Source organism: Hippichthys cyanospilos, chromosome 18 (genome assembly GCF_059441005.1).
Source record: "Hippichthys cyanospilos isolate Australia breed blue-spotted pipefish chromosome 18, RoL_Hcya_1.0, whole genome shotgun sequence".
In the NCBI taxonomy this organism is placed as follows: domain Eukaryota; kingdom Metazoa; phylum Chordata; class Actinopteri; order Syngnathiformes; family Syngnathidae; genus Hippichthys; species Hippichthys cyanospilos.
Genome location: NC_142386.1, coordinates 15,248,699 through 15,353,555, shown reverse-complemented (window position 1 = coordinate 15,353,555; position 104,857 = coordinate 15,248,699). Strand labels below are relative to the sequence as shown.

Sequence of the window (104,857 nt, the reverse complement as noted above, 5' to 3'; positions counted from 1 at the left end):
TGACCGACTTAAAAAGAACTGGGTTGGGGAACCGTACCACTCCTCATTTAGTAGTAATGCACGGGGCATGGCAATAGTAATCAGAAAAGGCATTCCTATTTGTGGTTGATGAGTCTGTGACTGATGTAAATGGCAGCTATGTTATGATTTCTGGAACATTTCAAGGCACCCCTCTGTTGTTAGTCTGTGTAGATGGCCCTAACTGGGACCATGGCTCTTTCATGACATGTTTGCTGCTTTTCCAAACATTTAAAATCATAATATAATTATGGGGGGTGACTTTAATCTTGTCCAGGATCCGGTGCAGGATCGTCACTAAAGCTGTTCCAGTTACTCAGTCTGCGAAGACCTCACTCTCACTTTCTCAGCAATATGGCCTTATTAATCCTTGGAGACAGAAATTTTCTAAATCAAGAACTTTCTCCTTTTTTTCTCATGTTCATCACACGTATTCACGCATTGATTTTTTTCTGTTAGATCTCCGCTTGCTTTCAAGGTTTGCCTAAGTGAATTATCATAGTATAGCGGTGTCCGACCATGCGCCAACCTCCCTTGACCTGGTTTTGGTTGCCCGAATCTGCTCGCCTAATGTGTGGAGGTTTAATTCGGTGCTTCTGGCAGAAAACAGTTATAAACAATTTATACAGTCTCAGATTTCTTATACATGGATGTTAATGATACATCAGATGTAACCTGGGGCAGTGGTCCCCAACCCCCGGTCCGCGGACTGGTACAAGTCCGTGGATCAACTGGTACTTGGCCGCGTGGGCTGCACACGAAATAATGTTTTGGAGATGATTTAGTTTAATGGTACGCGTGCACCGAACGCGAACGAGGCGAACGAGCGGAGCGTTTTGTATTGTAGTCAATGGAGTTCGCGTGACTGGGCGTGAATGCACGTCGGGCGACGCGATGGACGCGAATGGAGCGACGCAAATGGCCGCGCGTGGTCACAGAAGCAGCTTTCGAGTGAAGTTATTTTTTATTTACTTTTTCCGCGTTTTGAGTCGCCACAGCCAATCAACTTCGGGAACATTCAACGGCTCACGCAGGGGGCAGGAATGAATCATGGTGGCCGCTTTGCGGTCACCGGGAGCGATCCAACACAGCCAGCTGAGCTTTAATACGAAACAGAGCCAAGCAAGAGCCCTCACCTGGTTTGTCGAAAGGAGGAAGCGAGAACTTGGGACAACTGGTATGTGCAGATTTTGCTTCACTTAACAGCTGTTGAACCGTAGTTACTGTGCAAAGCTAACAATAGCGCAGCATTGTCAGCACAATATTTAGCATGGTTGGGGACCACTGACCAGGGGCATTCTCTGGGAGGCATTTAAAGCCTATATTACAGGCCAACTTATTTCACATGTCTCCAATAGGAAAAAGGAATATTCAAACATTTCTGGTATTCTTAGGGACATTAAAAAGGTCGACGACCAGTATGCAACCAACCCCAATCCTTCTCTCTATAAACAGCGGGTTACTTTACAAATGGATTTTGCTCTAGCGTCTACTGCAAAGGTCAGGACGTTGCTTTTGAAGTCCAGACAACGTTTCTATGAATCTGGCGATAAAGCAGGGAAGCTGCTTTCACATCAGGCCAGGGCTGAGGCATCGGCCAGACTGATTTCAAAGATAAAGTCTGCTTTTGGGGTTACTTCAACTGATCCACGTGAGATAAATCATACCTTTGCAGGGTTGTACCGCTCTTTACACTTCAGATGCTCCATCCTCTCCTGATGTCATACTTGACAAAATTGAGTTTCCTCAAGTGGATGAGGCTAAGGCAGAAGTTCTGGGTGCCCCCATTACACTGGTCGAGGTTTGGAAGGTTATTGGCTCGCTCCAGAGTGGCAAGCCCCCTGGACCAGACGGCTTTACTGTTGAGTATTAAAAAGGCTTTTTCATCTTCGCTCTGTCCCATTATGAGAGACATGTATAATGAAGCTTTCGCCCTTGGACATATTCCGGTACCCTGTCGGAGGCCACCATTTCATTGCTTCTTTAGAAAGACAAAGACCCCTTGACTTGTAGCAGTTACAGGCCTATTTCTCTTTTGAATGTCGATTTTAAGATTCTTTAAAAGATTCTTGCCACTCGTCTGCAGGATTTCTTGCAGCCTATTATTGGTCAAGATCAGACTGGTTTTATGCCAGGTAGGAAGTCTTTCCTTACCAGACGCCTTTTTAACATCACTTCTGAGAGTTCCCTTTTGCCAGAGGTCATAGTATCATTGGATGTAGAGAAGGCCTTCGACAAAGTTGAGTGGGGCTTCTTGTATAGGGTGTAGGCCAAACCAGACGCCTTTTTAACATCACTTCTGAGAGTTCCCTTTTGCCAGAGGTCATAGTATCATTTGATGCAGAGAAGGCCTTCGACAGAGTTGAGTGGGGCTTCTTGTACAGGTTGTAGGCCAAATTTGGATTGGGCGGGGCTTTTCTGAACTGGGTTAAACTTCTCTACTCGCCGCCAGGAGCTTCAGTTGGGACTTGTTTTCTCCTTATTTCCCCTTACACCGCGGCATGAGGCAGGGTTGGCCATTGTCTCCTTTGTTGTTTATTTTGATTATAGAACCCTTGCCCTTTGGCTACGTTCGGAGGCAAACTTTCAAGGCATCACACGCGCCGGAACAGTCCATAAAGTCTCTCTGTATGCTGATGACCTTCTTCTTTTTGTCTCAGACCCGGTTTCCTCCATCCCCACAATTTTTAACATCTCAAATGAGTACGGCAGCGTGTCTGGTTATAAGATCAATTATCAGAGGAGTGAGCTGCTACCCATCAATAGTTCTGCCAAAGAAATTTCGCCTTCCGTGTCACCTTTTAGGTGGTCGAATACTGGTTCTATTTTGCCCTCCAGACCACCAGAGGCGGTGCTAAAAGCACGGAATAAGCCTTTGTGCAAGCGCAAGACGAGAAAGCATACCAACAAAAACGTCATGTATATGTCACTAGGGACATATATAAGGCAGCGTCCCCCCGTAGTCTGTCTCTCAGAACCTTCTCGCGCGTTGGTTTGCATGCCATACGAGTACCGCGCTTTTTGTGATTTCTTTATTTCCATTCGTCACTTGTAGCCCGTTGACTGTGTCAGTCGGGGTTGCGCGTTACTCCGCCCTCCGGTGGCTGCGACACTTGTGTTGGTTTATCCTTGTCTGGTTGGCACAATGTTTGCTGTGACTTGTTATTTGGGTATCCAGATCTCCTCCTCCCTTTCAAATGTATATACAGCAATTTCAGTCCTCTCAACGGCAATACTTAGGAGGCCTTTGGCCGCTGGTCAGTACTCCCCCTCTCACTTGTGGGTAGGATAAATCTGATTAAAATGGTAACTCTTCCCAAGTTTCTTTATTTGTTTCAGCACCTTCCCATATTTCTTAACAAGTCCTTCTTTGAAAAGTTGGACAAACTTATCTCAAATTTCCTATGGGCTGGTAAGCCGCCCAGAATTCGAAAATCAGTTCTGCAGTCTCCTAAGGACAGAGGCGGTTTTGCCTTGCCTTGCCAGTTTTTAGGTATTATTATTGGGCAGCTAACATACAGAAGCTTTTGTTTTGGATGAACGAGGGGCCGGACTCATTACCATGTTGGGTAGATTTGGAGAAAAGAGTCACCATTTTCGTTGCGTTCACTTTTGTGTTTGCAACTTCCACTTCCGCTGTCCCGCCTTGCAAATTGTCCCATAGTGTTGATTTCTGTGAAGATATGGACTCAATACAGGAAGCGGATCAGGCTCTCAGGACCCTCCATTCAGACAGTCAGTCTGTTTACAAAAACTGTTGTTTTCAACCTTCAAGAACTGATCCAGCGTACCAAGTTTGGTTTGACAATGGGATAAAATCAATTAATAAACTGTATGCAGAGAATGTGCTTTGCTCGTTTGAACAACTTGCCAGCGCATTTGCCCTCCCAAATCATCATCTCTTTCGTTTGTTTCAGGTCAGAAACTTCGTTAAAAATGTTTTCCTCATTTTCCAAATTGTCCCCCCCGATACTTTGTTGGACACCCTTCTTTCGGTGGACCCCGTAGCTAAGGGATGTGTCTCCGGTCTGTCCAAAACTATCCGGCTTTCATTCTCGTCATCTATAACAGCTATTAAGGGTGTGTGGTAGGATACTCTCAAGATCAAGCTAACTGAACAACAGTGGGATCTGGCTTTGTCTCTTGTCTATGCGTCCTCTTTAATGCAAGATAGTGTATAGGGTTCACTATACTAATGCCAGGCTGTCAAAAATTTATCCATCTGTAAAGACTATGTGCAGCAGATGCAACCTCTCCCCTGCAAATCATGTCTATATGTTCTGGTTATGCCCCAAACTGGCGCAATTTTGGACATCTATTTGATACGCTGAGTCGTGCCAATGGCTATGTTATTCCTCCAAATCCCCTATCCGCAATTTTTGGTATCTCCCCAGGTGCGGAATTGGCATCAAGTAGAGTTGTACAAGCCTAGGCTTTCTCGACTCTTTTGGGCCGCAGGTTAATCCTGATATATTGGTAGTCTCCCCAAACCCCTTCACATGCCAGTTGGGTGAGAGAGGTCCTCTATAATTTGAAGCTTGAGAAGCTGAGATGTCTATTTAATGGCTCTGTAAATATATTTCATGATACATGGGATTCTTTTTTGCAATATATTAGGCTTTTGGATATTCCTTTTGACCTGGAGGACAAATGATAAATGTACGTGTTTGTTTATTGTTTATTTTTTCGATTTTATTTTATTTAACTTTACTTTTATTTTCATTTTATTAGTACTAATTTTTGATTTATTTATTTTCTCATCTTTGTTGATGTGTGTGAATTTGTGTTATACTGTTTGGCCTTTGAGGTGGGATGAGGGTGGACTGGGTAACATACAGCTGTTCCCTTTGCATTGCTGCATGGTCAATGTATGCTGGGTTTTGTATGTTTGGAAAATGTTCAATAAATAGAGTTGGAAAAAAAAAAAAGCACCGTAGTGCATGTGTCTAGGCGTGCTTTGGTGTCTCGTTGCTGCCTTTGTTAAACAATTGAACTTTGCAAATCCAATGTAGCTCCAAACACCACATCGATCATTTGCAAACTAAAGGCATTCCCAGCAGAACTATTTGCCAGGGTTAGCACCCCTGTTAGCGCAATCAGCCAAAGCCAAGCTTGGTTGCCTAGTTGTTGAGCATTGCGCCGCCTTCCTGCAGTGAGCATCCACTCATGTCACGTTCAACGTGAGGCTTCTAGATGGCGCTCATATGACTCGATTGGCTATTACAGGTTTCTTTTAAGTATCTGGCCCGCTCATATATCCATTTGCGCTTGTGCAGAAGCCTGCAACTGTTGAAGTGAATAGCGCCTCCAGGAACAGGCAGATTACATACAGCCTGGCGACACAAGTTAGCTGAATTCTAAATGGCTAAAAACTCCAACTTAAAACTACAACATTAGAAGTAACGTAACCAACGGGCTATAATATGAAACGAAAAAAAAACAGAATATGAAGAATAATTGTATAAATAAAAAAATTCTAATACATGTATATATGTATGTGTGTGTATATATATATATATATATATATATATATATTTAACACTGGGTTAAATATATTTTAGCTATTTTCTCTGTTTTAAATTTCTAACATATTAAGAAAAACAGTAATTGCTGTAAATTCTATCTTTCTACTTCCCCAATACAATTACATTTAATAAACATTTCCATAATAGAAGTCACATGACACCATCCTTTTTATACACACCTCGGAACAGTGTTTCAAAAAAGACGTACCTCCTGGACTTCAGTACACACCAAAACACTGTTTAGATTTTGTCATTAATAACTCTTACCGAGTTGAATAAAATGTTTTTGTCATTTACCTGGGTGAGTCCAACAAAACATCAAAAGTCCAATTTGCCGTGTAGTCCAGCCAGCATGTTCAGTGCTGTACAAGTTGAAACCAAGATACTATGACTTCTGCTCTTCCCATAAATCAAAATATTTCCCTCTTCCATGAATCTGCGAGGACATGTCAGCGCGCCCAGCATATTAAAATTGGTTTGATCTGCCAAGAATGCAGTGCTTCTCAATTAAATTATATTTTGCCTAGCCACCCCCCGCTCGACGCACTGACTATAAATAAGATTATTATCCATATACTAATACTTATTTTCTATTAAGACCTAAACGTCTATCTTTTTTTAACATTAACAATAGAAAAAAGCAATGTAAAACAACTTTCAACAACTGTTAATTATTTTTTACAGCATTTATATGAATTAAAGCTTTGTCTAAAACAAACAAATAACAAAATAACCAGGTGCATCAAAGTGCCAGAAACTAACATTAAAAAAAAAAAAAAATCTTATTTTATTGCAATGACACATCAAATGACAAAAAAAAAAAAACTTTTCCCTGGGGTCATCCGCGCCCCCCCCTAGGGGACCCGCCCCACCACTGGGGCAAGAACTGCCCTTGAAGGTCCTGAAACCAGCAACGCTGTGGACGATGTGAACAGGGTCCCCAGGGCGTGGTTGACCCAGGAGAGCCAGGAGTCTACCCAGCAGTTTCAGTCTGACTGAGGGTGAGGGGGGGAGAAGGAGATGCGATCGATGGAGACGGAATCTCAGCCTCCAGCATTTTAAAAGGGAAGTGACACGCACACACATCACAGCAACAATCCACAAATATGACAGAACATAGATATTTACAAACACCAATTTTAAATGTTATTCAGAAGGTCTTACTTTTTTTTGTCAATTGTTTTGGACTCTTGGGAAAGGATATCACATTTTCACTCAGAAGCTTCACATTCTGTTGAAAATAAGTCCAATCTGCCTAACTGTCAAATGGCCGGCCATTTTATGTGTTCAGTTGGCACTGGGGGGATTCCAGCAAAGGACAGGCTCACAAAATAAGTAACAGTAATTGGCAATATAATTCATACCGCTTTAAAACATGGTTTTGTTTTTTGTTTAAGGTCTATCTCAGGGGTGGGCACATTTTTTGGCTCGGGGGCCACATTGACTTAAAATTTGACAGCCAGGCCTGGACAGCAACAAGCTACAATACATCTAAAAATGCATTGGTTAACAGTACATATCAAACATAAACTTAGTTAATGTATTATTGTATTAACATATACTTTTGATTTAGAAGAGTGTTGTTTATCATCCATTTTAGCCAGTGCATCAAAGTCATCAGGTAATCTTGTTGTGGCAATTCTCAGAACAGATCTGAGGTGTTCCTCACTCATAACACTTAAAGCCAATCTGTGTAATTCAGCTCTGGAAAATTGTCAGTATTTTCAAGTAGCTTCAAAAATGAAACAATGTCTTGTTTGAGCTCCCAGACATGTTGACATACTTTTCCTAAACTTAACCAGTGGACATTAGAATGGTACAGTAACTTCGTGTGATCAGCGTTAGTTTCTTTGAGAAAAAGAATCAATTGGTGATGGCGAAGTCCCCTCGCCCGATTCAAGTTAACAGGTTTTGCAACGTGGTCAACCTGCAACATGGTTTTACATAGTGCTTTCTTGTGAATTATGCAGTGTAGGAAAATTACCTTTTGAGCATCCCAACATTTTTCCTGTCAGATTTGAATATCCATCTGTGCTAACTTTGACGAGCCTACTCCATGGTAACTTGTGTCTCAGTTATGACCGTTGAGACGCTGTTAAATTAGTCTGTGTTTTTCCTTTCAGTGATTCCATATTCAAAAAGTCCTCCATTATCTCGAAATGAGCAGTGTCCTTCATATCAGTCAGTTTTTTGTCAGTGCCAAAAAATATATAATGTAAATGACATCGCTTTATTGTTTAGCTTGCTAATTAAGGCCTCGCCAATTACATCAATACGGCAAGTCCCTGACCTGCATGATAAATTATTTTTTTCAAATTTGTTCTTGCCCTCAGTACCCAAAATACTTGAGGTATCTACCTTGTACTCTTTAAGTAGCTCCTCTTCGAGGAAAGGCTTAATGGCTTTTGTCAGTGCTAGTGTACAGATACAGCTAGTGTACTGTCTGTACAGCCTGTTCAGTTTATGACTATCAACTATTTTGCAGTGTATAATATTACTGTATGCCAAATACTGTATATCATATAATGTCTCCTTGTTTTTCAGATTGATTGCAATGCTGTCAATGCAATGACAGATGCAGCTTGTTGATAATGTTGCATCAGCTCCTATGGCTGTTATTTATACCAAGCAAACACATCCACATCATGAAGAGGAGATATCAAAGGAGGATGGTGACAATGATGAAGAGTAAAGAACTGGGTACAAAGACTATGAGTCAAGGCTACAACTCCAAGTTCTACAACTCCAAACTTTCTAAGTCCTCAGAGAACAGCAGCTGCAATGGGTATGTAACAAATTTGGGAAAAATGTTGGTTATTCTTATGCCACCACTTTGGTCATCATTATTAACATGAAGCAAAATAAAGTTGCAGAGGGGGCCTAATGGTCTTAAATAATCATTGTCCTATTAACTGACACTTGAAGATGGAACAAGTGTTAAAGTGTGCAACTCTACACGTGGTCTCTGAAAGGACCATTAAATGGCTGAACCCTGTAGGACAAGAAGTGACTCTGTTTCTAACCCCACAAATAATCATTTCTGGAACCCAGAGCAGACTGAACACAACAAGTAATTATAAATAAAAAATAACAAAATAAAAAAGGAGCACAAACTAGTGAAGTAATGAAAAAATAAAAAAAGAGAATGTAAAGTACCAACCAAAATTAGTAGAAAGATGCAAAATTACAAAGTATCAACTAAAAGCACCTCTAACAAAAGTTTGAAGTGTACAGGAGTAACTATAATAAACCAAAACTAAGGAGGATGTGTCATGTTCAGTCAGGTTTTGTTGTTGTGGGGTTTTGTTTATGTTTATAAATTCAGGTTACTGTTCCCCTTCGTCTGCCTTTCCTCTTTATGTCTTGTTAATTTGATCTCATCAACCTGCCTGTTTACTTGTCTACAGCGTGTCCTATCATGTTTCCCTTCTTCTCGTTTCGTTCTGCTGTTGCGTGTTTCCTTAATTGTGCCTCGTGTATTTAAGCCTTCGTGTGTCTCAAGCTAGTTGTTGGGTCATTACCCTTGTCTATTGGTTATTGTCTGTGTCACGTTTATTGCTCCTGTTATTTTGCCTAGTTCCTAATTGTCCTTTGTATGTAAAGTTTCTCTGTTTTCCCTAGATTTCTGTTTTGCCTTTAATAGCTAGTTTATTTTCAAGACCTTGGTTGTCATTTTGTTTTCAGTATGCTTCCTTAGTGTCCTGATCCCTTTTTTCATATTAAACATTGTTTTGGAGTTCAACCTGTTTCCAGCTCACACCTGGGCCCAGCAGAAAGGACAGGATGCTGCCCCACTGTTCGCAAATGTCCTCAGCCTGTCGCTTTTCCCTGTTCCCCCCGTGTGAGTCAACAGTCTCCTTCCTATGCGTCACTCCCTTCCGTGTTTCCCGTTGATGCGTCCGAGCTCCCATATCCCTCTATTTTGCCACCTCATGTTTTCCACGGCTCTGATTTTTCCAAATAAGAATTTGACACTCTGTTAATCTGTCCGAGCACCCTCCTTTACTTAGTCACCCCCTACAATACACATTACACTCCGGTTACTTCCACCTAAAGGATTTTTCCACTTTTGTTACTTTTCACTCCCGTTTTGGTCCTGATTTTGTTTATCTGAGTCCCTTTTCTTTCCACAATTTTAATTTTGGCACAGAATTTCTTTATCCCAGCTCATGCCTTCCCGAATCGGAGGATGATTTGATTTTGACAGTTCCCCGGCCACTCACGGTCATTTTTCATCCCAACGTTTCAAATCTGACTCCAATTATTACTCCCAGTAAGTTTGGCCACATGCCCATATGACAAATGTTGGCAGCCGCGCTCGAGAAAAGGTCACGAACCTTGGACACGTCACCATCCTCTTGTCGATTCACACCCTTGTTCCGAATCACTCCCTCTGGAATCTGAACTCACGTCTTCGTGTCTTGCCATCCTCACCTTGCTTCGAGCCACTCCCTTCAACTGCACCTTTCCCCGTTCCTGCCGTCTCTCCTTCTTGCGGCCCCGGTGTTCTCCAACCCTCCAGGCGGCAGGCTGATGCGGCTCGTACCCGGGTTCCTTGTCCCCACAGCCAGGCATGCTGGAGGTCCCTGTCCCAGCTCCCCAACAACAGTGCATCCCCGTCCCAGCTCCCCGGCAACAGTACGTCGCTCACACCACAGCAGTCAGTGGGCCGCCAGTGGTCGCCTCTGTCCCAGGTCAGTCTCCTGAACTTACTGCTGTCTGTGAGATGTCCCCAGCGGCTGTTTCCAGTTGGCATCCAGCAGACACCTACTGGGTCTACGCCAGTCCGCATGCAGCCAACGCCACAAGGGTGTCCGCCAGTCGACGCTTTGTGACAACCAACACCAGAGCAGCCAGTCGACTGCCAATGGTCGCCTATGTCCCAGGTCAGTCTCTGAACTCACTGCTGTCTGTGCCCCCAGCGGCTGTTTCCATTTGGCATCCAGCAGACACCTACTGGGTCTACGCCAGTCCACATGCAGCCAACGCCACCCGTGTGTCCACCAGTTGGCGCCCATCCAACGTCACCCAGCCACTCAAACAACTTAGACTCGTACTCACAAGATATAACTACGATATGGGATATGAGAATTTAAGTGTTGCTTTTGACAGTTATCCTACTCCATAAATTAGGTCTTTTCGAGTTATAGTCAAAGAAGACATGAGGGTAGTTGATGTGAGAGAATAGGATGCAAGAGAGGTTTTTGAAGATGCAATATGGAGGCAATTGATGCACTATGGCAACCCCTGAAAGGAGGAGTTCAGTACTTCTGTTCGACTGAAAAATCTTTAAAAAATACTTCACCGATTATTAAAAAAAAAAAAAAAGACAAGACAAAGGCGTCGATGTGTTGTTTAGACCAGTGGTCCCCAACCCCCGGTCCGCGGACCGGTACCGGACCGCGGATCAACTGGTACCGGGCCACGTGGGCTGCACACGAAATAATGTTTTGGAGATGATTTAGTTTATGGTGCGCGTGCACCGAACGCGAACGAGGCGAACAAGCGGAGCGTTTTGTATTGTAGTCAATGGAGTTCGCGTGACTGGGCGCGAATGCACGTCGGGCGACGCGATGGACGCGAATGGAGCGACGCAAATGGCCGCGAGTGGTCACGAGAAGCAGCTTTCGAGTGAAGTTATTTTTTATTTACTTTTTCCGCGTTTTGAGTCGCCACAACCAATCAACTTCGGGAACATTCAACGGCTCACGCAGGGGGCAGGAATGAATCATGGCGGCCGCTTTGCGGTCACCGGGAGTGATCCAACACGGCCAGCTGAGCTTTCAATACGAAACAGAGCCAAGCAAGAGCCCTCACCTGGCTTGTCGAAAGGCGGAAGCGAGAACTTGGGACAATTGGTATGGACAGGGTTTGCTTCACTTAACAACTTTTGTACCCTAGTTACTGTGCTAAGCTAACGATAGCGCAACATTGTCAGCACAATATTTAGCACGGTCTCGGCCACTCGATTGCGACATTGAAACTTTTATTTTTTGGCAGGCGAGTATTGCTGCAAAGAATAAAGGTGCTGTCCGTGAAAATATTGGCTATGTCACATCCCAGAAAAGTGAAAGTTCTCAGCAATGCTCTTTTCTCCGGATCTACCGTGAAGTGCACAGCAAGCTCGCCCTCCTCCCCTCTCTTCTCGCGATTAAAAAGAAAGTGGACAAGTCCATACCATACCCCGTCCATACGTTTGTGATGTGTTTTTTTTTAATATTGCAATTTATATTGCGGTCCGCAATAAAAATCAATATAAATCTGAGGCGTAGTGACAAGGATGATGCCCCCCCCCCCCCCCCCCCCCCCCCCCACACACACACACACACACACACACACACACCCCACCCGGTCCGCAGTCTAAATTTAAGGCGTTGACCGGGCCGCGGTGATCAGAAGGTTGGGGACCACAGGTTTAGACGTTTTTTTTCTTCTGAATCCAAGCTGAGCAATGGTGATCCAGCCTGCAGTGGCTCATGCTGCATCAAGAGGGCGCTTTCTTCCCTTTCGTTCGCTTGAATCAAAACAAGATTGTCCTGAACTTTTGCTACTCGTTAGTAAGCAGCTAAAACACTTTTGGCAGCTGATTGAGGGAAAAGAAAACACTCAAGCAAGCGAGGAGTCGCTTTATACCTGTCTTTAGTCATGGAGTCTTGCGAAAAGTTGCTGACTTGTTTGAGTCGCTCTCGGTGTGTTTTTGTGCTTTAGTTGAAACTGGCGTTAGTGCAAGTTAGCTTAGCACCAAGCCGACTAGCAACAACAACAAAGGTTTCCTTCAACTCGGTTGAGCTTCATGAACGTTAACATTTATTGCTGGTAAGAGACTTGCCTATATTCAAACTGCGTGTCGTACTACTGTATGATAATATGTGTTTTGTGAAACTTTTTTTTTTTTAACGAGGAACATCTCTTTTGGGTTGTTTGGGGCAGAAAAGTACTATAAATAGTCGTTGCTTCTCCGCAGGTTTGTCTGACAGCAACGCAGGAAAATGTCAATTTTAGGCTTAAAAAAGAAACAGCCAAAGACCTTCAAAGTTAAAGTCACGACAATGGATGCTGAAATGGAGTTCAGTTGTGAGGTACGACATCACACACCCACTCATCTTAATTCAGTGCGTGGACTGAGTATTGTGCAAATTTGTTTGGTATTAATTTAGTGTTTTAACTGTCTTCGTTGTTGTTTGACAATTTTTTTCTCCTTATACAGTACTTTGCATGCAACGATCCACCCAACCATTTTCTATCCTGATTGTTTTAATTTGCGTTATAAATAAATATTGGTGAGCTATTTAAAACAGACTCGTGGACTACTCTTGTTGTCCTTAGGGTTTAACTAGTACCCGCCGGCACCATTTTTTGAAATTTTAATTTTTTAAGGGGTGGTGGGAGTGACAAAAATTCAAATCAACCACCCAAAAGGCATAATACTGGATCTTGTAAACCTCCCTCTCCCTTCTCTCTTTTTGACGTATGTAACCACGCGCCCCTTCCTTCTCTGCTCAACTTAGAAGGAGGGGGAAAAGTGTGTCTGGCTTTGTCATTAACTTTAAGAGGGGGTTAATTTAGTTTGCAGAAGTCTTCATCTCTACAAGAAGTAAACAAATTGCAGCAAGACTTGCCCTGCTTAGAAGTCCCATCCTAAAGAGAAGAAAAGTTAGTATAGTACCCACAAGGGTAATATGAGCCATAACTGAAGCATTCATTTTTTCAAGTGGTGGTAACTTGTCCAAGCAGGAATGGGCCAACTTTTTTTTTAGGCATAGATGAAGCACATGTCCGATTCATATCCTCATCATCATTGTGGTCATCATTGCGTTCATGTGGACAAAATTGAGGAAGTCCTACATCTTTTCTTCCCTTCCAGTTAATGAAAAGCTCATCTGCTCAAGTCAGACAGACTTTTAACTGGCTCTAAGACATTTCTGCTCTTCATGTAAAAGACACACAATGACATCTGCCATGAGCAACTTCTTCATAAACACATGGGCTGTTTCTTAATGTGCACCCTTATCTCCTAACGCCTCATTCACTACAGAGTCCCGCTCTATATGTACCACTGGAAAATAGTTCACCCATTGTGTTTGGTGATCTGGCAGCCAACTCACTACTTTGTCCTAATATCACGTGACCACTGCACTTCTCAAGACACACCACCATATAAAGATCTATGACTATTTATAGTGAATAAAAATATATTTTACTTTTGTATTTCTTCTGTTGTATTTAGCATTTCATCCATTTTCCTAGCTGGTTATTTTCACTAGAGTCATGGTTGTGCTAGAGCCTGTCCCAGTTGTCTTCAGGCAGTGGGCGGTGGACACCCTGATCTGGCTGCCAATTCACAGGACACTTATAAATAAACAACCATTCATGCTCACGAAAACATCTAAAGACAGTTTGGAGTGTCCAATGTACTTACCATGCATGTTTTCGGTATTATTGGAGAAAACCAGAGTGCCTGGAGAAAGCCCCCATGGGGAGAATAAACAAACTTCATTGTGTAATTTTGAGTGTGCAACATTTATCCTTCCTGCACATCCAGACACCCCTGCAAAATGATGGAAACCCTTAAAAGTACACTGTGTGCATAGCTTCGGATTCTCTCTGGATCCCACACATGCAGCTGTTCTTGTGCTTTTACCATTCAGGTGAAGTGGAAAGGCAAAGACCTGTTTGACCTGGTGTGTCGCACGGTGGGCTTGAGGGAGACTTGGTTCTTTGGCCTGCGTTACACCGTCAAGGACACATACGCGTGGCTCAAGCCTGACAAAAGAGTGAGTTCAGAAAAGGAACAAATGATGAGATTTGATGCTTGCCTGTCATCTTATTCAGTTCAAATAACTCTCCTCTCAGGTCCTGGATCAGGAGGTTCCAAAAGACTCACCCATCACATTTCACTTCCTGGCCAAATTTTTTGCTGAGAAAGTTGAAGAAGAACTTGTCCAGGAAATCACACAGCATCTCTTCTTCTTACAGGTTACTTTCTTAAAAACACAAATAAACAAAAAAAGTCAGTTAAATTTAATAGAGTTTTTGTGGTTTTTTTCTTCATTTGTTTGGCTATTTCTTACCTCCTGTTGGTCCTTTGGTTCAGGTGAAAAAACAGATCTTAGATGAGGAGATTTTTTGTTCTCCAGAAGCTTCTGTTCTTCTGGCCTCATATGCCGTCCAAGCCAAAGTAAAGCGATCGTGTCATTGCAACATGTGACCCCCTTAATCAACAACCGCAAGTGCAACTTTTTTTTTTTTTTGTCGTTCATTGTTCCAGTATGGCGACTACGACCCCAACTTCCACAAACCGGGCTTCCTGGCACACGATGAACTTCTACCCAAAACTGTAAGTGATACTAAAAGAAAATAATTGGAGTGTTGCCATTTTGATGTACAAATGTTGGAACTCAGCTGACATTTAATAAGTGCCGGTAGTTTCTTGTTATTGTGTAAATGCGTCCTTTCTTATAAAAATTAATGTGCTGCTTAAGTATGTTGTACTTGCTGTAAGCATTTCCTTTCTGTGGAACCAATCAAGTCTCATCTTGAATGGACTGTGTCTTTTTTTTTTCCATTTGATGGCAGGTGCTGATGCAGTACCAGATGACAGCAGACATGTGGGAGGAAAAGATCACCGCCTGGTACGCCGAGCACCGGGGCATTGCCAGGTAACACATGAGACACACAGGCACTCCTGCACCGGGTCGATTGTTACGGTGGTATCATCCTCGCAGGGATGAAGCTGAGATGGAATACCTGAAGATTGCGCAAGACCTGGAGATGTACGGCGTCAGCTACTTCGACATCACGGTAAGTGTGCTTGACATTGAACTGAATCTTTGCATAAGTGAGAGCATGTGGCTTCTACAATGCGTCTAACCTGAATGCTTCCCACAGCAAAATAAACGTGACACAGACTTGCTGCTGGGTGTGGATGCGCAGGGACTTCACATCTACAGCCCCAACAGCAAGCTCACCCCCAACAGGTCCTTTCCCTGGAGTGGCATTCGCAACATCTCCTACAGCGAGAAAGAGGCGAGCACGGCAAATGGATGTCAACGGCCAAGTAGGGCTGTGCTATATTTGAAAAACAGGAAATACTCAAATTTATATTTAATTTATCTCAAGAAATTATTTATTTTGGTTTTTATTCTGTAACTTTTTCACATTGCAAAACAATGTACTTTTAAGAGTGCATCTGATCAGGCCAAGGTGAGATAAAACCATGCAATCGCATATACCATTGAAACATATGGCATGCTAGTATTGCGTGACAATTTTTTTTTCAGTATATTGAGCTACCTTACAACCCAGCCGTTCCGTTTTCTTCCTCTTGTTTTTCTTTTTGTGAATGCTCTGACCTTCGTCATTGCAGTTTACCATCAAGCCTCTTGACAAGAAGAAAGACGTCTTTAAGTTCTACTCGTCTCAGCTGCGCGTCAACAAGCTGGTGAGTGAGGTGAGGGCGGGTGTTTGCTCATTGAAGACCGTGGGGCACTTGATGTGCTCTTGCATCTACAGATCCTGCAGCTGTGCATAGGCAACCACGATCTGTTCATGCGAAGGAGGAAGGTAGACTCCATCGAGGTGCAGCAGATGAAGGCGCAGGCCAAAGAGGAGAAGGCCCGCAAGAAGGTGGCAATGTGGTTTATCGCACTCTCACTGGCTGGTGCACTGATGGCTGGTGGCACTCGCTCTACCTCCAGATGGAGCGACAAATCCTGGCACGAGAGAAGCAGATGCGGGAGGAAGCAGAGCGGGCCAAGGAGGAGATGGAACGAAGACTTTTCCAGTTGCAGGATGAGGCACGCCTGGCAAATGAGGCGCTGGTGAGCTTTTTACACCTAATACTAAAAACACTTAAACTGGCTTCAATTTATCCAGCAACTTAAAATCCTCTAAAGCAAGGGTAGGGAACTTCGGTTCTCAAGAGCTATATCTTGCCTGTTTTTGATGTCTCCCTGCAAGCTATGTGGAAGCCTGTTCACTCATGGTGGGTATTGTGGCTTGAAAGAGTATTGCAATGTGCTCCAGTACAGCAAAGGCATATTGCAATATGTATTGTGATAAATTGAAATATAGAGCAATGTTTTTAAAATAAATATCTGTCACATATATATTAACAACCTCTGGAAAAAAAAATAGAATGGGGAAGGGCCGCCACAAGGGGAGGCACGGATGCCTTCATTGTCACTATACAAGTATAGACAAAAAGCTAAAAGCCACTGTGCCTGTCTGTGGCGCCATTGTCTACATGCAGTGTTGCCTCATTTTTCATGGTTAATGGGGACCGGAAAATTGCCGTGATAAGTGAACTCTTTGAACAGACCCCCAGGCATTGTATATATATAAATAAAGTGTTAGAAGTGTGTTCATTAAAACCTGGCCTACCTTTCTTTCTCATGCCAAGTGACCTCCTAACCGTAGTACAGAGGCCAAACAGGCATGTGTCTGTCTTTGGACACCAATTTTCTTTTCTTTTACAACACAGCACAGTAAGATTGAGAGTTCTTCATATACAGTAAGTGGATCAGAGCTGTCATGATCACAGCAAGTGTGACGTCACACACATCTACTACAGCTAAGTTTGAAAGTAAACAAGCAGCTTTAGCGACCATTGATGAGCAAAATTCATATGTACATATATACAGCAGCTGAATTACTTTGTGAACACATCATTTGTATCACTAAATATACTGTATTATTTGAGCTGCATTCTTTGCATGACTTGATTAATTTGATTGGTCCCAATTGATTGGTGACAATTTCATGTCAATAGCACCTTTTGGAATTAGTGATATAAATGATGACATATTCAATACCTTATTCAGCCGCTGTACATATAAAAGGAAAAAGGAAAGTGGTTGAACACGCATCCATACGTGGTGCATGACCACCCTAAGGTGGGTGTGCTCAGCCATGCTGATCATCACCTGCAAGAAACAGAGATGCAAAAATAGAAATAGTGGTTATTGTAGTAGCCAGTGAGAAAGAGAGAATGAGGATGGGTTTGGGTCTCCTCCTACTGAGTCCATAGATAGATAAATTGAGCGCTTTTCATGACACTCAAAGATACTTTACATAGGACATTACAAACGCACACACCAGTGGTGGTAAACTACATTGTGTAGTCATAGCTGCCCTGGGGCAGACTGACAGAGGCGAGGCTGCCCTATTGCACCTTTTGCCCCTCCGACCACTGGAGGTAATGTGGGTGAGGTGTCCCAAGAACACAACTACACGTGAGTCTGTCAGAGCAGGATTTGAACAGCTGACCCTTCGGTTACTGGACGAGCCCCTCTATTGCCTGATCCAGGGCCACCCCGACAGAATAACTCCAGGAGGGGTAGAAAAACACAAAGGTCAACATTCTTGAAAATGTTAATGAATCAGACACCTGTTGATCAATTTTGGCCAAAAAGCAGGTTGTACGACAACCACAGAAACATATGATACCGAAATGAAAGTCAAGCTGATATGCATTTTTTATGTTCTAAAACCAAGGCGAGCAAATCTTTTTGATTCCTGGCTAGGGGTTAGGGTTACTTTCATGGTTTGAAGACATATTAATATATCAATATACAATCAACTCATCATCCAATTGCTTACATATGATGATTTTCAATGTATTGCCTAACAATTAAATAAGAGAACTTTGACATCTCTCCACTCCAAAATGCCCTCAAACATGTGATGTAGCACCACTGCTTCATCTCCACATTTAACTGGATCATATGTGATCTTTCCCTTCAGTTGCGCTCTGAGGAGACTGCTGACCTTCTGGCAGAAAAAGCGCAAATCGCTGAGGAGGAAGCCAAGCTGCTGGCTCACAAGGCGGCTGAGGCCGAGCAGGAGCGGCAGAGATTAGAAGTCAGCGCTATGAAGACCAAAGAGGAGAAGAGGCTGATGGAGCAGAAGATGAGGGAGGCTGAGCAGCTGGCGGTCAAACTGGTGGAGCAGTCGGAAAGAAGGTACCTGCGCTTCTCTGCCCTGGCTTTGCTCCTTGGCTTCATCACGATGCTTGTGCTTGCAGACTGAAGGAGGCGGACCATCTGAAGCAGGACCTCACCGAGGCCAAAGATGCTGAAAGGAGGGCCAAGCAGAAACTGCTGGAGATCACCAAGACCACCTATCCGGTACAGTTGTGACACAGAAGCACGCAATTAGCCTTGCTGCACCTTTTTTCAGCTGTAGTCAGTCCAGCGCATAGTGAACCAACTTTGGTGAAGGCCAGCCACACCAGCAAACAAAAAATGCCACAACCACTATATAGTGCAACCACGTTTTCTGGGATTAATCCCTTTCAAAATGTCTATGACTCAAACCAAATAAGAAAACTTTGAGCAATCGTTTCCTCATGTCACAATTCATACATTGCACACGAGATATGACCGAAAGCTGATACAGATTATCGGTAGTCATGGTAACCGATATTTAAAGCCAATATCTATTTCAAGGAATCAAGGAATACTTACTGCTGTAAAAAATTGTACTAATACTGTTATTGTTATTGATCATTTCAACTGTAGAGCAGCAATATCATGTTCCTCTACAAGAAACTTGTCAAGATGGCTTCAGAATACACTTCCATCATCTCATAAAATTTTCTGATGCTCGAGATCTCTCAACTCAGAAAATGGCAGAGTAAAATAACTGTGAATAGTAAAAAATGTGTCGTAATAATAATAATAACTTCATTTACTAACGCACATTGTGATGGACTGCAGTTAGTTTCTGCAACTTCAGTGTCATTAAACACGTGCACAAAAGCTTATATGAAGATGTCTCTCCCCTCAACGTGCTTAGTACTGCTTTGACTTACTAACTTAATTTTACTCAACTTCTGTCAAAGTGGTCAATTGGTGTTGAAAGAAAAAATGTCTTTTAAAGTGAAAATGCAGGCGATGACATCGCAAGTAAGCAACTAACTAGCTCAGGGGTCGGCAACCCAAAATGTTGAAAGAGCCATATTGGACCAAAAAAAAAAAAAAAAAAAAAACGTCTGGAGCCACAAAAAAATAAAAGCCTTATAATGAAGGCAACACATGCTGTATGTATCTATAATAGCTATATTAGCCTACTATCAAAATGATTAACTACGAATACATAATGAGGCTTCATGATTAAATGTTTATTTTTCCTGCAGTGCATCCTGACACACCACATGACTACTCTGTTGTGCGATGCGGCCTCAAGTTTAACTAAACTAGAATATTAATGAATTATGTTTCATTGCTTTTATTAAATTAAATAGAGCGGATTTTAGAAGATTTTATTCATGAGGATTTGAAAAAAACAAAATGGGACGTGCATAAGGTGGCCCTTATCTGGGCAATAGAGTGCAATAAAACGTAGCCTGTATCTATAAAAATAAAACATCAGCCACATACCTGCATAAACGCGCAGTCTGTTCAATAGGCAGTGGGCGGTGGACAATATCAATATCTGAATTAATGTCCTTGATTTGTTGATCGGTGTTGCCTGCCATTTTAATCGTTCTTTCCTTCACTGTCTTGGCGGAGAGAGGCGTGTCTTTTTTTTTGTATTATCCCGGTTGTTTAGTATCCCGGTTTTTGTATGAAGTCCTTAAATTGGTGTTCTGATATGTTGATGAATGACTCCATGTAGTCACCAACTGTAAACGGTTTGCCACGTTTTATTATCTCCCGGGTTGCAACGAAACTTGCAGCAGTCGTGGAGTTTGGAGATGCAATCCACTTCTTAAATATATTTTTGCGCTCCTCTAATTTCTGCAAAAGTAATGCAATCGCACTTTTTCTCTCATTGCCGACTGGGTACTCGGCTGTAAATGTAGAACGCCTTCCCTGAAAATGTCGTTCCACATTGCTATTTTTGTTATTTGACAACCTCTCACTACAGAGCAAACATTCAGGTAATCCTTCTGCATTGGCAACGAATGCAAATGATTCGGTCCGAGGAATGTTGAATCGTCTGTTCTCCTAAGTTATTTTTCTCTTTTTCCCTTTGGGATCCATGGCTCATGGCCGCCGGTTTGTTTACAATGGCCACTTGCCTAGCATCCTGCCCTGCTAACAGAAACGCGTGACTCAGGCTATGATGTAATTCTTCGTTGACAGAAATGTTGAAATGTAATATTTATTTTACACATTTTTACAGCATTGGAAAATGTTAAGAATGTTTTTGTCATGTTTGTCCCCCTACAGAAACCACATTAAAACGAAAAAAATATTTTTCTTCCCCATCTTTTTCCATTTTCAATCATTTTTGAAAAAGCTCCAGGGAGCCACTAGGACCTCGCTAAAGAGCCGCCTGCGGCTCGAGAGCCGCGGGTTGCCGACCCCTTAACTAGATGGTGTTAGCCTGCATGGGATTCAAGACAAAGCAAGCAACTTTATATCAATTGTGGCTTAAATACACAAAGTAATTCAATTCGCTTTTCATGGTTAAAAGTTTGGTAAAGTTGTACTCTCTTTAAACTTACATTTGAACTTCGAAACATGTTATCTCTCCATTGAGTTCTGATGTAATTAAGCCACACAAGAGTCTGGCTGCCTGTGTGGACAGCAATGGAAAAAAAATAAATGACTTTCACTACTGATTGCATCTGGGTTTTGCAAGGCTAGCCAATCAGATGCTGCTATGGGCGGTACTGTTGTTGGAGCCAGTATCCAGACACATGCAGATAAGGCTCCATAAGGAGTTTATCGGCCGTAAGATTAATAAAAAGGCAGATGCTGATATGCATAAATTTGCCAAATATCACCCCCGATAATCGGCCCCATCGATAATTGGTCAATCCTTATTGGACACCGCACCATATTAATGGAAAATAATGAATTACATAGAACGGCTGAAGCTTATAATACAGACAACATGTTTGACTCGATATAAATGACAAAAGAAATGGCTCAATAAGGCGCTGAAGGAAGTATGGTTGTGTCTTCAACTCACTCACTGTGATGTGAAACATGGTCCTCATAATGCAAGCAGGCACGTACTCCGTTTATTTTATTTTTTTTTTAAGTGTTGCAGCTTCTAAAGGAGTTCTTTCTCATGTCACTGAAGTGCTATGTATTCAGTTGATAGCGGCTTATTCAGCACCTCCTCCTCCTGCCATTCTTGTGCCCACCTCGGCACCCGCCACGCCTCCGGAAACTGAGCGTGCCTACGAAGCCACATCCTCACGTCTGGACTTTAAGGACTCAGACATGAAGAGGCTTTCCATGGAAATCGAGCGAGAGAGGTTTTACATATGCGCAGCGCTCCTCTTGCTTCATCTTGTGTCTTTGACACTGTGTGTTTAGTGTATGTATGTGTGTGTGTGTGTGTGTATATATATATATATATATATATATATATATATATATATATATATATATATATATATATATATATACTGTGCATATGTATATATAATATGTGCATATGTATGCGTGTGCGTGTGTTAGGCTGGAGTACATGGAGAAGAGCAAACATCTTCAAGACCAATTGAAGGAGCTCAAGTCTGAGATTGAGTCCCTGAAGCTGGAGGACCAGCAGCAGCATCTTCATCATCCTCATCTTCCTCATCAGGCGCCATCAGCCATGTATGCTCTCCATGATGCCAGGGCTTACATCCCGGAACCGCTGTACATTCCTCATGCCAATGTAAGCGCCCAAAGATGCACTTCATTATCGCAGAATGCATTTGAGTTCCCACCTTTCCTAGTCTGGAAAAGTGGGCTAAATGTAGACCATTAGGGATATGATGAGATCATCCTTAAAACGCCACGAGATTTCTCATCCCTGCAGAGCACGAGCATTTTTATTTTTGGTGAGGGTTGTTGTGCAAAAGTGCAATGGAATACTCATCAGAATGCATTGCATGATGGTAAACCAGGCCGGCAAACGTTGTGAGAGGGCTAGCTAATCAAATCAAGTGAATCACTGAAGTCTCAAAGGGCTTCACAGGTGAAAAAAAGTCATACAGAGACTTCTTTTCATCATAAATACATTACAGCATCCCTTGAACAAAGCTCCCGGAAGGGAAAAGAAAAACTCAAAAACCCCAACTGTGGAAAATAAGAAACCTTCAGAAGAGACCACGGGTGGAAGGAGCCCCTTTCCAGGCTCAACAGGTTGAAGTGGATGCTGAGTGTTTAAAAAAAAAAAAAAAAAGGGTTTTTTTTCAACTACAGCTGAAAATTTTCCTAATAGTTTTTTAAAAAAAATCATACAGCCCTTGTTAGTTACGATGCGTGCCCTTTTGTTTGTTGTTGTTTTTGTTTTTTTTTGTCTTTTTGCAATGTTTATATATGCAAATATTTTAAGATTCCTCTCTTCAATTGGAAAACCAGAATAACACCACAGGAGACGGGAGTTGAAAATAATTGGAGCATCCTGTGTTTTTCCATAGGGCTGCAGACATTAAGACTGGGTATCATAAAAAAAAAAAAAAGAAAAGTAAAAAAATATATATATAATTAGATTTTGTTGTTGTTGTTTTTTGTTAAATTTTAGCGTGGTGAAAAACATATACCACAGAAGACCGAATAACAGATTTAATCGTTATAATGATTGACCAATTTTATTTACTTCAATACTCTCCCCATGAAGAAGTGATGTCAAAGCCACATTCAACCCTTTGGAGCTTGTTAAAAATATAGTACACATTTTATTTTTCTTTCAAAAAATATCACTGCTTTTGAAGTGTTATAACAAAACCATTTATGAATATATTTTTACTTTCAACCACTCTAAATGTTCAGTGGCATCAGACCTATCCACACACTTTAAAAAAAAAATAGCAGAATTTTGCTAATAGCAAAACTAATGTTATATGTATGTGTACATATATATATATATATATATATATATATATATATATATATATATATATATATATATATATATATATATATATATATATATATATATATATATATTTATATTTGCGGATCATTTCATATGACATCGTTAGAAAATATGTCAATTAGTCATAGCAACGGAATTTATGTTTCATGCATGTTTATTTAGTTTATGCATGCCCAGTTTTTGACAAGTGTAATTAATTTATCACTACAACGACACATCACCATGTTGGTCACCACAAAGGCACTTATGAATATTTTTTTATTTTTTATTTTCATCTCAAAATATTTAGTGTCATCAGACATACCTATACATATCTAGATTAAAAAAAAGAGAGAGAGAAAAACCATAGCCTTGACGGGCAATAATAGCAGAATTATGCTATTAGCAAAAGTAAGTAGTAGTAAGTAGTATGTTGTATGTGCATGTATACATAGATAAGTAAATAAAATACATTTGAAAAAATTAAAATAAACATTTTAGAAGCCCTGCAGTCTAGTGTATGAGCTGAAAATATCCACATTAAATAACTTTCATTTTTAATCATTCATTCATCATCATCCATCCCTCCATCCATTTTCTAGAGCCGCTTATCCTCACAAGGGTCACAGGGTTGCTGGTGCCGATCCCAGCTGGCTTTGGTCAGTAAGTGGGTGACACCCTGAACTAGTTGCCAGCCAATTGCAGGGCACACAGAGATGAACGCACCTAATCAGATCAATAGTATGTCCAATACACCTGCCATGCATGTTTTTGGAGTGTGGGAGGAAGCTGGAGAGATGCCCTGAGCCGCCCCATTTTCAATCAATGGACCAATAATAGCTGATGCTGACACAGCAAGCCTTAGGCAGTTTATTTATTTATTTATTTTATCATCCCTGCCCATTGGTCACTAGGCAGAATTTTGTAAAGGCCTGCCCTCTTAGCTGCAGACTGCAGTTGCATACAAAGTTTTTATTGGACGCTTGAAAACACCCATATCCTTTAGGATTCATATTCAAACAATGGACGAATCATTGCTGCTTAAGCTTCAATCACCAGGCACTTTTTGTCAGCATACTGACATGTCACATCACACACCCAGTCTTTAATGTCATCTTCTAAAAGTGCTAAAGTGAGTGGAGAGCAAACAGCAGACACGGTCTCAAGCAACACTTTTGCAGACATTGAGGCCCCCCTTTTCAAGACAGACTAACAGGGACACGTAAGCACACATTGGCACCAATGCTCAAACACATAATACAGTATTTCAAATAATAGCACGAACTGGCAAAAAAAATAATACTACCTTCAAGCACCAATGCAAAAACACACATATGTATTTTACTCTTGCAATCCATATTGTGTTTATTGAACAATATACTCCCGCTGTGCAGCAAGTGTTTGCAACACTAACTAGGCTTTGACGCCACGTACTGGATTAGTCCTGTTAATGTTTCAACACGTCAAGTTTTTCGACTGACAGTCGAGGGCCCATTTAAGGGATTCATACAGAAATGCATGATAAAACAAAAGTTTTACAGCGCTGTATATGGAAATTGGCTATTTATGATAGGCATTATAATCCATACAACATCATTATTTTTGCTAGTCCATAAAAGGCATATACGTTTTGTTTTTTGTTTTCTTTTTCAATTAAATATATGTGGATAGGTCTGGTGCCACTGAAAATTTAGAATGGTTGAAAGTAAAAATATATTCATAAATGGTTTTGTTATGACACTTCACACTTTTTTTTAATGACACTGAATTGGCCATTGAATGTGACTTCAGGGCAATGGTGTGTTGTTTGTATCGAGTCACAACTTATGACTTCTGCCGTAACAGGTTATGGTATAAACGCAGCGGTTGTTGCAACATAGTTTCTGGTATCAACTTCAAAATAAAAGCTTTGGCGACAAAAAAAAAGGTGATTAAGAAAAAAAATAATGTCAAGTTAAAGTATTTAATCTTGGTATTCCAGATCAATTTGCATTTATTATTTATGTATTTTTTTCCCTCAGAATTGAACATTTCTCAGTTGGTCAGAAATGGTTCAAGTTTGAAAAAGAATGGACATATTTGCACTTCAAACTTTTTTTCAGATTGATAAGTTGTAACCTGTATAAACCCCTGTAAAAAGTAAACATTTGCTGAAAGTTGATTTAAATGGCTCTTTTTATTTTATGAATGTTAAAAAAAGATAAATTTTTAGGTGTACTTATAGGTATACTTTTACAATTTTCAAAAATAATGATCTTATTTGTAGTCTCCTATATAATAACTTTGTAGTGGGGAGGCATAAAATGTCTTCTCTTTCCTAGGGTGGGCTTTGCAAAATGTAATTGAGAAACAGTGCTATAATTTAACCATTGTAGATATATTAACCTTTTCATATCTGTTACAACATCAATTCTCCCAAAAAATTGAATAGGCAATTGAACAGGGCGTTTGTTTGTTTTGTTTTGTTTTTTTAATTAATTTTTAAAGAGACATTCGCAAGTGCAGCTGCTATGATTGTGTGTGAGCAAAGAATACTGTACCACGTTGGGCAACACTCAATTCATATTGTTGCCTTCAAATTGTTCACACTGTCCTCTGTTTTTCTGGCACAGAGAAACTCAGCCTACGTGTCTCAGATGGCTTTCTTTGAGGAGGTGTGAGCAGGATAAGAGTCGGCGCTTTGCCTTGCCTTACTCTCGCCAACGTTTGGAAGACTAAACACTTTTGGGATTTTCTTCATTTGTGCAAACAGGTGCCTTTTTATATTTGCATTTGATTGGAATTTTCACAACACAGATGACACATTTCAACTCCACAGTCCTGCTCCACTGCGCTTTTGTCTCCTCTTATTCTCCTCTGGACTTGTGCTCAGTCAGGTTCCATTCATTGCGTAATTGTTCACGCTGATGATTTTTGGCATTGATTGACAGGTGCCAATTTGTTCATCTTTACTTGACATCACGCGTTAGCAACCTTGACACGTCTGACACGTCGTTTTTTGTTTTTCATTTTTCTATCTTGGTATTTATGTTGGATTTCATCACCTCCATGGTCTTTTGCTGTTTTTATTTGATGACACAAACACAAACTTTTGAATGACTGATTTTTTTTTTTTAACAATGTTTATTTATAAAAACATTTTCAATATAACCTCCTCAATGGAGGAGAACAAAAGAAAACCAACAAACAGCAAGAACAAAAAGAAGCCTGTTACATGATGTGCTATGGTCCATCTAGATGCATTTTTTTTCCCGAATGTCACCCATTTCCCCAATTCTTCTGAAAAAAAAAATTCCTTCAGTCTCAGTCTATATGTAAGGCCGTCCATGTCCAGTATATCATCCACGATTGATAGCCACTGTTTACAGGATGGTGATTCAGTCTCAAGCCAATTTTTTTGTAATAGCCTTTTTTTTCCGGCCACCAGGAGTACATTGACAAAATATTGATCGTCTTTATGCACAGCCGCTTCCAAACATCCCAAATACGAAACCAAACACGTCTTAGGAACCACATATTCCAAACCATCACCAAAAGCTGAGTGAATGGTCCCCCAAAAGGGTCGTATATAAATATATTCCCAAAACATATGAGCGTGGTCGGGGTCAATAAAGTGTATTTTCATAGCCTCTAGCATACCTGTCGAGTCATCGTCTGTTTACTTTCAATCTTAGGTGTCATAAAATAACATATTAAATTTTTTCTATTGAATTCTTTCCATTTTGGAGATTTTAATGAGGAATTGTGTATGTGACACGTCTTGCCACATTCCCTTGGGTCAACCCACCCAGCTCTCTTTCCCATTTAGTTTTTACATACATTGTTGAACTCGCTTGGGAGTTCATCAAACATTGGTACAAGACTGATACAACTTTCAAGACAGTATTATCATAAACTCTTGTAAGCAGTTTTATCATAGTGTGTATGTCATCTTCACGTGTCTTCATATGTTTGACATAATAGTCCGTCATTTGTAAATACCTAAAAAAAAAAAAAAAAATCACTGTTGAAATTGTACGTGTCCTTCCCCCCAATTGCTCCCCCCTTGTCTTTAATTGTCACGTGGCATATCTAATTCCTGTATGTTTACCTTCCCATATCAATTGTAATATATATATACAGAATCCCACAAGTCCCATTGGTCCTTTGGAATATTTACAGGCAAAGTAAGGGATAGAAAGAGTAGACATGGCAAGATATTCATTTTTACCACATGTATCCTGTCACATAAACCCATTGGATTGACGTCACCTTTCTGTGTCATCCTTCATGATTATGTCAAACTGCCCATAGTTAGACTCATATAATTGGTCTTTTGTTATAGTCACTCACAAGTACTTGATAGATTTAGCCTCCCACTTAATTTGCTGTTTCTTTAGTTACTGGGTCGGTGCACAATTAAACACAATGACCTGTGTTTTAGGGGGAAAAAAAAAAAAAAATATATATATATATATATATATATATATATATATATTTTTTTTTTTTTTTTTTTTTTTAAGTATCATAATATTGTTCGCGTAAAGACTACAGTAATTATAGGTTTTCGGTTATTTAAATCTACCTCTTCAAGAGCAATTTCATGTCTTATCTCAGCCAGTGGTTCAATTTACAAAGCAAACAGTCTGGGACTTAGACAACAACCCTGTCTGGTTCCTCTTTCCAATTTGAATCTAAGGGCCGTTAACTTTTACTCTAGCTGTTGGTTTGTGGTCCAGTGGAACCCCGCTATACGAAATTAATCTTTTCCAGGGTTGGGATCGTAAGGTGAAATCGTCGTATGGCGGGCAATAGAAACTCATAGCAAATGCATATAAAACCCCAGGTGAAAACATCAAAATTGTATATATATGAAAATTTAGTAACAAAATAGTATAGTAAGTGCTATTTAATTATAACATACATACATACATACAATTATGTAACATCATAAATAAAAAATATATAAAATATAAAAAAATATATAAAGGAAAAATGAAATTTACAGCCATAATCCCTAGCGAGGGCAGCCTAACCTAGCCTGTTTCATATTTCTTGATTATCTCCAGCTTCGTTTCCATACTAATACTAATCATCTTCTTACTTCTCCCTTTAACATCACTAGCAATCTTGGGACCCATAGCTAACCATCTTAGTGATGTGTTGCAGCGCAGGCAGTTTGACGCAACCAGAAAATAACAGCAATTACCTAAAAACGCCTGAAGAGGGAGGCAAAACAACATAAGCACAGCCAACCCACAGTTAATGACAGTTATTGATGCCAAAAAGTGGGAAAAATGCCGTAAAGAGGGGACGACAAAAACTTAGTATTCCATTTTGTAACGTGAAAAAAACCATAAGCCAGGGACGCCGTAATCGGGGTCCACTGTATAATGTACTAATGCATTGAATGGATTCATCAAATCAATTTTTTTCCAATGTTAGGTATAGAAATTCCCAGTTCACACTATCAAATGCTTTTTCAGCATCTAAGCTGATCAAAGCTTTTGGAATTTTGTCTAAGTATTTTATACTCTATGTATTGTTCTTCTAATACTATTGTGCGTTTGTTTACTTCTTACGAACCCATACTGGTCTTCATCTATCAATTCTGGTATAAATGTCTGGAGTTTATTTGATAAAATTTAGATTCACATTTTATAGTCTACATTCAGTACTGATATAGGTCTGTAATTCGGGCAATATTCCTTGTTTTTCAGTGGTTCAAATCCAGTTAAAGGTGGTACAAAGTAGAGGTGTCAATTCTTCAGTAATAGTCTTATACTACTGTATGTTGGAAATTCATCACTTCCCGGTGCTCTGTTAGGTTTAAGTTTTCCAATGACCTTCCCGAATTTCCTTTTTTGCTGTTTTATTCTCATTTTGTGTTGTGCCTACAGTAGGTAAATCCAGCGGCTCGAGAAAAGCCTTCATCAGTTTGGTCTGAGGGAGATGTCTGGGAATAGAGATCCCATATAGAGGTCTCTGAAAATATCTTCAGTTTCTTTTGATTCATATTTAAGTTTATTTGTTTTTAGATCACCTGTCTTATTGATAGTATTTTCATTTTTCCTTTCGTCCGCATCTTGCCAATAATTTCATTGCGTTAGGGTCCGATTCGTAATAAGTTTGTTTCAAATATTTTGCTTTAGGTTCTATTTTGTTTTGAAGCAGATCATTAATGTCCTTTTTAATTTCAAATACCCGTTGTTTGACTAAGGGTCTCCTTTATGTCCGCTTGTGTTTCTGTTCTAAGCATTGCAGTTATGCAAAATGATTTTTGTATTGCTTTACTTTCTGTTTTTAAGATTACTCGTGATTGCCATTAATTTTCCCCTTAAAACTGCTTTTAAAAGCCTCCCACAATATGGCTGAGTCTGTATCCCCATGGTTATTTTTTTCTCAGTACCGGTATGTCCTTATGGCCATTTTAATTTGTTCAGTGACTACTTTATTGCTTAATATCCTACATTCAACCTTTATGCTGTATGTCTTTTTTTTACATTTCAAGCATATCTCAAGGTAGAGTGCACTAGGATCAGACACATCTTCCATCTCAATCTTTTGAATAAAAAAAAAAAAACAATTTTTGAATAAGTGGTATCTTTTGCTGAATATGATTAAAATCTATTTGCAATGGATTCAGATCTCTCCACACATCACAAAGCCCATATTTTGTACCATGTATTCTTCATAAGTTTTGTGATAGACTTCTTATTTCTCTTAAAGGGACAATCTGTAAGATTTAGACCGTCTTTCATTAAAAAGGAATAAAGTCAATGATAAGAAATGTCAAAAACTTGCAAATAAATGTGTTCTTAACGACCAACAGTATGTTTTAAATATAAAAGTAGTTTTTAAATTAGGTATTAAATTATATTACATGGGGAGTGGCACTCCCCTTGAGACTGCCATGTCTGCTATAGCTACGGACAATGGAAAACGCAGCATCTTGTGTTGTCTGTGATGAAAAACGGTCTACATCTTACACATTGTCCCTTTAAAACTAGTGATATCCAAGTTATAATCCATGACAACGTTGAGATCACCTCCACATATGCATATCCCTTCTTTTTCGAGTGCCATGATATCCAACAATGACTTGAAAAAAACAGTATTACTCTCTGGAGGTACATATATATTTATTAGAGTTATTATTTGGTCAATCTTCCCTTTCACAATAATGTCTTTAATTTCCTGATGGAAGTCAAATTTGACCATATTAGATATCAATATCGCTATTCTGCTTTTGCAAGGATTATTGTGTGAACTATAATATGTGTTTTGAAATCCAAACTGTTTAGTTTCTGCTTTTGATAAATGGGTTTTCTGTGTAAAGTTTATGTGTGTCTTTTTTTTTTCTTGAGGTGGGTTTCCCAAGCCATTGACATTCACCGAATGTATTTTAACTTTTTTGGTAACCATAAACCTTCGCAATACTGTCCATCATAAATTCCCCAACAGGCTTCTTGGTAATTCAACATAAACGAACTTGTTGGACCAAAAAATAAAATAAAATAAAATTATATATATATATATATATATATATATATATATATATATATATATATATATATATGTTACGGGGGTGCGAGGCTGGGAGGAAGACTGGCGTGGTTGCAGAGGTAGAGGACCCAAAAGCAGGAGGGCGTCGAGACAGGGACTTCATGTAATCCATATTTATTGGAACGGAACGAGAACAAAAGCGAAGAAAACAGGATGGCAAAAACTCTAACTAAGGGCGCAGGCAGGCTGGCAAAACAGAAAACAAACACTACGAGCAGCCTGGCAGGAAAACACGGGGCTAACGGACAACGGGAGAGACACGACTGTACGAAAATGCGACAATGATCCGACACAGCCTGTAACAAAAACCTCCTGCTGTCCGTAGCTATAACAGACATGGCGACCTCCGGAGGAGTGCCACCCCTCATGTAATATAATTTAATAACTAGACCTATGATTATATTTAAAACATTGTTAGTCGTTAAGAACACATTTATTTTGAAGTCTGTGAAATTTATATTAATTTAATTTATTCATTTTTAATGAAAAACGGTCTAAATATTACACAGTGTCACTTTGAAAGTAACCTAGTACTTAGGACTTGAGAACGAGAGGGACCGTTTCCCATTAAGAATGACATTGATACAATTCCATTTGACAACGAATGGGACTGTTTCCCATTATTATTTAATCATGAAAAAAAATTCTGCAATGTGGAATGTTGGGAGTGATAACACGCTCACAAGGCAGTGAGGCCACCGTGTGATTTGGCTCGTTTCAACGGTTGCGTCGTGTTGACAGACGCACTTCCTCATAAACACAGTTTGGCGCGTTCTTGCTGTGTTGACACAGTTCATGACACGGGCACGTGGTTGTCCCAACACTACCCAAGAGTGCCTGCAATTTTAGAGGAAGCACAGCACAGGTACGCAGGTCCCCGGGAACGACACACAAATGGAACTGGACGTTTGGCGTTTGATTATACCTATTATAATCTGGAACAAATTGCAGCGACATTCGGAGTCTCTAACAGGACAGCGAGCAGACTCATGACGCAAGCCGGTTTGAGGTAAATGTACTACATTCATGAGTTGTCATCTTATTCAGTGATCTCATCCACTTTTAGTGCCACATTTATTCTTTATTGGTAATGTATTTTGTGAAGAAAGATCTGTATTCAACGATGAGCAACTGGACTGCATTGTAAGTGAAGTCCACAGAAGCCATCCGAACTCCGGCTACAAGTTAATATGTGGCCATCTGGATACGAGAGGTGTGCGTGTTCCAAGTGAGTAAAACAAGATGAGCAATATCTCAATTGGTTTGAAGAAAAAACACATTTGGTTGTATATTTTTGCTAAACCATGAATATTTTACTCCTCAGCACCAACAGGCACACTTTAGGAACACAATAAAATAATAAAAATATTTTCTTTATCATGACGAAATGAGTTGTGTGTAAAGCAGGCACTGAGATTTTTCCCCTCAGCACTATATAATCACAAAATTTATGCAGAATTCTGAACAAGAGCATTTTGGACATTAATGGACCTCTTATATAATATCAAACACAAGTCACAGCCAAATTTTGTCAAAACCATACTAAGTATTGCTTCATTGAAATCAATGAAGATAAGCTGATTTCACGCATCCAGCGTTTTATTTGCAATCTCCCTGAAGTTTAAGTTAGCAACTTCTTTAGTTTTTTTCATGCATTGAATAAACGTTTATTTTGAGGGCTTTGGCTTTGCTGCTCCGAAACTGTTCTACACACTCAACTGTGTATTTGTTATGTATAACAAGAATATTGCTTCAAAAAAACGATACCTTAAAAAAATCCCAGAGAGGTAAATTTGATTTTCCTGCCCTCAGTCTCAAGGCTTCAAGTTTTTACGAGTCAATTCAGAGGAAGTTCATATGAGATATCTCAGGTTGCGTGTCTCAAGATGAGAGTATTCTGTTCCAGGCCCAAATATTTTGTGGCACATAGATGGGAACTATAAACTAATCAGGTCAGTGATAGTATTCGGTAATCGGTAATTCTGTAATCAGGAGGAACTTCCGGCGCCGTCGCGAGTGGTAGCCTTTCCAGCAGCTCCGTGTTATTTTGTGTTACTTTTCGTTCTTTTAGCGATTTACTTTATCTCACTTGGACTACCTTCATTCTATGGATATGGACTTTAACGCACAGAAACGCGTTTACACGAGAAAGCAACTCCTTGCCCTGAAAAAGTCCCGTGCCGGTGAGATCCCACATTTACCTGACGAGGTAAGGAGACCTTATCGTGGCTGCAGAGCTGGAGCCAAGCTAAAGGCTAAGCGGCTAGCGGCGAAGTGGCGATACAAGCCTTCTGTCCCGTCTGTGATCATGGGAAATGTGAACTCACTACCAAACAAGACCGACGAACTGGCTGCGCTGGTGAAAAATATCAGAGCCTACAGGGAGTGCAGTTTGCTGTGCTTTACTGAAACGTGGCTCACGGCTAGCATCCCGGACGCCAACGTGGAGCTAACCGGCTTCAGCACAGTGAGGGCAGACAGAGACACAAAAGCCTGCGGGAAACGGAAAGGAGGCGGACTCGCTATGTACGTGAATACAAGATGGTGTAATCCCGGGCATATAAATACAAAGATTTCCACCTGCTGCAGGGACATCGAACTTTTGGCCGTAAGTTTGCGTCCCTATTACTTGCCTAGAGAGTTCGGAACCGCCATTGTGGTCATTGTTTACATCCCACCGCGCGCCAACGCGGACGTAGCGTGTGACGTCATCCACTCCGCTGTGGCTAAACTACAAACACAGCACCCCGAGGCCATTCTGTTAATCACTGGGGACTTCAATCATGTGACTCTGGACAAAACATTACCTGCCTTCTTCCAGTATGTGGACTGTAACACCAGGGGAAATAGGACCATTGACCTGCTGTATGCAAACATTAAGGATGCATACAGTGCTACTCCACTGCCTGCACTGGGGAAAGCAGACCATAACCTCATTCTGCTTCAGCCCCACTACAAACCAAAAGTGAGGAGGCTACCAGCAACCACACGTTCATTCAGGAAGTGGTCTACTGAGGCAGAGCAGGCTCTGAGAGACTGCTTTGAATCTACAGACTGGGATGTACTGCAGGGGTCACATGGGGGAGACATTGAGGAGGTGGCAAACTGCACTACAGACTACATCAACTTCTGCATGGACACTGTTGTTCCTGTAAGAACTGTTCGCGGTTATGCTAACAATAAGCCCTGGATCACTAGCGACATCAAAGGCCTTCTGAACCAGAAGAAGAGGGCCTTTAAAGACGGTGATCAGCAGGAGCTAAAGCGGGTGCAGAGGGAGCTCAGAGTCCAGCTCCGGGAGGCGAAGGAGCAGTACAGGAGGAAATTGGAGCGGAAGCTGCAGAACAACAGCATAAAGGAGGTGTGGGATGGAATGAAGACTATCACCGGCTGCAGCACAAAGCGGGGTGCTGCCATGGAAGGAGATAGGGGGAGAGTCAACCAGCTGAATAACTTTTTCAACAGGTTTGACCACCCCCACTCGTTCCCACCCCGGAGTACTGCAGCTTCCCTCCTAGCTCACCCTCCCCCCCTAGACACCAGCACAGAGGAGGACATCTCCCCCCCACCCAAGATCACTGCAGCCCAGGTGTGTGGAGAGCTGAGGAGGCTGCGACCCAACAAGGCAGCAGGTCCAGATGGAGTATCCCCGCGACTGCTGAAGGCTTGTGCGTTGGAGCTGGGAGACCCTCTACAGCGCATCTTCAACCTGAGCCTGCAACGGGGGAGGGTCCCCCAGCTGTGGAAGACATCCTGCATTATCCCAGTCCCAAAGAAACCACGACCGGAGGAGCTCAACGACTTCAGGCCGGTCGCCCTGACATCACACGTGATGAAGACCATGGAGCGGTTGCTGCTACACCACCTGAGGCCACAGGTCCGCCATGCCACTGACCCCCTGCAGTTTGCCTACCAGGAGAAGGTAGGAGTGGAGGACGCTATAATCTATATGCTACACCGATCCCTCTCTCACCTGGACAGTGGCAGTGGTGCAGTGAGGATTACTTTTTTGGACTTCTCCAGCGCCTTCAACACCATACAGCCTCTGCTGCTCAGTGGTAAACTGACAGAGATGGGAGTAGGCTCACACCTTGTGGCATGGATTACGGACTACCTGACAGGCAGACCCCAGTACGTGAGACTGGGGGGCTGTACGTCCGACACTGTTGTCAGCAGCACAGGAGCGCCACAGGGGACCGTGCTGTCTCCTGTCCTGTTCACCCTGTATACGTCAGACTTCCAGTACAACTCTGAGTCCTGCCACGTGCAGAAGTTTGCAGATGACACTGCTATCGTGGGATGTATCAGGAGTGGGCAGGAGGGGGAGTACAGGAAACTGATCCAGGACTTTGTCTCATGGAGCGACGCTAACCATCTGCACCTGAACACCACCAAGACCAGGGAGATGGTGGTGGACTTCAGGAGGCCTAAACCCCATCCGGAACCAGTAACCATCAAAGGAGAATGTGTAGAGTTTGTCCAGACCTACAAATACCTGGGTGTGCAGCTGGACAATAAACTGGATTGGACTACCAACACAGAAGCTCTGTGCAGGAAAGGACAGAGCCGACTGTACTTCCTCAGAAGGCTGGCGTCCTTCAACATCTGCAAAAAGCTCCTGCAGATGTTCTACCAGACTGTTGTGGCGAGCGCCCTCCTCTACGCAGTAGTGTGCTGGGGGAGGCAGCACTAAGAAGAAGGACGCCTCGCGTCTGGATAAACTGGTGAGGAAGGCGGGCTCGGTTGTGGGCACAGAGCTGGACAGTCTGACAACTGTGGCTGAGCGACGAGCACTAAACAAGCTGCTATCAATCATGGACAATCCAACACATCCACTACACAGCATCATCTACAGACAGAGGAGCTGCTTCAGTGACAGATTGCTGTCACTGTCCTGCTCCACGGACAGGCTGAGGAGATCATTCCTCCCCCATGCCATGAGGCTCTTCAACTCCACCCGGGGCAGTAAAAGCTCACATTAAACTCTAAACCTCATACTCTGCACTGCACTATTCACTTTATACAAGCACCTTAATTATACTTGCACTAGACTCCAACGATTCACACTATTCTGTTTACACTGTTAACAAGCACCTTAAGTATACTTCTGTACTGGACTTATGTGTATCTTTGTGTATTTTATTTCTCATATTTTATATCTCGACTTGAGGATACTGCTGGAAATGTGAATTTCCCTACGGGGATGAATAAAGTATCTATCTATCTATCTATCTATTTATCTATCTGCACACAGTCTACTCGACTGTGGTTGGTAGTAAGAGCTTGTACAGTCTTAAAAAGTTTAATCGCTGCTATTAATCAGTAACGGCTACCTTCAAGAGTCCAATCTGATAAAGGTGGAGAGAATGCAGATGTGGCAGAGTTCATGATCAGGAGCAGAAGGTATTGCAAGGAAGGCAGAAGTCCATAACCAGCGGTAAATACTAGGGGTGTAAATCTTTTATCACGAAAACGATCCGATTCAAATCTCGATTCACAGGCTACGATCCAATTCAGGGACGATTCATTAAGACAAGTAAACGATTCGGTACGATTCGATTCAATACAAATTAACGACATTGTCAATGGGACTCATACACATGTAATTTCACTTTTTGTTTATTTAGTGTCCAAGAAATAATACACCAGGCCTACTCAACATGAATGTAACCCTTATAATGTACTGAAATGCAAAACTGGCAGGTTTGCAAAACTTTCTGCTAATACACTGAGCTGAGGTTAGATATAAAAAAATTAATTTGTTATTTGACAAAACAGTTGCCAATTAAAGGCAAAAAAATAACTTCAAACTTCAGGTGTGACTGTCATTGAAGATTCTGGTTTGTAAGACGTGATTCCTCATTTCCCAGGCTGGGGAAATATGGTGAGCCGTAATCGTCACATAGGCCCTACGAGTTGGTTGCACACGAAGTCCACGCATCCGTGGTGATTGCTACCTTCTCTGCTTGGGAAAGTTCTTGTTTAACTTCATCCTTTAACTTCTTGTACATTTCAGGGACACACTTCTCAGAAAAATGCTGTCGGGATGGTATCTTGTACCGTGGCTTGAGTGTTTTCATCATCTCTCGAAAGCCGTTACTTTCAACGAAACTATACAGCCGTAAATCTTTGCCAATGAATCGAGTGATAGTTGCCTTGGATCTTGTTGAGTTGTGACATAATTGAGGCTGGAAAAACTCTTGGATTTTTTTTTTTGTTTGTTTGTCTGGTGCGCTGTTTCTGTGCTCTTTGGGTTCGCTGTGCTAGCCGCACTAGCATCCTGCTCACCAGCATCTGACTATCCGTGTTATCTCACCAGGTGGGTGCTCAGATTTGTTGTGCTCCCTGTGTATTTGATGGTGGCTCTGCAGAGTTTGCAAATTGCTTGGCTTTTGTCGAGCTTTCCATTTTCCTTTAAAAATCCAAACGATATCCATTCTTTGGATTTCAGATGAGGAGCGCTGTATATTTGGTCCGCATCATTCGTCATATTACTGCACACTCTACGCAGCCGACGTCACGGGTTAAACGTCAACACTGAAATCTCGTAAGAGTTTATACTATGCTTAGCCAAAGAGCAGAGCATAACAACGGCAGTCAGGAAACCGTTTTGCGGCCATAAATCCAGGCCATCGGATCGCTCTTAGTGTATTTTAACCGATTCACTCGGATCTCATACGTTATAGATCAATAACCGATTCGAATCGGTTTATCTTTACACCACTAGTAAATACATATTTGGATCACAAGATCACCAGGTGAGTGTATTTCTTTAAAATGTCACACAAATTGACACACTGCCAATTTTATTCTAAGCTCAGAATTGAAAGGATGTGGAGAGATGTTTATGAACATTTCCTGGACCTCTTCTATCAGATTTTCACTTCACTTGAAGCTCAGGGAACACAATCCAGACAACGAAGTTCATCTTTTTGCACTGCACCAGATCTTCCGTTCACAAATTCAACCTGAACTCTTTCCAATATTATTGGAACTGTCTTGGCCTTAGAACCGAAAGTAACCAATCACCACAGCAACTCCGGAGACGATTCAAAGGGCAAGGCTCATTGGCGAATCCTTTTGAGGTTAAAGAAAGACACGTACCTTTTTGATTCGAAATTATGAGAGGGGAATAAATCTGAGAGTGGTGACAGAGGTTGATACTTTCACCTATCACACACAGGAAGCAGCACCTCAGTGAAGCTGTTAGGTTATGTCATTTTAAGAGGTCTAAATGGCACTGTTAGTATAAAGAAAGGGGTTTAAAAATGTAAAGTCAGCATGATGTACCTAGTGGAAGTAAAACACAACAACTAGTTCAAGGACCAAAGTTCAAGCTTCCATTGTCAAAATAAGTTTCAAGCCTATATTGAACGAGTTTTGCTGCTGTCGCTGTTTTAGCCTTAGCTGGAGAGACGAACGATATTTTTCTTTTTCTATTTTTCTATTTTTACCACCACCCGTCGGACCTTTGTTCGTTGTTGTTTTTTCTTCTTTTTCCTTCATTTTTGAGGACTGCTTCCATTCTTCGATAGCTAGTGATTCGCCGTTTCTCTGAACAGCCCCTAGCTTCGTTCGTCCTCGTGCAGCTCTGCTAGCGTAAGTATGTCGTTAGGCTGTACTAAGGTAAGCATCGCTCCGTGCACCTCCACCTCATCTGTCACTTGCGACACCTGCGTTATTCTTTTGGAGAGGCTTTCTCTCCTAGAGGGCCGTGTCCGTCAGCTAGAGCAGAGTAGTCTGATAATCGTAGATCAAACGGACACATCTGATAATGACAATGCGGGCCGTAGCCCTCCCGCAATGCCGCTAGCGTCGGCTAGTGCGGGACGTAGCCTACCCGCTAGTCCGGCTAGCATTAGCCCTAAGAAGCCTGCTAGCCGCGGTGAGCCTGTTCGGACGCATAATCGTTTTAGCCCCCTCGCTAGGCAAACTCCTCCTCAGTCTACTGGCTCCCGCACTTTAGTTATAAGGGACTCCATCACCCGTAACATCATGCTTAAAAAGCCAGCCACCGTAATGTGTATCCCTGGGGCCAGAGCACCCGACATTGAAGCTAACCTTAGGGAGCTGACACGCAAGAGGGCTAGACACCAGTCTAGTGCAAACAACACTAGCTACTCGGACATAGTGATACACGTCGGCTCCAACGATACTAGGATGAGGCAGTCTGAGATTACAAAGAAGAACATAGCTAGGACTTGTAATCTCGCTAGAAAGATGAGTCTGCATCGAGTTATTGTCTCTGGCCCTCTGCCTGCGAGAGGCAATGATGAGAGGTTTAGCAGATTATTCTCGCTTAAGCGGTGGATGGCTAGTTTCTGTAGAGAGCAGGGTTTCCAGTTTGTAGATAATTGGCCCTCTTTCTGGGGCCGGCCCGACCTGCTGAGGATGGATGGCCTTCACCCTAACTGGGAAGGCGCCATCACTCTTTCTAGAAACATAGATTACTGTTTGAGCCTTCCGTGACTTCCCACATTAGAGCATGTCGGGTCGCAGGCGAGTAGCGAGCCTGCTAGAACGGGTGTGGAGTCGTTAAGGCTAGAGTTAACCGGCGCTAGGCTGGACTGTTACAACACACATAGCATATTTAGTCTAGGTCACTGCAATCCACACACTGTTTCAATACCTAATGCTGAATGCCGTAATGATAAGATTTCTGCTGAGGTGGTGTTGATTAAGGAAAATAGCCCTGCCTCTTTAATCAGTAAGACTAGTGACAAAGTGCCTAGGCGGAATATTAATATCAATATGCGCGCTGTAGTCGTCAACAATCGAATTCCTACTTTACTAACATTGCGACGAGGTTTTAATTACTCAAAATACAGAGCAAGCCCCAGCCATAAAAATCTTGTTGGTATTAGTACTACCAACACGACTCAGAATAGTCCAGGAAAAATTTCCCAGTTTAAATTCGGCTTCATAAATATTAGGTCACTCCCTTCAAAAGCCCTTCTTGTAGATGATCTTATTACAGATCAAAATCTTAATGTGCTTGGTCTCTGTGAAACCTGGCTAAAACCAAATGAATTCTTACCATTAAATGAGGCCTCACCCGTAAATTTTGTGGGCTCACATGTTGCCCGTCCTTGTAAAAAAAAAAGGGGGGGGGGGTGTCGCCCTAATTTCTGAATCTGATTTTAGGCTTAGCATGAGCACGAGTCACACTTTCAAGACATTTGAGGCTCTCGTTATGCGATCGAGCTCCTCACCACCATTCTATGTGGTAGTTATTTACCGTCCTCCCGGTCCATACTCTGGATTCTTGGATGAATTCCCTGAACTTATGGCTGACTTAATAACTCACACAGATAATATATTAATTATGGGTGACTTCAATATTCATATGAACTCCCCATTGGAGCCACTTACTGTAGCTTTTCAAGCAATAATCGATGCATTTGGTTTTACACAAATAATAGAAGCAGCAACACACCGGAATGGTAATATCTTAGACTTAGTGCTAACCCATGGCCTAACTGCCTCAAACGTCACAATTCTGCCGCATACTAACGTTATGTCTGATCATTATCTTATAACATTTGAAGTCCTAGCTCAGTGTGGTCTTGTTGTCCACAACCAAGGCTTTAAGAGCCGTGATATTAATTCTTCAACCACTGCTGCACTTTCTGAATTACTGCCCCCCGCAACAGCTGCCTTTCCGTCTTTCACTGGTTCAGTCGATAAGCTCGCGAATGATTTTAATTCGGTTCTTTTAAATTCCCTAAACTCTATTGCGCCGCTGAAACTTAAAACTCGTTCGAAGCGGCACACTCCGTGGTTTACGGAGGAAACGCGTACGTGTAAATTGTTAAGTAGACAACTTGAGCATAAATGGCGAACAACTAAACTCAAGGTTTTCCGTCAGGCCTGGTGCGATAGCTTGCTGAAATATAAAGAGGCTCTTAGGTTAGCAAAAACAAATTACTTTTCCAAAATGATTAGTCTTAATAAAAACAACCCCAAATATTTATTTGAGACGGTAGCGCAGCTAACACAGCAGCAGCAGGTTAATCATAGTTCCCTCCATTCAGCACACGATTTCATGCAATTCTTTACTCAGCGGATTCAGCTAACAAGGGGAGAAATAAAAAAGGCAGCGCCGCTTACCCCCTCGACTGTGATTGTTGATGCTAGTTCGGACAATGAGGTTCATGAAAGTCTGGTTACCCTGTCCCAGTTTGATTTAGTATCCCTGGAGTGTCTTACACAACTGGTTAATGCAGCAAAGCCGACGTCCTGCATGCTCGACCCGCTTCCAGGCAAACTCGTTAAAGATTTATTCCCGGTCTTAGGGTCATCTGTCTTGAATATTATCAACCTGTCACTCTCCTCTGGCATTGTACCTGAAGCTTTTAAGACGGCCGTCATTAAACCATTACTTAAGAAACCTCACCTAGATCCTGAAGATCTCTCTAACTATAGGCCAGTGTCACACCTTCCCTTTATCGCCAAAATTCTTGAGAAAGTTGTAACACAACAGCTTAGCGATTTTATGATAGACAACAATAGATTTGAACTCCTTCAGTCAGGTTTTAGGGCCAACCACTCAACTGAGACAGCCCTAGTAAAAGTGACGAATGATGTTCTCTTAGCCTTGGATTCCAACATCATCAACTCATCAATATTATTACTGCTTTATCTTAGTGCCCCATTTGACACTATTGATCATCATATTCTTATAGAACGTCTTAGATCATGTGTTGGTATCTCGGGATCAGCACTTTCTTGGTTCAGATCTTACATCCTGGGAAGGACGCATAGTGTCTCTTATGGCGATGCGATCTCTGAATCTTTCTCCGTCTCATGTGGTGTCCCGCAGGGGTCAGTACTTGGTCCCTTACTGTTCAAGATCTACATGATTCCTCTCGGCGATATTATACGTAAACATGCTATTAGTTTTCATTGCTATGCTGATGATACCCCACTTTATATGCCCTTAGAAATAACGGATCCGTGCAAGTGCAGTACACTGGAGGCTTGCCTTGCCGAGATTAAACAATGGATGTCTTCCAATTTTCTGCTTCTCAACCCTAATAAAACTGAGATGTTATTTATTGGCCCTGCTCCTCATCAGCACTTGCTTAAGAATACCACGCTGAACCTAGAAAACTGTATTATTTCCCAAAGTAGTTCTGCAAAAAATCTCAGCGTGATATTTGACTCAACTCTCTCCTTTCGAACACATATTAATAACATGACAAGAACGGCGTTTTTTCACCTCCGCAATATAGCTAAAATTCGCCCTATTCTTTCTCTTAGCGATGCAGAAACATTAATTCATGCATTTGTTACGTCGCGCCTAGACTATTGCAACATTTTGTTTTCTGGACTTCCCATGTCCTACATTAAAAGCCTGCAGTGTGTACAGAATGCAGCAGCGAGACTATTGACAAGGACGAGAAAGTTTGATCATATTACTCATATTACTTTGATCATATTCTAGCTGACCTGCATTGGCTTCCAATACACGTGAGATGTGATTTTAAGGTGCTTTTAATTACTTATAAAATTTTACACGGTTTAGCTCCTTCCTATCTCGTCGACGTAGTATCACCATATGTTCCGTCCGGACAACTTCGATCACAAAATGCCGGTTTGCTATCGACCCCACGGGCTAAAGAGAAGTCTGCGGGATCAAGGGCATTTTCCATTTGCGCGCCAGTACTATGGAATGCCCTACCTATGGAGGTTCGCGCAGCCACCTCAGTAGAAATCTTTAAATCCCGACTAAAAACACATTTATATTCAAAAGCATTTAGTTAATTGAGCCTGTCTGCAGCTTTCTTCATTTTTCTTTTTTCCTGCCCCCCTCTTCCGGCTGGGAGAGGGGGCTAGCTAGATGGTGAGGGTTGACTTGACCGCCTCCATTGGGTCCTGCGCTGGTCGACCATCACGGGTTAGGAGTTTGGCCGTCTGCGGTCCACCTGGCTGGAATGTGGGATGGTTCCTGCCCAATGGCTTTGCCTGCTGTCAAGACATCACTGCACTATATAGCACAATATGTTTTCTGTAATTAGGGCCCGAGCAGCTACCGCTGCGAGAGCCCTCTTGTTTTTCTCCGGATTATTAGGGCCCGAGCAGCTACCGCTGCGAGAGCCCTCTTGTTTTTCACCGGATTATTATTATTATTAGGGCCCGAGCAGCTACCGCTGCGAGAGCCCTCTTGTTTTTCTCCGGATTATTATTATTAGGGCCCGAGCAGCTACCGCTGCGAGAGCCCTCTTGTTTTTCTCCGGATTATTAGGGCCCGAGCAGCTACCGCTGCGAGAGCCCTCTTGTTTTTCTCCAGATTATTATTATTATTATATATTATTAGGGCCCGAGCAGCTACCGCTGCGAGAGCCCTCTTGTTTTTCTCCGGATTATTATTATTATTAGGGCCCGAGCAGCTACCGCTGCGAGAGCCCTCTTGTTTTTCACCGGATTATTATTATTATTAGGGCCCGAGCAGCTACCGCTGCGAGAGCCCTCTTGTTTTTCTCCGGATTATTATTATTAGGGCCCGAGCAGCTACCGCTGCGAGAGCCCTCTTGTTTTTCTCCGGATTATTATTATTATTATTATTATTATTATTATTATTATTTACTGTGCAGCGCTTTTCCATTTTTGAGGGCCTAAACATGCACGAGAAGTCACCAAAATTTTCACATTTGTCCGGCCCGGTGAAAAATTGGATATTTTTTTGTTTCCAAAAAAAATGCAAAAAAAATGGCTCTGCAGCGCCACCTAAGGTCGAAAAAGTGCACCTGGTCCCGGCCCGTTTGACCTAGAGCTACGAAAATTTTTAGGCATATGTAGGACCTAGAGAGCTACAAAAAAGTCAGCGTGAGCCATGTGCTCAGATGTACAGAAAAAGAGTTATGAATTTTTGAATGTGCATTTTTGGCCCATTTTTGCACGTTTACAGGTCCCAAACTGCTCCTTGTTTCTCCTAAATGCTTTACTCAATCGCCTTCAAATTTGCTGTGGTCCATATTCACACATAGGGGCACAAGTGGGCAAAATTTGGTGCAGATCCGCTGACATATATGATAGGGGCGTGGCTTCAAATTATGTGTTCAATTTTTCCTTCGCCAAGAGGGACAAAAACCTTAATAACTTTGATGTACTAGCTTAAAAAATTCTAAAACTTCATAGACACATGGAAACTTATGTCTTTAACAACTTTAAAAAAGTTTTTTTAAATACCTACTAGCGCCGCCTAGTGGTTGATTAAAATATGAGTGGAAAATAGCCTCTCACTCCCGGCCCGTTTGACCTAGAGCTCCAAAAATTTGTAGCCTTATGTAGGACCTCGAGCCCTACAAAAAAGTCAGCGCGAGCCATATGCTCAGATGTACAGAAAGAGAGTTATGAATTTTTGAATGTGCACTTTTGGCCCATTTTTGCTCATTTGCAGGTCCCGAACTGCTCCTTTTTTCTCCCAAACGCTTGACCCGATCGACTTCAAATTTGCTGTGATGTTTTATCTGACTGTGAGGCACAATTGTTCAATTTTTTGTGATGATCCGCCATCAAATATGTTGGGGGCGGGGCTTTATATTATGCCTTTGATGATTACTTTGCCACATGTGAAACAAACCTTTATAACTCAGCTTTACAAGCTTAGAAAAATCTGAAACTTCACAGACACATGGAGACTCAAGCCCTTAACACAAGTGTTTAAAAAAATCTTCAATTGCTTATAAGGCCATCTAGTGGCAAACAAAAATGTCAGTCTGATGTCTCGCCAAAACGAACAAAGTTGCTGTGTTTGGTCCCAGATGGTCTTATCTTTTCTAAACTTCATATATTTGATGGGTTTCCAATGCAAATTACACCTATCAACGTATTTTTTGTTATAGTGCGAGCGCCACCTAGTGGCAGCCAAAAATATAGCATTTTTTAAACGTTTTTATGTGTTTAGCTGAGCCCTTTGAAGTAATATCGCTGAAATTAAGTCTGAAAAGCCTCTAGACAGCCTTGCTGACCACCAATTTTTACGAAGTTTCGATAATGGGCGTGGCCTCTATGACCATTTGCATTCCGAAACTTTGTCTGTCCAGTAAAAGTTTCTGTAATTTGACCCAGATGATCTGATCTTCTCACAATTTCTCACATTGGATGAAAATATTCTCCTGAACATATCGACAAAAATATATTCCAGTTCAAAGCTAGCGCCACCTAGTGGCTGCAAAAAATGTCATTAGTCGAAAGATTACAGTCAATCCTGTTTGGTTTGACCTACAGCTATGAAACTTTGTAGGCAAATGAAGGACTGCAAGACCTCCAAAAAAGTCAATAGAAGTGATGTGCTAGGATGTACAGAAAAATTGTTATGAATTTTTTAATGTGCAGTTTTGTCCCATTCTTAGACATTAGCTGGTCTCAAACTAGTGCCTTTTTCTCTTAAACGATTCACCCCATTACCTTCAACTTTGGCATGAATCATTATACAACTGAGGGGCACACATAGGCCAAACATCGTGAAGATCTCTTGACATAAAAGATGGGGGCGGAGCTTCAAATTATGTTTAATACTTCCTTCGCCAAGAGTGACAAAAATCTTAATAACTCAGCTATGACAGCTTCAAACCATCTGAAACTTTCCTGGGACTTTAAACGTCATGCAATAATACAGCTATGTGATAAACTTTCAAATCATTTACAGTGCCACCCAGTGGCGGAAAAAAATCTCATTTTTTATACTTTTATGTACTGTGAAATGCCTGTTTGACTAAATTAACTCAAAAATGGTCAGAAAAGCTATGACACATGGAACATTAAGGTTCTCAACTTTTATGACTTTTCAATAAAGGGCGTGGCCTCTATGCCAACTCAAAATCCGATGTCTCGCCAAAACGGTAAAAGTTGCTGTAATTGGACCTAGATGATCTGATATTTTTAAAACTTCGTATATGGGATGGGAGTCCAATGTGAAACACACCTACAAGCCTATTTTTTATCATAGTACGAGCGCCACCTAGTGCCAGCAAAAAATATAGCAAATCCTTAATGTTTTTATGTACTCTGCTGAGCCCCTTGAAGTGATATCCCTTAAATGTTTTCTGAAAAGCCAGTGGCCATGCCTTATGCCCTCCACAAATATGTACAATGTTTCCACAGTGGGTGTGGCCTATATGGCATTGAAAGTCACAAAACTGTAACAATAAAAGCTGCAGTAACTCCACCCACATTGTCCCACCTTGTCTCAATTTTACATATTTTGTAAGAGTCCTGCACTGAAGTCATCTACAACTACTTTTTCATCATTCATAGTCCTTGTTCATACCCCGACCTGTTCATACCCCAACGTACACAGGTCTGCGAGGGCCCTTTATAGCTGCTTGCAGCTCTAGTTTATATTGTTTCTGTGTCTGGTACATGCAGCATCCACTTCAACCTGTGGGCCTGGAAGGGGGCTCCTCCCACCTGTGGTCCCTTTGACAGGGGGATGCTGTTGTGTACCTTATACTGAAAAGATGTCTCTGTACGACCTCTTTTCATCTGTGAAGCCCTTTGAGACTTTGGTGATTTAGGGCTATATAAATAAAATTTGATTGATTGATTGAACAGAGTACCATTAGGAGGAGTAAAAAAACATCAAACAACTGGTTCGAGAAGCATCTTGAAGCTTTCTTTTCACATCACTGCTAAATACCTTAACTGTCACCACTTTTAAGTTCAAAATTGATCATATTCTTCGCCCTTTCAGGTTCATGAAGACTATGGAATTGACTGGAATGGTCCTCCTGCTCTATGTGGAGGGACTGTGTTAGTCCCAGAGATTGACCTGAGCCGTGAGCTCTCCAATGAAGAAGTTGCCAGTTTGCCTGCTCCGGAAACGTGTGTGACTGAGGCCCTCAGATCATATTTAGAGACTGTGCAGGTTTTAACAAGAATCTTAGCTTAATGATGTTCAACCCGTTCTTTTATTTGGCAGTATGGAACGTGTGAATTGAAACTTGGGGGAGAAATGCTTTTCTATCAAGAAAAAAAGTAAGCATTTGAAGCTACCTTTTGACAGCTGCAGTACTGCCAGAAATTGAACTTAAAATACAGTGGTTTATGACCTCCCTGCCTTTTTCACCTTACGGTGTGGACCGCGACATTTTTGTCCCCTCTTTATGCCATTTCTTTCGGCTTTTGACACATCAGGACTCATACGTCTATACAAGTGTCACTGCTTACGTCACTATTAGGGTTGTCCCGATACCGATACTCATATCAGTAGTCGCTCCGATACTTGCTTATTTTATGTACTCGTACTCGCCACCGCACCCGATACTACTACGTCATCAACAGACTGCCGTACTATGTGCGACGCGCATTGGATTCAGAGCGGAAGTTTTGGGGGTGGGCAGCCAAAAAGGTGGGCACGAAGTGTGTGTTTGTCTAATACCGCGTCAGATGGAGCCCGACAACACGCGTCATTTACGCTCAACGCGAGTCGTTTTGTGAGTGCGAGTTTTAAATGCTCGTTAGCTTAGCACAGTAACTATGGTTCAACAGCCCAGCTGTTAAAAAAGGAAGCAAATGCTGCACATATAGCAGTTGTCCCAAGTTCCCCCTTCCGCCATTCATTAAGTCAGGTCAGTGCTCTTGCTTGGCTGTGTTTTTGTATTGAAAGCTCAGCTGGCAGTGTTGGCTAGCTCCGGGTGACCGCAAAGCAGCCGCCATGATTCATTCCTGTCCCGTGTGTCCCGTTGAACGTTCCCGAAGCCAATTGGCTGTCGCTACGCCAAACGCGACAAAAGTATTTTGAGATGTATGTTTATGTTATACAGTTTGTGCACAATGTTTGCCTCAGGGATAGTGGAGTAGAAGTAGAAGTATTGGCATTTGGAAATATGTTGAAGTTGTGAAAGTAAATTGTCGAAGCAGTGCCATGTTTCTTCAGGAAACATTATTTAAAATAAATAAATAAAAATTGTAATTTTAAAGCCGTTGTTATGGTATTATTAAGTACTCGTATCAGTACTCGGTATCGGCAAGTACTTAAATGCCAGTACAGTCGGCCCCCGGTTTACGAACACCCTCATTTACGAACATTTCGACTTACGAGCGTGGTCCGCGGAGTTTTTTGTCCCCCACTTACGCACAGACCATTCGCCTTACGAGCAATCTGACATGCCAGCCATTGTATTTGTTCATATATTTTCGCCTTGCCACGTCATCAAAATCAATAGTTAAATGTTGTCACATCAACGAAGAACGATATTGCTCTTACAATGTCACAGTCACTGTCTCAGTCACGGTGTCAGTCACGGTCTCACTCACGGAGATGCTATTGGCCGGCGTCACGTCAATCACAGAAATGCCGATATGCTATTGGCCGAACGCCTTTATCTAGCTTGATGGCACAGCTGGTCGGGACGGAAGGAAGGAGAGAAAATGAGTGAAAAATGGAAGGAAGGAATGTTGTGAAGACTTTGCAAACTTTATCTGTTAGACATGGCTTCTAAAATTGTAAGTGGCGGTAAAGGAAGAAGTAAGAGGATGATGACAATAGAAACCAAGCAGGAGATAATAAAAGAATACGAAGGAGGCGCGTGCATAGTTAACCTTGCTCGTGAGTATGGACGGAACCGCTCGGCAATCTTCTAAGGGCAAGACTTTCCTTGCCGGGGGACGGACCTCGATCGACAACAAAATTGAGAGGCTTCTTCTATTATGGATTAAAGAGAAGGAAATCGCTGGTGATATGTTCTAGTTTTGAGAAAAGTTCCCGTTTAAGAAAATAAATCAATAAATTCTGCGGGTTGGTCTCTGCTCCCCTCCGCCTCCACCCAGCTCAAGTCACGTCGCCCCAAAGGTAAATGTCATTTTTCCTTTGTATATTTATGTTATTTAATTTAACTGTACAGTAGATTATGTTACTCATTTTTAATATGTGTATAAAGTCGTGATGTTTTTACCTAAGGTTTTTGCACGCGTTGCAAGCATTCACGAATTAACATAGGTTTGGATTGCCCGTCATACGAGCAGTTCGAGTTACGAGCGTAGCCGCTGAACGGATTAAGTTCGTAACACGGGGGCCCACTGTACTTGTACTCGTACTCGGTAGGCAAAAAATTGGTATCGGGACATCCCTAGTCACTATAATTCTGGTCTGCTATTGGTCGGCGTCACGGTCAATATGGCGGCATGCTGAAGACTGGATTTCGTATGCTTAAAATAACAAATGTATTGTGCATTTTACTGCCTAATTCAAACTTGAATGGGTTAGCCATGAAGCCCAAGATTGCTAGTGATGTTAAAGAGAGAAGAAAGAAGATGATTTATCTGGAAACAAAGCTGTAGACAAGAAATACGAAGAAGGCTAAGATAGCCTAGTCTAAGCGAGGCTACCCTCACTAGGGAGTGTGGCCGTAACAAGCTAATGGCAACCCTAACTCAAATGTAAATAAATCCTATAATTTTTTAATGTTGTAATTTAATTGTATACATGTATATTATATAGACGTAGCAGTACTATTTTGATACCAATTTTTAATATGTATATTCAATTTTGATGTTTTTACCTGGGGTTTTACACGCATTAGCTATTTAACATAGGTTTGGATTGCCCGCCATACGGCAAATTTGATCCCAACCACTGAACGTATTAATCTCATAAACTGGGGGCCCAGTGTATCTTTAATCTTAATCTTTAAACATACATAAACTAACACTCAGAGGAGATGATACAAACCTGTTTAAAGATGCACAATAAAACAGATGCCAAAAACTGCATGGTACTGTGTATAGTTTCACAGATACAGAATGTGTGTCACATAAACCTCCTAAAGGGTGCATTCAATATTTGATGGCAATTTTTAAACAAGTCCAAATCCAGTTTGGAAAGTATTAATGGCAGCCAGAAGTGCTTGCTCAAAGTCCATGTGCATGCTGAAATGAGGAGGCAGCTTTAGTGTTTCATAGCATGTAGATGAGGTAGTGAAAGTTTCCTTCAGAAACCTCAACTTTTAAATGAGCAGGAAGCATGTCCCAGCCTACCCAGAATGTCCACAGCTTTGCAAGTGTCTGATAAAGCTATAAGTTAAAATGGATTTTAGTTTACATTTAATTAAACTTCAATAAAACAATACCTATCAATGAGACATAGAATATTTTAATAGAGAAAAAACAAACGTCATAACATTTTCAATGATCAACCTCAGAAAGCCAGTGATACGACAGTCACAGTCTATATCAGAGGTGTCCAAACTTTTTGCAAAGGGGGCCAGATTTGGTGTGTTAAAAATGTAGGGAGGGCGACCTTGGCTGGCGTTCTTTACATATAACAGCAATTAATTTAAATACATTTCAGTGAGCCGTTTTGTGTTTCACATTTGCTTTTTTATTTTAATTTCAGCTATCTTAAGCATGTGTTTTGGTTAATTTGAAACGTGCATATCAAAATTGAATTGACATTAAATATTGAAATTGAATATTCACTTAACTTCACTTTATTTATAACACTTAACTTTTTTGTAACAGTTGAACAGAAGTAATTGTACTCTTGGGTGCAAATTACATTTGAAACCATGGCAGTTTAATATTTATAAAAATTTTAAACACAATAACAGAGAAATGAACAAGTAATCGTCATATCAACAAGTGCAGGGCTCATTTAAAATATGAAATTAGTAACTATAAATGTTGATTGGATTTTTAAATGGTTATTATTCTGGAGTGGAAACTCTAAGGAATAAGAAAAAACGTTTTCAGACTTATCGTAAATGAAAAATGACTTGTCCGCATGAGTGTGATGGGTGAAACTGAGATCTGGAGTGCAGGACAAAGGCCAGGTGTGGCTCTATGGCAGTAGCATGGATGCGCAGGATGTCTTGTGAGAGTCCGATAGCCGTGTCCTCACACGGCTCCTATTTAAGTTCATAACTGAAAATGTCTTCTCACACATATACGTCCCGAACAAGCTTAGCATTTTCTTACCAAATGCTCGAATCTCTCGGAACTTGTCATTTTCCAGCTGTCGGTAATAGTTGTAAAATATTGCTGCTGTGAGATTAAACTAGCTTCAAGATGTTTCAGTTTCTCGCTGCGTTCATTACCTGTGATCTCGCCATATACGTCAGCATGTTTTGTTTGGTAATGTCGCTTCACATTGAACTCTTTAAAAACAGCCACTGTCTCTTTACAAATGAAGCAGACACAGTTGTTCCGTAGTTCAGTGAAGAAATAGTCCAATTTCCACTCATTCTTGAACCGTCGGCCCTCGTAGTCAACTTTCCTCCTTTTGTTAATTAACGCCATTTTAGAAAGTTAGGGGCTCACACAATTAAATTACTCATATACTACTTTGCTGTTCCTAATTGAGCCTAGAGATGGTAGCAATTAGCACACGCACGTAACAGCGCTGCTGCCCAATGTATTCATTTTCCATGCGGGCCAGACGTTATTGATTTTATGACGGAGGCTGTGGGCTGGATGGAAACTGACCACTGGCCACATTTGGCCTCCGGGCCGGAGTTTGGACATGCCTGCTCTATATCAATATTTTCATGTTTTTTTTTTTTCCAGGAGGATCTTTAGCAGTCACAATCAAAGTTATTATAGATAAAGAACGTATTGTCATGTTTGGTCAGTGGGGAAAAAATATCAATACATGTACATTTCTCAAGTCAAAAATACAACTACCGCATTTTTCGGAATATAAGCCGCGACTTTTTCATCATGATTTGAACCTGCGGCTTATCGTCCTGTTCAGCTTGTCTGCTGGTTTTTCCCACCGGTCAAGCAAATGTGTGTTCAAGGAGTCAGTTTTTGGAATAACTATGAAATAGAACTTAAAAGATGTGAATCAATTGCTGTGCTCAAAAAGAGTTTTAAAATATTAAAAATATAAAAAGAAATATCGAACTTGAATAAGATCTTGCATAAAACTTTGTGATGTGTAAATTTGATATACGGTATACAGTATATATGATTGTATTTATAAATTTATAAATAAGGCCAAATGTGCAGAGCTGGCTGCTGAGTGCCAGAAGGCAGGCTGGAGGGCTACTGTCTGCCCAGTGGAGGTCGGATGCCATGGCTTCATGGGGTCATCAACCACATGCCTTCTGAGGGATATGGGACTCACCGAAAGTAGAATTAAAAAGGCAACTAAGGACTTGGCAGAGGAGGCTGAGAAAGGGAGCTTTTGGCTCTGGCTCAGGAGGAATGACAAAACTTGGGGGGAAAACACCCAACCCTAGACAACAGCCACAGGGGACAACATCCATCACCTGCAGGGGGTGGCAGGGAGACGTCCGCGTTCCTGCTCCAGAATTAAAGGAGCGAAACGTCAGTGAATGGTGGTTTCTGGCTGATGACCCTGCAGCTGACCAATGGGCACTAGGGGAGGTGTGACAGGCAGCGATGCTTCGCAGGAATCAACATCTTCCTGTACAATTCTATACTATAATTTTATGGTTAATATGATTTCATTTTCAATGCAGTTCAGTGGTTAATACCGGTAATTAGGGCATTTTATGGTGCCTGGTTTTTGTTCCAAACACAGGATCCTACCAAGATTTAGACAATCAAAGATGGAGTTTAGACATTACTGTTGTCAGTACCGCAGCACTCCCTCTCCACCAGCAACATTGCCTAAAATAAAATACTGATAATACGGTGGAAAAAATGAGTCTAACTGATATATGGGTAATTTAATGACAAGCAAAAATGTACCCAATACTTTGTTGGCTGTAATTACAGAATATCAGCAACTAATTCAGATAACAGTTTGGTTATTACATTTTCTTAGTAATAATCAACGACTACTTTTTTGGTCTTGTAGCCCCATTCAAAAATTCAATGTTACTTAAATAGACTTTAAGCAAATCTGATCTGTTTGATCGTGATCGACTGATAGTTGCCATCTGATGCAAAAATCTGTGATCAGCTGTGCTTGTAATGTCCTAATATTCTGAGCGTTCAATAACATGATTGATCAGTTTTGCAAATTATATGTCGTAGGAATGTTGTGCAGTAGCAACATTACCCCTTTTACGTGCACTAGTGCGACTACTCATTTTCTAGTTATAGGAATAGTTGTTTGCAAATTTACATTGTGCTATAAATCATTGAATTATAATACAGTAATTTAATGACTGTAAATTGTTGCATCAATCATTACTGTTCCAAGTTGTTTTTGTTTGGCCTGACTGAAATTCCACTTTATGTCAAGCTACTTCTTGAATGCTTTCTACTGATTTTTCTTTTCTTTTTTTTGGTGGCATCCCTGGTAGTTTTGACCACAGCATTTTTTTTTTTCATTGGTGGCATCCCTGGTAGTTTTGACCACAGCAAAGAATGTTAAACCATGCCAAACATGCTATATTTAATAACTACTATATAAATATTTTCATTAATAATTTAAGGGATTTACCATACAAGTATATGCAGTGAATAAACAAATTACAGTATTTTTCAGACTATAAGCCACTACTTTTTCCTCATGATTTGAGCCCTGCAGCTTATAGTCCAGTGCGGCTTATCTGTTTATGTTGTTTGGGGTTTTTTTGCTAGCCACCAGCAAGCAAATGTGTGTATCTGTTCGAGGTTTCAATTTATGGAACAACTATGAAATAGAACTAAAAAGATGGTAATCAATGGCTGTGCTCAAAGAGTTTTAGATCATTTTAAAAAAAATGCATAAGTTGAATAAAAGAATGTATACAATTTTGGGTACATTTTTGACGTGTAAATTTTATATACCATACACAGTATATATGACTTTATTTCTGTAATTATGATTGTATATATGAATTATGTACAATGTGTTTTTATGTTTACTAAAGTAATCCATCAAACAAAAGGAAATAAAAAAAAAGATGCTATTGAAGTATTGATTTTGAAGAGCTATTTAACTAATATTATTCTGTTAGTGTAGAAAATATCCATCCATCCATTTTCTTTAAATATGTTAGGACTAATCTGTCAGAGAAATCTCAGAAAAGAAGACTAGGACAAGCCTAGCTGCTTAAACAGCAAAAAGAGTAACTCAGACCAGCCAAGATTGACTTTTCTATGCCGGGCATAGGGAAAAAGCTTGGGCAAATGTAACTCGTGGGTCTTCCAACGCTAGTTTTCACTGCCCAGCCGTCCCCCCCTGGCTTTTATTGAGCAAAAGCATAGCAGATTACAAGACACAACAAAAGAGCCAGCCGGGCGCCACCGGCAGCTGGGCCAAGGTCCCGGCTCACACTTTCGTGCGTCAACAGCTCTATCTAAGGACAGGGTTAAGATGAACTAGGATTGCATAAATGGGTAACAATGAACTAAGCACATAATGATAACAACCTAATATATGATTCCCTTCACATAATCATGCAGGCATGTTCAGTCTGTTAAAGAGAGGGTGCTGCTGTTGGCAGACAATTACAGACAAATTAAATAACAAAAAAATATATATAAACTTATATATAATATATATAATATATATAAACTTCCATGGGCATAAGACTCGGAAATGGTAATGTGTGAAGCCATGCGAGCCGGCTTGACCACATGACTGCTTCAGGAAGTGGTTTGATGGGGTATTGCAAATATAACATGGCCACAAGTATGAGAATTCCTCATTTGAGAACATTTTCATTTGCTTTCAGTTAGTTAAGGTAAAAAAAAAAAAAAAAAAAAAAAAAAAAAAAATATATATATATATATATATATATATATATATATATATATATATATAATATATATATATATATATATATATATATATATATATATATACACGTGTATACAGGAATGCCCATTCCTGCTGCTGTTTATAGAATGTGAGAAGTTCCCATTCCCTGTCTTCATCAGTCCCTTACATCCATTCTCAGTGGTTTCCCAAATGCATGTTCCCATAGCAGACTGTCTTTGTTAACCTTGGCAACTTGAGCTGGTTCCTTAATAAGCTCCGATTCTAGAAAAAAAACATTAAAATGAAAAAGTCATAGATTACAGTGAGTCTGCAAGTTACACAAAACAGGTATCAGGTATCATTTTCCATAAATATGATACATCTTCAATCATAAAATTCCAAGTTAGAAAAGGAAGACATTCCCTCTTAAAACAGATGGGTTGAAAATACCTTATGGACAAAGAAAAAAAGGCCAACTCAATATTTGGGCCAATTTGATCAAATTCACGGGTTTAATTAAGCAACAGGCTTTCTTGCGCCAGCCTGATATAAACCCTTCGCGGTGGACTGTGAACTCAGCCTAAACAAAAGGCACACTTTATGACAAGGGGACTATGAACTCAGCCAAAACAAAAAGCACAACTTAAAAGCAGAAAACACAACAAGCTGGAGTCATATAATAATTTATTATATGATTGACATGGGTCAACCCTTGGGTGGGGGATTTGGTAACTTCATACACTGACCTGAAAATGTTAATTTTTGCTCCCCAAGTCCGGCAATAAGGTGTGCTTTAAGGGTCCTTTCTGGAACTTTATCTTCCCGGTGGTCAGACCAACAGCACACTGTGTGTGTGTAACTTGTTCGGCCGATTTAAAACGCTGGTCTTCTCGCCCTGTTTACTCTATTCGTTCAAGCAGAATTATATGGCGCATAGAGTCCTTGGCACCTCGGCTGCAACAGAGAAACATGTCGCACCTTCATTTTCAATTGACGGGTTTCTGCTAGCGAACTAAAAGCATTTGGCCAAATCACCATGCGTTATGCTCGCATTGTTATAGTCATAATGGAACTATCAAAATCTTATTTTTGAAACAAATTCCAACGTGGAAGCACAATTGATATTTAGCTTACCTTGGACGGGTGTTCTTGAGGGAGTAACAGGTGTCTGCTGCTGCGACTGAGCCGCGCCATGGGAGGCTGAGGTTTACTGAGCGCTTCGATTAAATTTGCTTTAAGCAACTCCGGGCAACTTTTTGCCATTTTGCACTTCCCAAAACAACGGGACAAGCACGTGCAAAAGATTGATTCAGTCATGAAAATTTTCTTGCTCGTTGTAAATAACCATTACGGCCATGGTTTCCTCTTAGAACTTGATGCGTGAAAGGCATCTTGCGGTTTGTATCGGAGACTTTTATTTTTCCTTTGCACTTCTGGTTTTTTATATATCAAAGGTAGCTTGATTGTCTGTTGGCATGGAGCTTTGACGGGACTTTTGTTTGAACGGTAGCCAGCAAGTCCCTCCGAAGAGGCAAAAGTTGTGTTTCATTTCCTGTTTTAAATTTCACTTCATGTGCGTTTGATTACAATCGGAACAATGTTTTGAGTGTATGTTTGTACATGTTTGAACATTGATTTCAGCTCTTACGGTGATGGTGATGGTGATGAAGGTGAAGGTGACGGTGATCCAGGTGCATGCATTTACGGTGAAAGTGACAATGATGGCAATGTCGCTCATCAATAAAAGATCAAATCACCAGTAAAGCGTCAATCTTGATCGGGGGGGGGGGGTCTACACTCATCTTTGACTAATTTTAATTGGGGATGACTACCAATCTTTGAGCATTTTCCACCTCCCACCGGGCGTATGATGACGTTGAAGTTGAAAAAAAAATCTGGGAAAGAATCGGTATAACAAGCGATCATCTATACCAGTTTTGTTGTTGTTGTTGTTTTTTAATAAGGTTTTGTTGATATTCCTTGACAGACAGGCTTGTTTTTATTTAGTCCATAGGTGTCAAACTCCAGTCCTCGAGGGCCGCTATCCTGCATGTTTTCCGGTTTTCTTTCCCCAACACACCTGATTCAAATGATTAGCTCATTAGCAAGCTCTGCAGGAGCTTCAAAATGATCCCAATCATTTGAATCAGGTGTTTTTGAGGGAAAGGTTTTGAAAACATGTAGGATACTGGCCCTCGAGGACTGGAGTTCGACACCTGTGATTTAGTCAATAGTGCCATCCAGCGTATCAGAGTATGTTCACCCTCTGAGTCAATCTTGTTTTCTGAAATTGATTTGTCTTGGCTTGAAGAGCAGGGTAACCAATCAGGTGTTAGGGCTCACCCATCAAGCGTTGACGAGTGAGGTTGATGGTAGACAGACAGCGTACTATCAACAGCGGCCAGAGGTGACGCCAAAAACAAAGACTAAGCCAAACAAGTCACAAATCTCTGTTAGAAGAAACTAAATCGATTTCAAAACACCCAAATTATTTCACGGATGCCCTGCAGTCATGCCACAGACCCCACTTTGAGACCCACTGGTTTAGACCATCCAATGTGGTCCAAATTTTGTCAAAAAAGTCAGAAATTAAGTTGTGCTTAGCAAATTGAAGGAGGTGCAAATATGTTGAGCTCCAAATTTCTGAAAGAATTTTCGGATTTAGAGAAGAGACAGTATTTCCCACTTTTTGTACCAAAGAATTGAAGATAAGAATTGCAGGAATGAGATATATCAATACCAAAATTAATGAGTATTTTTTAAAGTTCAGTCTGTTTGCCAGTATGATTTCTTACTGTTGATTTGTGTTTGTTGATTCATACATGTGATTATACATTTGTCACCTATTTAGAATGTGTTACAGTTTATTTACACATATATCTCATATCTCTTATGTTGTGTTAGTAATGATTGTTGAGGTCATTTCCGAGGGCAGTCAACAGCACTGTTTCGAAACAGCAACATGTCCAACGCCCAGAGCCACTCAAGGACCCCTCTGGAAGAAAATCTTGTGTTCTAGGAAATGTTAGCAGTTGTTGACCTGTTTGATTTACTGAGATAGTTGCTGCATATTATTTTGTGCCACATTCACATGCGCTTATCTTTCCAAACACAGTCACACAGGTCGAAACAACCGTGCATTTCATACTTTTAGGTTCTGGCCACACACACACCCCTGTGCACATTTGCCCTTTAGGGCCGGAACCTTCATGTAACTTAGGGACCTCTAAGATAATAAAGGAAGCAGATGAGAGGGACGGGCCTCAGAGCACGGCAGAACTGCAGCCTTTGTGGTCCTGAATCGTTCTCCTCATGCATGAGCTGAAATATGCCTTCTCTCTTTCTTTGTGAGCCATTGGTTTTTACAAATGTCTACTCAGTAAACCTGACCGTTTTAGTTTTAGTTTTCAACAATATAGTTACAGGTGACCTTTGCTATTTGGGGGCTATTTGAAGCAGAGCAAAAATCTCCACATAATTAACACATTGTTTTTACATAGATAGCATGATTTTGACTTGCTGGCCCTCTTGAGAATAGATTTTCCCCCATGCGGCCCCTGAGCCAAAATGATGTTTTTAAATATATATTTTTATATGAAACAACCAAACACACACACACACACACACACGCACACACACACGCACACACACACACACACACACACACACACATACATTAAAAAAAACATGCAGGACATGGATCTATTGGTTTTTCACAAGGAGCCACAAATGAAATGCAATCATAACAATAACCATAATACAGTTAAAAGTGACAATGTCCCTGGGCAAAAAAAAAAAAGAAATGGAAAAATAAGTGAATGAAAAATGACACACACACAACCAACTACATCAATGGCACACTCACAAAAAAAACTAAGTTAGATCCAGTTGAGCCTTCTCAAATTGTGGTACGTGAAAGCAGACATAATTACATATCTGTAGGTACCCGAAAAAGTGTTTGTTCGGCAGTCCGAATTTCTCCTGCAATTGCTGAAACGACATAAAGGTCCCCTCCAAGTACAAGTGTTTCAATTTACTGATTCCCAATTCTCTCCATAAATTGAAGGTGCCATCGGCACCAGAGGGACAGACAAACAGGTTGCATGAAATAGGCGTGCATAATTACAAGGTTCTGAGCTTGAAGTATTTTCCTTTTTGTTTCCAAATCCGTATTGTGCTCTGGATTACTGGGCTGTTGTTATAGTAAGTGGCTGTCAGAATGGTGGGAGAGAGTATCACTGCCCCCATGGAGTATGGGGTGGCATTGCTCCCTCTCCAGCTTCAGGCCTGGAGAGGATGCTGTCTCATTCAGCAGGAGAGCTAAAGTACATAAATTTGAAGCCAAACAGTAATGGGGTAGTGCCAGGCCGCCAACAGATTTGCGCTTGCAAAGATGTTCTTTTTTTATTCTGTGCGACTTGAAGTTCCACATGAACAACATGACAATAGCTATTTATAATGACTATGTATAAATATTGCTGGAGAAAGACCATGCCTATGGTGTTCGCCCTTATTAGCAACGATAGTGGCAATGTCCTCCAGAATTGAAAATTGCTTCTCAATCTCTCTATGTGAGAGAGAAAGTTTGCATTCGCAAAGGCGCTATATTTCCTTGTCACTATGATGCCTAAATACGTTATCTCATCCAACGCCACAGGACAGTTGCAAGCGACATCCAGATATCCAATTTTATGGGGAATAGTTCACTCTTACACCTATTAATTCTATAACCTGCAATGGTTCCAAATGTATCAATGATCGACAAAATTGCGGGTATACAGATGTTTGAGGCTTTGTTACGTATAACAAAATGTCATCAGCATAAAGTGATATAATATTCCTAGTCAAGACTGTGTTCTAACCATGAATATCTGGATGTGTGCGGATTGTTTCTGCCAAAGGCTTCAAACAAGTGCAACAGTAGTGGGCTAAGAACAGGTCCATGTTTGGTTCCCCTGCATAGTTTAAACTAAGCAGACATTGTTTGGTTTGTCAGAATTCTTGCTTAGGGGATTTTATACAAAAAGTCTTACCCAAGAAATGAAAGCTTGTCCTAACTGAAATTTCTGCAAAAGACCAAAAATATATGGCCATTCCACCTGGTCGAATTCCTATTCTGCATCTTAACTGAGTACAGTGGGCCCCCGGTTTGCAAGATTAAGCCGCTCCACGGTTGGATCGTAACGCGAAATCGCCATATGGCGGGCAATCCAAACCTATGTGAATTAGCTAATGCATGTGAAACCCCAAGTAAAAACATAAAAATTGTTTAGACATATTAAAACTTGGTATCAAAATAGTATAGTGAATGCTACTTATATATAATATACATGCATACAATTAAATAATATCATAAATAAAAAATATTTAAAGGATTTATTTACCTTTGAGTGACACTTGTTATGACCATATCCCTTAGTAAGGGTAGAATAGCAGACCACCATCTTCGTGACCTCATCACGCGGACCAATAGTAGACCAGTATCTTAGGGAGTCGGGACGTGGATCAATAGCATACCAGCATTGTCGTGACTCGTTGCAGCGGAGGCAGTTTGATGGAAAATAACAGCAAAAAATAAGAGCAATTACCTAAAAATGCCTCAAGAAGGAGGCAAAACACAATCAACCCCACTGGTAATGACAGTTGTTGATGTTAATCGTAAAGCGGTGGTATAATTGTCTTAAAGAGGGGACGAAAAAACTCACAAAACGCTGCTTCTTGTATTGTTCGCTTCAAGTTTGCCTTTTTTGGTGACATTTCCTTCGTAAAACTTGGCGCTTGCTAGTCAAAATAACATCACCAAACGCTATTTTGTCAAAATATTATCTCACTGTGACTATTTCTGTATGTGAGAGCCACATACGCACACGTCCTCACCTGCTGCTGCTGGCTGCTCTAAAAACCACATCATCCTTCTCACTACTTATGTAATATCAACAGCGGCCAGAGGCAGCACCAGAAAAACAAAGATCAAGCACAAACTATGAACTGTTAAGCTAAATCATTTCCAAAACATTATTTCGGTTGCAGTCCACGCAGCCCGGTACCAGTTGATCCACGGACCGGTGGTTGGGGACCGCTGGTTTAGAGTGTTCAACCCACCTGCCATGCATGTTTTTGGAGTGTGGGAGGAAGCCAGGGTAGCTGGACAGAGCCAACGTGGGCTTGGGGAGAACAAGCAAACTCCACGCAGGAAGGCCAGTGCCAGCTGGATTTGAACTCGGGACTGAACTGTGAGAAGGAAGTGCTAACCACGCTACCTCTGAGCCGTCTTGCATATTTATCACTTTCAAATCAAATTTAATATCACACTGAAATACAAAAAGATATATAAAATGTACTGGGTAGTTTCTAAATCATAATATTATTTACCTTTTCTGATCCTCTGTGAAAAAATAATTGGACCGTGAACCTAATAGCAAGTTGTGTCACCTTTTTCAGCAATAACTGAAATCAAACGTTTGTGCTGGCTGTTGATGAGGCCTTCATACACCTGTGAAAAAATTTTGAACTACTCTTTTTTGCATTGTTGTTCCTGCCATATTTGAGGGTTTGGAGCATGATTTTCCTGTTTAAGCTTACACCACAGCATCTCCATTGAATTGAAATGTGGACTCTGACTTGGCCACTCCAAAACCTTAATTTAGTTCTTTTCGAACAATTCTGAGGTGGACTTTCTGATATGTTTGATGGTTGTCCTCTGCATGATCCAATCATGCTTGAGTTTGAGGGCACACACTGATGGTTGGAAGTTCTCCTTTAGGAACTTTTATTTCATTTTTCCATCAATCACAGCAAGTTGTTCTGGTCTTGTCGATTACCGGCACATCAAATACGGCGACGGGCCGCTTCCCGTTTGATACCAAGTATTAGAAATACTAGTGGTACAATTACTACACATCCTCTGGAAATTAATGCTGCTTTCAAATCATATTACTCCACATTATACAAAGCTGACTTTCCTATAGACAATACTAATATGATTGACTTTCTTCAAAATCTTTCTAATCCTGTGATTGATTCTAATGTTGCCAAACATTTGGACTCCCCTCTATCTATTGAGGAAGTATACAATTCAATTAAAGCTATGCAATCTCACATAGCCCCTGGCCCTGACGGGTTCTCAATTGAAATTTTTTTTAAACATTTATTGAAAAACTGGCACCACTACTCCTATCCGTTTTCAACGAATCTTTGGAATGTGGTTGTTTACCACCAACTCTGGCACAAGCCACTATAGCGCTCCTTGTTAAAAAGGATAAAGATCCGACCTGCTGTGGTTCTTACAGACCATTATCTCTGCTTAATGCTGATGTGAAAGTGTTGGCTAAAGTAATCGCATCTCGGTTGGAGAACGTGCTCCCTTCTATTATATCTGAAGAGCAAAATGGGTTTTTAATGGGACGTCAACTGTTTTGTAATACCCGTACACTTTTTAATATAATATACTCCAAGTATTCAGCTGAACTTCCTGAGATTGTAATTTCATTAGATGCGGAAAAAGCCTTTGATAGGGTGGAGTGGGAGTACCTCTTTGCAGTTTTGAAGAAATTTGGTTTCGGTGATAAATTTATTTCTTGGATTCGCCTTCTTTACGCATCCCCTAAAGCTAGTGTCCACACAAATTATACTTATTCTGATTATTTTGCCCTGAGTCACGGATGTCGCCAAAGCTGTCCTTTGTCACCTTTACTCTTTGCTGTCGCCATTGAGCCTTTATGTATTACATTAAGGTCATCCCCTTTATTTAGAGGAATCTTCCGAAATGGGACGGAATACAAATTATCGTTATATGCTGATGATTTGTTACTGTATGTAACTGATTCTGCAATTTCTATCCCTGCCGTTTTATGTATTTTGGAGAACTTCGGTTCGTTTTCAGGTTACAGATTGAATTTGGAGAAAGTGAATGTTTTCCCATTAACACTGCAGCATGTAGCCGACACCGGACTGACTTACATTTTCATTTCAGTTTGTCTGGGTTTAAGTACCTAGGTATAAACGTTACCGGTTCGATATCTAACCTTGTGTCGGCTAACTTCACTCCTCTTATCTCGAAGATTACTTCGGATATTCAAAGTTGGGGTAACCTCCCCCTTTCATTAATCGGCAGGATCAATGTAGTCAAGACCAAAATGTCTTTTTTTATTTCAGTCAATTCCTCTTTTTCGACCAAAACACTTTTTTGATTCTCTGGATAGGATAATTTCTTCTTTTATTTGGGCTGGGAAGCCACCTAGGATTCGTGAATCTTTATTACAGAGATGTAGACTTAGTGGTGGACTCGCATTACCCAGTTTTCAATCTTACTATTGGGCTGCTCACATTCATAAACTTTGCTTCTGGTTACAATCTCCTGGAACCTCCTGGTGTAAATTAGAGTTATCGTCTTATAGGGGATCCTTTATAGCTTCCTTAGTTTATTTTTCTTTGCCTACAAAACTCTCACTATACACTGATAACCAAGTGGTTCTCAATACACTAAAGGTCTGGTATCAATTTAGACGACACTTTAAATTCGTAGCTATGTCCTCTTTGGGTCTTTTAAACAACAATCACCTATTTCCTTCATCACTTTTGGACTCAGCATTCTCAGGGTGGTAGGACAAGGGTATCAAACAATTCAAACACTTATTTGTAGATGGTGTCTTTGATAGTTTTGCCAACTTGTCATCCAGGTATATGGACTCTCTGTTTCTTATATGTTTCGCTATTTTCAAATTTGTAATTTTGTTTCTAAGTTTTTCCCTAATTTTCCCTCTGTACACCCAGAGCAATCCTGGGAATGTTTGCTTTCACGTTCTCCTCATCGGAGAGGGATGATTTCGAATATCTATGACTCCATTTTGGCGTTAAATAGTCAAGTGACAGAATTAAGGATGCATGGGAAAGGGAATTGGGAATTCAATTAACTGAAGAGGCCTGGGAACGTTCTGTAGGTGGGATAAAGTCTACCACTTCGTGTGCTCGTCTTGGACTCATTCAATTTAAAGTTCTACACAGGGTCCATTTTTCCAAGGCAAGACTCTCTGAAATATATTCAGAGGTGGAAGACACATGTGATAAGTGCCATGGCTCTCCCTGTCACCTTAGCCTTATGTTTTTTCTTTGCCCTGAGCTGAAGAGCTTTTGGACTGGCTATTTTTTCCATTATGTCGACTGTTCTTGGAGTAAATGTGCAGGCTTGCCCGCTGATTACCATTTTTGGGATTCCTGATGCGTCACTTGCACTAAGTTCCATATAAAACGATATTATTGCATATACTGTACATCCTTACTAGCAAGACGGTCCTTATTGTTGCATTGGAAGTCTGCTAAATATCCTTCCATTTCCCAGTGGCTTAGGGACACCATGTTTCTCTTAAAACTGGAGAAAATTAAGTATACATTGAGAGGATGTACGGACAAGTTTTTTCACAAATGGCAACCCTTCATTTCTTATTTTACAGATTTAGAGGTACTACCCAACTGAGTGTGTCTGTTGTTGCACTCTAGAATGCATTAGTAACCAGTTTTATTTTTTGTCATGACGGGCCGTGGGGGGCGGGAAGGGGGGGTGGGGTGGTGTTTAGGTAGTTGGCTTGTTTTGTCTTTTTTTTGTTTTCTTGTTTTGTTTTGTTCCTGTATTCACATATATGTAAAATGTTAATTGTAATTCTATTACTGGAATTGTATTATGTTCTTGTTCAATAAAAAGATTAAAAGAAAGTTGTCCAGGTCTTGAGGAATCAAAGCAACACCAGACCATCACACTGCCACCACCATGCTTTACTGCTGGCATCATATGATCCTATTATGAAATGCCTTTGACATTTTACGCTAGATGCAATGGGCTTCATACCTTCCAAAAACTTCCACTTTTGACATCATTCCACAGAATGCTTCTCTAAAACTCTTGAGGATCATCAACTTGCTTTTGGCAAATGTGAAACCAGTCTTTATGTTCTTTTGTGACGGCAGTGGTTTTTACCTGAGAACCCTTCCACGGATCCCATTTTTGGAGAACGTCTTTCTTATAGGTGACTTCTGAGCACTGACCTTAACTGGGACCGGCAAGGCTTGCAGTTCTTTGGATTTTTTCTTGGTTCTTTTGTGACATCTTGGATAAGATGTTGCTGCTCACTTGGAGTAATCTGTTGGTCGACCACTCCTGGGAAGAGTTGCCATTGTTCCTAGTTTTCTCCATTTCCTCCATACTGATAGATTTTTTTTGTTCTTATTTCTTATGGCATTTCTTCGTATCAATGTGTGACACAGTACCTTAATTATTCAGATTCTGTAGCCTACTTCACTTTATCTAATAGGTTGGGACAGACAGAGCCTGAACTAGCGGACCCTTTCAACAACATTTCCATTTGACGATGCAGGTTTGTTGTGTTTATGAAAGTCCAAGAGCAGTTAATTAGTCTTTATGGTGTTTAATGTGAGGTAGTTCTCTCGACTCAACGCTAAAAAGTCACTTTGAGACTTTCTACTGAACCACCATTGAGAGTGTCCTAGTGTATTGCATAGTATGTGCATGATACGCAGAGTGCACTGCAGCCAACAGACAGTGAGGCATATGATGATCAACACTGCCCAGAAAATCGCAGGATGCTGTCTGCCCTCCCTGGACGACACCGTCAGCTCTCACTACCTCAGTAGAGTTAGGAACATTGACAGCGGTACAACTCATCCTTGTCATCAGGTTTTCAAAATGTTGCCCTCTGGTCGGTGCTACAGTACTGGACAAACTTATTCAGGGCCATTTTTTCCGCCGCCAGACTTATTAATGCTCTGAACAACAACAAAGCAAGAACACACTGAAAATATCAACGACTGTTCTGATGTGAATCAATGATTTCTATTCTATTATATTTGTTCCATTTATGGCCCATGTTTTCAATATTTGGTATGCCCCAATCATTAATATACCCTGATTTCATTGTATACCTGCCGTACAATGATAATAAATCTATTCTATTTTATTAAGATGATTTCTTCATTCAACAAATGTGGGAATCAGATTTGTGGTTGGCCACATTTGCTTTGTGAAGTTGGGTCAAATAGGCTTGTATTTTTCTCCCCTTGGTAAATAAAATCATCATTTAGGAATGCATCTTATATACAGTATCATTTGGTTATCTTATTGAGGTAAGCTGGTTTGATCAAATTAAACCTTTGCAAGTGATAAATATGCACAAAACAGAAATCAGGAAAGGGGCAAACACTTTTTCACAGCACTCTATCACAACATAGATGGACATGAAGTGCAAAGGTTGGCTATTTTTCTCAAAAAATACAGTCACCCCAAAAGAACATCTTGGGATGATCCTTTTTTGAGTTATTTATTCTGAAAGAAAGCTCCTTCCAACTGCCGTTGATTGCTGCTGAAACATCAACCATGTGATGACCTCCTTTCTCACATCTCGGGTATGGGGGCTGCAGAACAGTAATGGAAACTAGGTTGGAAAGGGGTTGGGGGGTACATGTGGGGAGTAGCAGTTGGATGAGGAAGCGAGAAGGGGTTGAGGGTGTAGGAGAGAAAGGACACTAAAGAGGAGGTGTCGAAAATTAATGGTGTTGTGAAAGGAGTGAGTTTGAAATGCGAAGAAGAGGAAAGACTTGTTTTGCGTTCTCATTCTTTTCTGCTTCCATGACTCACAAAGCTGCCGCGTAGCCATGGCAACAGCTCACATTTATATTCTTGTCACTTACCTAGCCCACGTGTGGCGACACGATGTGAACAAAGGGGAGACAAACACATGCGTTGGTACGCACACACGCTTGGTCTTCCTGTCCCGCTAGATGTGAAGGGACTTAAGACTTTTGTGTCCTTGATGTGTCCTTAGGTGTCGCGCCTTTCCCCCTTCATGCGCGCCTATATGCACATAAATTGACTTTGGTCTTATTGGCACTTGTGATGGCTCAGCATGGATTCACCTCTGTGCATGTGCGTGTACGTAAATGGAATGGTAAATAGACTTTCACCTATATAGCGCCTTTCTACCTTGGGTACTCAAAGCGCTTTACACTTACTAGTCATTTACCTCCTGATGATGCAGCATCAGGCGCAATTGTGGGTTCAGTGTCTTGCTCAAGGACACTTTGACATAGTCTTGATGGTTGGGGGATCAAACCCACAGCTTCTCAGCTGGGAAACGACCACTCTACCACCGAGCCATGCCGTTGTGTGTGCGGAGTGTGTGAAAGTAGCAACAGGACGCGAGTGGCATGAATGAGTTGATAAAGCAGGGAGTGAGTTATGTGAAAGGAGGAGAGCAAGTTGAAATGGAGTGGGGGGGGGGGGGGGGGAGTTGGAGGTCAGACGAGCAAGAAGCTGGAGGGGAGACGGATGTGAGCCAAAATGGGCCACGACAATCTTCAAAGATGAAACGATGATGATGGAAGTAAATAGTGAGGGAGCAGTAAAAAGAGATTATGTTGATCAAAACAAAGCAAAAGTGCAATATTATGACTGACCACTGCTGCAGGGCTGATCTTGTGCAATATTTTTTTTTTTCTCCTGCCTATTGTCAAGGAGATCAAATTATATAGAGGTATTATTGTCTTTTTTGTATCCTGAGGAAATGGACCTGCCAGGTCAACAGGATCAGCAAAGGGTCAGTTGGTGAAATAAGAAGTTCGAAATCAATATTAACAAGAAGAAGCAATCAGATGCTTGGGGCAAGGGAGATTAAATTGACTTATTTGGATGAGCCTTTGTCATGATTGTTCTCTGGAGAAACTTTTCAACTCTGAATTGATGCAAAAAAAAAAAAAAATCCTTTCAAGCTGGCCAAGCATGAGAGAAACTAGACAATCTTGTTGGCCAGCAAGCAGTATGGATTTATCACTTGAAAAAAAATAGTTTTCAATTTCAACTCATTGACTGCATGTGTGCATTGCTTTGATCTCAGATCATTTGTCATCATTGATCATGACTTGATTGTTTTTTCCCCCTCTCTTTGTGCTGGCGTTGCTTTCTGGTTGATGTGAAAGTTGGGAAAGAAGGTTTACAGTGCACTTAGCAGGCCACTAGTCGCTGATGTCAGCTCAGTGGCGTTTCTGTCCATTCTTCTGATGTCATCTGGAGATACATCATGAGTCCAGTTGAAAGTACAACGAAAGCCACCATGCTCTTCCGATTTGCTTCTGATAGCTGAAACAAGGATGCATCACTTGGTGGTAAACTATCCCAAGATCTGATGAGACAGGGCAACAACATGTAGGTCGCTATCCTCGTTGTCACCGTGAGGTCATCCATGAAGACTCTAATAGGAGATTGACTTACTCCTGACTTGGTCAGGGGACCTCTACATTCTGGTTCAGCTGCCTTGACAAACATGTTCATTGCCAGCGGAAGAGGATCACTTAGATTGTGAACCTGGTGATTACAGTGAACCCTCCCAAATCGTGGTAGATAGGTCTGGAACCGGCCACGATAGCCGAAAATCCGCGAAGTAGCGCCCCCAACTTTTCACATTAAAATAAATAAATAAATAAATAAAATATATATTTAAATATTTATTTTTTTAATGTGAAAAGTCTTCATACTATACATATTATTTAAGACAAATATTACTGCAGTACGCATATTTATTTAAATTTTGAATGATTAAACCTTATACACTGTACAGTAAGTGAACCGTTCCCCCTTTCCTTTGAAGTCTTACGCAGCTACAGTCATATTAGCAGCGGTCCGAATTAAAATCTAATCTGTACCTTATCAAAGATTATTACAATGGAGAGTTTACATTTGAAATACCATTTTATTATAAAAGTAGTCTAGGTAAGACATTTCCAATGGTCTGGCAAACTTCTGCTCCTTACTGTATTTCTCACTGCCCGACTGTGTGTGTGTGTGTGTGTGTGTGTGTGTGTGTGTGGGTGTGTGTGTGTGTGTGTGTGTGTGTGTGTGTGTGCTTTTTGCTGTGGGTGCACTTCATGACTGACACAAATGTCCCTGTTGGGGGGGGGGGGGGGGGGGGGGGATTAAAACTCCACAGGGGCGTAATGTGTAACTCAAGAAACGCACCCCAGCACACATTGTGAACACACAGGCAAGAGGCAGAGACAGAGAAGTAGACACCGTTGGGAATGTCTTACCTAGATTTCTTTTAGAAAAAAAATGGTATTTCAAATGTAAACTCTCCATTGTAATCAACTTTGATCATGTACAGATTACACTTTAATTCAACATCTGGTTCACTACTAATATGCTGCGCGAGACTTCAAAGGAGAGGGGTTCACTATGCCGACTGCCGGAAAAGTAACAATCTAGAATGCTAAAGCACCTTCATACATAATGAAAAAAAAAATTCCGAAGTCATGTACCCACATAATGGAAAAAAAAATCCGCAGTATAGCGAATCCGCGTAATGGAAAAAAAATCTGCGATGTGATAAATCCGCGATAGTGGAACCGAGAAGTAGCGAGGGTTCACTGTATTCCTACTTCCAGTTGGTGCCAGTCCGATGTCAGCTCACCAGAGGAGACTCTCTAACTGAACTTGCTGTCATTATCCAGGATGTGGTTTATCACCTTCTGGGGGATGTGATGTCTTTCCAGTGCAGCTTCCAACAGCTTGTGGGGTATCGAGCCAGAGGCGTTGGTGAGGTCTAGCCACAGCACCACCAAATCCCCTTTGTCCTCTCTTGCTTCCCTGATAAGTTGTGTTACCATGCCTGTGTGTGCCAGGCAACCAGGAACTCCCAGTAGCCTATTCCTCCCTTCTGCACTGACATGTCAATGTAATTATTGCTCAATAGGAAGTTGGAGAGTCTCTTGGCAACAATGCTGAAGATGGTTACGCTCGCAACATATACTGCAGCAAGGAGATTAGGCGAAACTGGTTGATGATCTTCTCTTTCTTTGGGGTGTACACTCCCTCTGCATACCTCCATGACTTGATGATCTGCCCTCTCCTCCAGATCACCTTCAGAGCCCTCCAAAGCCTATGTCTCAGCTTTGGGTAATTCTTGTAGACCTTATATCGGACTCCGCTTGGGCCTGGTGCTGAACTTGCCCGTGCTCTCTGCACCACTTCCTCCACTTCACTAAGGCAGGGAACCTTTTGGTTGAATTCTAATATAGGCTCTGGTGGTATACTGTCAGTGATCCGTACCCAGCAGATGCTCTCTGATAGATCACTGCACGTGGCCTTGAGGTGGTTGTTGATGGCATCCTTGGAGCTGGTGAGGCGGCCAGGCCTCTTTTAGCCAAGAAGCTGCTTGGCCAACTTGAAGGGGTTGGCCAGAAAAGCTGTTCTCTTCCTTGCTCTCTCTTTCTGCCCCCTCCTGTGAAACTCTTCCCTCTGCAGAGTCATGAGTTGTTTCCTTAATATTGCTCTATGATCCGCCAGGCCAGCTCTCTCCACTTCCCAAACTGTCCTGTATTGCCTCTTCAGCAGCTTGAGCTCTTCTCTAAGCCTCTGGATTCTGAGACCTGAGGAGACTCTCTGTATGTTGTTGAGAGATGCTGTTTCCTGGGGGCTTAAAAACTGTTGGCTGGGTTGAAGACGTCATTCGGAGGCTCTGGGCACCATGGGTTGCCTGTGTATGACCAGACTTGACTTCTGTGCGTTGTATCATCGTTGCCACTGACAAAAATTTCTTTGTGCCCTAGTGTATCTTTAAAACCCTTTGATTCTTGCAAATCTTACCGCAGATGTATTAAACTGTCGTCGTCATAATTCCGTTGTCCTTTGTCGTTGTTCTTAAATCCGTCCTGTTGTGGTGCTTATCCTCCTCCCCTCCTCTCGGAAGACATGGCTTGGGCTGCCAGCCCTCCCCGCCCCGGGGTGCCGTCTCTCCGGTCATCCTCTGTCTCTCCAGATGCCACCACCCTTTTCATGGTCGTCATCCAGTCTGTTCCTGGGTGTCACTGGTGCTCCCAGAGGTTTCAGTTAACAATACATCTCCTGCACAGACTTGGACACAACTATACTGTGACTTCACAGCCAGCAATACTGTTATTTTACAGTACATTACAGGGAATTTACAACGTTTTGCACTACTTTTCGCACTACTTTTACATTGTGTTTACAGTGAAAATGCACTAATATACAATAGTTTACTGTGATTTTACAATGTATACTGTGAAAGTCATGCTAACATTTTCCAATAATTTACTGTGAAAGTAATGGAATTGGTGAATTTACATTTATTTTACATGATACCCTCAACAACACACAACTCAGCCAAATTACATTTTTATTCAATAATATACATTATTCAACATAAAATCCACACAGTCGAACTTCCTTGTCAAATTTTCCAAAGCCATCTTAAACTGCAGAGAAAGTGCAGGAACTTGCCATTTATTTGTTTCAAAATAAAAATAAATAGACTAGCCAAGATTGACTTTTTTCAGCCTAGGCAAAGGAAAAACCCTAGGCTTACATACTCATGTGTTGCCAATAGGATTCATCGTCGCTCAAGCGGCTCTGCCTGCTTTTTATTCATTCAGCAAAGCATTGCACATTATAAGACATAACAAAAAGAGCCCGTCGGGCGCCACCAACAGCTGGGCCAAGGTCCCAGCTCACACTTTCCTGCATCAACAGCTTTATCTAAGGACTGGGACGAGATGATCTAGGACTGCATAGATGGATAGCAATGCACACTATTCTAGACAAGAAATAAGCAAATAATGATAAAAACGTAATATATGATTCTCTTCACACTAACCAATTCAAGTTTGAATCAAGCACTAAAATGCACTATAAATATGTTTTTGTAAGCACTCACAGGAGAACAAATCTTTAACGTTGGAACGAGTGACACCAACCAATAGCAGACCAGCATCTTAGTGTTTCCGCAACGCCGACCAATACTAGACCAGCGTCTTACGGAGTCATGAGGCTGACCAGTAACAGACCAGCATTGTATTGATGTAATCAGTGACGCGTGTATAGACATATGAGTGCGAAGAGACTCGCAGAGTCACGCGTGCAAACTTACCGCCACTCTTGAGGTATCGTAAGGCAAAAAAATGGCATAAAGAGGGACAAAAAAACGGTGCAGTCTTCATCGTAAGGTGAAAAAAATGTAAGGCAGAGACGTTGTAAATCGGGGTCCACTGTACTAGCAATTGTTCATGGGGCTAAGTGTGTGTAAGTGTGTGTACTTGTGTCAGTCAAAAAACTCAAAATTGTCGATGACTTAATATCTACTTCATATCAGCACACACTTGCCGCTAGGAAGTTGGCCGTGATGCGGACAACAAAAACATCACAACCAGCACCACCATCTGCCTTTATTCAATGGCTTTGGCAGAGGCCATTTGTAGTGAACAGTCTGTTGCGGTGTTCTAATGTTCTCCTTGCTTGCTGCTGCTTCCTGAAGTGCACACACGTACACACTCATACGTACGTACACACTCATACGTACGCACACTGTGGAAACAGCAGGAACAAATGTGAATGTAGTGTGTTGCATTTTTCATGAGGGTCTGCAGAGTCAAAGCTCACAGGATTCGTCACAACTTTTACTTACAACTTGACGCCATTTTTTGTCTTTTACACTTGTTAGAATAATTGTAAATATAGTGATTATACATCTGCTACAAAATATAAATATTTGCAATAAAGAAATGCTTTGCTGTGTGAATGATTTTGGTATAGGATTATAGTGGTATAGGATTATAGTGACTATAAATCTGCTACAAAATATAGCTGCTTGCTAAGAAGAAAAGGTATGCTGTGAGAATGAGTGTGAGAAAAACTGTCTTGGTATTGTTTTGTTTCAAGCAGAAGGAAGGCCGCTCAAGCCTGTCAGTTGGAGCGCTCCCGCAGCTGTGACTCTTATCGATGTCTCGCTATGCATAATTTTTTATTGAAATGTCTTGCTACCTATAAATTTTATCATACATATATTGGTTTCTCACCCACATGCTCACACATAGAAGGACAAGTACACAAGGTTCCGGACATAGACTTGCATTTTTCCCTGCCCCTTGAGGGCCGGGACCTTCATGAAGTTAGGGATCTCTGTATCTAATAAAAGTGAGAGGGGTCGGAGAGACTGGCAGAGCATAGTAGAATTGTCCTTGGCCAGTTCCTCTTCGCTCTTTCCTCTTGCCTTGTTGTCCTTTTGTGAACATTTTCTTACAAATGTCTGACAAATGAACCTGACAAAACTCCATTTAACTCTGTGTGTGTGCGTGTGTGCGTGCGTCCGTGTGTGTGTGCGTGCGTGTGTGTGTGCGGTGTGTGTGTGTGTGTGTGTGTGTGTGTGTGTGGTGGGAGTGGGGGGAGCACTGCCTTTGTTGTGGGTTTTTGGCTTTTGTTGCTGTGGGGTTATGTTTACGTTTCTTGTTCATGTCATTGCTCCCCTCGCGTCTGCCTTTCTGTCTGTGTTCTCGCGAGTTTGATTTCATCCATCTGTCCTTGTCAACCTGCCCCTGAGTGTTGACCTATCAGCTTCCTCTGCCAATTGTTTGCTGGCCAGCTGTCTTGTGTTGTCTTGTTAGTTGTGTGGGTATTTAGTCTCCAGTTTCATTTCAATTCTTGTTGGGTCATTGTCTTTTCCTCGCTCTATTTCTGTCATTCCGTCCGAAGTACATCATCTTCCCTGAGTAGCCTCAACCATCCTGTCTCCATTCCCTGTTGCCTCCCATGAGTTCATTTCCGTTTCGAGGTTTTTGTTGTAAGTTTGCATTATTTTTTGTTTCTGTTTGATCTTGCCTTAGTTTTTATTAAATCTTCATTGTTATGTGCCACATCCTCTCAGTTCCTGCATGTTTTGGTTCCACTTTTCACAGGCAAGTCACTGCCATGTCACACAGATGTGACAGAATGACCCAACCAACAGTGGATCGAGCAGCAAGCTCAAGCCGGTGGACAAGACGCCACCCACACCCTCAGCCTCCCAGCCAAACCTGTTCCCCACATGTAAGCCCTCTTTATCTGTTGCTCTCATCCGAGCCCGTCTCTACCCCTGTCCTGTACCCGTCCTTCAGGCTTCCTTCTTATGCGTCCTCTATCTCTATTCCTGTCTTTCCGAGCTCCCTTATCCCACTATCTTGCCACCCCACATTTTTCATAATTCTGATTTCTCCGACCTTGAAGACTATTCACTATTCTGAATTTCTTTACTCCAGCCCTTGTTCGTCCGAGTCGAATTGTGATGATTTTGATTTTGATTTAGACAGTTCTATTTACCGTGACTGTGAACCTTACCGTGGTACCCATTTAGCCTTCTGTTCCTCCAGGGGCAGCCAGTGGGGGAGCCACAGTTAAGAACATTTTTCATTGTCTCATGTAACTGTCTTGGCACACCCAAATCCCAAGTCACTACCTCCTGTAGGAGTCCCACATGTAGGAGTCCCACATGTCACATTGTCTTCTTCACCCTGTCTCGGGTCACACCCTCCATGCACACCTTGCCCCGTTCCGTTCATTTTCTCTCCTTGTTTCTCCGGTGTCCCCCAACCTTTCAGGCGGCAGGTTAATACGATTAGTGTCCCTGTCCTGACTCCCAAGCTAGGCAGGCTGGAGGTCCCTGTCCCAACTTCCTCGAAACAGTGAGTCTCCGTTCCAGTTCCCCAGCAACAGTGCGTCCCCCATCCTGGCTCCTCGGCAACTGAGCATCCCCATCCCAGCTCCCTGGTGACTGAGCGTTCCCGTCCCAGCTCATGGGTGACTGAGCTTCCCTGTCCCTGCGCCTTGGTGAAAGAGTGTCCCCATCCCTGCGCCCCGGTGATTGGACATTCCGGATCCTGCCCCCCAGCAGCCAGATGTCACACAAACTGCACCTCGGCGCCAGACCACTGTGCTCCCAGCTAGTTGGCACCCACCTTCCAGTCCCCTGTCCCGGTGAGGCAGACTTCTCCCAAGCCCCCAGTCCGCTCATCGCACATGTCTCCCGAGTCCCCAGTCCGGTCATGGTGCATGTCTCCTGAGTCCCCTGTCCAAGCGCAGTACATGTCTCCTGAGTTCCCAGTCCAAGCGCGGCACACAGCTTCCAAGTCCCTCGTCCAGGTGCGGCGCACGCCTCCCGAGTTCATAGTCATGATGCTGCCGCTTTTCTCCGGGTTTCTAGTTGCCACGCTGCAGTTGTCATCCAAGCCAGAGGCTGAGCCGGTGCAGTCGCCCTACGAGCCACAGGCTGAGCCACTGGGGTCGCCCTCCGAACCACAGGCCGAACCGCAATAATCGCTCTATGAGCCATAGGCTGACTGTTGCAGTCGCCCTCAGGCCACAGGGCGGTCTGTCACCCTCCGGGCCACAGGCAGATCCACTGCAACCGTCCTCTGGGCCACAGGCCACAGGCCAAGCCACTGCAACCATCCTCATAGTCCCAAGCAAAGCCGCTCCAGCAGACTTCCGAGTCGCCAGCCATGGCGCTGCAGCTGGAGTCTCCCAAGTCCCAAGTCGGGCCGCTGCAGCCACAGTCTCCTGAGTCCCAAGTCGTGCCACTGGAGCCACAGTCTCCCAAGTTGGGCCGCTGCAGTCTCCCGAATCCCAAGATGGGCCGTTGCAGCTGACGCCAGAACCGGCAGCTGTTCACCAACGTTTGCCCCTGTTTAAGGTCAGCCTCCTAAACTCACAGCTGTCTGTGACATGCCCCCGGTGGCTGTTCCCAGTCGGCATCCAGCCGACCCCTGTCGAGTCTCGGCCCACGAGCGACCAGCCGACGCCTCTTGGGTCTCCGCCAGTCAGCGACCATCCTCCTGCTTCTTTGTTCAGGCAAAACCGAGGAAAAGTTGTAACTGCTTCCTGGTGTCAGGCACTGGCCAGGAGGTAACCGCTGAGACCTTAGAAGGATCCATGCAAATGTGGTCCTGGGATATGATGTACCCCAGAAAGGAAACAGAAGTGGAGTGAAACTCACATGTTTCAGCTTTGACATTTAGTGAGTTTTCCAGCAGGCGTTGTAGGATGAACTGGACATGCTGCACGTGCTCCGAGTTCGGGAGAACACTAAGATGTCATCCAGATATGCAAAGACACATTGGTCCAACGTGTCTTGCAGGACATCATTAATGAGGGCTTGGAACACTGCGGGAGCATTTGTAAGTCCGAAGGGCATTAACAGATATTCGTAATGCCCCACGGGAGTGTTAAATGCCGTTTCGAAGTCGTTCTCTGACGCGAATCAAATGGTATGTCCAGCTTAGTGAAGTGAGAAGCCCACTGGAGAAGCTTTGAAGCCTGAGGTGATGAGTGGGAGAGGGTTCCTAATGGTAATGCTGTTTAAGCCCTGATAGTCAATGCAAGGACAAAGCATGTGGTCATTCTTGGTCACAATAAAGAATCCAGCCCCCGCGGGAGAGGACAAAGGGCGAATGTTTCCTGCCTTTCAAGAATCATTTATGTATCTCTCCACGAAGGAGCTAAACCACAGGTGTCAAACTCAAGGCCCGGGGGCCAGATCCAGCCCGCTACATCATTTAATGTGGCCAGCCAAATGCTAATGACGACTTCAAGTTCCTAGCTAATTTACCAAATTTGTCAAAATTTTAAAGGTAAAATAAAAATAAACATTACAAAATAAATAAAATCTAAAAATTAAAAACATTAAAATATATAATTTACAATAAAAAAACATACAGAAAAAAATGATTTAAAAAAAAAATCACACAAAAAAAAAAACATGGACCACCACCACAACTACCCGCACCCACAACCAATAGTTTTTCTCTGGCCTCTGATTTGATAAATGTTCAAAGATCATATTATACTGAAAATTTCTAACTTCTTTGTCATAATGGCCCTTCCTTAGAAACTATAGCCACAATGCGGCTCACGATAAAAATGAGTTTGACACCCCTGAGCTAAACCATGTAAAATTTTATAAGTAATTAACAACACCTTAAAATCACATCTCATGTGTATTGGAAGCCAATGCAGGTCAGTTAGAATCGGAGTAATATGTTCGAACTTTCTCGTCCTTGTCAATAGTCTCGCTGCTGCCTTCTGTACAGACTGCAGGCTTTTGACGCAGGACATGGGAAGCCCAGAAAACAAAACGTTACAATAGTCTAGGCGTGACATAACAAATGCATGAATTAATGTTTCAGCATCGCTTGAAGAATAGGGCGAATTTTAGCTATTTTGGGAAGGTGAAAAAACGCCGTTCTTGTCGTGTTATTAATATGTGTCCGAAAAGAGAGAGTTGAGTGAAATATCACGCCAATGTGTTTTGCAAAATTACTTTGGGAAAAAGTACAGTTATCCAGGTTCAACGTGGTATTCTTAATCAAGTTCTGATGATGAGCAGGGCCAATAATTAACATCTCTGTTTTATTAGAGTTAAGAAGCAGAAAATTGGAAGACAACCAATCTGGACAAGGCAGGCCTCCAGTTTACAGCACTTACCCGGATCTGTTATTTCTAAAGGCATGTACAGTTGGGTATCATCAGCATAGCAATGAAAACTAATAGCATAGTATTATGGTATAATATCTCCAAGAGGAATCATGTAGATGTTGAACAGCAAAGGACCAAGTACTGACCCCTGCGGGACAACACATGATTTAAGACGTTCTATAAGAATATGATGCTCAATAGTGTCAAATGGCACTAAGGCCAAGCAATAATAATATTAATGAGATGTTGGAATCCATGGCTAAGAGAAGATCATTCGTTACTTTTACAAGGGCTGTCTCAGTTGAGTGGTTGGCCCTTATTAGCTGAATCCGCTCAGTAAAGAATCGCATGAAATCGTGTGCTGAATAGAGGGAACTATGATTAACCTGCTGCTGTTGCGTTAGCTTTGCTCCCGTATCAAATAAATATTTTGGGTTGTTTTTATTAAGACCAATCATTTTGGAAAAGTAATTTGTTTTTGCTAACCTAAGAGCCTCTTTATATTTCAGCAAGCTATCGCACCAGGCCTGACGGAAAACCTTGAGTTTAGTTGTTTGCCATTTACGCTCAAGTTGTCTACTTAACAATTTAAACATACGCATGTCATCCGTACACCACGGTGTGTGCCGCTTCGGACGAGTTTTAAGTTTCAACGGCGCTATAGGGTTTAGGGAATTTAAAAGAACCTTATTGAAATCTTATCGACTGAACCAATGAAAGACGGAAAGGCAGCTGTTGCGAAAGGCAGTAGTTCAGAAAGTGCAGCAGTGGTTGATGAGTTAATATCACAGCTCTTAAAGCCTTGGTTGTGGTCAATAAGACCACACTAAGCTATGACTTCGAATGTTATAAGATAATGATCAGACATAGCGTTAGTATACGGCAAAATTGTGACATTTGAGGCAGTTAGGCCACAGGTTAACATTAAATCTAAGATATTACCATTCCGGTGTGTCGCTGCTTCTATTATTTGTGTAAAACCAAATGCATCGATTATTGCTTGAAATGCTACAGTAAGTGGCTCCAATGGGGAGTTAATATGAATATTGAAGTCACCAGTAATTAAAAGATTATCTGCAATGAGATATTAAATCAGCCATAAATTCAGGGAATTCATCTAAGAATCTAGAGTATCGACCAGGAGGACGGTAAATAACTACCACATAGAATGGTGGTGAGGAACTCGATCGCATAACAAGAGCCTCAAATGTCTTGAACGTGTGATTAGTGCTTGTGCTAAATTTAAGATCAGATTCTCAAATTAGGGTGACACCTCCCCCTTTTTTACAAGGACGGGCATTGTGTGGGCCCACAAAGATTGGGGGTGGGGCCTCATTTAATGATAAAAATTCATTTGGTTTTAACCAGGTTTCACAAAGACCAAGCACTTTAAGATTGTGATCTGTAATAAAATCATTTACAAGAAGGGCTTTTTGGGGGGGAGTGACCTAATATTTATGAAGCCGAATTTGAACTGGGAATTTTTTCTTGTACTATTCTTAGTCTTCATGTTGGTAGAACTAATACTAACAAGATTTTGATGGCTGGGGCTTGGTTTGTATTTTGAGAAATTAAAACCTCATCGCAGTGTTAGTAATGTAGGAATTCGATTGTTGATGGTTACAGCGCAGATATTAATATTAATATTCTGCCTAGGTACTAGTATGCCACTAATCCGACCGTTTAAGAAGGCACGGCTACTTTCCTTAATCAACACCACCTCAGCAGAAATCTTATCACTAGGGGATAAGATTGCAGTGATTTAGACTAAGTATGCTATTGTTACGGGTGGGGACTGGGACGTAACACTATGTGTGTTTTAGCAGTCCAGCCTAGCGCCAGTTAACTCTAGCCTTAACGACTCCACACCCGCTCTAGCAGGCTCGCGACTCGCCTGCAACCTGACATGCTCTAATGTGAGAAGTCATGGAAGGCTCAAACAGTAATCTATGTTTCTAGAAAGAGTGATGGCGCCTTCACAGTTAGGGTGAAGGCCATCCATCTTTAGCAGGTTGGGCCGGCCTCAGAAAGAGGGCCAATTATCTACAAACCGAAAACCCTGCTCTCTACAAACTAGCCATCCACCGGTTAAACTAGAATAATCTGCTAAACCTCTCATCATTGCCTCTCGCAGGCAGAGGGCCAGAGACAATAACTCGATGCCGACTCATCTTTCTAGCGAGATTACAAGTCCTAGCTATGTTCTTCTTTGTAATCTCAGCCTGCCTCATTCTAGTATTGTTGGATCTGACATGTATCACTATGGCCGAGTAACTAGTGTTGTTTGCACTAAGCTGGTGCCTTAGTGTAAATCTGATTAAAATAAATAACCAAGTGCATCAAAAGTGTCCGGAAAAAAAATTATGCCAATAAATAAAAAATAGGTCCTAGAAGAGCTTTTTCCCTGTGGTCATCTGTGCCCCCACCACCACCACCACCACCACCACCACACACACACACACACTGTTTGAGAAGGAATGGCCAAAGGTATGTCCATTTCTGACCACAGATGTAAGGTTGGGCTTGTCATTGTTGTAGTGGGCACGGCAGAACTTCTTCGTAGCCTACCGAGTGCACGGGCTGACTACATCATACCAGTAGTCACAAATATCATGCTAACGCTCATACAAGCACGGGTTGCGTGTGTTGGTGAAAAATGCAGAAATCTTTTCCTCTCTCTCTCTCCCTCCCACTCTCATTTTCTCTCGGTCTCAAGCTCTATCCCCCCCACCCCCCTTCTCGACTGCTCCCTCTCAGGCATCCCCAATCAACACACCGTTGAGTGTGCATGGAATGTCTCACTCTGTCTTTGTGTCTCAGAGTGTGGAGCTGGTGTTTCCTGGCATCTGGTAAACGGATGGAACATTTGCCTTGATGCCTCCCCTCCCAGTAAGATGTACGCAGACGCGGGCACGACCCAGAAAGCTGGGGGGGGGGTTCCACTGATGAATTAATTGAGTGATTGTCATCACAAGGGCGGCGCTAGCGAATGAGTGGACACGGTTGTGCTTTAGACCCGTCGCCAGCCAGGGAACGGCACGCCCAGCGTGGGAACTGGCTGAAGGGAGCCGGCTGACTCCACACGCCGCAGGTAAGCTGCATGAAGCGCGCACCCACACTCATCCTCTCTGTGTGCGTCTGCACCTGTTGTGAGGCAAGCGCCCTTTATGGACCCATGATCCTCATCAACTTGATCATCATCAGAGAAATAGGCTTCATCATCTTGAAGAGTTTGAATGTGTGCAACATTTTGATGAGCACATGCAGTGTGCATGGGAACATATTTTAGTTGTGTGTGCATGTGTCCTAGGTCCACCCTTCAAATTCAAAACATCCACATATATTGAACGGGTGTCAAACTGAGGTCCCCACAAGCAGCAATTGCCCAAAAAAGTTGTCTGATTTCAAATAACTGTAAGTTGTCCAATGAAAGCTGACACATGATATTGATTGAACATTGTTTCAAGTTCTCTTAAGTACTTTACTTTACATTACAGGTCATTCAGGAAAATGTATTTGATTTTTCTTTTTCTTGTTTTTGTCTGCTCATTTTCATGCATGTAGTTAAACAAGAAGCTGAAAAAAGAGACGTTAATCTAGGTTTTGGAGAAGGACAGTAGAGACAAGGCCGGCTTTAAAAATTTGTTTAAACATACCTCAGTTCAAACATTTGGGAAGTGAAAAAAAATTGGCTGCTTTTATGTCATGTATAAACATGGTCAGGTTAAATAGTAAGGGAAGTATGCAAAGCTTTTGTAGATTCTGGTGGGTCACATCAGTGTCACGCCGCCCTTAAAACAGACAAAGCAGCAGAATATTGCAAAAAAAAAAAAAAATTCAATGACATGCAACCAAAATGTCTAATTCATATCTTTGCATTTTGGGTAAGGAGACACTTCGATGTACAGCTCTTTTGATGTTAAAGTGCTAGTTTCGTTTTCTGAGCCAGATGTTGAGCTACATCTATGTTTTTGTGGATAGGTAAACAAAAAAGGAGAAAAAGTTCAAGTAAAGGTGATTTGTTGAAACAATAATCAAATGGACTTATGTTTGTAATTGTATATTTTGTATTAAGACGGTCCAATTTAACAAATGTATAAAGAAGTGAAGATCTAAAAGGTCAACCCGATAGTAGTGTACTTTAGCTGTAATAAATCAGGTTATGCGTGTTGTTGCCTTGAATGTGACATCATCTCTTGTGTCACCCAAACGCCAAAGGAAAAGTGTGTGCTGAGCCATTGCAAGCAATGGGACATCTCATTCACTCTAATGTTTTGTTTGACTCAAACTTGTTTTAACATTAGTGCCAAAGTGTTGTGAGTCGTCGCTGGGGAACCGTTACGGAGTGGCTGGCATTCAATGAAAAGTGTGTGCGTGTGCATGCCATTGTTTTTTGCTACATGATGGGATGGTGTGTAGACCAAATCATGAGTTTTACAGTTTTTGTGGAGTCTCTTTTTATGGAGTCTCTTGGATTTGTGTGGACCTTTTTAGTGACCCCACAAGTTCAGAGCTCTTTTGAGTCTTTAGCTTGCCTTTAGAGAATAGGTTTGAAAGTGCTTCTGAATTATATTTTGCCAAGCCCCCTAAGAAAGAGAAATCTTTTCGTCCCCCCCAACTCGGCACGCTGACTGTAAATAAGATTATTATCTATAAAAATTGTAGAAGTAAAATACCTCAACCTGTATTCTTTTTAACAAAAGAAAAAAGCAATAGAAATCAACTTTCAACAACTTTTAATAATTTTTTACAGTGTTTACATGGGTTACAGATTAGTCTAAAGCAAAACAAACAAACCAAATGCATCTAAATGCCTGAAACTAAAAAAAAAGAAGATGTTTTGTTTTATCTTATTTTTTTTTATCTTATTTTATTGCAATTACACTGTACATAACAAAAACAAAGCCTTTTCCTTGGGGTCATCTGCGCCCCTCCTGGCATCATCTTGCACCCCACCAGGGGGACGAGCCCCACTATTTGAGAAGCACTGGGTTAGGTAAGGGTTAGGTTTAGACAATCTTTTGTGAAGGTTAAGGTCAACCTAAGCGACATATCGTTTTTCTTGATTAATTTGAGTTTTTTTGTTACAGCTGATTCAATATTATAAATAAAATTGATTTTACTTCCTTAGTTTGCAAACCTCAGGAGCTTTCATAGCTTCTGCATTCCTTTTTTTTTTTTTTATGTCAGACTCACACCAAACAGAAGGCGAGTGCATCATGGCTACAGCTAAATAAAGTGAGCCTTTTGTTTTTAAAAGACAGGAGATGTACCGTCAGTGGGTTGGTAGTTGTTTGGGTTTGCAGACGTGGAGATATTACTGCTGCAACGTTTATTCACAATTAATTTATTTCAGCAACTACATCACAAGCTACTACTCGACCGAGTAGGCCTATGTAATGTGTCAAGCTTTGCAAGAGAGACAAGACCTCCAGCAATCTGCTGCTAAAAAGCAGCTCACCGAGGATGTCATTAACACTTGGAAGCACGAATGAGGGGCACGATGGAGAGCAATCACCAAAGTGGCCACCATACACACAGTGGACAGGCTGCTCTTCCTTGCTAAAAAAAAAATATATATATATATAAAAAAAAAAAAAAAAAAAGAGGAGATGTAACAAGCACACACCTCACGTCTTGCATAGAATAAACCAGAATGTCTTTATTGTTATTGTATAGCTCGTATACCACGGATTTGGCAACACCTTATCCAAATGGTTTTGTTTGTATGGTTGTAAGTGATGCAAATTGCAATGCATATCTTTAAAAATATTGAAAAAAGTTTTCAGGTCAATCTCATTGTATGTATCTCATACAATGCTACCTTTGTTTACAGAGGTATTTCATATCAGGTATAATTTTCGTACTTTCATTCAAAGAGGGATTTTGGGATGTTAAGTGCTAGCTAAAATAAAAGCAAAACTTTTTTTGAATTTTCTGTCATTTTTACTGTTTTTTTTTTTTTTTAAAGAAAGAGGAGGGGGGAGATTAGGAAAAACTCGTCCAGCACTAGGTTAAGGTAAGGTTTAGGGCAGGGGTTGGCAACCTATTTGACTCGAGGGCTGCAAAGGCTAAATTTTAACAAAAAAGGCTGGACCATGATCAGATGGATGTAGTGTTTTGATAATCCACCTCAGAGAAAAAAATGTGGAATATCTAGAAAACGCATGCTTTAATGTCAATAAATGGATTACAGTATATAAGCATGACAAAGGTAGTCAATAACAAACCTTTAAATGAACAATGTTGCTATTTTTAAAGTAATGATTGTTTTGCTATCCTTCAGGATAATAACATTATCACTCTCTTCCAATTGATCCGTTATTTCGAGGGGGCTGCACACACGAGGGTGTTTTATGCTGCTAAAGAAGCGTCGGAATAAAACAAAAGAATGGAAAGAGGCGCTTGTAGTGTAGTGCAACAAGGTGACCTGGAAATAAAAACCTGCCCTTGAGGCAAACATGCTTCAAATAATTGGATCTGTTTTCTAATAGCGTTATAAGTAAATGCTATCAAAAACCACGCGTGATCCACCAAGCTGCTGCCAATACTTGTGTTTGTTGGTCCATCTAACTCCCTCCCTCTGCTCCATTATGCTTTTTCAAACTCTCGTGCACCCTTTCATGGTGTTTACACTTTTGCAACACGCACACACTCACAGACACACACACAAGCCAGGAATGTCACCCAAGACTTAAAAGGTTAGTGCATTAGCAATGTGCATATGTGTGTGTGTGTGTATATATCTGCATGTGCAGAAGGAAGATGCCGTTTCACCACGTGCGCGCGGGGCTCCTCTATCCCGAAAACTACCTGAGCAGCTCTCTCACGGAAGGCACTGAAGCCTTCAAGCTGACCAGCATCTCCACCGAGGAGCTTGGAGGTCAGTCGCCATCTTGTGCCAATTTATCTCCCTGGGTTATGTTTCGGGCTTGTGTGCATGGCTTTAATATTCCATCATCGGACATTATTGATTGGAAGGATTGTGGCCTCACTTGGTGTGAAATCAGCTCCAGCAGCACATACGGTATATACATTGCATACAGTATATCGTACCGCGAGCCTGAAGCTATTGGTATTGTGTGTCTCTGTGGTCGAATCCGCTCGGACTGGTGAAGGTTTCTGAAGGCCCGCCTTCTCCGGGCCCTTAATCAATCACACACACGTACAAACGTGTGTGCACACACAAACAGATCGAGTTCCATTTGGGGACAGCTGAAGGAGCATGCACCAGCTGCATTCAAAAAAATCTTTTTTGGTTTGCGGAGCTCCGACGAGATGAAGGATGGAAAATGCTATGGGCTTGCAAATTGTCACACACTGTTTTTGTTTTATTGAGCTTGTCAATTATTATTCGGGATGCACACTTAGCCTCACTCTGGGCACATTTGGTTCACAGTTCTGATTCAACCAGCACCAGATAGCTAGTGGACTTTGGGTTTTTAGCAAAATTTAGTCCATCCGTTTTAGACTTGATTAGGTCCAGAAAAAGTCATGAAAAGTGGGTTGTCTGTCTGTAGCCTGTCCAATATGGTCCAAATTTAACCCCCAAATAGTGATTGATGATATGGTTGTGTTGAGCCCAATTGACTCCAAATTTAGTTCAAAAATAGTAGTTGAAAACTGGATTGTGTTTTACCCCATCTAATGTGCTCCGAATTTACTCCATATATAGTCACTGGTCAGTGAGGCCATGGAAAACAACTTCCGGGCGGCTTTGCGGAAATTCTGGTCCACCATCCGGCGTATCAGTAGGGGGAAGCAGTGCACCATTAATACTGTGTACAGTAGGGATGGGGCGCTGCTGACCTCAACTCGGAACATCGTGAACCAGTGGACAGAATACTTCGAAGACCTTCTCAATTCCACCGACACGTCTTCCTCTTAGGAAGCAGAGACTGGAAACTCCGAGGTGGACTCTCCCATCTCTTGGGCTGAAGTCACCGAGGTGGTCAAAATACACCTTGGTGGCAAAGTCCCGGGGGGGTACGAGTTTCGCCCAGAGTTTCTAAAGGCTCTGGATGTTGTAGGGCTGTCCTGGCTGACACACCTCTGCAACACCGCTTGGAACACGGGGACAGCACCTCTGGATTGGCAGACTGGGGTGGTGGTCCCCTTTTTTCACAAGGCTGACAGGTCCCACTACACAGGGATCACACTCCTCAGTCTCTTCAATAAGGTCTAGTCATCGATGCTGAAGAGGAGGGTGCATCAGAAAGTCAAACCTCTGATTCAGGAGTAGCAGTGTGGTTTTGTCTCGGCCGTGGAACAGTGGGCCAGCTCTACGGTGCATGGGAGTTCGCCCAACCAGTTTACATGTGATTTGTGGACTTGGAGAAAGCGTTTGACCATGTCCCTCGGGGAACTCTGTGGGGGTGCTTCGAGAGTACAGGGTACCAGATGCCCCGATACATGCAGTTCGGTCCCAGTACGACAGAGTTTGGTCCACATCTCTGGCAGTAAATTGAAATCGTTTCTGGTGAAGGTTGGACTCTGCCAAGGCTGCCCTTTGTGTCCGCTTTTCTAGGTGCAGTCAAAGCATTAAGGGGGTCCAGTTTCTGGGTCTCAGCATTTCATCACACCTATTTGCAAATGATGTAGTGCTATTGGCCTCCTCACAATGTGACCTCCAACTCTCACTGGAGCAGTTCACAGCTGAGTGTGAAGCAACTGGAATGAAGATCATCAACTCCAAATCCGAGACCGTGGTCCTCATTTGGAAAAGGGTGGAGTGCCCTCTCCAGGTCGGGGATGAGGTCCTGCCCCAAGTGGAGGGGAACGGGAGACCGACAGACAGATTGGTGCATTTTCTGCTGTGTTGCGGACACTGTACCGGTCTGTTGTGGTGAAGAAAGAGCTAAGCCAAAAGACGAAGCTTGTGATTTACTGGTCGATCTACGTTCCTGCCATCACCTATGGTCATAAGCTGTGGGTCATGACCGAAAGAACGAGATGCCGGATACAAGCGGCTGAAATGAGTTTCCTCTGCAGGGTGTCCGACTCTCCCTTAGAGATAGGGTGAGAAGCTCAGTCATCTGGGAGAGGTTCAATATTGAGCCGCTGCTCCACCACGTTGAGAGGAGCCTATTGAGGTGGTTCAGGCATCTGGTTAGGATGCCTCACTGGTGAGGTGTTTCTTGCATGTACCAACAGGAGAAGGCCCCAGGGACGACCCAGGACTCGCTGGAGGGACAATGTCTATCGGCTGGCCTGGGAACGCCTGGGGATCCTCCCAGAGGAGCTGGACAAAGTGGCTGGGTAGAAGGAAGTCTGGGCATCCCTGCTCAAACTGCTGCCCCCGTGACCCGATGTCGGAATACAGTAGTAGAAGTTGGATGGATGGATAGTCACTGAAAATCGGCGACTGTTATTGCCTATCCAATCCCCATCCAAATTTATTCCCAAAATAGACCTTCAAAACTGAAAACTGAGTGCTGTTACACCCAGTCTAGGGGAACTGGGATATAAAAAAAGATACAAACAAAAGATCTTCTAAATCCCTAACTAGCTAGCCAAAAAAAAAAGAAATGACAATTGGCTCAACTATCTACCTAACGCAAAAACAGGAGAAAAAGGGTTAAACATAAATGGCGTCTCCCTCCTACTACTGCTCCATTTACAAATTCTAGACACATAACAAACACAGCGAACAACACTAATGCACACTAATTGCCGTTTTCTGGCGGTGGGATGACCAGAGAGAGTGAGAGTTCATCTCCGGATGTTTAAATTGGGCGGCAATCAGGAGAGCCAGCCAATGGGAGGACACCACCTGCACACAATTGGCTCATTCCAACAAAAGGGCACACACACACACACACACACACACACGCACACACAAACCAAGGAGAGAACACAACAGAACACATACAAAACAACATATGACCCGCGCTGCCTATCAAATGTGGGCATGAAATGGTTAAATAGTTGTTGAAATTTGTGTGTGTATAATTGTCTGTTCAGCCCATTCAGCGCAGACCAAATTTTGTCTAAAAATAGTCGTAAATTAAATTTTTTTTTTTTCTCATTAGGGTCCAAATTTACTAAAAAATTTTGAATATCAGATTTAGAGAAAAGTCGGTAACACTAACCCTCTCATTCTACAAGATGCAATAGCAGGAATGACATGTATTATAACCAAAATTATTAAGGATAATTTTGAGTCCAACAAAATGGCTCTTCCGGGCTTCATATATGCATTACCTGCCAGCATTCTTCACCCTGCATCCACTCCCTGAAGATGGCTAGTCAAGTGGTTCAGACCACTCTTTGAATACAGGGAATTGGGGATTGTTCCTCAGCCGGGGTGGTTTGTAATATCCAGTTGATTCCTGAGAGATGACCCTTCAGGGACAACTGGAACAAGAATAACATAAAAGACATATAGAGTGCACATAGAATTTGAACTCGCCACTAACATCAATTTAATAAGAGCCCTGAGGTTGTTTGAAACACAACATTGTGATGAAACACAATGACACCTAAAGTGTGTTGGTCGCACAGCCGTAATTCATCTGGTTTGGCTGGAAAGAAGCGTTCAAACTCCTTATCAAGATAAATCATCATTTTTAATGGTACTCCTGGTATTCCTTATTAAAAGATTTTATTTTCTACAAAGTTAGAGGCTCTTTGGTGCTCACCATCCCAAAGAGATTTTCCAAGATGTTTTACTCATTGGTTACACTAAAATTTTGGCTCTCAAATGACCAAAATGAATCAGTCAGTTTTTAAATTAAAAGGTTTTTCAAAATAAAATATCTTTCAAACTCAGATAATGCATAGAACGGAAATAATTATTTTGAGTGCGGCCCAGTACCAGTTGACCGGTTGAGGACCCCTGTTCTAGATGACAAAGTTGCATCGCGTTGGAATTCAAAGAAATTTAGAAAACCTAAAAACACACACACACATGTGCACTTGAATATGTGTCCGTGTATCTGTGTGTGCATGTGTGTCAGAGATCCGTGAGGCCTTCCGTGTTCTGGACCGCGACGGAAATGGTTTCATTTCCAAGCAGGAGCTGGGAATGGCCATGCGCTCGTTGGGGCACATGCCCAGTGAGGTGGAGCTGGCCATCATCATGCAGAGGCTCGACATGGATGGTGAGGGACATGCACATGTGCATCATTGCGCCCAGCGCAGGACCACAAAGTGTCCGTAAGGCTGCTTTTGCTCTTGTATGTCTTCTTGAGTCTCAGGAACTTCAATACAATATACTAATTTACTGTTTTGATCCTTATTAATTCAGATGAATCTAACCAAAGGACATGTACACTTCACTACTTGATTAAAAGTATTGTCCTTTGTCGAATATATCTCAAATACAAGTAAAAGTAGTTCAGTTGAAATATTGTTTGAGTAAAAGTACAAATGTATTTGCTTCAAGACAACTCAAGCAAAAGTCCTTGAAAAAGTCCTCAAACATCATTTTCATCAGTGTAATTAACCCACTGATTCAGATTCTGCTGCAGAAACATTAATTCATAGCTCAAAAGCAACATTTCAACTAGTATGAATTATTTTTTTATTTCAAAAACCTGGCACATGCGCTAAAAGCTAGCTAAAACAACACAATGTTACCTTGAGCTGTTGACTCGTTGCTCATTCAGTGGCCTTTTCGGTGCATTTCAGCAATCTTTGGCGGAGGCAATATTTGACAAAAATTTCTCCCTACCTCCTGCTTCACAACATCAATTTTCGACTTCACAAAAGTGAACATTCATAACCTGGGGTCTGACATGAATATCTTTTGCTGTATGTACAACCGCAAGTGGTATGCAGGTTTCATTTAGTGCAGTGTATGGCCAACTGGTGACCTCTGATCACACTGAGTGGCCCCTTCATTTAAAAAATAATAAATGTGGTATTTTTTTACTGTGGTAATTTTTTAATGTATTTAGTTATTGTGTAACATCCAACAACATCTTCAAAGAAGACTGATAAGTTATACGTGTTGCACAAGCCAATGGGTAGGATGAAGAATCCTCCTGCTTGCAGGCCATCTGTGGTTGTCCTTGATTTTGAGTTCAATTGTTTGTGTGCATCTAATCATTTAATGGGCGGAAAAAAACAAAAAAGACATTAAAAAAAACACCTCATCATGGAGGCGTTCACGATCCATCTTAGCCAGATACCCGATACATCTCAGTTGGTTCCTCTCAACATGGCGTAGCAGAGGCTTGCTTGCTAGTCCTCATTCTGGGTGACCAAGCTCATCAGCCTATCACTAAGAGAGAGCTTGGACACTCTGCAGAGGAAACTCATTCCGGAATGTTGTTCCTCGGTCACAACCCAAAGCGCATGACCATAGGTGAGGGTAGGAACATAGATCGATGGCTAAATAGAGACACCATGACAGACTGATACAGAGTATGCGTCATAGCAGACACTGCACTGATAAGCCTGTGGATCTCCTGCTACATCCTACACTTACACATGAACTAGACTTTGAGATACTTAAACTCCTCCACTTTGGGCAGGATCTCATAACCTACCCAGAGAGTGCACTCCACCCTTTTCCAACTGAGGACCATGATCTCTGATTTGAAAATGCTGACCGTTTCATACTATGCTGCGAACCATTCCAGTGAGAGTTAAAGATGATGGCTTGAAGAAGCCAACAGCAGCACATCATTCACAAAAAGCAGAAATGACAACTCTGTCCCTCTATCACTAAGTGTCCAAAACATGCAGCCCCAAAGCCGATAAACACACGACCAATAAAGTCAATTGTCGTACTGCACGTACTGTGGGTGCGTGTGTGTGTGTGTGTGCACAGGAGACGGGCAGGTGGATTTTGAAGAATTTATGACCATACTTGGACCAAAGCTGCTGTCATCAGACAACAGAGAAGGTTTCCTTGGCAAGACCATCGACAACATCTTCTGGCAGGTGACCAGGATGATGATGAAGACAATGGCATCGTAATCATCATCATCATCAGTTCTTTCTTCTTGTTTTTGAAGCCAAAATTAACAGACTTAATATCTTTAAGGTCCAATGGAATTAAAGTGTTTTTTACTTTGTGAGCATGTGCGTTTGTGTGGGTGTGTGTGTGCGTGTTTTCACAAGCAGTTTGACATGCAACAGCTGTCTTTGGATGAGCTGAAGCAGGTCCTGTTCCACGCTTTCCGCGATCACCTGACCATGAAGGACATTGAGAACATCATCATCACTGAAGAGGAAAGCCTTAACGAGGCCTCTGGAAACTGTCCCGAGTACGAGGGAGGTCAGAACATCAACGCCACACCTTCCCTCACTTTCATGAGCACAAGCACAACATGAAAAATGTTTGAGCTTCATTTGGAGCTTCATCGCTAAAGGCTGCCAGTACTTGCAAAATGGGCCTGCACTATTTTGTTGTTGTTTCTGTTGATTTTTGACCGAAACTTGGCGTGAGACATGGGTCTGGAGGTTCTGACGGCTATTTTAACATTTTAAGTGCCTCACACAAATGATATCTGCAAACACATTAGTGGCGGCATGGCACGGCGGCAGAGCGGCCGTCTCCCAGCCGAAAGGCCGTGGGTTTGATCTCCCAACCATCGAGACCGTATTTAAGTGTCCTTAGGCAAGACACTGAACCCAAAGTTGCTCCTGATGCTGCGTCATCAGTAGGTAAATTACTAGTTAGTGTAAAGCATTTTGAGTAACTAGAAAGAAAAGCGCTATATAAGTGAAAGTCCAAGTCCATTTACTAGTATAAACACGGCGTTCTAAATTATATTGCATTTGTGGAGTATGAAATAAGCAGCAAAATTCACCAGTTTTTATCTATCCCGGATGGGTGGCCATTTTGTTACTTGCTGACAACTGAAAATGACATCACATTTGCTTAGGGCTCAGGTAATGACCGATCATGGCTCAGCCTTATGAACATCACATGACCAAACTCAGAAAAGTGGTGGTCTTTGATTCATGGTTTAAAAAAAACGTTCACTTTGTTAAAGTGGTCTGTAGCATGCACATGACTCTATGCGTAAGTTACTGAATAAGTACAGAAAGATAGCAATATGACTGCGATGTTGGGTTTGACTCCAAAGATAAAAATCTTACTCCAGAAATGAAAACTGAGCAATGGAACGGAAGTTATTTTGGTTCAAACTCAGGCCTAATTCACCATACTTCATGTCCAGAATAGGGTCATAGTTTGCCAGTGATCTGGCCTTCAAAAAAGAAAGCACACAATCAAATATTAAAAAGACAAATACCCAAGTGCTAACACAAGCCGCTTTATAGTTATCAGTCTCACTGCTCAATATTCAAATGTTCACATACTTCACTACGGTGGCCCTGAAGTGCAAATGAAAAAAACAAATACCGAAGCAAAATTAAAAAAAAACACACATTTACAAAAGACGAAACAAAACAAAGAAAGAAAAACGCGTTTCAAAAGACAAAACAAAACAAAAAAATAGAAAAACGCAATTCAAAAAAGAAACGTAAAAAAAAAAAGAAAAAACTTTTTACAAAAGTTGGAACGCATGCAACATTTTCACAAATGCACGCAACATTTTGAGTGGACACAAATGGCAACACCACTGCCGCCTAGCAACTTGGCATTATTGTAAATAAATAAAATCACACTATGTAGATTCCTGTCGCAGCGATTTATTTTATTTCCAATAAACAAAGCCATTTGGGTGGAATTTTTTTTTAACATACAAAGGGAGGGGGTGGAATTTGACGTTTTAAATAACCCTGGTTGTGTGTGGACAAGGCCTAAGCCATTTGAGCTAAATTAAAGCTAATGGCATGAATTCAAAGTGGTCTTAGGGTTCCTCCAAGATCTTTGACAAGGCCCACGAAATGCAATCTTTTGAACGTAGCACAGCAAATAATCATAAGAAGAAGAAGAAGAAGAAGAATGGATTAAATTTATAATGTACTTTCCATTCAACAGAATCTCAAAGTGCTTCAAGCAGAGCGGAAAAATTAAAACATAGCATCAATAAAAATAGTAGTATAAAACATGACTACCAAAGGCATCAGTAACTTAAGTGAATGCTTTACTAAAAAGGTTAAGACCTCTTTTAAAAGAGTCCACTGACTGTGGTGCTCTCAGATTTGGTGGAAAAGCATTCCAAAGTTTTGGGGCGACTGAGCAGAAAGTCCAGTCACCCTTAGTTGGTAGATTTGTCTTTACGGGTTTAAGGAGGTTAGTGTTAGAAGAGCGGAGGTAGCGAGTTGATGTATGTGGGGAGAGTAGTGCCTTGAAGTACTTGGGGGTTTTGATGTGTAAGGAGGGCGATATTGTATTCGGTCTGGAACTTTATGGGAAGCCATTGGAGGGATTTGGGGATATGGGGGTAATGCATTCACACTTTCACACCTTTGTTAGAATCCTGTATATGCAAGAGATTTTTTAGTTCTTGCCGGGGAAGTGCGTTGCAGTAGTCCATCCTGGAGGAGACGAAGGCATGGACAAGTTTTTCGGAGTCAGCCATGGTGAGCGCGGGGCAAAGTTTTGAAACATTTCGTAAATGGAGAAAGACGTTTTTGTAAACATAATTAACATGAGTTTCAAAATTTAACTGAGGGTCTATTTTAACTCCAAGGGTTGTAATAACAGGTGAGAGAGGAATGTCTTGACGCGTGATAGAGGAATGTCTTGACCGGAAAAAGTGATATTGGTTATGGGAGATAAGTTGATATGATGAGGGGTGCCAATTTGAATTTTTTCAGTTTTGAAAGTGTTGAGCTGCATGAAATTGGTATTCATCCACCCCTCCACCAGAGTGAAGGGTTTCATCCCACAAACATTTTCCTCAATCTCTTGCTGTGAGGTGCTGAAGAAATAACAGAGGGGGTGGGAAACCATAGGCAGTGGTACAAAATTTTGGACAGGTGGAATGACAGGAGCAGAGAGAAGAGAGTGGAGAGATAAACTACGTACACGACACAGATGAGAAGTTATGATGGCATGAACATGCAGAACGAGATGTGAGGACACAAGACCAATGAGGTAGTGCAAAAGCAGGGATCAGAGAGCTGCTGTTTTGTCGACATGAAAGGTCAAGAGAGGGGTATACGTGTCAAATATGGCGTCCCCAGCTTCCTTCTTTCCTTCCTTTATTCCCCTCCTTCCTTTCTTGTCTTTTTTTTTTAAACACAAGCCCCACTCCAATCATATGGTAAGGACCACTAGCAAGCTTGATTTTGAATTATTTAGAATGGTGACTATATGAGGACACACTTGGTACCCGTTAGCATGTCCACCTATTGTGACCCACTCATGAATTAAGGGTGTTAGCTGGACTTTCTCAAACTTAATTGAGCTTGACTTAAGTTGTTTGACATTTGACATGACAAATATAGCAGCACGGCACCAAAATAAAAGCCACAGAAGGTTTAACGCAAAAGCTCATTACTGGCTTGATCGTGTCAATAAAATTGAAGTGGGTGGTCTTCTGGTATTGTCTGAAGGGCAAATAGTTCATCGTCATTTCTGCAACGTCTTGAAATGTCCTGCCTCTCACAGCCTCAATAGACAAACAAAACAGACACCCTATTTGTGGTCAATACATGCAAAATCCTTATTGGTGATGTTTGTTGTTGTTATGTGGCGCTTCAGTGCATCCCAAGAAGAAGAACCGGCAGACATGTGTGAGAAAAAGTCTCATCTGCGCCTTCGCCATGGCCTTCATCATCAGTGTCATGCTCATCGCCGCCAATCAAATGCTGCGAAATGGCATGGAGTGAAATCGCTTCACTGTGACCTCCCCCAGTCGGAAGGCGAGGGGACCCAGACAAAGGCCTGCAAGGATCCCAGCAACTCTCTGTGTTTCGGTTCTTTGAGGTCAGGAGCAGGATGGTGACTTGGCCGCTTGTCTAATTTTTAAGATGTCAGTCGCTCTTTGACGCCAACTGGACAATTGGGACCGTTTGATAAACTGACACAAAGAGAAATAATTTGATTTGGATGTGTTTCCAGACACAGACTGCCTTTTAAAACGAATTTTACATTTACTGATGACAAGAAAAAAAAAAACAACAAAACTCATTAAGGTGCTTGGACCCATTCCAACCCCCTCTTGCTCTTCCTTCTCTTTTATTGTGGGTCCTGGCATGTTCTCGAGTGTTCTTCAACCATCACAACACTTACGTACATGTTCAGTCACAGCAACATTGTGTGTATATGTGTGTGTGCATATGTGTGTGTGTGTATGTGCATGTGCGTGGGTGCGCAGAAGAGCTGATGCTGGTAAAACAAAAAAATAGGTTGAAGATGAGCATCTCATTGTAATTTCATGAATATGTATGTGTGTGAGCTTGGGCACGTGCTCGTGCAGGTCTATATAGGTCATCTCAGAAGTGCATAACATGCAATGAGTTACATGCAATTCAACGCACACTCTTGTGTTGTGTTTAAAAAACAATTGCGTGCAGGTGATTATGTCAAAATCGCGAGCAAGCAATGAAAGATTTTGAGTGAGTAAAAATAGATTTTGAGCACAGATAAAAATATTGAGCGCGCAAGAATAAGATTTTGAGTGAGCAACGATGGACTTTGAGCACAGAAAAACTTTTTGCTTGCTCAAAATCTCTGAATGCTCGCTCTCTGTAGCCCTCCCTCCCTCTTTCAACATTGAGCTCTCCGCTCGATCGAGTTGTGTCCGCTCCGGGCATTCGGTTTGGCACACACGTTCCGAAAGTGCCACAAAACTGGCCAATCAGAGCTAGTAGATTAATTAATTGATTAATTGCTTGGTCTCCAACTCGATTGCTTGTTGTGTTCACCAAGAAAGAGTAAACGAGATTGCGTCACATCGACTCGGGTGGGAGAAGGTAGTCTTCTTTGGAAACATCGTATGGGCATTATTTTTAATACAGTGGACCCCCATGTTACAGCGTCCCAGGCTTACTTTTTTTCATGTTGCGAGTTTTTTCGTCCCCTCTTTATGGTATTTTTCCGGTTTTGTGACAAAACAACTGCCATGACCCTAGGGGCTTGGCTGTATTTGTGTTGTTTTGTGTTGCCGTCAATGCCTTCATGTAACTCGTCACTACAATGCTGGTCTGCTAATGGTCGTTGTGTCCTTACGGAGATGCTGGTCTGCTATTGGTCGGCCTCACTCGTTTCAAAATGGCTGAATGGTAACGCTTTGTTCTATCGTGAGTGGTTACAAAAACGTTTTTATAGTTCATTTTACTGCTTAATTCAAACTTGAATGGTTTAGCCATGGGTCCCAAGATTGCTAGTGATGTTAAAGAGAAGTAAGAAGATGATTTATATGGAAACGATGCTGGAGCTAATCAAGAAATACGAAGCAAGTCTAGCCTAGGCTACCCTTACTAAGGAATATGGGCATAACAAGCACCACTCAAAGGTGAATAAATCCTTTCTATATTTTTTATTTATGATGTTTTCTGATTGTATTCATGTATGTTATATATACATAGAACTTACTATTCTATTTTGGTGCCAATTTTTTATATGTATGTACAATTTTTATGTTTTTACCTGAGGTTCTAAACGTATTAGCTATTTAAAATAGGTTTGGATTGCCCTCCATACGGTGAATTCGTCTTTCGAGCCCAACCACGGAATGGATTAATCTCGTAACACGGGGGCCCACTGTATTATTATTATTATTACTGTATTGTCTCATTCAGTTAAAGTACCTTCTTAGTATTTAAACTTTCAAGATAAAAGACCACCTCCTGCCCAAGTCGATTTAACGCAATCTCATTTGTTCTTTCCGGGTGAACACAACAAGCAATCTAATTCGAGACCAAGCAGTCAATAAATGTACTTTTCCATCGTTGTTTGCTCAAACACCTATCATTGCACGCTCAATATTTTTTCTGTGTTCAAAACCTAGTTCTGCTCGCTCAGAATCTTTCATTGCTCGCTCGAGATTTGTGGCACAAATGTAATTCCATAGGTGATGGACTCGATGAAGCGCACGGGAGTAGGAGGTTGCTCTTTAGTGGCCCATTTGTGAGGTGTAGCCGTCCCAACTAGAACTTGTCTTGAACAACTTGGCAAAGTATTTCCAATGTTGAATGTTTGCGTTTGCAAGAATTAGTAGTGACTTGACCTCAAAAAAAAAAAAAAAATATATATATATATATATATATATATATATATATATATATTTTTTTTTTTTTTTTTTTAAATATATTTGCTCATTTATAGTAGCATGGAGCAATTATGTACTTAGATTAAATCTGAGTTGATTAAAAGAAAAATATTGCTGTTTCCACATATGTCAATAGAATTATGATTATATAAGATGTTACTATGCGATTTACGCTAAAACCAAACTCGTCCACCAAACTTTCACAGATGGGATCTCCTCCAAGCCTCTCAAGAACTCAATGAGATTGATTTGGATTGCCCGTTCTGTTGCCTGCATCTGCTGCTGATGTTGAAGCCCACCTGAAACCAGTGGCAGCCACTTGAATTTGACGTTCAATGGAACTTGATCCTAAACAAGCTTGTCTTACACTCCGCTTTGCTTGGATGATTCTTGTTTGCCACTCTTGTAGCGTTTGTCAACAACTCCCGACTAGATTGAAGTAATGTGGGGTTTTCATTAGTTTAGCTGGATTACTATCTTAAGAAAAAAATCATAATATCACAAGCATATTCTGGCAAAGGTCAGCATCGGGGGCAAATCCAAAGTCACATAACAATGACCACTCACTTCTAGGGTCACGTGAACTCACCAGTCGACATGCGAGGAGGAAGAAAACAGCAATACAAAAGCTGGGCTCCAACTTGGGAAAATGTGCAAAGAAAACACCTTTATACAATAAAGTTTTGTTTTGATACCAAATGTGCACTTGTGCTTCCTCGTCACTTCTGTCCTGACAGGGAAATCCAAAAGTGAAAGTTTCAGGTCATGTTTGAGGCAGTGTCAGATCCGGCTCCAGAAAGTCAAAACCCTGCCACAGTTTGTGGATGAGAAGCTGGTAGAGGGTCACCAGTGTGGTGCCTGTGGGCATCAGATAGCCTGCGAGGATCAAATTTGTAGCCCGCAGGCCTGTTCTGCAAATAGCTTACAAGAGGTTGAACATTGGTTATTTTCTATGAATTTTACAAACAATTAGACATATACTTCATGTAAATAACATATTTCACATGATTTACATATTTACTACAGGTGTTCCATAATTATTGTGAGAAATCATTAACATGAAACTGGTGCCCTTGTTATTAGTCAGTACTAAAGAAACAGCTCTCACTTTCAAAAATCTTGGTGATCCCTGTGTTTTGCAGTTTGAGGTATGGCTCAATGTGGGCTGCAGGTTAAACATTTTACTCCGCCCACATGGAGTCTAAGCATTTATTTTTATTTATTTACTCATTTTTAAACTAAATGCAGGTGTCTTTAATTGTGCCAACTTATAGCATCAAGCTTATTAGTTTCATTTCTTGACAAAACTCATCTAGTAGATTAAAAAACTAATTTAACCACACAATTGGTTGAGTCGAAGCACCTGTTGGCTTAACCCTACCTGTGGCATGGTTTTTACTTTCTGGACATGGATTTTCAATCACTGTCAAATATTACAAAAACTATTGTGGTATATTTTCAAGATGTGACGATAAGTCTTTATTAACTGTTATTAACCTCTCCTAGAGTGTGGGTACAAGTCGCTTTGTAATAGTGGTGAAACAACAAAGACATTCCTTTCCATAGGAAATGCAGGAGGGGGTCAGGGGTTATTGGACCTCTGACCATGCTCCAAGGTGACCAGATGGCCACGTGCCATATAGTCTGAGGGAGATCCAGGAAGTATTTTCAAGACAAAGGAAAGAAGAAAGGGGTGGCGAGATCACATGTGGAGAGTAAAGGAGAGCAGAGTTGTGCACTTTTTTTCTGAAGAAGCTTGAATTGACATCAGTGGTGTTTGCCTGAATAAAATATTTCCCCCCCATTCTGTTTAAGTTTTTTCCATCACCAACTCAGCATTTTCTGGTGCCTGCTGCAGATGGCAGCCGGGATGACCACACCACAAATCACATCACACTATCGACTGCCCCCAACCCAAATGCAACAACCATCTCGGACACCAGTATGGAACTCTAATCCTCAAGGGCCAGTATCCTGCATTTTTTCAAACTCTCTCACCCAAACACACCTGATTCAAATATTTAGCATCATTATTAAGCTCCTGCAGATCTTGCTAACAAGCTAATCATTGGAATGAGGTGTTTTGGGGAGAGAAAACTGGAAAACATTCAGGATGCTGCCCTTGAGGACTGGAGCGCCACACCTCCTTGCTAAATGGATGTTCTGAGGTTCCGCAGGAGCCGGAGCGGCAGAGCTGACCTGCATGCTGGCAGGCATGGTGGGTATCTGAGGGACGGCAGGTCTCTGCTGCATCTCAGCCTGTGCCTGAACCATAACCTACTGTGGCACCAACACCAGCTGACCCGTTCCAATGTATACCAGGACCATACCAGCAGGTATGGTGAATCCAAGGGGCAGCTGGATGATGCTGGCTTGAAACCTACTGCTGAGGCTGGGCGGACATCGGTGGTGGATGAGGCCACCCAGCTGGACAATCCCTGTCAACGGCCTGGGACTCCAGAACTTGATTGCACCAACCGTTCTCACCAGCGCATGTACCAGCCTGTTGCTGGCTGGTTTGATCCCGAGGGCACCAAGGGACTGGGCGATGGGTGAAAGGACCCTTGGTGGGGTGCTGGCTGGGACCACCAGATTCCCGGAAGCAGGCTGACCTGGTAACAACCTGTTGCATTACCCAAAGTGTAGTAGGCTGGTCGAGGGATGCCATGACCATGTGGGACGTCTGCGGTGATTCCTCGTAGGTGGAACGGCGCGTCAATAAGTTGAAACCACACAGCCGGATTGTTCTGCCAGAACTCAGGCACTTTTGCTGATGTCACGACAGCTACCGATTACGAGTGTTGGGGCGATGTGGCCGAGTAAGACACCTCTTCAACTGAAAATTTGCTCTTCGCATGCCATTACCAAACTTGTACAACACTGTCCAAATCAGCAAAGACAAAGGCAACAGGTTCAAAGCATCAAAGGTTCATCGCAACATGCCTACTGGGTGAGAGACATGGTCCTAGTGCCCGCCCATTAGTTTTAATTTATTTGACGTTTTGGGATGTCGGCCATTGCTTGCAGTCATTGGATAGTGTCGCGTTCTGTCTGGGGTTTTCGGGTTTTTGGATTTATTTTAAGTAGTTCCTGGTTCATTTCGTCATTCATTCGTGTTTTCCCCTGCATCTGCCTTTCTCAGTCTCGTTAGTTTTATCTCGTCCACCTGTTCCGTGTGCCCCTGCTCCTCTCGTGTTAGCCTATCCGGTTCCCCTGCCTCCTGTCCCCGTCCAGCTGTAGTGTGTTTTCAGTAATTAGTCTCCTTGTATTTAAACCACCGTCCCTCTGTTGCTTTTGTCGGATTATTGTACCTTGTCACTTCGTGTTCCCTGTGCCTCTGTACTCGTCCTCCAGTCTTCCCCCGTAGTCCCATTTAGTCTCGTGAGTTATATTCCGTTCCTCATTTATTTTGCTACTTTGTCAAGTTTTTGTCTTCTGCTTTTCCTGCCCTGTTTTATTATTAAAAGAGCACTTTTGTTTGAGCAAACCCTCTCCGTCCTCCTGCGTTTTTGAGCCCCTTTCCCTCCACCGCCTCAAGTCGCCATGCCTAGCCGTGACAGATAGTTGGTCGATGGGGCGTCTCCCTATTACAATAGGGAGCTGCCCATTGGGCTTTGCTTGCAGCACAAAAACAGCTTGTGGCTTCTCTTGTGCATCCATTGTGACTCCTCGTTTGCATCGCTCATGGCACAGCCACAGAGGGAATCTGGAAATGCCTCGAAAGAGTGGCAACAGCTGGCGACAAGTGTGGCATCTTGTGGCACACTGTGGGAGTTGCCACACTGTTGCCACACTATATGTCGCTGCCACAATATGAGCCTTCTCTTTCTCCTAGTCCAAGAGCTCTGCAGAAGATGTGGTCTATTTGCTTTTAAAAGGAGCCTATGTCATCGTAATTCGCCTACTTGTGGTACTCTTAAACTCAAGGAGTAAACATCTTATCCACGTTTAGCCCGAAGATGCCTACCCAACAGAAACTTACGCTCCGTCGTCAAGATGGAGCTAATGCTAGCTCGTCCTATTCTGCTCACATGACACTTAGCGTCAGCGGCTGCAACTCCCCCCCGTCGCGAATGGATGATACTCAAATCAGCACATTGGGACAAATGGCTAAGGACATTGCAAAAATATATGGGCTGCTTGGGACATGTTGAGTCTCGCATTGACTTTTTGGAAGAGCCTAATAAAGCGCTCGAAACTAATCCTCCATCTACTCAGGCAGACAGAGTCCTTGCAAAGGAAGGTGGACAGCCTGGAAAATAAAAGCTGGCGGAACAACCTTAGCTTTGTTGCCTTCCCGGAGGGCTCCGAGGGACCCGACATCCTGTTCTTCACGCGCTCAACAATCCCAGAGTTGCTGGACGTCGAGTTTTCTGGGGCCCTGCAGGTCGACCGCACACACCGAAACCCGGGGAGATATAAATCAGACGATCAGCCCCCGAGAGCCATAATTGTTCGGCTTCTACGGTTCCAGGACCGCGAGCAAAATGTTGACGCCACAGCTGCACTGGAACGGGCACCAGATAATAATCTTTGCTGACTACTCAAAGCTGGTCACCAACAGGCGAGCGGAGTTTCGCCAGCGTAAAGTACTGCTTCATGATAAGAAGATTCCATTTTCCTTGATGTTCCCGGCGGTGCTCATTGTCAGGATGGCGGGAGGCAAACATGAGTTCAGCGATCCCAAGAAAGATCTGGACTACATGCGCGCTTCACCAAGTTAGTTACAGATTGGGGCAGTATTATGCCATTTCTTGTTCTCGTTGAATCATTTCTCCCCCGTCGCTTGTTTATCATTCTTTCTTTACTTATTCACACTAATTTGCAGTTAATTTTGATGTTGCCAGTTTAATTATTCATTCATTCAGCTATGGGTTGCTTATCTGTTTACTTCTTTATCTTTTGGTTTGGTTATACTGTGTCTCTGTGTCTCTTGACATGACTAGGTATACTCTACAGATCCTATCATTATTGGTAAACATTTTCCTAGTTACAAAAATTGTTTTCATTTTGTTGCAGTGCAAATTTCTGCTCCTGGTTAAAAATTTTACAGAGGCTGTATGACTGCTCTCTTTCATTCTGCAATGCTGTTTGCGTTCATGTGCCTTATTAATCTTGGTTTTGCGTTGGTTGGTGTGTTTTTTGTGCACCTGTGGGGGAATCTGGTTTGGTGTCTCCTCACTTGTTATGTTAATTGTGTATTGGTGGTTCTTTGTTTTTTTTCCATAGTATATATTGAACGTCCCAGTGAGGATCTTAGTTGTTAGTTACAGCATCTACTTGCTCTGCATCCTTATCATAATTTACTATGTTGGCTGAATGTCCGGGCTGAGTTTTATGACTTGGAGTTTCAAAGGTCTTAATCATCCGATCAGAGAAAGAAGGTTCTAACATTCATTAAATCAAAAAAAAGTTGATATAGCTCTACTCCAGGAAACCCACTTGGATAGTGCTGAGTCCAAAAAATAATCATATGGCAATGGCCGAAGCATGGGTGTGTCAATATTAATCCACAGGAACTTGCAGTTCAGGTATATTTAAGCGGTTGCAGATGATGCAGGACACCTTTTGTTGCTCCTTGCTGAGATACAGGGCCAGAAATTCATAATTGTTAATGCTTACGCTCCGAATATAGGTCACCCTGCCTTCTTCAATGAAATGGAGCACCGGATTGCTGACATGGGTTACCATTCTGTCATGGTGGGTGGAGACGTCAATCAAGTAATGGAAAAAATTTTGGATCGCAACACTCCTCCACAACAACCACTTAGGGTCACTTCCTTACAACAGGGAATGTGCAATGCTTTGGATCTCATAGATATATGGCGTCATATTAACCCAACAACCAGGGACTACACCTTCTATTCTTCTTCTCATAATGTTATGACTAGGATTGACTACTTCTGTATTTTAAAATCAATGGTTTCCTCAGTGACCTCTTGTGATATCGGCAGGATCCTCTTTTCCGATTATGCCCCAGTTTTCATGTGGGTCGTCCTACCTTACAGCCTTTAGATATTTCCAAGATGGAGGCTCAATTCCAGCCTTCTTCTTGAGCGTGACTGTGTGGCGACATTAAATTCAGAAATTACTTTTTTTGTTGAGGTTAACTGGGCTACAGCTTCTTCGGCTGGTGTTGCATGGGAAGCTCTCAGGGCATTTATTAAGGGCCACGTTATCCATTATGCTTTGTTTAAAATAAAATAAAAAATCTCATATGGCAAACCAGCTTGAATTGGAGAGAAAAATTCCATTAGCAGAGACATCATTTAATCAGGGTATGAGCTCCACCAACCTATGTTCCTTAGTAAAACTTGAGTACGAGTTAAACTCTATTTTGACTCAGAAGGTGGAGTTTTCCTTGTTTCGTCTTCGGCACAAGCAGTTTGAAGAGGGGGCTAAAGCGGGCAAAATGATTGCTCGGTATGTTAAAATCAAAGAATGTTATTCCAGCAATCAAACTAGATGATGGAACCCTGATGTTTGATCCTGGTGACATCAACAACAGGTTCAGGGAGTTTTACGGGACACTCTACTCATCTGAATCAAGAGCTGAACCCCATCAGTTACATTGCTTTATGTCCTTCCTGTTCTTACCATCTCTCTCGAGGGAGCCAAAAGATTCAAGTTATCAGAGGGCTTTCAGGCAGCAGAGCACCAGGTCCCAACGGAATAAGCTGCGAGTTCTATGCAACATTTGTAGAGGAGATCTCTCGTCTTCATGTCTCCTTGCTCCTTGAAGTGTACAATGAGGCACTGAATTGTGGGAGTCTTTCTCCTATACTGAATGAATTACTCTGATTCTAAAAGGCAATAAGGATCCCCTTAATTGTAGGAACTACAGGCCAATAAGTTTCATTAACTGTGACTGTAAGATCCTTTCTAAACATTTGGCAACTTGACTGGACAATGTGCTGACCAATCTAATATATTGTGAGCAGGCGGGTATCATCCGATCCCGCGGTGCAATTTAATCAATCGGCAGGCTATTGGCAGCTGTCGATTCACAGGCGGGCAGACAGGATGAAGTGCTCAAAAGCTCGGCTTGATGCATGGAGACAATCTGGCGAGTTCTGGAGAGGAGGGGGTTTTATACTGAACAGGTGATTAGTAGCAGCAGGCGTTAAGGTCTGATTGGCAGGAGGATTGAGCAGGTGTGGTGAGGCAGAGAAATGAGGTGGCTGAGTGATGGACTGTGACAGGAAGGTTCACAAAATGTATGAAAAAAAACATTTAGAAAATGAAAGAACAGAAAAGTTCAAAGATTAGTCAAAAAAAAAACTCCGGTAAAGCCCTTGTTTATTTAAGAATTTTAAAGAGAGAATCTGTAGGAACCAGAATTGAATCAACAAAAATTAAAAAAAAAAAGAAGAAAGCTGCAGACAGGCAGAATTAATGCTTTTGAGTATAAATGTGTTTTGTAGTCGGGATTTAAAGATTTCTACTGAGGTGTGTGTGCGAACTTCCATAGGTAGGGCATTCCATAATACTGGCGTGTGAATGGAAAGGCCCTTGATCCTGCAGACTTCTTTTTAGCCCGTGGGGTCCATAACAAACTGGCATTTTGTGACCGAAGTTGTCGGGACGGAACATATGGTGATGCTAAGTCAACGAGATAGGAAGGAGCTAAACCGTGTTAAATTTACTTTTTAAATTTAATTTTTTTAAAATAATTAACAACACATTAAAATCACATCTCATGGTTATTGAAAGCCAATGCAGGTCAGCTAGAATCGGAGTAATATGATCGAACTTTCTCATCCTTGTCAATAGTCTCGCTGCTGCATTTTGTACAGACTGCAGGCTTTTGACGCAGGACATGAGAAGCCCAGAAAACATAGGGCGTTTGGTAGACATCATGCGGGCAATCCAAAATGATCCCGCTCTTGAAGATCTTGGCCCAGTCGCAGCCCTTTCCTTGGACGCAGAAAAAGCATTTGACGGGGTAGAGTGGTGTTACCTTTTGGTTACTTTGGAGGCCAATGGGTTTGGTAAACAATCTATTCTGAGGCAAAAACTTCTATATAATAACCCCAAGGCCTCTTTAATGACAAACTGGCTTATATCACAACCATTCAACCTCTCTAGGGACACGCGCCAAGGCTGCCCCTTAAGTCCCCCTCGCACCCCCGACTTCCACGCCCCCCAGTCAACACTGAGCCTGGAATCCACCTTTGGTCTCCCCCCACAGTGCTACGCAGATACACAGCGTCATCCACACTGAAGGATCGGTCTGCAGCACTGCTGTCATGGAGTTCTTTTTGCCTCCGTGTTGCAAGGCTTCAGAAAATCCAGCCTTGTGCGGACATGCCTATGTAAAAACAGATCAGCAGGGGACTGTCCAGTGGTACAGCTGGGCATTGTCCGGTATTGCAACAGGAACAAAGACAGCCTGTCATCAATATTCAGGGTTGTGGTTGTCAGTTTTTTCATAAGGTCTACCCCATTGAATGAGAAGGTGCTTTGTACATATCAGCATCATCACTCGTGACAGCCAAAACAGTAAACATTTCAAGATCTGAGTCTTCTTCAGCTGTTACAAATTTTGTGTTTTTCTTTTGCTGACCAATTTCTCTTTGTTGAGTGCGCTCTGCATTTGCCTTTGAATGGCATGCCTTCCTAATGTGTCCAATCTTTCCACAATTATGGAATTTAGTCTCTTTGAAATGGCACTCCTTTGCATGGTGATATTGCCCTTTTCACCTGAAACAGCTCCTGGCTCCCTGCAGCTTCACCTTGTGGACGCTGGCACTGGCCACTCCCGCCGTCTCGCTCTCCATCCCTCTCAACTGACGAGCGTCTCTGTAGGCAGTTTCCATGTTGACTGCGATCTGACACGCCTAGGCAAACGTGAGACCATCTTCGGAAAGCAGTCTCCTCTGGCAGGCTTCATTCTGCATTCCACTGACAAAGCGATCTCGTAGTGATGCGTCCAGGTTCGCACCGAACTCACAATTGGCGGCTCACTGTTTCAACTCCG

At 41.9% G+C, this 104,857-nt stretch overlaps 2 protein-coding genes, 1 long non-coding RNA gene and 1 pseudogene across 8 annotated transcripts; 2 read left to right on the top strand and 2 right to left on the bottom strand.

Annotated features, from left to right (window-relative positions):
- The first annotated feature begins 11,264 nt into the window (after nucleotides 1-11,264).
- On the top strand, nucleotides 11,265-27,778 carry nf2b (NF2, moesin-ezrin-radixin like (MERLIN) tumor suppressor b). 2 transcript variants are annotated; one of them, XM_088440738.1, is made up of 17 exons: nucleotides 11,265-11,401; nucleotides 12,508-12,622; nucleotides 14,192-14,317; nucleotides 14,397-14,519; nucleotides 14,638-14,721; nucleotides 14,812-14,880; nucleotides 15,120-15,202; nucleotides 15,269-15,344; nucleotides 15,432-15,569; nucleotides 15,910-15,984; nucleotides 16,056-16,169; nucleotides 16,241-16,363; nucleotides 18,288-18,505; nucleotides 18,568-18,670; nucleotides 21,596-21,759; nucleotides 21,965-22,163; nucleotides 25,961-27,778. In XM_088440738.1, the coding sequence occupies exons 2-17, from the start codon at nucleotides 12,533-12,535 to the stop codon at nucleotides 26,006-26,008; spliced, it is 1,833 nt and encodes a 610-aa protein (XP_088296864.1). In that variant the 5' UTR covers nucleotides 11,265-11,401; nucleotides 12,508-12,532; the 3' UTR covers nucleotides 26,009-27,778. The 2 variants fall into 2 exon arrangements, with proteins under 2 accessions (XP_088296864.1, XP_088296863.1); XM_088440737.1 differs by lacking the exon at nucleotides 11,265-11,401 and adding an exon at nucleotides 11,928-12,359.
- A 3,961-nt stretch (nucleotides 27,779-31,739) lies between these two features.
- On the top strand, nucleotides 31,740-95,866 carry caln2 (calneuron 2). Of its 5 annotated transcripts, XM_088441087.1 has the most exons (12): nucleotides 31,740-31,902; nucleotides 31,999-32,121; nucleotides 46,591-47,247; nucleotides 48,669-48,690; nucleotides 73,243-73,372; nucleotides 79,613-79,688; nucleotides 79,768-79,883; nucleotides 83,551-83,675; nucleotides 87,751-87,894; nucleotides 89,571-89,683; nucleotides 89,867-90,020; nucleotides 93,366-95,866. In XM_088441087.1, the coding sequence occupies exons 8-12, from the start codon at nucleotides 83,558-83,560 to the stop codon at nucleotides 93,491-93,493; spliced, it is 657 nt and encodes a 218-aa protein (XP_088297213.1). In that variant the 5' UTR covers nucleotides 31,740-31,902; nucleotides 31,999-32,121; nucleotides 46,591-47,247; nucleotides 48,669-48,690; nucleotides 73,243-73,372; nucleotides 79,613-79,688; nucleotides 79,768-79,883; nucleotides 83,551-83,557; the 3' UTR covers nucleotides 93,494-95,866. The 5 variants fall into 5 exon arrangements, with proteins under 5 accessions (XP_088297213.1, XP_088297214.1, XP_088297216.1 ...); XM_088441088.1 differs by lacking the exons at nucleotides 46,591-47,247; nucleotides 48,669-48,690; XM_088441090.1 differs by lacking the exons at nucleotides 31,999-32,121; nucleotides 46,591-47,247; nucleotides 48,669-48,690.
- LOC148409132 (uncharacterized) lies at nucleotides 54,648-56,062 on the bottom strand. Its single transcript, XR_015868631.1, has 3 exons — nucleotides 55,633-56,062; nucleotides 55,245-55,452; nucleotides 54,648-54,780 (listed from the first exon to the last, which is right to left on the bottom strand). It is a non-coding gene; the product is annotated as an uncharacterized LOC148409132 (long non-coding RNA).
- On the bottom strand, nucleotides 75,333-77,142 carry LOC148409131 (uncharacterized; annotated as a pseudogene).
- Nucleotides 95,867-104,857: the final 8,991 nt, after the last annotated feature.

Excerpts from the sequence above, each read along its gene's own strand:
- nf2b (XM_088440738.1), top strand. The coding sequence starts at position 12,533 with ATGTCAATTTTAGGCTTAAAAAAGAAACAGCCAAAGACCTTCAAAGTT. Across the intron at positions 14,722-14,811 it reads CATATGCCGTCCAAGCCAAA|TATGGCGACTACGACCCCAA; the intron begins GTAAAGCGATCG and ends TCATTGTTCCAG. Across the intron at positions 18,506-18,567 it reads GTGGAGCAGTCGGAAAGAAG|ACTGAAGGAGGCGGACCATC; the intron begins GTACCTGCGCTT and ends TTGTGCTTGCAG.
- caln2 (XM_088441090.1), top strand. The coding sequence starts at position 83,558 with ATGCCGTTTCACCACGTGCGCGCGGGGCTCCTCTATCCCGAAAACTAC. Across the intron at positions 83,676-87,750 it reads CTCCACCGAGGAGCTTGGAG|AGATCCGTGAGGCCTTCCGT; the intron begins GTCAGTCGCCAT and ends CATGTGTGTCAG. Across the intron at positions 90,021-93,365 it reads CTGTCCCGAGTACGAGGGAG|TGCATCCCAAGAAGAAGAAC; the intron begins GTCAGAACATCA and ends GTGGCGCTTCAG.